General features: G+C 37.2%; 4 protein-coding genes and 2 long non-coding RNA genes across 7 annotated transcripts; 4 read left to right on the plus strand and 2 right to left on the minus strand.

Annotated features, from left to right (window-relative positions):
- Positions 1-8,881: 8,881 nt before the first annotated feature.
- Positions 8,882-93,780, plus strand: LOC100378833 (protein OSCP1-like). 2 transcript variants are annotated; one of them, XM_085505088.1, is made up of 9 exons: positions 8,882-9,097; positions 24,543-24,697; positions 36,244-36,411; positions 36,893-36,973; positions 38,917-39,020; positions 39,366-39,567; positions 73,404-73,540; positions 73,842-73,905; positions 93,716-93,780. In XM_085505088.1, exons 1-9 carry the CDS (start codon positions 8,986-8,988, stop codon positions 93,746-93,748), a joined length of 1,056 nt encoding a protein of 351 aa, XP_085361214.1. In that variant the 5' UTR covers positions 8,882-8,985; the 3' UTR covers positions 93,749-93,780. The 2 variants fall into 2 exon arrangements, with proteins under 2 accessions (XP_085361214.1, XP_085361213.1); XM_085505087.1 differs by lacking the exon at positions 93,716-93,780 and adding an exon at positions 77,748-80,632.
- Positions 27,077-31,797, plus strand: LOC144353884 (uncharacterized). The gene is made up of 2 exons (XR_014930960.1): positions 27,077-27,147; positions 31,551-31,797. It is a non-coding gene; the product is annotated as an uncharacterized LOC144353884 (long non-coding RNA).
- Positions 83,664-99,684, minus strand: LOC100378683 (tryptophan--tRNA ligase, mitochondrial-like). The gene is made up of 6 exons (XM_006821565.3): positions 99,571-99,684; positions 90,977-91,243; positions 90,339-90,419; positions 89,513-89,598; positions 84,443-84,561; positions 83,664-84,145 (listed from the first exon to the last, which is right to left on the minus strand). Exons 1-6 carry the CDS (start codon positions 99,673-99,675, stop codon positions 83,700-83,702), a joined length of 1,104 nt encoding a protein of 367 aa, XP_006821628.3. The 5' UTR covers positions 99,676-99,684; the 3' UTR covers positions 83,664-83,699.
- Positions 99,685-101,054: 1,370 nt separating this feature from the next.
- LOC144359615 (uncharacterized) lies at positions 101,055-113,496 on the plus strand. Its single transcript, XM_078012730.2, has 6 exons — positions 101,055-101,425; positions 102,022-102,150; positions 104,444-104,503; positions 105,557-105,713; positions 112,449-112,568; positions 113,360-113,496. The coding sequence occupies exons 1-6, from the start codon at positions 101,055-101,057 to the stop codon at positions 113,387-113,389; spliced, it is 867 nt and encodes a 288-aa protein (XP_077868856.1). The 3' UTR covers positions 113,390-113,496.
- A 7,134-nt stretch (positions 113,497-120,630) lies between these two features.
- LOC144359613 (uncharacterized) lies at positions 120,631-122,406 on the plus strand. The gene is made up of 6 exons (XM_085505091.1): positions 120,631-120,690; positions 120,824-120,905; positions 121,102-121,302; positions 121,399-121,417; positions 121,779-121,861; positions 122,261-122,406. Exons 1-6 carry the CDS (start codon positions 120,652-120,654, stop codon positions 122,284-122,286), a joined length of 450 nt encoding a protein of 149 aa, XP_085361217.1. The 5' UTR covers positions 120,631-120,651; the 3' UTR covers positions 122,287-122,406.
- A 10,709-nt stretch (positions 122,407-133,115) lies between these two features.
- On the minus strand, positions 133,116-133,665 carry LOC144359611 (uncharacterized). Its single transcript, XR_013422056.1, has 2 exons — positions 133,571-133,665; positions 133,116-133,175 (listed from the first exon to the last, which is right to left on the minus strand). It is a non-coding gene; the product is annotated as an uncharacterized LOC144359611 (long non-coding RNA).
- Between the last annotated feature and the right edge of the window lie 10,514 nt (positions 133,666-144,179).

The raw sequence follows: 144,179 nt of genomic DNA on the forward strand, positions 1-144,179 counted from the left end.
GATGTCAGAACGTCAGAAATACTTCACAGTGAAGAAGCTGTTAGTAAGGTCATTGATGCAATTGACAATTTCATCAACCCCTTTGGAGTTGACAATAAAAATGTTCTATAATCTCTTTCCTCGGGGTACACCAGCACCGACTGATGTAGAAGGGGACCTCCTTTCAGCTTCAACTCTTGGAAAAACAGCATATAATTCTTTTGTTGAAGAGCGAATGGTCAATAAAACAAAGTAATTCCATGGCCCAATAAAGAAGTTGAAATTGAAGACATTTGCGTCACTTGCCAAAACTGTGACAGTGAAAGGTACACAGAAGAAAACAAAACAGATCACAGCAGAAAGAAATGTTCTTGGCAACTTGCATTGCTTGGAACTAGACATAACATCACTTGGGAAAGGCACTTAGCTATCCACTAGGGTCTGTACCATGGTCTCTTGTCAACTGATGGGTCTCCTGCAAAGACAGACAAGTGAAACTGGTGCACTGCCTTGAGGAGAATGTAGCCTTAGCAGAACGGCCAAGCCAAAGTATTACAGATTATGTCATTGATGGAAATGTACTTTTTCAATCCCAAACAGGTCTACCAAGCACGTTTAGAGACTTAGCGGAAACATTGTTCTCCCAGCTTCCAAAGGTACAACGTGTGGATTTTGTAACCAACACATATTTTCCTATGTCCATAAAAGATGCAGAGAGAACCAGCAGAGGTGTATCAAAATCATACATTATCAAAGGTGCCCTTACAAAAATACCACGAGACTGGAAGACAATCTTGTCAAATGCAGAAAACAGGCGACAATTGATTAAACTGCTTCTAGAAGAATGAAAGTAGAACAAATATGCAAATAGGTTAAAGGAGGAAAGTACTTTTTGTGTGTGAGAAGATGTGCATATATTTGTCCAGTACAGATGGACTGACTACTGAAGCAGAAGAGGTGGGAAAGTTTCACTCAACGCAAGAAGAAGCTGATAGTCGAACAGTCTTGCACTGTCTTCACATTGCCTCAAGTTCACGATGCCCTGATACGGATGTCTTTGTTTTGTTACTCAAGTTTGGGCAATGTATTACAAATTCACTATTATTTGATACAGGAGTTTTGAACAAAAGACGACTTATAGACTTTCATAAAGTCATTGCAGAAACAGGGAAAGACATATGTTCAGCTTTACCCACACTTCATGCATTTTCTGGGTGTGACACAATCAGTGCCTTGGTTCGCAAAAGAAAACTATTGCCTTTGAAAATTCTAAAGCAGCATCCAGAATTTATTGAGACATTCCTAACATTAGGAACCACACCTGATGTAGAATGTCGTGTATTTGAAAGTTTGGAGCATTTCACGTGTATTTTGTACAAGAGAACATATGCATCTGTTCATGTGATATAAACAATCTTCGACTTGAGTTATTCATGCAAAAGTTCAGCCCAAAGCAAGGTACAGTTTTGTCAAGCTATAATGGAGTTGATATGAGTATCTTGCAAAGAAGTGCTTCAAATGCAAATTACCAAGCTCTCATTTGGTGCAGAGCAAATCAAGCACATCCACCACAGGTACCAACATCAGATGGCCATGGCTGGTATATTACTGATTACAAATGGATTGAGGGTGATGTAATGCCACAAGAGATTGTTGATTTGACAGTAATGATTGACTCCCAGGACTCCACTGAGGAAGATGAATCTCATGAAATTACGATCTTAACGGTTATATCAATATTAATAATTATTAATATTTGATTGTGATATTGTTTAGTTACTGACAATGCATTTCTTATAACATTTAATATTGAATAAAACATTGAAACAATTATTACAGCCAATCTCATAAAATATTCAAAATAGATTGTTTGTTAACCACGCTCCTATAAGAAAGGTGTCAAAATAATGTATGTTGGCTATTGATGTTGACAATGTCACATACAATGTAAAACGTAAGGCTTAAATATAATTGTTCAGTACCAGAGCCTGAAAATTGGTTTACTCATTATATATTCAAAATGGGGGTCTTGTGGCCACGCCCACCATTGGGACGAAAAACATCACCTTTTCTGGCCCATGGTCTACAAGATGTCGCTAAAGACTTTTTTATAAATTCAAAATGGCCGCCAAACAACGTCTTTTTTCTTCACACACACTTTGTAAACAACACAAAAAACGTACTGACTTGATAGTTACACTTTATTGAAAAGTAAATTAACACAAAAAATAAACGTATTCATTGTGGTCATTATTTCAATGAAAATAAATAAATGAAGTGATACTGATATATTATTACGGAAATTAGTAGTACCTTTTGAGTCCCAATAAAAAAAGTCAATGTTCTGGATGTAACACGGCAACGATACCTGCTTTTCAAATCCCTGTTGAATCAGTTTTTTATCATTGCGAACACAATCAAATTACACGTGACAGTTTTTCTTTGTTTTTATGAAGGTGATAACTGCGCATTTGTTTTGGCGCGTGACAGACAAGTATTGTAAAATAAGGAAATCAACAATGACAAGAGAGATTTGCTAAATCAACATTTCGCTATTACGTCATTTTACGTCAATTCGCTAAAATTGCATGTCGCTTTTTCCATATGTTTTACAGTATATAAATTTGGTTGTCGAGGATTACTTCAAAGTCGGTTTTGTGCTGTTTTCTCGAATTTAGCTATTTTCACCGGCTCTTCCGTAGGCATTCCACACCAGCTCGCGCAGAGCCCAAAGAAATACATGGTACAGTGGTGCGCGTCTCAACAACGAGGATAGGCTGTCACATATGCGATCCTGCGCATGTGCAGTAACTGATAAATCGCACCTTGAAATACAATAACGGCGTTATCCGTTGCTATGGGTTATAAATATATATGTCTGTGTCCATGTTAATAATCTCAATATATGTCATCAGGGTCTGTAAGGAGTGAGATTAGATAGCGATTTTAACCCGCGTGACGAGTTTAACTCGCATAGAGCCAAACTGTGCTTGATCCCGCTCAACCTTGATATAAAAAATCTAATTAGTCTGCGAAAAATATATAACACTCGACGAAACTAAATCTGGATAAATCTTTTTAAAAAATAATTATGTTTCCCCTTCGACAGACCAAACCCGAATATACCTATATTTGGACAATACCAACACATAGATCACGTGGTCACGTGAAACACTAGTTATGATTGGATCAACGGTCCGTGAGCATGATTGTCAATGTACTGGAAATTGCCGACATGATTTGATCTGGGAGATTAAGATAAACTCTCCCAATCCTACCGTTTTTTCGACTACATATATATATTTACCACGTCTGTCACCGAAGGCATCCCAAGTGTGTTGTTGAATTTTGCGATGCTTTATTCTTTGTCTCATATTTAATTATTTATCTATTTATTCCCAGAAACTATGTTTGTATCACTTTCATTTTGGGGTCTGATCATGATGGCAGTTACGTCAAATGTTCAACATCACCTTGGAGACCCTGCTAATGGCACGTGCATGGATTGTAGTGATGTCATGTACGACAATGGAGTCCACCTGCGCATTTCACATAGCAGACATTGAAAATACAATTGAGGGGAAAGATATAAGGTTTCACGCTACAGCTTATTTAGGGGATACAGCATTTATACCTGGTAAATGTCACTATGAGTATGACGCAATACCCGCACCACTAATTGGCTCCATTAAAAAGGGTGATAAAGTATGTTATTTCGAGTTAAAAGCGTCACTTCCTGAAAAGAATTCAACGCGTGATAGAATGTGTTTGTTTATCAAAATGATGAGTATACCATCTGTGCCTACGAATACTACTCTGATGATCCTAAACTAGTTGATAATATAATTCAAATTTATACATAGAACATGGGAATTAGTTATTTTGTGCCAGTTGTTAGGTTATTTTAATTGCGTAGTTTTGGGATGACTTTTTACTGTCGACCACGTGCTTCAACGAGGCTGTACTCCGTTGGCATATAAGACTAATATAAGACTTCATTTGACTTGTACACACAACTGCATGAAGAAATTAAAATAGAACTTTTATTCTCAAACACAAATAAATGTTTGTACAACGAGACTGAGAGTCAATACAATTCATCAAGATTTTAGTCTTGCACGCCGTACACTTCAACATACTGCATATGTAAGATGAGAAAGAACATAGGTTAGGAATTATTGGGAATAATATAAGGTTATTACCAGAATACCTCAAAGCATGCACAAAGATAGTACGTGGTACGTAACCCCTTGTTGAGCAAAAGGGCAAAAGCTCGCTTGATTTTAACCTTGATTTCGCATTTCCTAATATAGTAGGATGAAAATACCCCGTAAAATACCACAAAATTACGGAACGCTGTAACTTATGGTGTTACGATGACAGATATATAATAATTGTATATTATCTGTATAGAGTGACCAGGCGGGTGGAATTAAAATACCGAATGTGTAGTCAGAGTCATAGATAAAAAAGTTGAATTCAACAGTAAAGTGTTATTTATTGTCCTAGATCAAATTGACTGTAATTATTTTAGCATTACACCAGCATATTCGATGACCATCTCTCTGATAGCGTGCACGAAACTAATAACATATAACTAATAATCTTTATGTCATTAACTTCTTATGTCGATAACTGTGCAATAATGATGTTATTTGTGTCAATTGATGCTAACTGTTCCACTCGAACGGTGTTGTACTGATCCACTTTCAATAACATACTTGTATCTTAATCGACAAAACAAAGGACGTAGCTAGGATGATATGTTTTGATAAAGTCAGTCATTCAAGTGTAATTGTTTCACAGCGAGGTGATTTTCCTAGAATATCCTATGTTGCATTTCTAATGAAGTGTTACAAAATTTAACAAATTTGAATCTGTATACAAACTATCTACAAAAGGATACCTTATTAAATTAAACAAAGAAACTAGAAATTTTATAATACAACATTAAATTTTACTTCTATTTTGGCACTTTAATCTTGAAAATGTTGCATATGTTGTAATAATATATAATGTAAATCACTCCATCAAATATCCATTATTATTGCTGGGAAAGGATTGACCAGCTTTGTTGTTAGTCCAAGAAAATTGTCCAGCTTGGAATGTGTCTGAATCCCTCATTAGTATGCAAGAATGTAGGAATGTACCAAGAAAATTGTTTTTCTGGAGTAAATTGTAGTGTATTGTACTTATGAAAGGTCAAAAAGTGCATGGAGATTTTATGAAAATGTGTGGATGTCATGTGCTCACAGTGATGGACTATTTTGGGCGTAGCTATAAAATGTGTCACAGAAGTACTCACACGTGTGCATGATTCCAATAGTTTGTGCTGTGAAGAAACTTTATTAGAAAATAAGTATTGTGTAATTTGTAGTGAGAATGTATTTAAATAGATTTATGTTTATAAATCTTGTTTCTTTTCAAAGTGTATTTATATAATTAAAAATTGTTTATAAAAATGTTCTCTATACTTTTTCGATGGATTGAATTTACAAATGATGAGTTATTTTGTTATACCATCACTCAAATTTTGTGTTACGAATTTATGATAGTTTAGGCTTTGTGTTCTTGCGAACGGGAAGACATTAAACTGTAGACATCGATAAAAGCGAACGTATTTCGAAAGTTGTGAAATCATGGTACTGTTTTGGCAATATACGACTTGCAACTCCCTTTTGATGGATGTTATGTGACTGGCCGTGTTATCGAACTGTAGTATCATGTAAATCTGCCCCGGAAAGTATAAATTGCCATTTTCACGCTGCGTTTAGTGTGGAGTCGTCATCTAAGTATGCACACTGTTCGTCTCGTGTTCCCCGATGCATCTAAAAATCCCTTTTGAATTTGGGGGACTTCGTGTGACTGACCCGTAAACTTTAGTCGAACTGTAGTAGTGTGTATTAAATCTGCCACAACGTGGAGTTGCCATCGTCTAAATTAAATGCCCACCCGCTTTACGGTTGTGCTCATGCCACAGTCCTGGCGCGTTTCAACCCTTGGGATATATACTATAATATGGTGTGTCTACATCGCTCGTTAAAATTTGCATATAACATTAGCGCGTAACAAAGATTGTGATAAAGGAAAGTGTGGTATAAACAAAGATCAGTAATTACTTAAAATCGATACCAGGAAGGGGGGGGGGGGGTAAAGAAAAGTTATATAACAATTTATTATTTAATAATTTATTATAATACACAAGTTTGTCCAACTCCCTGTGGTATAATCAAACATTCGTTGAATTTGCGACTAAATATGACATTTATAAAAGTTCCGTTGATTGTACATAATATCGTGACACTTCACAGAACCATTGAACCGGTCATCACCACCGTCAGGGAAGTTTCACAATCGTAACATGAAATTCATACATAAGGTATTAACTGAGAAAAATATCTCAATCATTAGATAAGATACGTATAATGCATGGAAATGATGTATTCAATGATTTAGTTTACTGAGATATCCCCCCATTTCTGTATACTGCAATTTTAGTTTTATTTAAGTTGATATTTAGATCCCACTTGTTTGTAAACTCATACATTACACTTATTAATCTTTTCAAGCCCGATACAGATTTGAAAATGAAGCAATGTCGTCAGCATACAATAATGAAAACAACTCTAACTCGTTCGGGATCAATTGTAATGTAATCAATTAATGTAAAATGAGAATAAAATGATCATGCACCCTTGTCGAACCCCATTCTTCAATTCAAATGATCTCGAAGAAATCCTCCACGAACACATGATTTTACATCTATAAATACTTTGTAAAATTACATACATTTTTCCGTTGATACCATTATTGACCAGCCGAATTGAGTCGAATGCCTTCTGGAAATCTATATAGAGGCAATACAATCCCCCCTCCTGGCTAACTGTTTCTGAATTATGGCATATAATGTAAATATTTGGTCGATAGTTGAGTAGCCATACTGGTGAAGATTGTTCCAAATATACTTATGAGTGATAGAGCTCTATAGTTACCGGGATCATTTCGACTGTTTTGTTTTTTTGTTGTGGATAGGAATAATAATAGCTTTTGACCAACCTTCTGGGAAAATACCAGTATTAAAAATTAAGTTAAAAAGGGCATTCGAAAATGTTATCGACAAATCACATGAGAATTTTAAAAAAATCAGCGATTAAAGGGCCAGAACCTGCAGAGTTGCCACTTCTAAGTTTATTTATTGACTGAATAATTTTGTCATTCGTTATTGGCACATTCAATGCCGTGTCAGTTTCATCAAATTTCAATGAATGCGATACAGAACGTTTTTAACTTCTGATCAGTAAGATGCTCTCGATCTATGTTATTGTTACATGAATCCTGGTTAAACAGTTTTTCCAAAGTACATGACCCAATCTTGTAATGGTATTATAGATGTTTGATTTTTACTCTTATTCTTTCTAATAGTTTCCCAGATACACTTTTCTTTAATTGTTTCCTGCAATTTTTCGTTATACACATGTTTCTTTTTTCTCACCAGTGATCGAAATGAATTACGGGCACTCAATAATTTAATGACATTCAAAAGCAAATTTTGAATTTCGATCGACAAAACAAAGGACATGCCGGGAATGTGTTGATGTATGTTACGATTAAACAACGACAAGAAAAAAAATCATATTTTTCTTAGTAATGGATATACAAATTTGTTAAATATACCAGAACATACGTCACATGCACAATGAGCATTTAGTTTTTATATGAATTATTGATGTACTAGTATTGTAAACTATCTAGACCACGTGAAATACAGATTTTTTTCAAAGAAAACTCAAAAGTATAACATAATTAATTTTTAAATCGTTTGAATTTCGAACTCTATCATAATGCTATTATGGTAATGAAATGTGATATCCCGATGACCACCAGGCAAACATAATCACCCATGAACCTTACCATGGAGGTATAACAGATTGCTGCTAGACTAACAAGCGAACATTATATTCACTGAGTAAACGGCGGAACTGATCATGGAACCTTTGATCTTAAACCAGTTGTAACTCCTTCTGTTTATACCTCCATGATCTTACCAGGGAGCTGTAATGAGATTACAGCTCCCTGATCTTACCAAGGTTCCCTTATCCGTTAGCGAATAACTCGATCAGTGGTCTTAAGTACACTCCCCACTAAGTGTGTGGTACACTCACCCAGGTACGGATCGATTCTTGTTTTGTTGTTCAGTCTCATAGTGTTACATACCTGAATTACACACCGCGTAAAGCGTTACAGTCGATGTTTCGCGTTGGATTTGAACTGAGTTTCATGTCCCCTTATATAATGCATGTCAGAGCGTTGCTGTGGGTTTGTCGTTTGCAATAGTTATTATAATTATTGAAAATTCGTTTTGTTAAAGGGCAGTGGTCGTCGCGCCGCGTCCTGTTCGATATGGGACTCATAGCGACGTATACAACGCGTGTAAAATACATTGTTTATTTACACGAAATTCGAACACGCGCTGCACGGCGACCACCGCCCTTTAAGGTACATTAGTTACATTGAAAACTACCTTTAATGCCAATTTTAGATACTTTATTAAGAGGGAATTTGTTAAACGATCTTTTTTCAAATGAATTAAACTAGTAAAAAATAATAATTGTCTAATGAACAAAATGTTAATTTGGCGGTTAACTTGAATCACCCCCTCCGCCACAGTGGCATTATTATATTAATGGCTTTTAAGCGATTTTCGCCAATATCACGACGTTTTGTGGATTACTTGTTTATTTTATTTTAGCTTTTTGTTTGTGAATGATGTGGCATACTGAGGGTACACGAGATGCTTCGGCAACTCAAGAAATTATGTTATGACTTCGCCCTCAACGTCAAGTATTTAAGTGTTTACTCGCCTTCGAGAGTAGGGGGCGTGATTTCACCTGCAAGTCGCCATTTTTGTTATTTCACGGCAACAACGCTCGGCTACTGGTTAGTAGCAAGGTGTTTGTGACAGGTAAACCAATCTGACGTACGTGTTGGTTACTGAAATAATCGAAGATGTCGCTACGTACGCTTCCGCTACTGTTTATCAATCTTGGCGGTGAGATGTTGTATATCTTAGACCAACGATTGCGAGCTCAGAGTATACCTTCCGACAAATCGAAGAAAGGTACGTATTAAACAAGTATGTTGTGATATCTTCCTGTGCTACTGTCTGAACATTCAGAGAAATCCGTAGCGCTAACTAGGTCTGCTACAAGGAAGCTTGTAATTCTTAGCTCCATGCTGTAACCAAGGGATTTGGTGTAACGCGAATATTTTATATAAATTCGATGATGGAATATTATGCACATAGATGCACAACTATTTCCAAGTGTAACTGTGTTTTACGATCCATCTTAACGATCGTACCATTGCATTGAATTAGGTTGTTCTGGCTAATAATAATAACAATAAACTGTTAACCAGTCGTTTTTCCAATTTATTTCACATCAATGAAGATTTCGGTAACGATGCTAATTAAAGTATGCAATACATGTTGTCCATACCAGATATATTATTATAAAATCGTCAAAAATTACAATGTTTATTGCTTTATATGTTTAATCGTATGAAACCTCGTAGCTAAACAGACTGTATTGACATTTAAGGATGTCTTGCTTTGGTATTTATGTTTTATTATTTAGCTAAAATGTCACCAAACACACATACGGTTATTGATAGTTTCAGTTTGATGCATTTTTAAAACAATAAAAATATGCACTAGATTATATGGTCAAGGTTTATCAAATAAAAAGATAGTGACATCACATGAATTGGATCATTGTTTTGTTACATCTAGATATATGTAAGACATTGATTTTGAAAAAGGTTGTAGAAAACAAAAGTTGAACTTAGAGTTGGTATGTCAAGGTTTAAAATTTTCTAAAAATTCTCTACATTTGTACAAATTTGAAAAGCAATAGCAGTAATGATAATAAGAGGTTATTCACAACTAATGCCGACATAACGTGTGGTATTACGAGAAGCAATAATGACTCAGTATGTAGCTGCAATATGCTAATATTTAATGTGCGGATTTCTGCCAAATATCATATATGATTTTTTTGCATAACAACTCAAAATAGATAAAATAGATAAAAAACTAGTAATTACTAGATATTGTCAGATATCTTGAAAGTACTGTGTAAATTAAAATATATACAGTAATTTTTCAAATGATTTAAAATGTGCACATTTCTTTAATATCTATATTAAATTTCAAATAACACTGAAATAAAAATAGGGTAGGTACATGTACATTCCATTTCATGAAAGTCCTTTCCTATAAAACATTTGTAAATGTTTTATAAATTTTAAATGACAGTTGGAAACTTGACCAATCACAACTACTTACTGGATGCATGGTAGTCAATCTGCCAATGATTGAAGGAACATGCAAAGACTCGTGGGTAATGGGTGAGTAAGTTAGCTAACTTGTCAGACTAATTGGCTGGCTTGTTGCCTGATGAGCTGGTTGCCTGCTTGTCTGCCTGCCTAAGTAGGCAGGTTTTTTTCACTAACTGATTCAAGATGACTGAATGGCAGCCATTTTTGTGCTGAAATATCATCCAAGATCAAACATTTCTGGCATTCCAGAACTTGATCTTGTCTGTTTACAGATTGATTTTGTTCAAACTCTGTACTTACATGTACATTAGTAATTATTGGTGTTGATACTCGTCATTTTGTTTTTTAGATCAGGTTCAAAATGGCTGAGTGGCATGCTTTGACTTATTATGTTCAAATTTTATATATTCATTATACATCACGACATATACCGGTATATACAGATGTATTCAAAAATGACCAGACGGTGGCCATTTTGTTTTAATTAATGCTGTTCCAGAGCAATATCTCTCAATGTGGACAAGTACTCATTTGATGATAAGGTACAAAATGACTGAATGTCAATCATTTTAATGTTAAAAAATCATTCTAATCAAGTTTCCGCATTCATATCTCTGACATGTTATGTTCCAACTACATGTATATTACTATAAACAAAACTATTTCTTAATTTGATAACTAATGGGGACTGCCATACATGGCTTGTTTTATTATAATTCATGCATCACTACTAACAAGAGTTTGCAGGAAAGCAGTCCTCAAGTAACCATGATGACCCATTTTACTGAAGTTCAAGAACATTTTGAAAGTCATTGATAATGCCCCAGGGCCACTCAAGGCTTTTAACTTGTAATGCATACATGTATAACTGTGTGTTCATTTGATTGAGCTAACTGTACATACACAGTGTAGTGTAGTAGGATATTGACAGTTATTTCTTTTAATTTTGGTGCTGCACAGTATTATGCATGGCTTTTAACATGCATTACTATTGTTAACATTTTCACAACCAAAATTGAAAATTGACTAAAATTTTGTCTGTTGGCTCCAAAATTAGGGTTCATTTTCCAGAAATTTTGAAGAATATAATCAAAAAGTGCACAAAAATTGGTTGAGGAGGTCTGCTGGTAAAAATGTTAAGGACCACAACATGTTTTACTGCTCTGCTACTGAGAAAGGATATTTCTTTGTCAGGATTGCATGTACAATGATCAAACTGGCTGGAAACTAAATGACATCATACATACATGTACAATGTATACAAAGCTATATCTAGATGATAGTGTATGAAATTGCTGTGTTTATTTGCTGTATGTTTGTAAATAAATTGATTGTATACGAGTATAACAATTATTTATAATTGTTTATTTGAATTCTGCACGCTAGGTGTGGATTGTACAAGTAAAATAAATAGTACATGTACACAGGAAAGTTTAGATTTCACATGAAAATTACAAATTGGCTTTTCAGTGTTTAAGCGTGAAGAATAAAAATTACATATACTGTACATTGTTGGTGATAATATTTATTAATATAAAAATTCTTGAATAGTAGTAAATGTATAAATTGAAGCCGTATATCTTTGCATTATATTTTAAAATGGAATTCATCTTGAATGAAATAAGTCTCATAAACAATCTCTCTCTTCCTTTGTCAACTGCCATTTGTCTATTCTGTTTTATATGAATGTAGCTTTATGAGCTAGCTTATTAGTTCTTGTTTGTACAAAATGGAGACTTATAAATTGACTACTCTGCTTCTTTCCTATACGTTTGTATGTAACTATATCTCGGACATGCATCACACACTATCATATATCATTTCATGATCTTATTGAAGATGGCCAAATGGCGGCCATTCCAAAGTTAACAATTTATAAAAATCAAGTATTTTTGCCATTCTAGAACTACATCTCAGTCATGTATGAATTTATTTCATTCAGACTTTTTATATTGGACATTATGAGATCTTGATGCATGTCAGTTTGTTTTTCAGATCAGATTTGAAATGGTTGACTGGTGGCCATTTTGTTTTGATGAGTGTGGTTCCAGAGCTGTATATCTGACATGCCTTTACTGATCTCATTCAAACTGTATATATACATAATACATCTTTCCAAACATATGTATGTGATTCAAGAGATCAACTGGTCACCATATTACTTGTAAAAAATATATCAAAATTAAGCATTTCTGCCATTTCGGACCCAGGTCTGAGTTATACATGGAGTTGCTATTGTTTATCTTGATACATACATTATATGATAAACAACAAGATCGTAATGTTTCGTTAAAATCAGGACAACAGATCGCATATTTCCCCGAGCCCGGTGTGGTGAACGAAAGATGTAATTTGGATAATTTTTCATGGGTGTAAGATGGTTACAACGTTAACCCCCCCAAATCATCTTTTCTGAGGTGGCTCTTAAGCCCACCCCTTACTTTTCCCGATTTTACATGTTCAGGCCCCTGTATTAATAGTATAATTGTATCTATAGATTTTGCTTACAAATTGTAACATGAATTTTATCAATGTCCAAACTGTTAATTAATAAGTATACATACATATATGTATCTCCCAAACATCACACACACATCTATTACAAAATATTCGATTCGGCAAATTTGTGAAATTTGGTAAAACACAGTTCATAAAATTCATATCTATGCAATTTTTACTGGATTATGTATATTGTTCTATTCAATTGTAAACAAATAGAAGGGTAGTTCAATGTAAAATGTGATGCCCAGTGACACTTTCAAAATGCATCTGCAATGCATTAAGAAAAACTTATTTATGGATGGCTGAATTACACAATATCATTGTAGAATGTTTTAAATGAATTCCACCCTCTCTTCCACCAGAACCCCAATCCAACCCGAACCCCTCTTTATAAATTAATTAATGTTCAGTAATAAGTTGCAAAATGGTTGCTTGTGATACCCGCTGCAAAAAAATTAATTTAATGTACATGTGGATGGGGGTGTGAGTATGCTTAGTTTTAATTATTCCTTATTGTTGCATATTCTGGTAACCATGACAAATTAAATGTGCAAGTTGTGCAAGAATAAAAAGAAAATCAATGTTCACTACATTCAGATGGAAATATGTATTGATTATTGAAAAAATATTGTGAAAAGCAGCTGCACCCAAGTGATCTTGTCAGCTTTATCAATATTACAAATTATTTGTATTTGTTGATATTGTAGTATGATCCAACTAAAAAGCATGTATTGTAGATATTGTTTTATTTATAATATTTCAATACAATAAACTACACATGTATCAATAGAAGAAATTGAAACATGGTACAGAAAGAAAATGGGAAAGTGAATTACAATAATTTTCTCTAGTCATTTCAAATATAGCCAAATTACTGTAAAAATAAAGAAAAAAAATAGCCTGAAAAAAAAACATTTCCTGATCAGAAACGATTCTTTTTCTGTAGTCTAAACAAACCTATAGAAACATGCAGATTTCTGTGAAAAATTCATCAAGTTTTGCTATTGTAATGGTAGCATTGAACAAAATCAATATTTTTTTCACAACAACAAATATTGTTTGCATTTCTTCAGTCTTGTACTATTGTTTACATAAATTTATTCTACATTTATTTCATTTTGGTAAATGTAGGTACAGTTGTGTTATTTGTAGAGGTACTGTAAAATGACTAATTAGTCCCCGTTCGGACGCAGTCCGTAAACGGGAACTTATGTTTTGACCTCCATGTGTCCGTCCGTGTGTGCGTGCATCTGTGCGTGCGTCCGAGACCTGTATCATAGAAATGCCTGGACCAATCACAATCAAACTTCACACATACATCATACATGATATTATACATATGCACGTCAATTTGTTCCACGATCTGATTCAAGATGGCCGAATGGCGGCCATTTTGTTTTAATGAATGTTGTTCTCGTGCCATATCTCTGACTTGCTTTCACTGATTATGTTCAAATTTTAAATATTCATTATACATCATGTCATAGATAAACAGATATATTGGTTTGACGATCTATTTAAGATGGCCAAATGGTGGCCATTTTTGTGCTAAAAAATCATCAAATATCAAGAATTTCTTATGGATGGATTTTGTTCAAACTTGGTACATACATGTATATTAGACATTACAGGTTCCTGATGCACATCATTTATTTTTCAGATCGGATTCAAAATGACTGTCTGGCAGCCATTTTGTTTTAATGAATGGGCTTCTAGACCCATATCTCCGACTTGTTTTGACTGATTATGTTCAAATTTTAAATATTCATCATAAATCATGTCATAGATAAACAGATATATTGGTTTGACGATCCTATTCAAAATGGCCAAATGGTGGTCGTTTTTGTGCTAAAAAATCATCAAATATCAAACTTTTCTGGCATTTATGGATGAATTTTGTTCAAACTTGGTACATACATTAGACATTACGGGTTCCTGTTGCACGTCATTTTATTTTTCAGATTGGATTCAAAATGGCTGACTGGTGGCCATTTTGTTTTAATGATTGGGCTTCTAGAGCCATATCTCTTGTATGCCATATCTCTTATACATCATGTTATATATATACATGTATTGAAAATGGCTCGTTTTGAATGCTGTTCCAGAGCAATATCTCTTATAATGGACAAGTACTTGTTTGACCATCATATACAAATGTCAATCATTTTAATGATAAAAAATCATATTCCTGACATGGTTATATTCCAGCTATATTACTATAAACAAAACTATATATCTTAAATTTGATAACTAACGGGGACTGTGCCATGCATGGCTTGTTTTTACTGGGTTTAAATTTCGCTGATTTACAATTTCAAGCACATTCAGTGGGTTTTAAATTCATGGTTTTATCATTAGGATATTGTGTTCTATGCTCAATTTTACTTATTCACTGGGTTTTTCAGTCAGCGGAATAAGCAAAATTAAAACCCAGTGAATAATTAACCCTTTTACAGTAGTTGCTGGATAAATGGGGAGCAAAAACAAAACTAGTATGTGACATTTTGTAGTAAACAGGAATCCGAATTTCTTTGCAAACCAGATAAGAGCCGATATTTTGAAATAGATATGGTGGATAGAGCCAGCTGATATGTAAAAATATGCTGCTTTGATACGTGGTTTGAGATACCTTGTGTAGATCTCTCAGATTTGTTCATTTCATGGTGATATCTTCAATTCTCTATTTCTGGAGAAATATTTTTGTCATTTTTAGTAAAAAAAATACTGTTTTCAATTTCTTTTTGAAAACTACTATCCAGAACATTGACCTTTTTTATTAGGACTACTAATTTCCGTAAATATATCAGTATCACTTCATTTATTTATTTTCATTGAAATAATGACCACAATGAATACGTTTATTTTTTGTGTTAATTTACTTTTCAATAAAGTGAGTACCGGTACATTTTTTTTTGTGTTTACAAAGTGTGTGTGGACAAAAAAGATGTGTCTCTGTCAGATTTGTTCATTTCGTGATGACATCATCAGTTGTCTACATTAGCTAATATTCTTGTCATTTTTGGTAAAAAATGCTATTATTGTGGGTTTAGTCATTTTGACAATGTGCATCAATGTCACTTGATGCTAGTGTTAACAAATGTCTGCCTAGTATGTTCCTCTACATGTATATCCAGGTTTTCAAACACTATATGGTAAATGGAGGTTTTGAATAAAATAACAGAGAATTGTTTCATCACATACTTCCTGTTGTCTTAAATTAATTGTACATGAGATTATTGCACTGCTATGTTGCACATATATTTTACATAGGTCTTGTACGGTATATGCTTGGAGGAATAATGTACAGACTTGTGATTTGAATATCAGTCAGAGGTACATGTATGTATGCACAAGTACGTGTAACTAACAATGCATACATGTCGTAAGACTACAAATATATTACAATTCCATCACAATGGTAGAAACACATGTAACAATATCGTTCCACAGATGAAATTCAACAAATCACACTCAGTGACAGAATGACAAAGGAACTATTTAATTGGATAATCTTTTTTTATGATACTTTTTGAGTTTAAAGTAATTAATAATTGGAAGGCAGACCAAAGTCGTTGTCAGTCACTGCATGTCAAAACGCCCTGTAAATTTGTCATTGTAATACACACTGCAGTAGTCTGTTGCCATGCCAATAACTACTGTAAAATATTTTATTTTTACTTTGAATTAATTTTCGCTATTTTCGTTGAACGAATGATTCAGTAAAAATAAATCCTGCGCCTATACCTTTTTTACTATGTTTTACATTCAACTTGTCAAAAATCCATACAAAACACCCAAAAAGTCTTTTCAGCAAAAATTAATTCCAGCTAATATAAAGTATTTCACAGTATTAGAATTCAATACATCCCAAATTAAAGCTATGTACTATGGAATATTTGCGTGGTTAAACAAGATCTAAAATAAGAAATGCCTATTAATGCAGCATGTATTTCCATGGATACATGAATTTTTTGATTACTTTAAATATCAATAGTCACAGACTAATTAATGGTAGATTTGGCATCTAATTCCAAAACCAAGATTTCTAAAAATTCTAAAAATTGAAATTGTGAAGGAAACATTTTGAAGGGCTTCGCGGGCAGTCCTGAAGTAGCTGTGCTTGAATTTCATGAAGGTATCAAAGTGAATTTTGACCTTGGAAATAGATGTCCTCTCAAGTTCAAGCTCTGTAGTAATATTCAGATATTTTAAACCATATCCATGGATATTGCTCTTGCTGACAATCATTAATATTTACAGTGACTTAGGGAGTCAGCACCAAACTTCATTTCATATGCTACATTGTAGCCTATACAATTTACTGTGAAAACATTTATTTTCACTGGAGTTTAATTATTTGATACTTTGAGCTATTTCAAGTTCACAAACACAAGGAAGCAATGAATTCTATTGTTATTCTACATGTCCACATGAATTTAAATTAACAGATTTTACTTATCAACAAAAAATAGCAAAATTAAAAACCAGCGAATAATTTATACATTTTTAATACAGTATGTATCTACTATTAATTATGAGCCTTAAATTGCCATGGGAACAGTTCTGTCTTTTTATCATGGATACATTTATTTCCAGTTGACTGCCTAAATAAATATGAAGATCTGTCATTTAAATTAATGACTTGCTGTGATGATAATAAAATATGAATAGTTTAATCTGCTAATTACATGCACCGTATCAGTCAATAAGCATCTTATCCATGGCGAATAAGTCTTGTATTAGAACAACAATTTTTATACTGTAAAATGACTAATTTTCACTGGGTTTAAATTTCACTGATTTACCATTTCAGGCATATTCAGTGGGTTTTAAATTCATGGTTTTATCATTTAAATAATGTGTTCTATGCTAAATTTTACATATTCACTGGGTTTTAATTGCTCACATGTCATTGTAATCATGGTGAAGTGTTAAAAGTCCAGAAAACCTCTTTTTTTGAAAATGATTGGAATAATACTGTGAACCATTTGATTTTTGCTGCTTCGAATGTTTACGGTTTTGTGATTTCAGGTCATTTGTGAAGACAAAGGTCGCTGACATACAATGTTGTATGTTCCCTGAGAAAATTTTCACAGGAAATTCCCAAATTTTGCCATTTTCAATTCTTTCAATGTGCAGTATATGGTAGTTGATTTTTTGGCATGATGTGTCACAGGCTGCTTAAAAATAAATTGAAAGGTGAAATTTGTTTAACTTTTTCAGATATCTGAAAAATATCTTTTAACAAAATTTACTTCTATTTACTTTTTCTTTAGTTTGATCCATTTTCTAGTTTTCTTTAAGATGATATGTACATTTATCCCCAAATTTGTACCTTTCATCACATTTGCTTTTAGTATTCTAATTTTGATATGATATGCTGATATAATTTGTCATAGGTGTCTATGTCCAAACTAAATTATATTTGAATTATTTAGTTTAAATGCAATTTTTGGTTCACGTTTGTTTCTATTGGAGATGTTCTTTTAATAGAATAAATATGGTATATACCCCCTAGATGTAATTCATACTGCAAATAATTGTACCAGTATTTAAAATTTGTTTAATTGTAGTTTGTCTTTGTCAAAGTCAATACATTGCTTATTTTCATGCCAGTTCAGGGTTTGAAATACTCTGGTGCACACTGCACTATGCACATAGATTATTAGCTAGTGCACATAAACTCAAAATATAATGTGCACACTGTGCATGTAGAAGTTAACACATTTTCTCATTATATTCACTAAGCCTAAATTAAGTTCAACCAATATTGTAAGATAACTCGAAAAAAGCAAATTCTTTCATGATCGCATATTAAAATCAAGAACCCGTAAATTATATTAAAACTTTAAAATTGGTGGCCATGCATTTCACAATAAGTTGGTGCAGATAAATTTCAAATTCAACATGCACACTGTGCATGCAGGGAAAAAATTCTATTTCAATCCCTGCAGTTGCTCATATAGTAGACAAGGATAAATCAGTTTCTATACCTGTACTAAAGAAACCAAACATTGCATATATTATATACTCCTTGATTATAATATGACTTATTTTGATAGTCACACCTTTGACATTTATGCTATGCATACACTTACTACTAATTGACCAAATATAGTACTTAATTATAGAGTGCAATTTATTAGAATTTAGGGTACGGTTAACTACATTCATGGATTAATATCAAGAAAATACAACATAATGTATGTATGCATCAAATTATATCGTTTTAGGTTTTAAGGTAATAAGTTAATGACCTACCTTTGTGAGCTTAGACTGCCAGTAGACAGTCAGGCTACTGTGAAGTACTTTATTTCACTGGAATAAATTTTTGCTGAAAAGCCTTTTTGGTCGTTTTGTATGGAATTTATTTTCACTGAAAATGGCGAAAATAAATTCCAAGCGAAAATAAAGTATTCTACAGTATTTTAATGCTTTGAGTTCCATTTTTTTTCCCTGCCGAAATTTTCCCTATTTTTTATGTATTTTCCAAAATTTGTTGAAATAAATTTCGAAACAAACAAACATAATTTTCTATTTCCGACTGGTTTTGATTAAAATTTTGAAAACGATTTATAGGTTTAATATTGAGAATGATGCCATAAGTTGACTTAAAGGGTTAATTATTAAGGATTCAATTTCAACTTAAATCAATGCCTAAGCTGATTCCATCCTTAGATGCCTTAGCACATGGTGATTATTAAACATTCTCTGCAGAAAGCACACCATATTTTATGACTCATCACCATGGAAACTACAAACATATAAAGTAGCTTAATAAATTATTGCTCAATATGTACATGTACTTTACTCAGCATTCAGCAGAGAGTGTTTTTAACAAGAATTCATGTATATCATATACCTTGAAGCACCTATCTGCTGACCAATTTTCTGTAGCCATTTATATTACATGTACATTTCATTACGATTGTTAAGTATCCATGACAACGTAATAAGTCCATGCTATAAAGTAGCGTTATATAGATATTGTTACAATGCATATTTTAAATGACTGAAAACCCTAAATTACCCAAGTTTGTTTCTAAAGCGGATGTTATCCACTTATAATAATAATATCATGGTCATCTTGACAATCAAATAGTATTTTTGGAGATATTTAGTGGTGTGGGAGTGTTGTTGTTTAAGTATACATTGTATACTGCAATTTTCAAATCATTTTGTGCTTCTACTGTTGGGGAAAAATTTAAATGACATTTAAAATGTGAAAGAGGCCATTTGTCTGTCGCCATATTGTGATTCTATAACAATTCTAATCTAAAGTGACACGACATGTACATGATATTACGTGTTTGTAGTTTTGATGAATATTACATACGTGTCAGAATACCATGGAAACCACAATTCATCTCAGTTTAAATATTTGTGCAATATACTTGCTGGGTAAAAAAAAATGTGTGTTTGGCACAGGTTTCAAACTAATACTTGTTTTGACAAAAAGCAAAATCCATTTTGTTTTGGCCTAACGTAATATTTGCTAAAACATACCTGGATTACCATCTTCAACAGTAGGTAGTTACCATGGTGATATTGAGTATGATGATAGCATTAAGTTCAGCTTGGGTATAGGTATAATTTAAATTATAGATTATGGCTGCCCTTGCCTAGAATTAGCAATCTCAGTACCTGTTGAGTATTCCATCATTTCACAAATGTTCAGACTACGGGTTTAAAAATCAGAGTCTTGCTTACATGTTGGTGTTCAGAACATATCGATCTAGTCTCCAACTTTTTCCAGATCTACATGTAGATTTATCCAACAATTCCTAGAAAGTCTGAATCGATACAATTACATTGACAAGCTTCATTCACATATTGATATAAGGTTTATGTTTGAATAATAAAATAGTACCCTACAGTATACATTGTATGTACAAAATATGTATATACATGTATACATACAAAGTACAGTCTTAATGTAACATAGCTCCCACGCTGCATATCGTTTGGCTTTGCTTTTTAAGTTGCATGTATAAGTGATTGTCCATCAACAATTACTGTTTTGACTTCTTCTTGAAAACTACCAGCCTGATTACTTTGATATGTTATATGCAAGTACCTTAAATCTTTATCACATTTGTTCATTTTAAAGATGATATCAATAATTCTCCGTTTTAGTGAATATTTTGGTAATTTTTTCAACTTCTTGGAAACTACCCACCTGATTACTTTGATATGTCATATAGAGATACCTGTAGCTCAGGTAAACCTCTGTCAGATTTGTTTCATTTCATGGCAATATCATCAATTCTTTATTTTAAGCAAATATTTGTTGTCATATTTTTGACTCAATCCTGAAAACTACTAGCTCGTTTGCTTTGATATTTGAAGTGTGTATTGGCTTGGTTACAACAATATTTGTTGTAGGACAGCAGAGCTATTTTGACTGTTAGATCAAAAACTTGTAATTTATAAAGTGATTATATTTTTAATCAATAATTTCAACTTATTTGTTGTATTTATACATGTTACTCACTACTGTAAGTCATACTCAGGCAGGCATAATTTAGATATATGGTGTTTTTGAAAGCTAGCTAAGCTATCATTAGAGCAGCTTAAAGCTACCTTAATGTAAAGTTACGTACAGACTGAACTGAACTCAACTGTATGTACATGTACATTGTGTATGGCTCAGTAAATTTTTGTATTACTGAAGTCTCTTACTCAGACACTGTTATGAGGACTTGTTTACTGATCACCGTGGTAACAGCTTATATCCCTCTAGGGCAGTATTGCACATTTCACTTCTGATATCCGCTTCTGTTTCCGTTGCTGCTGTGCTACTACAGTTCTCATCAAGTACTGGAAAAATAAAATATTTGGTTATTGTGTTTCTAGCGTTGTTAAACTTGATTTCCAAAAACAAATTTTCCGGCACTAATTAAGTTTAAACTAAATCCTACATAGCTCTGTACGGAGTAATGAGTGTTGTATGGTGATATATTCTATAATCATCATACTATTCCTGGTAATAGAATCTTATCTTCCCAAGCCAAGGTTGATTATTTCAGCCTTAACCTCACTATTATACTTTGGCATAATTCCTACCATCTGCCATCTGCCATGCACTCTGTGATGCATTTCGATGGTAAATGGAACACAAAGTCGCGTGTTTGATGCTTTACCATGGGAAATCGAATTCATGTTTTTTGTCAGTTAAAGCGGGGGAGTCATCACTTGCGCATGCGTCAGATGGCCATTGCGTGTCATTGTTTACAAGGAGCCCTTGCATTTTTAGCGTGAGTTGTTATCGTCGCTTGGGACTCAATTCCCGCGCATGCGCAAGTGACGACTCTCCCGCTTTAATTGACAAAAAACATGAATTCGAGGAATATGAATTGTTGTTACAGGATCAGAATCATTCAATTTAGCTAAGGTCAAATACATGTTTATGTACATTTAGAGGTGGTTAACAAAAACTGTCTGAATTGGACAATAGATAGAACCTGTGTGTGCATTTTCTTAATCGTGTAAAATAAATTTCTTTTGAACTTGTGTTCACATCAGTTTACGAGTTTTCAAGAGTGAAATGATTGAATGATTGCAATATTCATTCACAGTAAAGTTACCCTTTTGGATGATTGGCTTTTACAATAGAATTTAAATAATATAATTACTTGAGCAGTTCGGTGTTTGTGTGTATATTATTGTCTTCTTTCATAGTTATTTGAATGGCTCAGTTGGTACATTGTATAGTTGTGTAGATAATGGAATAAGGTGCCAAAGAAATTTTTTTAAAAAAGTAACTTTTTGATGAAATGTTTTCACATGGGTACATTATAGTTTGTGCCAAATTTCAAATTTTGCGCTACTGAGCATGTCACTGATATGCAATGCATTATGGGAAGACAATTTCTCATTGTTTATACTATCTAATGAAATGTAATTTTTTTCAAAATATTAATGTCAGGATTTATATCAATAACACTGTATGACTTTTGCATCCTATGTTGTCACTAAGCAACATTTTTAAATATGACGAAATAATTTCATCCCAGAAACCATTGCAAAAATTAAAATTTCATGTATGTCTAGTCATTCAATTTTCTTTTCCATATGTTCTGTAGCCTTAATGGCATTACATTGCAACCCATAATAATAAAAACATGAAGATTACTACATATCAAGATGGCGTTAATTTGGTCGGAACCTCCTTAAATGTCACTATAAATAGCATATAATTGCAAACTATTTTATCTATGATTAGATTCCATGGCTTCAAAAGATTGAGCTATATGTTATCACTCAGACAATGGCATAGTTAGTATTATAAGATAATTTTAACTACTGTAAATGCATTAATTATTCACTGGGTTTTAATTTTGTTATTTTTGCTGATTAGTAAAAATTAGTAAAATTAAAACACAGTGAATGCGCTCAAAACATCAAAATAGTGAAATTAAATATCAGTGAAAATAAATAGTTTTACAGTACTGTTTGCTGTGTAGCCATAGTCAGTGTGGCAACGATCAATACATGCTTCACTAAACCTCAAAATACCGTGGATGTCAGTCTTCTGTAAACCATTATTAAATTTGCTTGTAAGTGAAGGTAGCATTCGTTTAGTTTAAGGAGTGGGGGGGGGCATAGTCCTGTAGTAACAGATTTTTAATCAAGGTTCGGGTCCATATACATTGTATTTCAAGGGTTTTGGCATGATTTTGAGTTTATAGTAACATTGTCAAAATACAAAGTAATAATTATAAGCATAATATTCAAAATGGCGATGTAAACTGAGCTTGATCTGCATCTCTCATCTAAACCAATGTCATGAAGGCATGTCATGAAGCACAACTCTTTCCCTGAAGATTACTTCATCTTAAAATATATAATTTGTTGACACTGCATAGCAATTAAGGTACTCCATGCATGCATGGATGCATACAATGGGATTTCGAGTGTTAAATATAAAGACAAAATGATGATTCTTGTAAACTTTGACTTTTAATTTAAATCTCATGAAATAAATCAGACCTTACATGTGTAACTCTTCAATCAATGTGACAAGTTACATAGTAAATATAATACATGTCTAAAAATATATAATACTCATGCCTACTCTATTCCAACACTTTATTATAAGGTTGTCATGAGAATATCGCAAAGTATGCACGAAGAAAATAAAGTGTTCGCATTGATTGACACGTAGAGATTATTTATGAGACCCCATACTGTCTGAGTGCACTGTGATAATTATTATTATTATACATCTGTCACCGTAACACCATAATTTTGCAGTATTTTACGAGGTATTTTCATCCTACCATATAAGAAATGTGAATTCCAAATAGGGAATGATTATGCGCGTAAGCCACCTCTAATAATAAAAACAAACATGGCTGCCATCGGGGTTTGACTGGACTCCACACCAAATAAGTTCACTGATTCTGAAATTTTTGGATTTCGGTATTCCCATGATGTATCATTGGAAGAAAAATATGTATAATAATAAGGTTATTACGAAGATACCTCAAAGTATGCACTCAAACAGTACGCCATGCATTGACCTTCACTGCGCGTCGGTCGATACTGCTGCTGTACTGTCTTTGTCCTAAAGTGATAATGGTGATGAAGCATGAAATCGCCTTCAGTATTTTGCATATTAACTTTTAATACTAGTATGTTCTCATTATAAAAGAAATATATCATGTATTGTTTGCATTATTTCTCCAATCAGTAATATTTTGTTTTTCTTATATTTCTAGTTATGCATGATATTATTGGTACCATGTTCAACAAGAGATTCATGGATGAACTGTTCAAACCACAGGAAGCGTATTCTAAGAAAGCTATGCGCACTGTATTTGATAGACTAGCCCATGCTTCTATAATGAGATTAAATGCTGCTAGTATGGACAAGGTACGCAGATAGTGTTTGCTACATGTGTGTGTCTTTCTAATTATGTGTGTACATGTACATGTACTGTTGAAAGCAGTGATTGAGGTCCTTGTACTCAGTAATGATCCAGGACAAACAAATAAGCGTATATTTGATGTCATCTCTGGATGGGTTGTCAAAACAACAAACTCAATAAATAATGGGTTTTGCACATTAAAGCGCGGTGGTTGTCATAAATAAACAATGTATTTTACACAAGTTGTATATGTCGCTATGAGTCCCATATCGAACACGAAGTGGCACGACGACTGCCGCCCTTTAAGAAATTCCAGCCATCCTATTTTTTTAGCTCCGCTGTCGACTTTGTCGAGCGGAGCTTATCATATGAGTGATTGTCCGTCGTCGTCGTCCGTCGTCCGTGTCAATGTTTTACTTTTTCGACTTCTTCTTGAAAACTACAAGCCTGAATGCTTTGATACTTGGTGTATATGTACCTTGGGTAGACCTCTCTCAGATTTGTTCATTTCAAGTTGATATCTTCAATTCTCTAATTTTGGTGAATATTTTTGTCATTTTTAGTAAAAAGTGATATTTTCGACTTCTTGTTGAAAACCGCAAGTCCAATTGCTTTGATATTACATATATAGGTACTACATGTGGACCTCTCTCAGATTTGTTCATTTTGTAATGATATCTTTAATTCTCTAATTTTGGTGAATATTTTTGTCATTTTTGGTAAAAAGTGATATTTTCGACTTCTTGTTGAAAACCGCAAGTCCAATTGCTTTGATATTTACATATATAGGTACTACATGTCGACCTCTCTCAGATTTGTTCATTTTGTAATGATATCTTCAATTCTCTAATTTTGGTGAATATTTTTGTAATTTTTGGTAAAAAGTGATATTTTCGACCTCTTGTTGAAAACCGCAAGTCCAATTGCTTTGATATTACATATATAGATACTACATGTGGACCTCTCTCAGATTTGTTCATTTTGTAATGATATCTTTAATTCTCTAATTTTGGTGAATATTTTTGTAATTTTTGGTAAAAAGTGATATTTTCGACTTCTTGTTGAAAACCGCAAGTCCAATTGCTTTGATATTACATATATAGTTACTACATGTGGACCTCTCTCAGATTTGTTCATTTTGTAATGATATCTTTAATTCTCTAATTTCGGTGAATATTTTTGTAATTTTTGGTAAAAAGTGATATTTTCGACTTCTTGTTGAAAACCGCAAGTCCAATTGCTTTGATATTACATATAAAGGTACTACATGTGGACCTCTCTCAGATTTGTTCATTTCATGATGATATCTTTAATTCTCTAATTTTGATGAATATTTTTGTAATTTTTGGTAAAAAAAGTGATATTTTCGACTTCTTGTTGAAAACCGCAAGTCCAATTGCTTTGATATATTATACATATAGGTACTACATGTGGACCTCTCTCAGATTTGTTCATTTTCTAATGATATCTTCTGTTCTTTAATTGCCATGTGCATTGCTAACAGCGGAGCTATCTCAGCTGACAGGCTGCTTGTTATTTTGTTGGATCTATAAACAGCTGAGAAACAAATTTGTTATGGTTAACCCTTCGAGTGCCATGAATGTTATCACCAAAATTTGAATGCAACTTTTTGTCTATTTTTAGAATATTTTTTGATAATTAATTGTATAATCATTTTGGACCAGTTATTCTTAATAATGTTCTATTTGTAACAGGTCTTAATAAAAATTCTAGAAAAAATCTGGGAAAAATGTAACATTTTCATTTTGTAAATAGTGACGAAATTTGACTTTGGCACTTGAGTTATGCATTATTTATAACAGCGTCCGGATTACTTTCGGAAATTCCGTCGCGTTTCGGAAAGTTTTAATTTTCAAAACTTTTGAATATTTATTTGTGCTTTTAGGTTAGTGAGAAGGTTATAATAATTCTTCATTTCACTTTAACACTGTTTTTACACCCCTCAGACCCCTTTAAAAAGTCACTTCTGGCCATTATAATGGCCACTATTTTCTTAATGGCCAGAGTATTGACCAGAATATTTTAAGTGGCCAAAATATTTACCAGTGTTTTTAAAATGGTGGTTTTAATGACCCATGTTTTTTATACTGGTCAGAATAATTACAATTGCTTTTTAAATGATGGAGTTGATGAACATTTTTTTTTTATGGGCAGTATAATGGTCATTTTATTTTTCATTACATACAAAAAATGACCAGTATTTTTGTTCATGTCTCTAAATATAATGGCCCAGAAAACAGCCTCAATATACGTGTGGGAATTTATTTTTCCCAAGTTTCACTGGCGCTTCCAAGTACACTTAAATGAAATTTCGCGAATATTGCCTCGATCCCCAGTGAAATTTCATAGTAACGCTGATGCCAGCATAACCTGCGGAGTATTTAGATGGTGTTGAATCATAGGACGATTGCAGTACTGCAACTGGCACATCAAGGTATGAATTTGTAATTATTTTACCATTTTACAATGACTTCAATACAATATTAGATACTTTTGTTGTTGTTTATGTAGCAGGATAGTCTTTTGGGGCTTTCGTTTTTGTTCAGTCATGGCACACTGTGTAAGTAATGCTTCATTATTATTCATAATTGTCAAACAACAAGCTCAAGTAGGTGTTAATGAGGATTAGCTCCTATGTTTGTTAATACAAGAAAAGTATAAACAAAATTTATTTCCAACTCCTGAAATCTGCAAAAAAACATCAACGTAAATTTGTTTCCATTCATGGCAATGTTTTCAAATTATTTTAATAAAATAATTTAACTGACTGCAAAATGTTGTTTTTTTTTAAATTTTTGAAGACTATGTATATTGTTTTGTTTTTTCTCCTCAGACAATACCAGCAATAGTGTACTGTACACTGGGAAATCTAATTTAGTAATCATGTATTAACTATACATGTATATATTATGCCCATAACATCAAATACCATCCAGAATCCCTTTTTCCTGTAAACTAGTAAAGATGATATATGTCTACAGTGTGCAACAGTTCATTTTTCTTTGTGCACAAAAGAAAAAAGTAAAACTCATACTCAAAATAACTTTTAATTTAGCATGGATTTAAACTAAATTTCAATTGAATCTAATATTCTTTGCTCATCTTTGATTTGATTTGAATGAGTTGTAGAGATCAATATAAAGGGGAAGTGAATCTTAATGTATGCGCCTAAGGTAGAAATAAACAGAAGACACTTATTCGTAGCATTCACGTAGAGCTCTTTAGCAAAGGCTAAGAGGTCCAATACCTTAACCTGTGCTAAAAAAATGTGCATGAATACAGGCTAAGAAATACTAGGTACAGAGTAAATCTGGTCAGTCCAAAGCCTTAGCACAGGCAAAACAAAACAAGCATGAACGCTTAGCTCGGCTAAAAAAACCATTGTATTTAATGTTCATTTAGGAGATTTACTACTATATTCATAACTTTTTATTTTGGTGTGCCATTTCCTGCATGACAATCAACGCTAACACATATAGAGAGATTGACTCAAGAAAAAATGTACCGATGATGAGATACTGTGCTACTTCCTGTTATTCTGCAATTTGCACTTTCTGAATTTGCTTTGGTATTGTTTTATAGCTGTAGAACTAACCTTCCTACTTACTCTTACTGAGCACTCATAGTTAAAATTTCTGAAGATTTTGCCTATTCTTAATAATTTTGGGCGTTCCTTACCCCGTGCTAACCATTGTTTCCTTCTGTGCATGAACTCAAACATATGAGATTAGCTTAAATCTTAGCCCGTACTTTGTGTAGCATGAACACTACTTTTGAAGATACAGGGGGCAAATGGGCGAGACTTAAACAAAATATAATGAAGGTGTAATATGCAGTCAGTAAATGTCCTAGGCATTTCTGGGTCAGCCAAATTGATCATGGGTACTCTTGCTCAACTTGGACAAAAAAATATTTAGTCTATATAATGGTACTTAAATCATAGACCTTAGAGAACAGGGACATGCTACTGTGGCTACCCCTTTCATGTAACCTTAGTTATAATCCCCCTACCCAAATTAACACCTTAGAGAAACTGATAATAAATCTATGTCAACACCACTGTTACATCCTCTCCTGTTTCATAAGCCAAACATGGCTGCCAGGGTGTAGCTACACAAAATGAGACAATTTTGTGGTTGGAATATAATCAGAAAAATTAAATTTGATCAAAACTTGAATAGCCAAGTCCATTCTATTGATGCGAGTGAAACTAAAAATTAACAATTTTTATTCCACTATGAAATCAGGAAAGGGAAACAAAAATGGTAAGTTTTCTCTGCAAGGAAACAAAACTGCCTAAAAGTAAACAATGACCTGTGAAAATTTGTGTCATTATAACAAGTGGATTTTTCATCATATTTAGAACAGATATAGCATAGTGCACTTGTTATACACTGACTAATGGGAATACTAGTAAAAACTGTTTCAGATGTATAAATCTTCTAGGTACATGTATATGTATTAATGAGATTATACAGGAGGTTATAACCCACATTGCACATTGTCTCAGACAGAAGTTGCATGACCCTGTTTTCTAAGGTCATGCTTAAATCATAACCATCTGAATACCATTATTTCACTTTTCAAACTAAACTGTTTTTATATTTTTAATATCATTTTTTTGATTTTGAAAAAAAAAATATAGAAACAATATTACACTTAACATAATTACTCTATTAGCAGCACATGCACTTAGGTAAATTACAGGGATCTTCAATGGTCGAAATATGTAATATTTTCATGATTTAGTATCCACAAATGTAATTTTAGAGCAAATATGGTATTGTATTGGATCATAATTATAATAATAATAATAATAACTTTATTACACTACTAAAAAACCTTCAGAGGGTTTTTGTATGGTAAGGAACATAAATACATACAATACATAAGAGATAAAAATAAAATGTTAGTAAAATAAAATAAAAAAAAAAAAATTAATTACTTTCTGTGGTTTTAAAAATTGTGCTCTTTAAGTATTTTGCTAAAGCTATATTATTCTCCATAATCTTTTTAAATATGGAATTCACATCCATTGTGTAAATATTTATTGAACACTCATAAAACAGTTTTTTTCTTTGTTCTATATAGCCAGTACAAAATAGCAGGAAATGTTTTTCATCTCCTAATGCTTTAGTGTTACATTTATTACAGTGTCTATTTTCTAATTCTATTTTGGGCTTTGTTCTTCTACCTAATTCTATTTCTAAGTTGTGGTCACTCAGACGGAATTTTGAAAGCATTTTCCTGAGGCTGAAATTTGAAATGTTTTGCAAATAATTTTCCATATTATAGCTTACTTTGAATAGTTTGTATGTTCTCAGTTTTGTTCCCCTATTTTCATTGGTTTCACTGAAATTTAGTTTTTCTCTCCATCTTTGAATATAAAACTCAGATAGTCTGAGTTTTACTTTTTTTAGTATTTGATTCCAATTTTCCATATTGTGATCATTTTTTATTTTAATTAGATCATGTCCCAGTGTAGCATTAATAGTCCTTACCCAGTTTGAATTAATTTTTATCATTTCATCCAGGGCTAATTTTAAAATGTGATTATCTGGCAGACTATATAGTCTATGGCAGTATTTAATTTGAGCCAAATTAATTTTTAATTTTACTGGTAACCTACCAAGTTCTGCTTTCAAACCACTAATTGGCGTCATTTTACTCACTCCTAGGATAAACCTGTAAAAATGACTGCAAACTTGCTCTAAACTGTTACTGTCAGTTGTGATTTCATTGGCCCAGATTTCTGCACCATACATGAGTATAGGTGAAATTAATTGGTCGAAAATTTTCAAACTAAGTGCTGGTGAGATTATTTTGTGGTTTAAGACTGTTTGTCTGATGCTGAAAAGAGCCTTCATTGATTTATTTTTTAACATAGATAAGTTTGTTTTAAATTTCCCATTTGGAGTAAATATTGCCCCTAAATAGCAAAACTCGCTAACAGCTGTTATGTCTTGGTTGTTGATTTTAAAATTCATGTTTTTAATCAGTCTGTTGCTGCAATTAAATACCATGACTTTAGTTTTCTTTACGTTTACTTCTAAATTCCAATTTATACAATAGTCATTTAATTTGTTCAGACAGCTTTGTAGGCCGTCTTCCGTTTCTGAAATAAGTGCAAGGTCATCTGCATATTGGATGCAATTTATAGGTTTCTCGCCCATTAGAACTGGTTTATCAATTTGATCCCCAAATAATTCTGGCAGATCGTTCAGAAAAATGTTAAATAAAGTTGGTGATAAAATACAATTATTTATTTTGTGAAAGTACCTGGGGATCGATGAAGTTGTACATGCATGGTGGCATTCCCATTGTGGAGGGATTCTATAATTTTGTATGTACACAGCTTCCTACTTTGAAAGACAAAATCATGCAGCTGCATTGTTACATAACTTTCTTTTGTCTCTTGTAGGAAGTTAAATCCCCCTATTGTTCTCAGAAATTAGGTTCCCAAGTACAGCAATGTACTGTCCACAGAGGGACTGTGTACTGTCCTAGTCTCTCAAGAGATGAACTGTGTGTATGTATGGCATAACCCCTAATATATTCGGTTAGGAAACAATTTGATGTTATTCTGTTTTATTTGATATTTATATTTTTTCAATCAGAATGTACCGGGTATCATCTTTTTGGAAGTATATCTGAGTTGCATAGGGGAAAAATTGACATATCACAAGATGTCATTTTATCCACATTGTTATTAGTGAGGACAGAAATATGCCAAAATACACAGACACCACAAATTTTTGTTTCCAAAATTGATTACAAAGTGTCTTAATTAAAAACTGGTCATTGTAAGCTAATAGCAATCTGAATTATTTTTTGCAGATAATGACAATTTAAAAAAAGGAAATACTATATAAATGGAACGTAAGAAGTTGAAGAACCAGAATTTATGGACGTTAAGGGAAAAAAAAAGTTTAACCAGTATTGATGGATGCAATGGTTTAGCATTTGCATGTTTATCAGTTTTACATTTGCACACAGATTTTGAAAGTTCCAAGTGTGTAGAGTTACTGTACATTCCTTTTTTTTATGTTTTCCCTCAAATAAAAGTGACATCTTTCAACTGGTATTTCATGATTTTCAGCTATCTTATATAGTTCTTCTTGCTGACCCTTTTGTACACACCCACACTCACTCCACAATCTTTCATCTTCTTAATAATAATTAACAGGAAAATATTATTGAAAAAATCCTGTAGAGATCAAAAACATGAACAAATTTGACACGCCTACATCTTTGAGAAAAAATATTTTACACTAGAAAAAGAATAGCACAAAAACAAAGAGGAGAAAAAACATTTTGCACAGCCCCCTCCTTAAGCTAATTGCCTCTCAAGAAAACTTGATGAATATCTGGAGGAGTATGACATTGCAAACCTAAAATATTATTATCCACTAAAACAGTCTGTATGGCTGTGCACTACATCATGATTTTTAAAAAACAAAACAAAATATTGCTTACATATTTTTGTTTTGTCTAATGTTTTCATTAATTATCCAATTTCTGTACTTTATGTGTTTGTACACTGAGCTGAATAATTAAGATGATGTTTTGAAGCACAGTGATAGAGGGACTGTGTTTGAAGCAATGTTTTAACCCCCCCCCCTCCCCCCCCCCCCCCCCCATATGACATTTTTACTTTGCAAAGCTGTACCTCCCAGATCTTTAGTTGTTTATGCATAGATGGTCTTTGGTTATAAATTATTTACTTTCCAGTCATTTTTGAAGTGTAAACCTTTGTCATACTTTCTGCTGTGTTGACTTCCTGTCACTATGCTTTTGTTTCCCTTTGGTTAGCTAAACATATGAACGCTTGTTGAAAATCACACTTGGAAGTAAGAGTTTCTAATGGAATAGCAAGCAATCTAATCTATTCCTGAAATTGTTAAATTATATATAGTGTTATTTGAAAATGTCAAAATAAACTTCTAGGAATCTGTTATTCAAGTTCAAAAAATAAACTGGTTGCATGCAGAATCTCAGAGAAACAATTGCATGTACATGCAGGAATGGTCGGATGTTGCAGCAGCAGAAGTTTGGGCCTGGACATTCCAGTCACATTTTTAAAATGATTTTAAATAATGTACGTATTCTTAACAAACTGTTACATGAGAGGGGGCAGAGCATGAAATAATATTTTAGTTTTGGAAACTATGCAAAGATGTGTGTTCAGTAATTCAATACCTTTGATGAGCCATTATTAATAGCACACATTAGGTTAGATTTGAATAGATTCCTAGTAAGATTGGTGCATTCTTAATTCAAAAAAACTTAAAAAGTTTTAATACTACTAAATTATACATATGTTTGATATAATTTATTGTAAAACATTAATGTTGTTGTGAAAATAGTTTCATACAAAACGGTGAAAATTTGCCAAAATCCTTATATGTGTTGCCAGTGATATGCTAGTTTCCATTGTTATTTAAATGTACTCATCAGGGAGGTAATCCATTACAAAACATCACTAATCCACAGTAGTCTGGTTTCAGGCTACACCAAGTCATAGTCATAAGAGGGACTTTGACCAAGTACAGGCTAAGATATAAGTGAATCCCAAATGTTTGCATATCAGCTATACCCAATTGTGTTCACTCACAGGAGGGCCCAACAGTTATAGCACAGGCCACAGTGTTGAGGGTCTGTGCACTGGCTAACAACACCCAAACTTGTTTCCCAAGGGAGGCAGCAATTATGAACAAACAATTAAACAGCAATGGTACAGTTCTATAACTACACTGTTAACCGAAATAAACCAACCACAAATTATCGAAACAACCACCATATATTTTTCTCCCTTAATATTTTTTTTTTTCATTCCTTTTCCATGTTTTATTGATTTATAATGCTTATTTTTTTTTATTAATATCATCACCAGTTTTTTCAATTGTTTTTTTTTTAAACCATTGTGGTGCTTCCGATACTAGTTTGCTGATAGTTGTTAGAAGGGAATTTTTGTGATGTTGATTGGTACACTCAAAAGCAATATCGCATGTGCAATTTACGTTACACTCCAAAACGGCATGCGTGCGCATGCGAAACACCATATCTTCGACTTCTGGGGAAGTCGTCAACTAGTATCCCACCAGTCATTAATTACTCCGTACACGCTTCCACACTGATTGGGTCGCTGTAGTAGAGCATACAACAACGCCAATTTGGTTCGCTGTCTACAACATGCACTAATAAAACTCTGCATTCTGTAACGCCGTTATATACTGTTCCTGTGCATCCAAATAAATCGGTCTGTCTACGCTCGTGTTCCAGTGCACTTCGCTTCATAAATTAGAATGAAACATGTCAGCAGCAGAAATTTTGCGTTCGTAAACAGCGCCCCTTAGCCCGTGCTAAGGACTGGCCCTCCCAATGCATGGATGCAATTGGGTCTAGTCAAAACATCAGCTAAAATCTTAGCCAGTACTTCATGTAGCATGAACACTATTATTGTACAGCATTATAATTTGTATTTGTATTTATGTTCCTTACCATACAAAGACCCTCTGAAGGTTCTTTAGTAGTGTAATAAAGTTATTATTAGTTATTATTATTATAATACCGTGAACAAACAAACATGCCATTCACTGCTAAGTCAGCTAGCTACACACATGGAGCTCTATGCTAGGACCCCCCCCCCATATAACTTACTGAACCACCCAACACCGTTTTGTACACATGCAGTAGTCGTGGAATATTTTCAGATAATTTTCATATCACATTAAACCATTCATAATAGAGAAAATAGCAAAATATAAAAATAAAGCAGAGCATCATGGGTATTTTTTAGTTGACTGTGTCTTAGCCACTTTAAAATCACCTTCCATCAACCCTTCAACATAAACTTCTACAGTTTATAACACATGTTATGAAAAGTTACTGGTTAAGTATTTCAATTTAAAATGTTATAGTTTGGGTGTATTTGAAGACTAAACTTTAGTTTTTTGTCATTATTAAAATGGAAATTTTGTTTATGTTTGAGCTTAACCCCACTCATAAAGACAGGCTCATTTTCGAATTAATAACTCGCTGTTTATGTGACTTTTTGGAGTAACTCCCTGTGACTTTTTGGAGTAACCAGCTGTTTATGTGACTTTTTTTGGTGGAAAGTCAGTTGCTGAGTATTTTTGGGGTTGCACCCTTTTCGAAGGTTCAGTAGTGAATGTCTTGTTTGTTTGTTCAAGGTATTAAAATGCTGGACATTGCCTTTATAAGAACAGTATGTAGTACAGAGTCTCATTGTCAGTCCATTTTTATCTCAAGAAGTTTAGTATAGTTATGAATAAGAATAGTTATGAATATAATAGTTAAATTTTCAAATGGACATCAAGTACAATGGTATTTTGGGTGATTAGCCTGGGCTCAATGTTTGCACACACTTCATTAGCACCTGTGATAAGGGTCTAGACCGAATTTTGAAAACGAGTCATCTTCTATGTTCAATAACCTATTGCATTATACTATATATTATTAAGTCAACAGTATCAAGTGCATGATTTGTTGTGATTTTAAAAACAAATTAACCCAAAACGTCGTATTTTTTCAAGATATATAATTCCATATTTCAAATTTTTCAAAATCTTGTATTTTACGTTTACCTACAATTGTACTGGCTTAAAATTGAAGCAAACTGAAGCGAGTGAGGAAAAAGAGGAGAGCTGTCAATCCCCATGTGCCATTACCGGGTATATCTGTGACATGAAAAAAAAAATGACCATTTTATTCATGTAATGAAAAATAAAATGATCATTATAATACCCATTAAAAAAATAGATTGTCACCCACTCCATCATTAAATAAAAAATTACTATTATTCTGACCAGTGTAAAAATAGTGGTCATTATAACTACCAGTTTGAAAATACTGGTCAATATTTTGACCATTAAAAAATTTCTGGTTGGTATTCTGGCCATTAAGAAAATAGTGGCCATTACAATGGCCAGAAGTGACTTTTCAAAGGGGTCTGAGGGGTGAAAAAAACAGAGTTAAAGTGAAATGAAAAATTATTATAACCTCCTCACTAGCCTAAAAGTATGAATAAATATTCAAAAGTTGTGAAAATTAAATCTTTCCGAAACGCGACGGAATTTCCGAAAGTTATCCGGACGCTGTTTTATATACTTTATTTCTGACTCAAAGGTCCATAGAGAAATTACTTTAGAAATGTTATTATTTGTGAGAAGGTGTCACCAAAAACTTTACCTTAAAAATAAATCACTGTTTATACAATTACCAATTATACTAATGTCAAGAATTCCTATGAAGTGTTGAACAGTTGAAAATATTTCTTCTGACACAATTACTGCTTGTACTGTTACCTCTTGCATTGTTAAATGCATTGTAGCTAAGGCTTTTGACTGCAGCCCCTCCCCCCTTTAACATGGCAGGTACATCAAGAAGATATTGGTTGATTCATAAAGTTCAGTATAAATTCCAGGCTAATAGTGAACATCAGATTCAAGATATCCAACACACTGGCTGTACCACTTTATTCATACCACGTTGAATGTTTTCTTTTCAGCTGTATGACCTGATGACAATGGCATTCAAATACCAAGTGTCTCTGTGTCTTAAACCAACTGATCTACTCCTAGTCACTTTCAATCACATGGATGCTATTCGTATATTTGTAGAAGACTCTCCACCAATCAAATCGCAAGTTGACAATGTGTACAGATTACTCATCCAGGTAAAGATAACAAAGAGTTTGTCAGATGTGTTCAGAAATGGGATAATCCTCATCAAACTTGGAGACCAGTTGTGAGGTTGGGCTGTTCGTAGAATGTGATGCACTGAACATTGTGAAACATGTTTACCTTGTCCGTAACATTGTTGATGAAGATTGAAGTATAAGATAGGAAAATGTCTGTCCTCGCTGTCATCGTCGTTGTCACTGAATATATCGTGAAAATTTTTCTTATAGTACTCTCAGACTAGTTTTTATCAACTTCTTTTCAAACTTGGATACATTGGTGTGGGATCTCGGTCAAATTCACTTTTTGTATGTGTTCCATGTATATATGTTTGTTCATGTGTTTTTGTGTATACGCACATGACATGTATGAGTAGACTGTATAAATGTATGATTTTTTTACCTATTAGAAAGTATATGCACAATACATACAAATCATTGTGTACAATGTATTAAACTATGTTTTTATTTTTTTCAGCACTATGCATCTCTACCATCAGGTGAATTTCAACTCATCAGACAAACATTATTAGAATTTTTCCAAGATATGCACATTAGGGTAAGGTGTTTATACTATAGTACTTTTTGAGGCAGATGATGGGTGTACTGTGTTTACTCCAGTATAAGAGATGATAGGTGTACTGTGTTTACTCCAGTATAAGAGATGATGGGTGCACTGTATTTACTCCAGTATAAGAGATGATAGGTGTACTGTGTTTACTCCAGTATAAGAGATGATGGGTGTACTGTGTTTACTCCAGTATAAGAGATGATGGGTGTACTGTGTTTACTCCAGTATAAGAGATGATGGGTGTACTGTGTTTACTCCAGTATAAGAGATGATGGGTGTACTGTGTTTACTCCAGTATAAGAGATGATAGGTGTACTGTGTTTACTCCAGTATAAGAGATGATAGGTGTACTGTGTTTACTCCAGTATAAGAGATAATGGGTGTACTGTGTTTACTCCAGTATAAGAGATGATGGGTGTACTGTATTTACTCCAGTATAAGAGATGATGGGTGTACTGTATTTACTCCAGTATAAGAGATGATAGGTGTACTGTGTTTACTCCAGTATAAGAGATGATGGGTGTACTGTGTTTACTCCAGTATAAGAGATGATGGGTGTACTGTGTTTACTCCAGTATAAGAGATGATGGGTGTACTGTGTTTACTCCAGTATAAGAGATGATGTGTGTACTGTGTTTACTCCAGTATAAGAGATGATGGGTGTACTGTGTTTACTCCAGTATAAGAGATGATGGGTGTACTGTGTTTACTCCAGTATAAGAGATGATGGGTGTACTGTGTTTACTCCAGTATAAGAGATGATGGGTGTACTGTGTTTACTCCAGTATAAGAGATGATGTGTGTACTGTGTTTACTCCAGTATAAGAGATGATGGGTGTACTGTGTTTACTCCAGTATAAGAGATGATGGGTGTACTGTGTTTACTCCAGTATAAGAGATGATGGGTGTACTGTGTTTACTCCAGTATAAGAGATGATGGGTGTACTGTGTTTACTCCAGTATAAAAGATGATGGGTGTACTGTGTTTACTCCAGTATAAGAGATGATGGGTGTACTGTGTTTACTCCAGTATAAGAGATGATGGGTGTACTGTGTTTACTCCAGTATAAGAGATGATGGGTGTACTGTGTTTACTCCAGTATAAAAGATGATGGGTGTACTGTGTTTACTCCAGTATAAGAGATGATGGGTGTACTGTGTTTACTCCAGTATAAGAGATGATGGGTGTACTGTGTTTACTCCAGTATAAGAGATGATGGGTGTACTGTGTTTACTCCAGTATAAGAGATGATGGGTGTACTGTGTTTACTCCAGTATAAGAGATGATGGGTGTACTGTGTTTACTCCAGTATAAGAGATGATGGGTGTACTGTGTTTACTCCAGTATAAGAGATGATGGGTGTACTGTGTTTACTCCAGTATAAGAGATGATGGGTGTACTGTGTTTACTCCAGTATAAGAGATGATGGGTGTACTGTGTTTACTCCAGTATAAGAGATGATGGGTGTACTGTGTTTACTCCAGTATAAGAGTGTAAGCACACATTGCATTTATTGTATGCTGGATCATTAAACTTTGACTTATTTAGTTTATGCATTACTAATAGAGCAAATATGGTATTATTTACACAATATTATAGCCAGTGACAAAGAAATTTGTCTTTTTCACTCATTCTGGACAATCACTAATCAAGCATCCATATCTTGGACATGTTCTTAATAAATGACCCTGTGACGTCACCTGCACATTTGGAGTTGGACTTTGAATACTACTCTAAATTAAACAATAAAATATAAAAAATAATGTTATTACAAGACGCCAATAGATGTAAAGTTATGAATTCAGTTGTGTTACCATGAACATTGAAGTATGAAATCTGAATAATTGTTTCCTTAATTATTACTCAGGTCTATTTATATATAGACTAATTTACAAACTCCTCATAGTTGATAATGCTACTGTCATTGTAGGTATCCATCTTTCTGAAAGACAAAGTACAGAACTCCAACGGTAGATTTGCATTGCCCACCGGTGGTCCTGTACCTTATGGATCCGAAATACCAGGAACTATCAGGTACGTCTTATTCTCATCCACATTATCGTGTGTGCTCATTTACTCCACTATGTAATTATCCATGTGGGTTCTATACTAGTCAATAGTGTTTCTACACTAAATATTTGTGCTATATATGTACATGTGGTTGTCAGTTCATTAGATTTCAACGTTCGTAATTAAGCATGTCGTACATACTTGAAATGAATGTAGCATCATGGAATGCCGTTTGTAATTAGCTCAGTACATGTTTCATGTACATGTACATGTTTCATCATAGGCTGTATATACATATACAAGGTTTCAAATTAGGAAAACTTGAGAATAATTTTGTTTTCAAATTTTCTATTTCTGTTTTCTTTGAAGATATTTTTCCGACAATACGCAAGCTAAATCATCAGATTTCCAAGTTCGTGGTAAATATGTAGCTTCATTACGAGAAGGATCGCACGAGATGAAAGGCGACCGAGTAACTAAACTAGGCACCAATATGTACAATGTGGCTAGGCCGGTTGAAACGCAGATATCTGGTGGTGCTCTGAGAGGAGCTTCCGCATCTTCGGACGTGGTGAGTCTCACTGTAATGATATAGACTGTAAACCGAGTCAGGAATCATGAAGTTTTGTCACAGTGAACATTTCACTGGGGTAAGTCAGGACAGAGAATCACAGTGAACATTTCACTGGGGTAAGTCAGGACAGAGAGTCACAGTGAACATTTAACTGAGGTTCCTCAGGACAGAGAGTCACAGTGAACATTTCACTGAGGTTCCTCAGGACAGAGAGTCACAGTGAACATTTCACTGAGGTTCCTCAGAACAGAGAGTCACAGTGAACATTTCATTGAGGTTTCTCAGGACAGAGAGTCACAGTGAAAATTTCACTGAGGTTCCTCAGGACAGAGAGTCACAGTGAACATTTCACTGAGGTTCCTCAGGACAGAGAGTCACAGTGAACATTTCATTGAGGTTCCTCAGGACAGTGAGTCACAGTGAACATTTCACTAGGGTTCCTCAAGACAGAGAGTCACAGTGAACATTTCACTGAGGTTCCTCAGGACAGAGAGTCACAGTGAACATTTCACTGAGGTTCCTCAGAACAGAGAGTCACAGTGAACATTTCATTGAGGTTTCTCAGGACAGAGAGTCACAGTGAAAATTTCACTGAGGTTCCTCAGGACAGAGAGTCACAGTGAACATTTCACTGAGGTTCCTCAGGACAGAGAGTCACAGTGAACATTTCATTGAGGTTCCTCAGGACAGTGAGTCACAGTGAACATTTCACTAGGGTTCCTCAAGACAGAGAGTCACAGTGAACATTTCACTGAGGTTCCTCAGGATAGAGAGTCACAGTGAACATTTAACTGAGGTTCCTCAGGACAGAGAGTCACAGTGAACATTTCACTGAGGTTCCTCAGGACAGAGAGTCACAGTGAACATTTAACTGAGGTTCCTCAGGACAGAGAGTCACAGTGAACATTTAACTGAGGTTCCTCAGGACAGAGAGTCACAGTGAACATTTTATTGAGGTTCCTCAGGACAGAGAGTCACAGTGAACATTTCACTGAGGTTCCTCAGGACAGAGAGTCACAGTGAACATTTCAATGGGGTTCCTCAGGACAGAGAGTCACAGTGAACATTTAACTGAAGTTCCTCAAGACAGAGAGTCACAGTGAACATTTAACTGAGGTTCCTCAGGACAGAGAGTCACAGTGAACATTTCACTAAGGTTCCTCAGGACAGTGAGTCACAGTGAACATTTCACTGAGGTTTCTCAGGACAGAGAGTCACAGTGAATATTTAACTGAGGTTCCTCAGGACAGAGAGTCACAGTGAACATTTCACTGAGGTTCCTCAGGACAGAGAGTCACAGTGAACATTTAACTGAGGTTCCTCAGGACAGAGAGTCACAGTGAACATTTAACTGAGGTTCCTCAGGACAGAGAGTCACAGTGAACATTTTATTGAGGTTCCTCAGGACAGAGAGTCACAGTGAACATTTCACTGAGGTTCCTCAGGACAGAGAGTCACAGTGAACATTTCAATGGGGTTCCTCAGGACAGAGAGTCACAGTGAACATTTAACTGAAGTTCCTCAAGACAGAGAGTCACAGTGAACATTTAACTGAGGTTCCTCAGGACAGAGAGTCACAGTGAACATTTCACTAAGGTTCCTCAGGACAGTGAGTCACAGTGAACATTTCACTGAGGTTTCTCAGGACAGAGAGTCACAGTGAACATTTCACTGGGGTTACTCAGGACAGAGAGTCACAGTGAACATTTCACTGAGGTTCCTCAGGACAGAGAGTCACAGTGAACATTTAACTGAGGTTCCTCAGGACAGAGAGTCACAGTGAACATTTAACTGAGGTTCCTCAGGACAGAGAGTCACAGTGAACATTTAACTGAGGTTCCTCAGGACAGAGAGTCACAGTGAACATTTCATTGAGGTTCCTCAGGACAGAGAGTCACAGTGAACATTTCACTGAGGTTCCTCAGGACAGAGAATCACAGTGAACATTTCACTGGGGTTCCTCAGGACAGAGAGTCACAGTGAACATTTAACTGAAGTTCCTCAAGACAGAGAGTCACAGTGAACATTTAACTGAGGTTCCTCAGGACAGAGAGTCACAGTGAACATTTCACTAAGGTTCCCCAGGACAGAGAGTCACAGTGAACATTTCACTGGGGTTACTCAGGACAGAGAGTCACAGTGAACATTTCACTGGGGTTCCTCAGGACAGAGAGTCACAGTGAACATTTCACTGAGGTTCCTCAGGACAGAGAGTCACAGTGAACATTTAACTGAGGTTCCTCAGGACAGAGAGTCACAGTGAACATTTCACTGAGGTTCCTCAGGACAGAGAGTCACAGTGAACATTTCACTAAGGTTCCTCAGGACAGAGAGTCACAGTGAACATTTCACTGGGGTTACTCAGGACAGAGAGTCACAGTGAACATTTCACTGGGGTTCCCCAGGACAGAGAGTCACAGTGAACATTTCACTGAGGTTCCTCAGGACAGAGAGTCACAGTGAACATTTAACTGACGTTCCTCAGGACAGAGAGCCACAGTGAACATTTCACTGGGGTTCCTCAGGACAGAGAGTCACAGTGAACATTTAACTGAGGTTCCTCAGGACAGAGAGTCACAGTGAACATTTCACTGAGGTTCCTCAGGACAGAGAGTCACAGTGAACATTTCACTGAGGTTCCTCAGGACAGAGAGTCACAGTGAACATTTAACTGAGGTTCCTCAGGACAGAGAGTCACAGTGAACATTTAACTGAGGTTCCTCAGGACAGAGAGTCACAGTGAACATTTCACTGAGGTTCCTCAGGACAGAGAGTCACAGTGAAAGTTTAACTGAGGTTCCTCAGGACAGAGAGTCACAGTGAACATTTCACTAAGGTTCCTCAGGACAGTGAGTCACAGTGAACATTTCACTGGGGTTACTCAGGACAGAGAGTCACAGTGAACATTTCACTGAGGTTCCTCAGGACAGAGAGTCACAGTGAACATTTAACTGAGGTTCCTCAGGACAGAGTCACAGTGAACATTTAACTGAGGTTCCTCAGGACAGAGAGTCACAGTGAACATTTTATTGAGGTTCCTCAGGACAGAGAGTCACAGTGAACATTTCACTGAGGTTCCTCAGGACAGAGAGTCACAGTGAACATTTCAATGGGGTTCCTCAGGACAGAGAGTCACAGTGAACATTTAACTGAAGTTCCTCAAGACAGAGAGTCACAGTGAACATTTAACTGAGGTTCCTCAGGACAGAGAGTCACAGTGAACATTTCACTAAGGTTCCTCAGGACAGTGAGTCACAGTGAACATTTCACTGAGGTTTCTCAGGACAGAGAGTCACAGTGAATATTTAACTGAGGTTCCTCAGGACAGAGAGTCACAGTGAACATTTCACTGAGGTTCCTCAGGACAGAGAGTCACAGTGAACATTTAACTGAGGTTCCTCAGGACAGAGAGTCACAGTGAACATTTAACTGAGGTTCCTCAGGACAGAGAGTCACAGTGAACATTTTATTGAGGTTCCTCAGGACAGAGAGTCACAGTGAACATTTCACTGAGGTTCCTCAGGACAGAGAGTCACAGTGAACATTTCAATGGGGTTCCTCAGGACAGAGAGTCACAGTGAACATTTAACTGAGGTTCCTCAGGACAGAGAGTCACAGTGAACATTTAACTGAGGTTCCTCAGGACAGAGAGTCACAGTGAACATTTAACTGAGGTTCCTCAGGACAGAGAGTCACAGTGAACATTTAACTGAGGTTCCTCAGGACAGAGAGTCACAGTGAACATTTCATTGAGGTTCCTCAGGACAGAGAGTCACAGTGAACATTTCACTGAGGTTCCTCAGGACAGAGAATCACAGTGAACATTTCACTGGGGTTCCGCAGGACAGAGAGTCACAGTGAACATTTAACTGAAGTTCCTCAAGACAGAGAGTCACAGTGAACATTTAACTGAGGTTCCTCAGGACAGAGAGTCACAGTGAACATTTCACTAAGGTTCCCCAGGACAGAGAGTCACAGTGAACATTTCACTGGGGTTACTCAGGACAGAGAGTCACAGTGAACATTTCACTGGGGTTCCTCAGGACAGAGAGTCACAGTGAACATTTCACTGAGGTTCCTCAGGACAGAGAGTCACAGTGAACATTTAACTGAGGTTCCTCAGGACAGAGAGTCACAGTGAACATTTCACTGAGGTTCCTCAGGACAGAGAGTCACAGTGAACATTTCACTAAGGTTCCTCAGGACAGAGAGTCACAGTGAACATTTCACTGGGGTTACTCAGGACAGAGAGTCACAGTGAACATTTCACTGGGGTTCCCCAGGACAGAGAGTCACAGTGAACATTTCACTGAGGTTCCTCAGGACAGAGAGTCACAGTGAACATTTAACTGACGTTCCTCAGGACAGAGAGTCACAGTGAACATTTCACTGGGGTTCCTCAGGACAGAGAGTCACAGTGAACATTTAACTGAGGTTCCTCAGGACAGAGAGTCACAGTGAACATTTCACTGAGGTTCCTCAGGACAGAGAGTCACAGTGAACATTTCACTGAGGTTCCTCAGGACAGAGAGTCACAGTGAACATTTAACTGAGGTTCCTCAGGACAGAGAGTCACAGTGAACATTTAACTGAGGTTCCTCAGGACAGAGAGTCACAGTGAACATTTCACTGAGGTTCCTCAGGACAGAGAGTCACAGTGAAAGTTTAACTGAGGTTCCTCAGGACAGAGAGTCACAGTGAACATTTCACTAAGGTTCCTCAGGACAGTGAGTCACAGTGAACATTTCACTGGGGTTACTCAGGACAGAGAGTCACAGTGAACATTTCACTGAGGTTCCTCAGGACAGAGAGTCACAGTGAACATTTAACTGAGGTTCCTCAGGACAGAGAGTCACAGTGAACATTTCACTGAGGTTCCTCAGGACAGAGAGTCACAGTGAACATTTCCCTGGGGTTCCTCGGGACAGAGAGTCACAGTGAACATTTAACTGAAGTTCCTCAAGACAGAGAGTCACAGTGAACATTTAACTGAGGTTCCTCAGGACAGAGAGTCACAGTGAACATTTCACTAAGGTTCCTCAGGACAGAGAGTCACAGTGAACATTTCACTGGGGTTACTCAGGACAGAGAGTCACAGTGAACATTTCACTGGGGTTCCTCAGGACAGAGAGTCACAGTGAACATTTCACTGGGGTTCCTCAGGACAGAGAGTCACAGTGAACATTTAACTGAGGTTCCTCAGAACAGAGAGTCACAGTGAACATTTCACTGGGGTTCCTCAGGACAGAGAGTCACAGTGAACATTTCACTGGGGTTCCTCAGGACAGAGAGTCACAGTGAACATTTAACTGAGGTTCCTCAGGACAGAGAGTCACAGTGAACATTTAACTGAGGTTCCTCAGGACAGAGAGTCACAGTGAACATTTCACTGAGGTTCCTCAGGACAGAGAGTCACAGTGAACATTTCACTGAGGTTCCTCAGGACAGAGAGTCACAGTGAACATTTCACTGGGGTTCCTCAGGACAGAGAGTCACAGTGAACATTTAACTGAGGTTCCTCAGGACAGAGAGTCACAGTGAACATTTCACTAAGGTTCCTCAGGACAGAGAGTCACAGTGAACATTTCACTGGGGTTACTCAGGACAGAGAGTCACAGTGAACATTTCACTGGGGTTCCTCAGGACAGAGAGTCACAGTGAACATTTCACTGGGGTTCCTCAGGACAGAGAGTCACAGTGAACATTTAACTGAGGTTCCTCAGGACAGAGAGTCACAGTGAACATTTCACTGGGGTTCCTCAGGACAGAGAGTCACAGTGAACATTTAACTGAGGTTCCTCAGGACAGAGAGTCACAGTGAACATTTAACTGAGGTTCCTCAGGACAGAGAGTCACGGTGAACATTTCACTGGGGTTCCTCAGGACAGAGAGTCACAGTGAACATTTCACTGGGGTTCCTCAGGACAGAGAGTCACAGTGAACATTTCACTGGGGTTCCTCAGGACAGAGAGTCACAGTGAACATTTAACTGAGGTTCCTCAGGACAGAGTCACAGTGAACATTTCACTAAGGTTCCTCAGGACAGAGAGTCACAGTGAACATTTAACTGAGGTTCCTCAGGACAGAGAGTCACAGTGAACATTTCACTGAGGTTCCTCAGGACAGAGAGTCACAGTGAACATTTAACTGAGGTTCCTCAGGACAGAGAGTCACAGTGAACATTTAACTGAGGTTCCTCAGGACAGAGAGTCACAGTGAACATTTTATTGAGGTTCCTCAGGACAGAGAGTCACAGTGAACATTTCACTGAGGTTCCTCAGGACAGAGAGTCACAGTGAACATTTCAATGGGGTTCCTCAGGACAGAGAGTCACAGTGAACATTTAACTGAAGTTCCTCAAGACAGAGAGTCACAGTGAACATTTAACTGAGGTTCCTCAGGACAGAGAGTCACAGTGAACATTTCACTAAGGTTCCTCAGGACAGTGAGTCACAGTGAACATTTCACTGAGGTTTCTCAGGACAGAGAGTCACAGTGAACATTTCACTGGGGTTACTCAGGACAGAGAGTCACAGTGAACATTTCACTGGGGTTCCCCAGGACAGAGAGTCACAGTGAACATTTCACTGAGGTTCCTCAGGACAGAGAGTCACAGTGAACATTTAACTGACGTTCCTCAGGACAGAGAGTCACAGTGAACATTTCACTGGGGTTCCTCAGGACAGAGAGTCACAGTGAACATTTAACTGAGGTTCCTCAGGACAGAGAGTCACAGTGAACATTTCACTGAGGTTCCTCAGGACAGAGAGTCACAGTGAACATTTCACTGAGGTTCCTCAGGACAGAGAGTCACAGTGAACATTTAACTGAGGTTCCTCAGGACAGAGAGTCACAGTGAACATTTAACTGAGGTTCCTCAGGACAGAGAGTCACAGTGAACATTTCACTGAGGTTCCTCAGGACAGAGAGTCACAGTGAAAGTTTAACTGAGGTTCCTCAGGACAGAGAGTCACAGTGAACATTTCACTAAGGTTCCTCAGGACAGTGAGTCACAGTGAACATTTCACTGGGGTTACTCAGGACAGAGAGTCACAGTGAACATTTCACTGAGGTTCCTCAGGACAGAGAGTCACAGTGAACATTTAACTGAGGTTCCTCAGGACAGAGAGTCACAGTGAACATTTCACTGAGGTTCCTCAGGACAGATAGTCACAGTGAACATTTCCCTGGGGTTCCTCGGGACAGAGAGTCACAGTGAACATTTAACTGAAGTTCCTCAAGACAGAGAGTCACAGTGAACATTTAACTGAGGTTCCTCAGGACAGAGAGTCACAGTGAACATTTCACTAAGGTTCCTCAGGACAGAGAGTCACAGTGAACATTTCACTGGGGTTACTCAGGACAGAGAGTCACAGTGAACATTTCACTGGGGTTCCTCAGGACAGAGAGTCACAGTGAACATTTCACTGGGGTTCCTCAGGACAGAGAGTCACAGTGAACATTTAACTGAAGTTCCTCAGAACAGAGAGTCACAGTGAACATTTCACTGGGGTTCCTCAGGACAGAGAGTCACAGTGAACATTTCACTGGGGTTCCTCAGGACAGAGAGTCACAGTGAACATTTAACTGAGGTTCCTCAGGACAGAGAGTCACAGTGAACATTTCACTGGGGTTACTCAGGACAGAGAGTCACAGTGAACATTTCACTGGGGTTCCTCAGGACAGAGAGTCACAGTGAACATTTCACTGGGGTTCCTCAGGACAGAGAGTCACAGTGAACATTTAACTGAGGTTCCTCAGGACAGAGAGTCACAGTGAACATTTCACTGGGGTTCCTCAGGACAGAGAGTCACAGTGAACATTTAACTGAGGTTCCTCAGGACAGAGAGTCACAGTGAACATTTAACTGAGGTTCCTCAGGACAGAGAGTCACGGTGAACATTTCACTGGGGTTCCTCAGGACAGAGAGTCACAGTGAACATTTCACTGGGGTTCCTCAGGACAGAGAGTCACAGTGAACATTTCACTGGGGTTCCTCAGGACAGAGAGTCACAGTGAACATTTAACTGAGGTTCCTCAGGACAGAGTCACAGTGAACATTTCACTAAGGTTCCTCAGGACAGAGAGTCACAGTGAACATTTAACTGAGGTTCCTCAGGACAGAGAGTCACAGTGAACATTTCACTGGGGTTCCTCAGGACAGAGAGTCACAGTGAACATTTCACTGGGGTTCCTCAGGACAGAGAGTCACAGTGAACATCTCACTGAGGTTCCTCAGGACAGAGAGTCACAGTGAACATCTCACTGAGGTTCCTCAGGGCAGAGAGTCACAGTGAACATTTCATTGAGGTTCCTCAGAACAGAGAGTCACAGTGAACATTTAACTGAGGTTGCTCAGGACAGAGAGTCACAGTGAACATTTAACTGAAGTTCCTCAGGACAGAGAGTCACAGTGAACATTTCATTGAGGTTCCTCAGGACAGAGAGTCACAGTGAACATTTAACTGAGGTTCCTCAGGACAGAGAGTCACAGTGAACATTTAACTGAGGTTACTCAGGACAGAGAGTCACAGTGAACATTTCATTGAGGTTCCTCAGGACAGAGAGTCACAGTGAACATTTAACTGAGGTTCCTCAGGACAGAGAGTCACAGTGAACATTTCACTGAGGTTCCTCAGGACAGAGAGTCACAGTGAACATCTCACTGAGGTTCCTCAGGACAGAGAGTCACAGTGAACATCTCACTGAGGTTCCTCAGGGCAGAGAGTCACAGTGAACATTTCATTGAGGTTGCTCAGGACAGAGAGTCACAGTGAACATTTCACTGAGGTTCCTCAGGACAGAGAGTCACAGTGAACATTTAACTGAAGTTCCTCAGGTCAGAGAGTCACAGTGAACATTTCATTGAGGTTCCTCAGGACAGAGAGTCACAGTGAACATTTAACTGAGGTTCCTCAGGACAGAGAGTCACAGTGAACATTTAACTGAGGTTACTCAGGACAGAGAGTCACAGTGAACATTTCATTGAGGTTCCTCAGGACAGAGAGTCACAGTGAACATTTAACTGAGGTTACTCAGGACAGAAAGTCACAGTGAACATTTCACTGAGGTTCCTCGGGACAGAGAGTCACAGTGAACATCTCACTGAGGTTTCTCAGGACAGAGAGTCACAGTGAACATCTCACTGAGGTTCCTCAGGGCAGAGAGTCACAGTGAACATTTCATTAAGGTTCCTCAGGACAGAGAGTCACAGTGAACATTTAACTGAGGTTCCTCAGGACAGAGAGTCACAGTGAACATTTCACTGAGGTTCCTCAGAACAGAGAGTCACAGTGAACATTTAACTGAAGTTCCTCAGGACAGAGAGTCACAGTGAACATTTCATTGAGGTTCCTCAGGACAGAGAGTCACAGTGAACATTTCACTAAGGTTCCTCAGGACAGAGAGTCACAGTGGAGATTTAACTGAAGTTCCTCAGGACAGAGAGTCACAGTGAACATTTCACTGGGGTTCCTCAGGACAGAGAGTCACAGTGAACATTTAACTGAGGTTCCTCAGGACAGAGAGTCACAGTGAACATTTCACTGGGGTTACTCAGGACAGAGAGTCACAGTGAACATTTCACTGAGGTTCCTCAGGACAGAGAGTCACAGTGAACATTTAACTGAAGTTCCCCAGGACAGAGAGTCACAGTGAACATTTCATTGAGGTTCCTCAGGACAGAGAGTCACAGTGAACATTTCACTAAGGTTCCTCAGGACAGAGAGTCACAGTGAAGATTTAACTGAGGTTCCTCAGGACAGAGAGTCACAGTGAACATTTAACTGATGCTCCTCAGGACAGAGAGTCACAGTGAACATTTCACTGAGGTTCCTCAGGACAGAGAGTCACAGTGAACATTTAACTGAGGTTCCTCATGACAGAGAGTCACAGTGAACATTTCACTGAGGTTCCTCAGGACAGAGAGTCACAGTGAACATTTCACTGGGGTTCCTCAGGACAGAGAGTCACAGTGAACATTTAACTGAGGTTCCTCAGGACAGAGAGTCACAGTGAACATTTCACTGGGGTTCCTCAGGACAGAGAGTCACAGTGAACATTTAACTGAGGTTCCTCAGGACAGAGAGTCACAGTGAACATTTCACTGGGGTTACTCAGGACAGAGAGTCACAGTGAACATTTCACTGAGGTTCCTCAGGACAGAGAGTCACAGTGAACATTTAACTGAAGTTCCTCAAGACAGAGAGTCACAGTGAACATTTCACTGGGGTTCCTCAGGACAGAGAGTCACAGTGAACATTTAACTGAGGTTCTTCAGGACAGAGAGTCACAGTGAACATTTCACTGAGGTTCCTCAGGACAGAGAGTCACAGTGAACATTTCACTGAGGTTCCTCAGGACAGAGAGTCACAGTAAACATTTCACTGGGGTTCCTCAGGACAGAGAGTCACAGTGAACATTTAACTGAGGTTCCTCAGGACACAGAGTCACAGTGAACATTTAACTGAGGTTCCTCAGGACAGAGAGTCACAGTAAACATTTCACTGGGGTTCCTCAGGACAGTGAGTCACAGTGAAGATTTAACTGAGGTTCCTCAGGACAGAGAGTCACAGTGAACATTTAACTGAGGTTCCTCAGGACAGAGAGTCACAGTGAACATTTCACTGAGGTTCCTCAGGACAGAGAGTCACAGTGAACATTTCACTGAGGTTCCTCAGGACAGAGAGTCACAGTGAACCTTTAACTGAGGTTCCTCAGGACAGAGAGTCACAGTGAACATTTAACTGAGGTTCCTCAGGACAGAGAGTCACAGTGAACATTTCATTGAGGTTCCTCAGGACAAAGAGTCACAGTGAACATTTCACTGAGGTTCCTCAGGACAGAGAGTCACAGTGAACATTTCACTGAGGTTCCTCAGGACAGAGAGTCACAGTGAACATTTCACTGGGGTTCCTCAGGACAGAGAGTCACAGTGAACATTTAACTGAGGTTCCTCAGGACAGAGAGTCACAGTGAACATTTAACTGGGGTTCCTCAGGACAGAGAGTCACAGTGAACATTTAACTGGGGTTCCTCAGGACAGAGAGTCACAGTGAACATTTCACTGAAGTTCCTCAGGACAAAGAGTCACAGTGAACATTTAACTGAGGTTCCTCAGGACAGAGAGTCACAGTGAACATTTAACTGAGGTTCCTCAGGACAGAGAATCACAGTGAACATTTAACTGAGGTTCCTCAGGACAGAGAGTCACAGTGAACATTTAACTGAGGTTCCTCAGGACAGAGAGTCACAGTGAACATTTAACTGAGGTTCCTCAGGACAGAGAGTCACAGTGAACATTTCACTGAGGTTTCTCGGGACAGAGAGTCACAGTGAACATTTCACTGAAGTTCCTCAGAACAGAGAGTCACAGTGAACATTTCACTGAAGTTCCTCAGGACAGAGTCACAGTGAACATTTAACTGAGGTTCCTCAAGACAGAGAGTCACAGTGAACATTTCAATGGGGTTCCTCAGGACAGAGAGTCACAGTGAACATTTCACTGAGGTTCCTCAGGACAGAGAGTCACAGTGAACATTTAACTGACGTTCCTCAGGACAGAGAGTCACAGTGAACATTTCACTGGGGTTCCTCAGGACAGAGAGTCACAGTGAACATTTAACTGAGGTTCCTCAGGACAGAGAGTCACAGTGAACATTTCACTGAGGTTCCTCAGGACAGAGAGTCACAGTGAACATTTCACTGAGGTTCCTCAGGACAGAGAGTCACAGTGAACATTTAACTGAGGTTCCTCAGGACAGAGAGTCACAGTGAACATTTAACTGAGGTTCCTCAGGACAGAGAGTCACAGTGAACATTTCACTGAGGTTCCTCAGGACAGAGAGTCACAGTGAAAGTTTAACTGAGGTTCCTCAGGACAGAGAGTCACAGTGAACATTTCACTAAGGTTCCTCAGGACAGTGAGTCACAGTGAACATTTCACTGGGGTTACTCAGGACAGAGAGTCACAGTGAACATTTCACTGAGGTTCCTCAGGACAGAGAGTCACAGTGAACATTTAACTGAGGTTCCTCAGGACAGAGAGTCACAGTGAACATTTCACTGAGGTTCCTCAGGACAGAGAGTCACAGTGAACATTTCCCTGGGGTTCCTCGGGACAGAGAGTCACAGTGAACATTTAACTGAAGTTCCTCAAGACAGAGAGTCACAGTGAACATTTAACTGAGGTTCCTCAGGACAGAGAGTCACAGTGAACATTTCACTAAGGTTCCTCAGGACAGAGAGTCACAGTGAACATTTCACTGGGGTTACTCAGGACAGAGAGTCACAGTGAACATTTCACTGGGGTTCCTCAGGACAGAGAGTCACAGTGAACATTTCACTGGGGTTCCTCAGGACAGAGAGTCACAGTGAACATTTAACTGAGGTTCCTCAGAACAGAGAGTCACAGTGAACATTTCACTGGGGTTCCTCAGGACAGAGAGTCACAGTGAACATTTCACTGGGGTTCCTCAGGACAGAGAGTCACAGTGAACATTTAACTGAGGTTCCTCAGGACAGAGAGTCACAGTGAACATTTCACTGGGGTTACTCAGGACAGAGAGTCACAGTGAACATTTCACTGGGGTTCCTCAGGACAGAGAGTCACAGTGAACATTTCACTGGGGTTCCTCAGGACAGAGAGTCACAGTGAACATTTAACTGAGGTTCCTCAGGACAGAGAGTCACAGTGAACATTTCACTGGGGTTCCTCAGGACAGAGAGTCACAGTGAACATTTAACTGAGGTTCCTCAGGACAGAGAGTCACAGTGAACATTTAACTGAGGTTCCTCAGGACAGAGAGTCACGGTGAACATTTCACTGGGGTTCCTCAGGACAGAGAGTCACAGTGAACATTTCACTGGGGTTCCTCAGGACAGAGAGTCACAGTGAACATTTCACTGGGGTTCCTCAGGACAGAGAGTCACAGTGAACATTTAACTGAGGTTCCTCAGGACAGAGTCACAGTGAACATTTCACTAAGGTTCCTCAGGACAGAGAGTCACAGTGAACATTTAACTGAGGTTCCTCAGGACAGAGAGTCACAGTGAACATTTCACTGGGGTTCCTCAGGACAGAGAGTCACAGTGAACATTTCACTGGGGTTCCTCAGGACAGAGAGTCACAGTGAACATCTCACTGAGGTTCCTCAGGACAGAGAGTCACAGTGAACATCTCACTGAGGTTCCTCAGGGCAGAGAGTCACAGTGAACATTTCATTGAGGTTCCTCAGAACAGAGAGTCACAGTGAACATTTAACTGAGGTTGCTCAGGACAGAGAGTCACAGTGAACATTTAACTGAAGTTCCTCAGGACAGAGAGTCACAGTGAACATTTCATTGAGGTTCCTCAGGACAGAGAGTCACAGTGAACATTTAACTGAGGTTCCTCAGGACAGAGAGTCACAGTGAACATTTAACTGAGGTTACTCAGGACAGAGAGTCACAGTGAACATTTCATTGAGGTTCCTCAGGACAGAGAGTCACAGTGAACATTTAACTGAGGTTCCTCAGGACAGAGAGTCACAGTGAACATTTCACTGAGGTTCCTCAGGACAGAGAGTCACAGTGAACATCTCACTGAGGTTCCTCAGGACAGAGAGTCACAGTGAACATCTCACTGAGGTTCCTCAGGGCAGAGAGTCACAGTGAACATTTCATTGAGGTTGCTCAGGACAGAGAGTCACAGTGAACATTTCACTGAGGTTCCTCAGGACAGAGAGTCACAGTGAACATTTAACTGAAGTTCCTCAGGTCAGAGAGTCACAGTGAACATTTCATTGAGGTTCCTCAGGACAGAGAGTCACAGTGAACATTTAACTGAGGTTCCTCAGGACAGAGAGTCACAGTGAACATTTAACTGAGGTTACTCAGGACAGAGAGTCACAGTGAACATTTCATTGAGGTTCCTCAGGACAGAGAGTCACAGTGAACATTTAACTGAGGTTACTCAGGACAGAGAGTCACAGTGAACATTTCACTGAGGTTCCTCGGGACAGAGAGTCACAGTGAACATCTCACTGAGGTTTCTCAGGACAGAGAGTCACAGTGAACATCTCACTGAGGTTCCTCAGGGCAGAGAGTCACAGTGAACATTTCATTAAGGTTCCTCAGGACAGAGAGTCACAGTGAACATTTAACTGAGGTTCCTCAGGACAGAGAGTCACAGTGAACATTTCACTGAGGTTCCTCAGAACAGAGAGTCACAGTGAACATTTAACTGAAGTTCCTCAGGACAGAGAGTCACAGTGAACATTTCATTGAGGTTCCTCAGGACAGAGAGTCACAGTGAACATTTCACTAAGGTTCCTCAGGACAGAGAGTCACAGTGGAGATTTAACTGAAGTTCCTCAGGACAGAGAGTCACAGTGAACATTTCACTGGAGTTCCTCAGGACAGAGAGTCACAGTGAACATTTAACTGAGGTTCCTCAGGACAGAGAGTCACAGTGAACATTTCACTGGGGTTACTCAGGACAGAGAGTCACAGTGAACATTTCACTGAGGTTCCTCAGGACAGAGAGTCACAGTGAACATTTAACTGAAGTTCCCCAGGACAGAGAGTCACAGTGAACATTTCATTGAGGTTCCTCAGGACAGAGAGTCACAGTGAACATTTCACTAAGGTTCCTCAGGACAGAGAGTCACAGTGAAGATTTAACTGAGGTTCCTCAGGACAGAGAGTCACAGTGAACATTTAACTGATGCTCCTCAGGACAGAGAGTCACAGTGAACATTTCACTGAGGTTCCTCAGGACAGAGAGTCACAGTGAACATTTAACTGAGGTTCCTCATGACAGAGAGTCACAGTGAACATTTCACTGAGGTTCCTCAGGACAGAGAGTCACAGTGAACATTTCACTGGGGTTCCTCAGGACAGAAAGTCACAGTGAACATTTAACTGAGGTTCCTCAGGACAGAGAGTCACAGTGAACATTTCACTGGGGTTCCTCAGGACAGAGAGTCACAGTGAACATTTAACTGAGGTTCCTCAGGACAGAGAGTCACAGTGAACATTTCACTGGGGTTACTCAGGACAGAGAGTCACAGTGAACATTTCACTGAGGTTCCTCAGGACAGAGAGTCACAGTGAACATTTAACTGAAGTTCCTCAAGACAGAGAGTCACAGTGAACATTTCACTGGGGTTCCTCAGGACAGAGAGTCACAGTGAACATTTAACTGAGGTTCTTCAGGACAGAGAGTCACAGTGAACATTTCACTGAGGTTCCTCAGGACAGAGAGTCACAGTGAACATTTCACTGGGGTTCCTCAGGACAGAGAGTCACAGTGAACATTTCACTGGGGTTCCTCAGGACAGAGAGTCACAGTGAACATTTAACTGAGGTTCCTCAGGACAGAGTCACAGTGAACATTTCACTAAGGTTCCTCAGGACAGAGAGTCACAGTGAACATTTAACTGAGGTTCCTCAGGACAGAGAGTCACAGTGAACATTTCACTGGGGTTCCTCAGGACAGAGAGTCACAGTGAACATTTCACTGGGGTTCCTCAGGACAGAGAGTCACAGTGAACATCTCACTGAGGTTCCTCAGGACAGAGAGTCACAGTGAACATCTCACTGAGGTTCCTCAGGGCAGAGAGTCACAGTGAACATTTCATTGAGGTTCCTCAGAACAGAGAGTCACAGTGAACATTTAACTGAGGTTGCTCAGGACAGAGAGTCACAGTGAACATTTAACTGAAGTTCCTCAGGACAGAGAGTCACAGTGAACATTTCATTGAGGTTCCTCAGGACAGAGAGTCACAGTGAACATTTAACTGAGGTTCCTCAGGACAGAGAGTCACAGTGAACATTTAACTGAGGTTACTCAGGACAGAGAGTCACAGTGAACATTTCATTGAGGTTCCTCAGGACAGAGAGTCACAGTGAACATTTAACTGAGGTTCCTCAGGACAGAGAGTCACAGTGAACATTTCACTGAGGTTCCTCAGGACAGAGAGTCACAGTGAACATCTCACTGAGGTTCCTCAGGACAGAGAGTCACAGTGAACATCTCACTGAGGTTCCTCAGGGCAGAGAGTCACAGTGAACATTTCATTGAGGTTGCTCAGGACAGAGAGTCACAGTGAACATTTCACTGAGGTTCCTCAGGACAGAGAGTCACAGTGAACATTTAACTGAAGTTCCTCAGGTCAGAGAGTCACAGTGAACATTTCATTGAGGTTCCTCAGGACAGAGAGTCACAGTGAACATTTAACTGAGGTTCCTCAGGACAGAGAGTCACAGTGAACATTTAACTGAGGTTACTCAGGACAGAGAGTCACAGTGAACATTTCATTGAGGTTCCTCAGGACAGAGAGTCACAGTGAACATTTAACTGAGGTTACTCAGGACAGAGAGTCACAGTGAACATTTCACTGAGGTTCCTCGGGACAGAGAGTCACAGTGAACATCTCACTGAGGTTTCTCAGGACAGAGAGTCACAGTGAACATCTCACTGAGGTTCCTCAGGGCAGAGAGTCACAGTGAACATTTCATTAAGGTTCCTCAGGACAGAGAGTCACAGTGAACATTTAACTGAGGTTCCTCAGGACAGAGAGTCACAGTGAACATTTCACTGAGGTTCCTCAGAACAGAGAGTCACAGTGAACATTTAACTGAAGTTCCTCAGGACAGAGAGTCACAGTGAACATTTCATTGAGGTTCCTCAGGACAGAGAGTCACAGTGAACATTTCACTAAGGTTCCTCAGGACAGAGAGTCACAGTGGAGATTTAACTGAAGTTCCTCAGGACAGAGAGTCACAGTGAACATTTCACTGGAGTTCCTCAGGACAGAGAGTCACAGTGAACATTTAACTGAGGTTCCTCAGGACAGAGAGTCACAGTGAACATTTCACTGGGGTTACTCAGGACAGAGAGTCACAGTGAACATTTCACTGAGGTTCCTCAGGACAGAGAGTCACAGTGAACATTTAACTGAAGTTCCCCAGGACAGAGAGTCACAGTGAACATTTCATTGAGGTTCCTCAGGACAGAGAGTCACAGTGAACATTTCACTAAGGTTCCTCAGGACAGAGAGTCACAGTGAAGATTTAACTGAGGTTCCTCAGGACAGAGAGTCACAGTGAACATTTAACTGATGCTCCTCAGGACAGAGAGTCACAGTGAACATTTCACTGAGGTTCCTCAGGACAGAGAGTCACAGTGAACATTTAACTGAGGTTCCTCATGACAGAGAGTCACAGTGAACATTTCACTGAGGTTCCTCAGGACAGAGAGTCACAGTGAACATTTCACTGGGGTTCCTCAGGACAGAAAGTCACAGTGAACATTTAACTGAGGTTCCTCAGGACAGAGAGTCACAGTGAACATTTCACTGGGGTTACTCAGGACAGAGAGTCACAGTGAACATTTCACTGAGGTTCCTCAGGACAGAGAGTCACAGTGAACATTTAACTGAAGTTCCTCAAGACAGAGAGTCACAGTGAACATTTCACTGGGGTTCCTCAGGACAGAGAGTCACAGTGAACATTTAACTGAGGTTCTTCAGGACAGAGAGTCACAGTGAACATTTCACTGAGGTTCCTCAGGACAGAGAGTCACAGTGAACATTTCACTGGGGTTCCTCAGGACAGAGAGTCACAGTGAACATTTCACTGGGGTTCCTCAGGACAGAGAGTCACAGTGAACATTTAACTGAGGTTCCTCAGGACAGAGTCACAGTGAACATTTCACTAAGGTTCCTCAGGACAGAGAGTCACAGTGAACATTTAACTGAGGTTCCTCAGGACAGAGAGTCACAGTGAACATTTCACTGGGGTTCCTCAGGACAGAGAGTCACAGTGAACATTTCACTGGGGTTCCTCAGGACAGAGAGTCACAGTGAACATCTCACTGAGGTTCCTCAGGACAGAGAGTCACAGTGAACATCTCACTGAGGTTCCTCAGGGCAGAGAGTCACAGTGAACATTTCATTGAGGTTCCTCAGAACAGAGAGTCACAGTGAACATTTAACTGAGGTTGCTCAGGACAGAGAGTCACAGTGAACATTTAACTGAAGTTCCTCAGGACAGAGAGTCACAGTGAACATTTCATTGAGGTTCCTCAGGACAGAGAGTCACAGTGAACATTTAACTGAGGTTCCTCAGGACAGAGAGTCACAGTGAACATTTAACTGAGGTTACTCAGGACAGAGAGTCACAGTGAACATTTCATTGAGGTTCCTCAGGACAGAGAGTCACAGTGAACATTTAACTGAGGTTCCTCAGGACAGAGAGTCACAGTGAACATTTCACTGAGGTTCCTCAGGACAGAGAGTCACAGTGAACATCTCACTGAGGTTCCTCAGGACAGAGAGTCACAGTGAACATCTCACTGAGGTTCCTCAGGGCAGAGAGTCACAGTGAACATTTCATTGAGGTTGCTCAGGACAGAGAGTCACAGTGAACATTTCACTGAGGTTCCTCAGGACAGAGAGTCACAGTGAACATTTAACTGAAGTTCCTCAGGTCAGAGAGTCACAGTGAACATTTCATTGAGGTTCCTCAGGACAGAGAGTCACAGTGAACATTTAACTGAGGTTCCTCAGGACAGAGAGTCACAGTGAACATTTAACTGAGGTTACTCAGGACAGAGAGTCACAGTGAACATTTCATTGAGGTTCCTCAGGACAGAGAGTCACAGTGAACATTTAACTGAGGTTACTCAGGACAGAGAGTCACAGTGAACATTTCACTGAGGTTCCTCGGGACAGAGAGTCACAGTGAACATCTCACTGAGGTTTCTCAGGACAGAGAGTCACAGTGAACATCTCACTGAGGTTCCTCAGGGCAGAGAGTCACAGTGAACATTTCATTAAGGTTCCTCAGGACAGAGAGTCACAGTGAACATTTAACTGAGGTTCCTCAGGACAGAGAGTCACAGTGAACATTTCACTGAGGTTCCTCAGAACAGAGAGTCACAGTGAACATTTAACTGAAGTTCCTCAGGACAGAGAGTCACAGTGAACATTTCATTGAGGTTCCTCAGGACAGAGAGTCACAGTGAACATTTCACTAAGGTTCCTCAGGACAGAGAGTCACAGTGGAGATTTAACTGAAGTTCCTCAGGACAGAGAGTCACAGTGAACATTTCACTGGAGTTCCTCAGGACAGAGAGTCACAGTGAACATTTAACTGAGGTTCCTCAGGACAGAGAGTCACAGTGAACATTTCACTGGGGTTACTCAGGACAGAGAGTCACAGTGAACATTTCACTGAGGTTCCTCAGGACAGAGAGTCACAGTGAACATTTAACTGAAGTTCCCCAGGACAGAGAGTCACAGTGAACATTTCATTGAGGTTCCTCAGGACAGAGAGTCACAGTGAACATTTCACTAAGGTTCCTCAGGACAGAGAGTCACAGTGAAGATTTAACTGAGGTTCCTCAGGACAGAGAGTCACAGTGAACATTTAACTGATGCTCCTCAGGACAGAGAGTCACAGTGAACATTTCACTGAGGTTCCTCAGGACAGAGAGTCACAGTGAACATTTAACTGAGGTTCCTCATGACAGAGAGTCACAGTGAACATTTCACTGAGGTTCCTCAGGACAGAGAGTCACAGTGAACATTTCACTGGGGTTCCTCAGGACAGAAAGTCACAGTGAACATTTAACTGAGGTTCCTCAGGACAGAGAGTCACAGTGAACATTTCACTGGGGTTCCTCAGGACAGAGAGTCACAGTGAACATTTAACTGAGGTTCCTCAGGACAGAGAGTCACAGTGAACATTTCACTGGGGTTACTCAGGACAGAGAGTCACAGTGAACATTTCACTGAGGTTCCTCAGGACAGAGAGTCACAGTGAACATTTAACTGAAGTTCCTCAAGACAGAGAGTCACAGTGAACATTTCACTGGGGTTCCTCAGGACAGAGAGTCACAGTGAACATTTAACTGAGGTTCTTCAGGACAGAGAGTCACAGTGAACATTTCACTGAGGTTCCTCAGGACAGAGAGTCACAGTGAACATTTCACTGAGGTTCCTCAGGACAGAGAGTCACAGTAAACATTTCACTGGGGTTCCTCAGGACAGAGAGTCACAGTGAACATTTAACTGAGGTTCCTCAGGACAGAGAGTCACAGTGAACATTTAACTGAGGTTCCTCAGGACAGAGAGTCACAGTAAACATTTCACTGGGGTTCCTCAGGACAGTGAGTCACAGTGAAGATTTAACTGAGGTTCCTCAGGACAGAGAGTCACAGTGAACATTTAACTGAGGTTCCTCAGGACAGAGAGTCACAGTGAACATTTCACTGAGGTTCCTCAGGACAGAGAGTCACAGTGAACATTTCACTGAGGTTCCTCAGGACAGAGAGTCACAGTGAACCTTTAACTGAGGTTCCTCAGGACAGAGAGTCACAGTGAACATTTAACTGAGGTTCCTCAGGACAGAGAGTCACAGTGAACATTTCATTGAGGTTCCTCAGGACAAAGAGTCACAGTGAACATTTCACTGAGGTTCCTCAGGACAGAGAGTCACAGTGAACATTTCACTGAGGTTCCTCAGGACAGAGAGTCACAGTGAACATTTCACTGGGGTTCCTCAGGACAGAGAGTCACAGTGAACATTTAACTGAGGTTCCTCAGGACAGAGAGTCACAGTGAACATTTAACTGGGGTTCCTCAGGACAGAGAGTCACAGTGAACATTTAACTGGGGTTCCTCAGGACAGAGAGTCACAGTGAACATTTCACTGAAGTTCCTCAGGACAAAGAGTCACAGTGAACATTTAACTGAGGTTCCTCAGGACAGAGAGTCACAGTGAACATTTAACTGAGGTTCCTCAGGACAGAGAATCACAGTGAACATTTAACTGAGGTTCCTCAGGACAGAGAGTCACAGTGAACATTTAACTGAGGTTCCTCAGGACAGAGAGTCACAGTGAACATTTAACTGAGGTTCCTCAGGACAGAGAGTCACAGTGAACATTTCACTGAGGTTTCTCGGGACAGAGAGTCACAGTGAACATTTCACTGAAGTTCCTCAGAACAGAGAGTCACAGTGAACATTTCACTGAAGTTCCTCAGGACAGAGTCACAGTGAACATTTAACTGAGGTTCCTCAAGACAGAGAGTCACAGTGAACATTTCACTGGGGTTACTCGGGACAGAGAGTCACAGTGAACATTTCACTGGGGTTCCTCAGGACAGAGAGTCACAGTGAACATTTAACTGAGGTTCCTCAGGACAGAGAGTCACAGTGAACGTTTAACTGAGGTTCCTCAGGACAGAGAGTCACAGTGAACATTTCGCTGGGGTTCCTCAGGACAGAGAGTCACAGTGAACATTTAACTGGGGTTCCTCAGGACAGAGAGTCACAGTGAACATTTAACTGAGGTTCCTCAGGACAGAGAGTCACAGTGAACATTTAACTGAGGTTCCTCAGGACAGAGAGTCACAGTGAACATTTCACTGAGGTTCCTCAGGACAGAGAGTCACAGTGAACATTTCACTGAGGTTTCTCAGGACAGAGAGTCACAGTGAACATTTCACTGGGGTTACTCAGGACAGAGAGTCACAGAGAGTCACAGTGAACATTTCACTGGGGTTACTCAGGACAGAGAGTCACAGTGAACATTTAACTGAGGTTCCTCAGGACAGAGAGTCACAGTGAACATTTAACTGAGGTTCCTCAGGACAGAGAGTCACAGTGAACATTTAACTGATGCTCCTCAGGACAGAGAGTCACAGTGAACATTTCACTGAGATTCCTCAGGACAGAGAGTCACAGTGAACATTTAACTGTTTTTCCTCAGGACAGAGAGTCACAGTGAACATTTCACTGAGGTTCCTCAGGACAGAGAGTCACAGTGAACATTTCACTGGGGTTCCTCAGGACAGAGAGTCACAGTGAACATTTAACTGAGGTTCCTCAGGACAGAGAGTCACAGTGAACATTTCACTGGGGTACCTCAGGACAGAGAGTCACAGTGAACATTTAACTGAGGTTCCTCAGGACAGAGAGTCACAGTGAACATTTCACTGGGGTTACTCAGGACAGAGAGTCACAGTGAACATTTCACTGAGGTTCCTCAGGACAGAGAGTCACAGTGAACATTTAACTGAAGTTCCTCAAGACAGAGAGTCACAGTGAACATTTCACTGGGGTTCCTCAGGACAGAGAGTCACAGTGAACATTTAACTGAGGTTCCTCAGGACAGCGAGTCACAGTGAACATTTCACTGAGGTTCTTCAGGACAGAGAGTCACAGTAAACATTTCACTGGGGTTCCTCAGGACAGAGAGTCACAGTGAACATTTAACTGAGGTTCCTCAGGACAGAGAGTCACAGTGAACATTTAACTGAGGTTCCTCAGGACAGAGAGTCACAGTAAACATTTCACTGGGGTTCCTCAGGACAGAGAGTCACAGTGAAGATTTAACTGAGGTTCCTCAGGACAGAGAGTCACAGTGAACATTTAACTGAGGTTCCTCAGGACAGAGAGTCACAGTGAACATTTCACTGAGGTTCCTCAGGACAGAGAGTCACAGTGAACATTTCACTGAGGTTCCTCAGGACAGAGAGTCACAGTAAATATTTCACTGAGGTTCCTCAGGACAGAGAGTCACAGTGAACATTTAACTGAGGTTCCTCAGGACAGAGAGTCACAGTGAACATTTAACTGGGGTTCCTCAGGACAGAGAGTCACAGTGAACATTTAACTGAGGTTTCTCAGGACAGAGAGTCACAGTGAACATTTAACTGGGGTTCCTCAGGACAGAGAGTCACAGTAAATATTTCACTGAGGTTCCTCAGGACAGAGAGTCACAGTGAACATTTCACTGGGGTTCCTCAGGACAGAGAGTCACAGTGAACATTTCACTGAGGTTCCTCAGGACAGAGAGTCACAGTGAACATTTCACTGAGGTTCCTCAGGACAGAGAGTCACAGTGAACATTTCACTGAGGTTCCTCAGGACAGAGAGTCACAGTGAACATTTAACTGAGGTTCCTCAGGACAGAGAGTCACAGTGAACATTTAACTGAGGTTCCTAAGGACAGAGAGTCACAGTGAACATTTAACTGAGGTTCCTCAGGACAGAGAGTCACAGTGAACATTTCATTGAGGTTCCTCAGGACAAAGAGTCACAGTGAACATTTCACTGAGGTTCCTCAGGACAGAGAGTCACAGTGAACATTTCACTGAGGTTCCTCAGGACAGAGAGTCACAGTGAACATTTCACTGGGGTTCCTCAGGACAGAGAGTCACAGTGAACATTTAACTGAGGTTCCTCAGGACAGAGAGTCACAGTGAACATTTAACTGGGGTTCCTCAGGACAGAGAGTTACAGTGAACATTTAACTGGTGTTCCTCAGGACAGAGAGTCACAGTGAACATTTCACTGAAGTTCCTCAGGACAAAGAGTCACAGTGAACATTTAACTGAGGTTCCTCAGGACAGAGAGTCACAGTGAACATTTAACTGAGGTTCCTCAGGACAGAGAATCACAGTGAACATTTAACTGAGGTTCCTCAGGACAGAGAGTCACAGTGAACATTTAACTGAGGTTCCTCAGGACAAAGAGTCACAGTGAACATTTCACTGAGGTTTCTCGGGACAGAGAGTCACAGTGAACATTTCACTGGGGTTCCTCAGGACAGAGAGTCACAGTGAACATTTCACTGGGGTTCCTCAGGACAGAGAGTCACAGTGAACATCTCACTGAGGTTCCTCAGGACAGAGAGTCACAGTGAACATCTCACTGAGGTTCCTCAGGGCAGAGAGTCACAGTGAACATTTCATTGAGGTTCCTCAGAACAGAGAGTCACAGTGAACATTTAACTGAGGTTGCTCAGGACAGAGAGTCACAGTGAACATTTAACTGAAGTTCCTCAGGACAGAGAGTCACAGTGAACATTTCATTGAGGTTCCTCAGGACAGAGAGTCACAGTGAACATTTAACTGAGGTTCCTCAGGACAGAGAGTCACAGTGAACATTTAACTGAGGTTACTCAGGACAGAGAGTCACAGTGAACATTTCATTGAGGTTCCTCAGGACAGAGAGTCACAGTGAACATTTAACTGAGGTTCCTCAGGACAGAGAGTCACAGTGAACATTTCACTGAGGTTCCTCAGGACAGAGAGTCACAGTGAACATCTCACTGAGGTTCCTCAGGACAGAGAGTCACAGTGAACATCTCACTGAGGTTCCTCAGGGCAGAGAGTCACAGTGAACATTTCATTGAGGTTGCTCAGGACAGAGAGTCACAGTGAACATTTCACTGAGGTTCCTCAGGACAGAGAGTCACAGTGAACATTTAACTGAAGTTCCTCAGGTCAGAGAGTCACAGTGAACATTTCATTGAGGTTCCTCAGGACAGAGAGTCACAGTGAACATTTAACTGAGGTTCCTCAGGACAGAGAGTCACAGTGAACATTTAACTGAGGTTACTCAGGACAGAGAGTCACAGTGAACATTTCATTGAGGTTCCTCAGGACAGAGAGTCACAGTGAACATTTAACTGAGGTTACTCAGGACAGAGAGTCACAGTGAACATTTCACTGAGGTTCCTCGGGACAGAGAGTCACAGTGAACATCTCACTGAGGTTTCTCAGGACAGAGAGTCACAGTGAACATCTCACTGAGGTTCCTCAGGGCAGAGAGTCACAGTGAACATTTCATTAAGGTTCCTCAGGACAGAGAGTCACAGTGAACATTTAACTGAGGTTCCTCAGGACAGAGAGTCACAGTGAACATTTCACTGAGGTTCCTCAGAACAGAGAGTCACAGTGAACATTTAACTGAAGTTCCTCAGGACAGAGAGTCACAGTGAACATTTCATTGAGGTTCCTCAGGACAGAGAGTCACAGTGAACATTTCACTAAGGTTCCTCAGGACAGAGAGTCACAGTGGAGATTTAACTGAAGTTCCTCAGGACAGAGAGTCACAGTGAACATTTCACTGGAGTTCCTCAGGACAGAGAGTCACAGTGAACATTTAACTGAGGTTCCTCAGGACAGAGAGTCACAGTGAACATTTCACTGGGGTTACTCAGGACAGAGAGTCACAGTGAACATTTCACTGAGGTTCCTCAGGACAGAGAGTCACAGTGAACATTTAACTGAAGTTCCCCAGGACAGAGAGTCACAGTGAACATTTCATTGAGGTTCCTCAGGACAGAGAGTCACAGTGAACATTTCACTAAGGTTCCTCAGGACAGAGAGTCACAGTGAAGATTTAACTGAGGTTCCTCAGGACAGAGAGTCACAGTGAACATTTAACTGATGCTCCTCAGGACAGAGAGTCACAGTGAACATTTCACTGAGGTTCCTCAGGACAGAGAGTCACAGTGAACATTTAACTGAGGTTCCTCATGACAGAGAGTCACAGTGAACATTTCACTGAGGTTCCTCAGGACAGAGAGTCACAGTGAACATTTCACTGGGGTTCCTCAGGACAGAAAGTCACAGTGAACATTTAACTGAGGTTCCTCAGGACAGAGAGTCACAGTGAACATTTCACTGGGGTTCCTCAGGACAGAGAGTCACAGTGAACATTTAACTGAGGTTCCTCAGGACAGAGAGTCACAGTGAACATTTCACTGGGGTTACTCAGGACAGAGAGTCACAGTGAACATTTCACTGAGGTTCCTCAGGACAGAGAGTCACAGTGAACATTTAACTGAAGTTCCTCAAGACAGAGAGTCACAGTGAACATTTCACTGGGGTTCCTCAGGACAGAGAGTCACAGTGAACATTTAACTGAGGTTCTTCAGGACAGAGAGTCACAGTGAACATTTCACTGAGGTTCCTCAGGACAGAGAGTCACAGTGAACATTTCACTGAGGTTCCTCAGGACAGAGAGTCACAGTAAACATTTCACTGGGGTTCCTCAGGACAGAGAGTCACAGTGAACATTTAACTGAGGTTCCTCAGGACAGAGAGTCACAGTGAACATTTAACTGAGGTTCCTCAGGACAGAGAGTCACAGTAAACATTTCACTGGGGTTCCTCAGGACAGTGAGTCACAGTGAAGATTTAACTGAGGTTCCTCAGGACAGAGAGTCACAGTGAACATTTAACTGAGGTTCCTCAGGACAGAGAGTCACAGTGAACATTTCACTGAGGTTCCTCAGGACAGAGAGTCACAGTGAACATTTCACTGAGGTTCCTCAGGACAGAGAGTCACAGTGAACCTTTAACTGAGGTTCCTCAGGACAGAGAGTCACAGTGAACATTTAACTGAGGTTCCTCAGGACAGAGAGTCACAGTGAACATTTCATTGAGGTTCCTCAGGACAAAGAGTCACAGTGAACATTTCACTGAGGTTCCTCAGGACAGAGAGTCACAGTGAACATTTCACTGAGGTTCCTCAGGACAGAGAGTCACAGTGAACATTTCACTGGGGTTCCTCAGGACAGAGAGTCACAGTGAACATTTAACTGAGGTACCTCAGGACAGAGAGTCACAGTGAACATTTAACTGGGGTTCCTCAGGACAGAGAGTCACAGTGAACATTTAACTGGGGTTCCTCAGGACAGAGAGTCACAGTGAACATTTCACTGAAGTTCCTCAGGACAAAGAGTCACAGTGAACATTTAACTGAGGTTCCTCAGGACAGAGAGTCACAGTGAACATTTAACTGAGGTTCCTCAGGACAGAGAATCACAGTGAACATTTAACTGAGGTTCCTCAGGACAGAGAGTCACAGTGAACATTTAACTGAGGTTCCTCAGGACAGAGAGTCACAGTGAACATTTAACTGAGGTTCCTCAGGACAGAGAGTCACAGTGAACATTTCACTGAGGTTTCTCGGGACAGAGAGTCACAGTGAACATTTCACTGAAGTTCCTCAGAACAGAGAGTCACAGTGAACATTTCACTGAAGTTCCTCAGGACAGAGTCACAGTGAACATTTAACTGAGGTTCCTCAAGACAGAGAGTCACAGTGAACATTTCACTGGGGTTACTCGGGACAGAGAGTCACAGTGAACATTTCACTGGGGTTCCTCAGGACAGAGAGTCACAGTGAACATTTAACTGAGGTTCCTCAGGACAGAGAGTCACAGTGAACGTTTAACTGAGGTTCCTCAGGACAGAGAGTCACAGTGAACATTTCGCTGGGGTTCCTCAGGACAGAGAGTCACAGTGAACATTTAACTGGGGTTCCTCAGGACAGAGAGTCACAGTGAACATTTAACTGAGGTTCCTCAGGACAGAGAGTCACAGTGAACATTTAACTGAGGTTCCTCAGGACAGAGAGTCACAGTGAACATTTCACTGAGGTTCCTCAGGACAGAGAGTCACAGTGAACATTTCACTGAGGTTTCTCAGGACAGAGAGTCACAGTGAACATTTCACTGGGGTTACTCAGGACAGAGAGTCACAGAGAGTCACAGTGAACATTTCACTGGGGTTACTCAGGACAGAGAGTCACAGTGAACATTTAACTGAGGTTCCTCAGGACAGAGAGTCACAGTGAACATTTAACTGAGGTTCCTCAGGACAGAGAGTCACAGTGAACATTTAACTGATGCTCCTCAGGACAGAGAGTCACAGTGAACATTTCACTGAGATTCCTCAGGACAGAGAGTCACAGTGAACATTTAACTGTTTTTCCTCAGGACAGAGAGTCACAGTGAACATTTCACTGAGGTTCCTCAGGACAGAGAGTCACAGTGAACATTTCACTGGGGTTCCTCAGGACAGAGAGTCACAGTGAACATTTAACTGAGGTTCCTCAGGACAGAGAGTCACAGTGAACATTTCACTGGGGTACCTCAGGACAGAGAGTCACAGTGAACATTTAACTGAGGTTCCTCAGGACAGAGAGTCACAGTGAACATTTCACTGGGGTTACTCAGGACAGAGAGTCACAGTGAACATTTCACTGAGGTTCCTCAGGACAGAGAGTCACAGTGAACATTTAACTGAAGTTCCTCAAGACAGAGAGTCACAGTGAACATTTCACTGGGGTTCCTCAGGACAGAGAGTCACAGTGAACATTTAACTGAGGTTCCTCAGGACAGCGAGTCACAGTGAACATTTCACTGAGGTTCTTCAGGACAGAGAGTCACAGTAAACATTTCACTGGGGTTCCTCAGGACAGAGAGTCACAGTGAACATTTAACTGAGGTTCCTCAGGACAGAGAGTCACAGTGAACATTTAACTGAGGTTCCTCAGGACAGAGAGTCACAGTAAACATTTCACTGGGGTTCCTCAGGACAGAGAGTCACAGTGAAGATTTAACTGAGGTTCCTCAGGACAGAGAGTCACAGTGAACATTTAACTGAGGTTCCTCAGGACAGAGAGTCACAGTGAACATTTCACTGAGGTTCCTCAGGACAGAGAGTCACAGTGAACATTTCACTGAGGTTCCTCAGGACAGAGAGTCACAGTAAATATTTCACTGAGGTTCCTCAGGACAGAGAGTCACAGTGAACATTTAACTGAGGTTCCTCAGGACAGAGAGTCACAGTGAACATTTAACTGGGGTTCCTCAGGACAGAGAGTCACAGTGAACATTTAACTGAGGTTTCTCAGGACAGAGAGTCACAGTGAACATTTAACTGGGGTTCCTCAGGACAGAGAGTCACAGTAAATATTTCACTGAGGTTCCTCAGGACAGAGAGTCACAGTGAACATTTCACTGGGGTTCCTCAGGACAGAGAGTCACAGTGAACATTTCACTGAGGTTCCTCAGGACAGAGAGTCACAGTGAACATTTCACTGAGGTTCCTCAGGACAGAGAGTCACAGTGAACATTTCACTGAGGTTCCTCAGGACAGAGAGTCACAGTGAACATTTAACTGAGGTTCCTCAGGACAGAGAGTCACAGTGAACATTTAACTGAGGTTCCTAAGGACAGAGAGTCACAGTGAACATTTAACTGAGGTTCCTCAGGACAGAGAGTCACAGTGAACATTTCATTGAGGTTCCTCAGGACAAAGAGTCACAGTGAACATTTCACTGAGGTTCCTCAGGACAGAGAGTCACAGTGAACATTTCACTGAGGTTCCTCAGGACAGAGAGTCACAGTGAACATTTCACTGGGGTTCCTCAGGACAGAGAGTCACAGTGAACATTTAACTGAGGTTCCTCAGGACAGAGAGTCACAGTGAACATTTAACTGGGGTTCCTCAGGACAGAGAGTTACAGTGAACATTTAACTGGTGTTCCTCAGGACAGAGAGTCACAGTGAACATTTCACTGAAGTTCCTCAGGACAAAGAGTCACAGTGAACATTTAACTGAGGTTCCTCAGGACAGAGAGTCACAGTGAACATTTAACTGAGGTTCCTCAGGACAGAGAATCACAGTGAACATTTAACTGAGGTTCCTCAGGACAGAGAGTCACAGTGAACATTTAACTGAGGTTCCTCAGGACAAAGAGTCACAGTGAACATTTCACTGAGGTTTCTCGGGACAGAGAGTCACAGTGAACATTTCACTGAAGTTCCTCAGAACAGAGAGTCACAGTGAACATTTCACTGAAGTTCCTCAGGACAGAGAGTCACAGTGAACATTTCACTGAGGTTCCTCAGGACAGAGAGTCACAGTGAAAATTTCACTGAGGTTCCTCAGGACAGAGAGTCACAGTGAACATTTCACTGGGGTTCCTCAGGACAGAGAGTCACAGTGAACATTTAACTGAAGTTCCTCAAGACAGAGAGTCACAGTGAACATTTCACTGGGGTTACTCAGGACAGAGAGTCACAGTAAACATTTCACTGGGGTTCCTCAGGACAGAGAGTCACAGTGAACATTTAACTGAGGTTCCTCAGGACAGAGAGTCACAGTGAACATTTAACTGAGGTTCCTCAGGACAGAGAGTCACAGTGAACATTTCACTGAGGTTCCTCAGGACAGAGAGTCACAGTGAACATTTAACTGAGGTTCCTCAGGACAGAGAGTCACAGTGAACATTTAACTGAGGTTCCCCAGGACAGAGAGTCACAGTGAATATTTAATTGAGGTTCCTCAGGACAAAGAGTCACAGTGAACATTTCACTGAGGTTCCTCAGGACAGAGAGTCACAGTGAACATTTCACTGAGGTTTCTCAGGACAGAGAGTCACAGTGAACATTTCACTGGGGTTACTCAGGACAGAGAGTCACAGTGAACATTTAACTGAGGATCCTCAGGACAGAGTCACAGTGAACATTCAACTGGGATTCCTCAGGACAGAGAGTCACAGTGAACATTTAACTGAGGTTCCTCGGGACAGAGAGTCACAGTAAACATTTCACTGGGGTTCCTCAGGACAGAGAGTCACAGTGAACATTTAACTGAGGTTCCTCAGGACAGAGAGTCACAGTGAACATTCAACTGGGATTCCTCAGGACAGAGAGTCACAGTGAACATTTAACTGAGGTTCCTCGGGACAGAGAGTCACAGTAAACATTTCACTGGGGTTCCACAGGACAGAGAGTCACAGTGAACATTTAACTGAGGTTCCTCAGGACAGAGAGTCACAGTGAACATTTAACTGAGGTTCCCCAGGACAGAGAGTCACAGTGAACATTCAACTGGGATTCCTCAGGACAGAGAGTCACAGTGAACATTTAACTGAGGTTCCTCGGGACAGAGAGTCACAGTAAACATTTCACTGGGGTTCCTCAGGACAGAGAGTCACAGTGAACATTTAACTGAGGTTCCTCAGGACAGAGAGTCACAGTGAACATTTAACTGAGGTTCCTCAGGACAGAGAGTCACAGTGAACATTTAACTGAGGTTCATCAGGACAGAGAATCACAGTGAACATTTAACTGAGGTTCCTCAGGACAGAGAATCACAGTGAACATTTAACTGAGGTTCCTCAGGACAGAGAGTCACAATGAACATTTAACTGAGGTTCCTCAGGACAAAGAGTCACAGTGAACATTTCACTGAGGTTTCTCGGGACAGAGAGTCACAGTGAACATTTCACTGAAGTTCCTCAGAACAGAGAGTCACAGTGAACATTTCACTGAAGTTCCTCAGGACAGAGAGTCACAGTGAACATTTCATTGACTCAGAGGTTCCTCAGGACAGAGAGTCACAGTGAACATTTCTCTGGGGTTTCTCAGGACAGAGAGTCACAGTGAACATTTCACTGAGGTTCCTCAGGACAGAGAGTCACAGTGAAAATTTCACTGAGGTTCCTCAGGACAGAGAGTCACAGTGAACATTTCACTGGGGTTCCTCAGGACAGAGAGTCACAGTGAACATTTAACTGAAGTTCCTCAAGACAGAGAGTCACAGTGAACATTTCACTGGGGTTACTCAGGACAGAGAGTCACAGTGAACATTTCACTGGGGTTCCTCAGGACAGAGAGTCACAGTGAACATTTCACTGGGGTTCCTCAGGACAGAGAGTCACAGTGAACATTTAACTGAGGTTCCTCAGGACAGAGAGTCACAGTGAACGTTTAACTGAGGTTCCTCAGGACAGAGAGTCACAGTGAACATTTCACTGGGGTTCCTCAGGACTGAGAGTCACAGTGAACATTTAACTGAAGTTCCTCAGGACAGAGAGTCACAGTAAACATTTCACTGGGGTTCCTCAGGACAGAGAGTCACAGTAAACATTTCACTGGGGTTCCTCAGGACAGAGAGTCACAGTGAACATTTAACTGAGGTTTCTCAGGACAGAGAGTCACAGTGAACATTTAACTGAGGTTCCTCAGGACAGAGAGTCACAGTGAACATTTCACTGAGGTTCCTCAGGACAGAGAGTCACAGTGAACATTTCACTGAGGTTTCTCAGGACAGAGAGTCACAGTGAACATTTCACTGGGGTTACTCAGGACAGAGAGTCACAGTGAACATTTCACTGGGGTTACTCAGGACAGGGAGTCACAGTGAACATTTAACTGAGGTTCCTCAGGACAGAGAGTCACAGTGAACATTTAACTGAGGTTCCTCAGGACAGAGAGTCACAGTAAACATTTCACTGGGGTTCCTCAGGACAGAGAGTCACAGTGAAGATTTAACTGAGGTTCCTCAGGACAGAGAGTCACAGTAAATATTTCACTGAGGTTCCTCAGGACAGAGTCACAGTGAACATTTCACTGAGGTTCCTCAGGACAGAGAGTCACAGTGAACATTTAACTGAGGTTCCTCAGGACAGAGAGTCACAGTGAACATTTAACTGAGGTTCCTCAGGACAGAGAGTCACAGTGAACATTTAACTGAGGTTCCCCAGGACAGAGAGTCACAGTGAATATTTAATTGAGGTTCCTCAGGACAAAGAGTCACAGTGAACATTTCACTGAGGTTCCTCAGGACAGAGAATCACAGTGAACATTTCATTGAGGTTTCTCAGGACAGAGAGTCACAGTGAACATTTCACTGGGGTTACTCAGGACAGAGAGTCACAGTGAACATTTAACTGAGGTTCCTCAGGACAGAGAGTCACAGTGAACATTCAACTGGGATTCCTCAGGACAGAGAGTCACAGTGAACATTTAACTGACGTTCCTCAGGACAGAGAGTCACAGTAAACATTTCACTGGGGTTCCTCAGGACAGAGAGTCACAGTGAACATTTAACTGAGGTTCCTCAGGACAGAGAGTCACAGTGAACATTTAACAGAGGTTCCTCAGGACAGAGAGTCGCAGTGAACATTTCACTGAGGTTCCTCAGGACAGAGAGTCACAGTGAACATTTAACTGAGGTTCCTCAGGACAGAGAGTCACAGTGAACGTTTAACTGAGGTTCCTCAGGACAGAGAGTCACAGTGAACATTTAACTGGGGTTCCTCAGGACAGAGAGTCACAGTAAATATTTCACTGAGGTTCCTCAGGACAGAGAGTCACAGTAAATATTTCACTGAGGTTCCTCAGGACAGAGAGTCACAGTGAACATTTAACTGGGGTTCCTCAGGACAGAGAGTCACAGTGAACATTTCACTGAGGTTCCTCAGGACAGAGAGTCACAGTGAACATTTAACTGAGGTTCCTCAGGACAGAGAGTCACAGTGAACATTTAACTGGGGTTCCTCAGGACAGAGAGTCACAGTGAACATTTAACTGGGGTTCCTCAGGACAGAGAGTCGCAGTGAACATTTCACTGAGGTTCCTCAGGACAGAGAGTCACAGTAAATATTTCACTGAGGTTCCTCAGGACAGAGAGTCACAGTGAACATTTCACTGGGGTTCCTCAGGACAGAGAGTCACAGTGAACATTTCACTGAGGTTCCTCAGGACAGAGAGTCACAGTGAACATTTCACTGAGGTTCCTCAGGACAGAGAGTCACAGTGAACATTTCACTGAGGTTCCTCAGGACAGAGAGTCACAGTGAACATTTAACTGAGGTTCCTCAGGACAGAGAGTCACAGTGAACATTTAACTGAGGTTCCTAAGGACAGAGAGTCACAGTGAACATTTAACTGAGGTTCCTCAGGACAGAGAGTCACAGTGAACATTTCATTGAGGTTCCTCAGGACAAAGAGTCACAGTGAACATTTCACTGAGGTTCCTCAGGACAGAGAGTCACAGTGAACATTTCACTGGGGTTCCTCAGGACAGAGAGTCACAGTGAACATTTAACTGAGGTTCCTCAGGACAGAGAGTCACAGTGAACATTTAACTGGGGTTCCTCAGGACAGAGAGTTACAGTGAACATTTAACTGAGGTTCCTCAGGACAGAGAGTCACAGTGAACATTTCACTGAAGTTCCTCAGGACAAAGAGTCACAGTGAACATTTCACTGAGGTTCGTCAGGACAGAGAGTCACAGTGAACATTTAACTGAGGTTCCTCAGGACAGAGAGTCACAGTGAACATTTAACTGGGGTTCCTCAGGACAGAGAGTCACAGTGAACATTTCACTGAAGTTTCGATGTTAACTTATAATGTGCTGTCCACTACTTTTTAATTAATTAAATGTTTTTTTTATTACTTTTCAGGATAGTAATAATCCTAACCCGTTGGCGAAGGCAGAGTTGAATCTACTAGCACATCTCATGGGAACTATTGGTCAAGAAAAACAGAAGAAAGATAAAAATATTCGGATTAATTTATTTGATAATGATGCAGATGAAGAGTAAGTTGATTTTTTTTTATCTATTCTGGTTTTCAAGTCAAAAATATTAAGTAAACAGTACTAGTAGTCAATTAGGCATTACCTTGAACTTGCTACTTTCTTTGTCTATTGAATTTCAAAAGTTTCACAGGATGTACACATACATACATGTATATGGCACATTTACAGATGTCTAGGAACTGTTAAAAATTAATTGATGTACACATGTTCGGATGTTTGTTCTGTGAGTGTTGCAGTTGTGAGTGTTGCAGGAGCTGGCTATTGTTGTATAATTGTTCTATTAAATTGCTTTGTTTTTTAGACACCATGCTGTTACAAGACCACCCCAGTATGATTTCAAAGTTGTTAGTATTGATTTCTCTAAGGTAAGTGATGAACACGTTACTATAGAATTTGTTAAACAAATTAAAAACCAGGTAATATGTAAATGAGGACTGAATAGTTGATGTACTGCATTCTGTGCCAAGCAACAATATTCCAAATCTGCTCCACCACATACTTCATATCATATAGGTTTTAGACGTCAACATTAGGTGGTAACACTTCTGTTAATGAATTGCCGAGTTGCCTTATCAAGTTAAATGAAGTGTCAAAACTAGGCCTAATCAAAGTATCTATAAACAGAGAATAAAGATGGACAGTCAGGGACTGCTGACCATAATTTTATTCATAAACCAGCATTGGGTTGGTGCATGAGCAGAAGCCACAATATGAAAAAACTCATATTGGGTGATACATCCCTGTGAGGTAGTAAAGGACCTCGAAAACTATGTACTACAAAGCTCAACAATCTATAAGAACCTCAAACTAAATCTGTAAAAAATTACAAAGCACACTGTCAGGTAAAAAGAGAAATGAACAAAAGGGGATGGTGGGTTGGGGAAAAAGTGTGTGCTGTGGTGTCGAACCAGCTAGACATTACAGCTCTGCAAGGCCAGGAAATATATAGCTAAAACAATCAAACATTGGTGCCGATAATTTTTATCCTGCCTTGGCATTGGCTTGAAACTGTGTATACCAATAAGCAAGGTGGTTGTTATACATACAGCAGGTAGTGAGGAAAAAGATTACATTGTCTAATCTGCCACTTAACAATACATGTGCATAATAAAAACTTTTTATTAAAAACATTAAAACATAACTTATTAGAGGCAGAGATAATTCTGTGTTTGATTTTATTAGTGTGTGCATGAGTGTCTCTAAAAGAACATTGTGACGACGACCATTTAACTTTACACCTACCAAGTGGCAAGAACCTGACCAAGTGACAAGCCTCATTATTTTTCATAATTTATATTTAATTTAATATTTAATCTAAGTTTGCATAGCTTACATTTAGTAAAGGCGTAAAGTATGGTATACATAATGCAACTATATTTAAATTTAATCAAATTTAATTCTAAATTAACATGTTCATGTATGTAGTTACTATGTAAGTTAGACATGTATGTGTGTATGTGCATGTGTGTGTGTACCATCATCAAACTTAGCCTCTGAAAACAAGCATTGAAAGGGACATTTTGTATGGAATATGTATTTTTACTGATTTTTGATGATTTGAATGTAAAATGTAGAAAAAAAGGGTTTATTCGTTTGATATAATTTTCACTGAATCATCCCTTCAGTGAAAATAGTGAAAATAAATTCCAAGTGAAAATAAAGAATTTTACAGTACCTTAAATGCTTACCTCGTTGCTCTGTGCATACAGACTGTGTTCATTTTGTGCCTATTTGTGGAGTATGTTATCTATCCGGTTTTATATTTATCTGTGTTTTACATACTTAGTCATGTATCAGTAAAAATAGAAAGATTCATAAAACCAAAATGTAACAAGGTACTTATCTCCCCTGAGAAGTATAAAGCAATAAAATTATTAGTAATAAGCTTGAAGGACGAAGATAGTGAATTGTGTTTAGTATTCTGATGATAGAAGTGAATTGAGAATAATTGACTACTGATAATAATACATGTATAAAAGAAACTCATTATGGAGAGTTTAATATTCTAGACTGTGTGTGTGTGTGTGTGTGTGTGTGTGTGTGTGCGTGTATTGACTGGTTACCATGGTGATTGGCAAAACTGTAATTGATATCACTGGCACTGTCATCAATACATCCTGTAACATTGCACATGGATGCAAACTTATTCCCCATCAACTGTTGAATGACGTTGCCATGCCGATGGTGATGAGATAATAGGGAAAGAATATTAGAGAGTGAGAATAGTTGATTCAAGCGTAGATTGCAGAGAGCAGATTTGTCTAGCTGCAGCAGCTGTGTTTTTTGATTCAATAGAACAAGAACAATAAGAAGACAGAACCTCCTTACAATACTAATTGATTGGCATTGTTGTTAGCGCTTGTGTTTTTGTTATTCATCTGTGAAGGAGAAAGTGATCAAGGAAACACTATAAGTGCCAGACAAGATAGCATCTCAATAAATTGCTGAGATTTATCTCCTTTCTTCAGTCAGAACATATGGCAAAAAGAAAAATATGATTTGATCTTATTTTCCCCAAAATACATGTATGTATCTAATTATATAGGCATATTCAATCACCATATTTATGTTTATACCATATTTATGTTTAAAGAGATGCCATTTATCCAAGGTGTACATACATTATAGTAATCATTTATTTTTAGAGTAACATGCAGAGTTAATGAAGAAATTGTAAAAAAAAAAAACTGCTGTAGTCTTATTGACATGTATGAATGGGTGAAACTATTGATCACCGTACAGCATCATTAACTATACAGGCAGATTGTATGCAAATGAATAAATGTGGTCATCAACTTAATAACTATCTCATTTTTGGAGTAATTTGGATCTATTTTTTACTGTATATAGGTTAAAAAAAGTAGAAAAAATAATTTTGATCAAAAATGTCATACAAACATGGGTCAAAATACATTTACCGATATATTTACCGGTACATTTATGTGTGTCAGTGTGTACTGTACTTAGAATAGATACAACACTAAATAGAGATTGGATAGCATCTCTCCTCTTTCATGATGCAAGTGAGATGAAGTACACATCATGGTCATTAAGGGTGTATGTATACCACCATATCGCCATAAATTACAGCGTACTGTAAAACACAGTCCCTCTATAGATAGAGGGACTGTGTGTAAAAGGATTAATTATTCACTGTGGTTTTAATTTTGCTTATTTCGCTGACTGGGAAATGCGCTAAATTAAAACCCAGTGAATATGTTATATTTAGCATAGAACACATTATCTAAATGATAAAACCGTGAATTTTAAACCCACTGAATATGCCTGAAATGGTAAATCAGCAAAATTTAAACCCAGTGAAAATTAGTCATTTTACAGTATTGTAATTTTAGCCGCATTGCAAGAATTGTGAATTCCCAAATAGAACAATTATGTGATGTTTCCAATATGGTCGACATGATTGTAAATGAAGTTTATAGCAAGATAGTTCAACTAGTTTTCACCTTTTTTCTCAGTTCAGGGTTTCAAACACCAAGTGATTGGGTCAGGAAAGTGTATAGCAATATGTTTATTATGAGGTTACTGCAAAGTATGCACTCAGGTAGTACACAATTGCGTTGTATTGTCTTTGTAGATACTTTGCAGTATTCCCATGATACTCTCATGTTTACTGTTCTGTACTGTGTATGTGAATTTAGTGTGCATTTTAGTATCCATGGTTAGCTCGTTTCTGTACATGTGAATTAAATAACAGATATTTTATACATCAATGTAATTACAATACATTTTTATTAGGTCTGAGATTCTGTTTTTTCCCATAATCAATGTGGTGCCCCTTTTTTATTTTTTATTGCATAATTGCGCATTTGTCTTTCTTTTTTTATGAAAAGGTACTGTAAAAAGAATTATACACTGGGTTTTAATTGTGCTTATTTCGCTGACTGGAAAATGCGCTAAATTAAAACCTTAGTGAATATGTAAAATTTAGCATAGAACACATTATGTAAATGATAAAACCGTGAATTTAAAACCCACTGAATATGCCTGAAATCAGCGAAATTTAAACCCAGTGAAAATTAGTCAGTAGTTTTATTTTAATTTGTGATAAGCACATACTGTAGAATTTAGTGAAAATAAACTCCCTACAAGACAGCCAAAATTTACCTGGACCAGCTAAAATAAAGTATTTTACATTATTTAACTGATGCATTTGAAATGATCAGAAATTTTTGGTCTTCTATTGCAGCTGAAAAAAGAAAATGCTGAATTAGCCAAGATAATGGGAGACTTGTCCATTCCTGACTGTGAGGGCGCTCAAACCAGCAAAGGAGATGATCTACTGGAACTAATGGATAGTGCTTCGTAGCCACTGCCATCAAGATAATATAATGATCTATCGGCTGTGTTGATGATATAGAGTGCCATTGCTATGCTATGCGTCTTAAATAGAAATGTATGTCTACATGTTGTAAAGATGTCTGTACCTTAGTTTGCCTTTCAACAGTTGATGTTCATATTGTTTATAAAGCTGCAGTTGACTTCAAACATAGTACATATATGTGTTGCCATCCACTATCTTTGAATGTTCTGTTGCTTTTTATAGTATTTTGGTCAAAATGAAGTTTGTACTTCATTTGCATATTCTGTCACTTAATACTTTAAGCTGTTTTATTTTTGTTACTGTCCATTTTTGTGTTATGATAGTCACTGTGACTCTGATACAATATTGTGCGTTACATTTGACTCGCAAAGATGATGAAGTTTACGGTATTCCAGTACCAGATGTTTGTATATTGGACAAAACAAAATATGTTTCTGGTCAATTTGTTTCCTGAAATCAACACTCTTTTATTTTGAAATTATCAAACAATTTATGATGTCTCATAAAGATTCTGAAAAAAACTCGAGAGATGTGATATGCATGTTTTCAACTGATATATGTTAATATAATATGGTGGTGGGGCTCAAAGCGGGGGAGTTGTCATCTGCACATGCGTTTTTAGTTTGTGTTATTGTAACTTGGGACCCAATTACCGTACATGCGCAGGTGACGACCCTCCCGCTTAAAATGTAGAACTGTAAACAAATACTGTAATATTGTGAAATGTTCACAAATGTACATGTAGTAATAATAAGGGCAAACAAAATTAAAATTCTTCAAGTCACTGTAAATCCTTGGCCCAATAAACCAGTTAACAGTTTCCCACAAATATAAAAGTTATTTGAGAGGAGATTCTGAATTGCTAAAATTAGCATGTGCAGTTGAATTTTAACTTTTGTTTGTTTATCTGTTAAAAAGTCCAGAGATCTTTGAAAGTGTTTAACTGTACATCCACTTTTATAAGATTAATTAGTATCCGTCCTATGATTTAGTGATCACAGATAACTGTATTAAAGTAAATAAATCTGTTAATATTTGACATGTGGCTTGTTGTCATGAATACCTTGTATTTGTAATGTTTTGAAAGAAAACTGTAAGAAATTATATACTAGTATTTAATTTTTCTTTAATAGTTGTATGTTGTGAACTTTACTGAAATATCTGTGGTTACATCATATTTTGACTTCTGTATTCATGCTACTTTGTCAAAGTAAGTGGGACGTGATGAATTATTTCTCTGTATTTCTAATCTGTGTTGTGTATTGTATTGTTAGAAAGCATAGTAAAAGCTACTAAGATTTGACATGTTAATACAGCTTACATACTTTGACAGTTATTCCATGTGACTGCCCATAAACAAGGCTTGCTTAATGTACTTTCAATTTATGAGACAATGAGAAAGTCATTTTTTGTTTGGGTATCTCATTTTATTGGCTCTTTACTTTACTAATATCCAAGATGTAATAAATGTGATTCATTAATCGCATCAATCCTAAACCTCAGCCAACATTTTTGTGCAACATTTAGATGTACTTCTTTGACCAAAGTCGTTATTTCCATCAAAACAAGTCTGGGTACCCTCTTTTTATTTGCTCTTTTGCTTTGCTACGCACCTAGAACAAGCAGTGGTTTTAAACATTTATCGCATCAATCCAAAATCTTTTAAATGACATCAATTTAAATATAAGTAACATGTAAAATGTGGCTTCAAAATTCTAGCAATGAAAGGAATAGATTTCTTTATCCTGTGTAGCACCGTGAATCTTTGTAAATTGTTGTTCGGGTGCATTGCCCAGAAATACAAATTTTCTTGTATCTTGTCATCTTGCAAAGAAAATTTATTTTCCATAAGGAAAAAAAAAGTCAGAAAAAAGTTTTTGCTAAATTCGTTTTTTAAAATTGATCTAACGATTTAATTTACATTCCATACTTTTTGACTTCAAGTTCCAATTTGAAAAAGAAGTCTCATTGTTACAACTACAAACTTGCCCCCCCCCCATCGACAGCCATCTTTGTCAGTTTGTATAGCTCATTTATGTTGATAAATGTATAATCTGAATGTTGCTTTTGAACCTTTGAACTTCTCATTGAGTTTGATCTGCTTGTCACTGCATCTAGTGAACAGCCCCATCTCTGTGAAATAGGTCATGTCTGAATATTCTTTTGTTTTTATTATATCAATTAACTTATAGAAGGTACATGTACAGTGACAGATTGTATTTATTTTTTCCCAATCAAATGTACACTTAGATGTAATAAATTGAATATGTAAATCAATGAGTAAATTTTGTCTTTAAGTGTTTTACTGAGCACCACTGTATATATATATATAGTCATAGCCACTATGGCTGATAATTGAACACTTAAAAAATTACATGAACTCATCAATAACTAGTGATAGACTGAGTATTGACTGACAGCGGAGGTCGATGCGCAGTGTACTATTCTCGTAATAACCTTATTATTATACATCTTTTACCTTCTGGGGATACACCATGGGAATGCCGAATTCCAAAATGTTTAGAACAGAATCAGCAAACTTCTTTGTGTGGAGTCCGGTCAAACCCTGGTGGCAGCCATGATTGTTTTTATTATTGGACGCTTATGCGCATAATCATTCCATATTTGGAATTCAGATTTCATAATATGGTAATGTGAAAATACCACAAAATTATGGCACGCTGTAACTTATGGTGTTGCGGTGACAGATGTATTATAACAAATATTAAATTATAAATGCAACTGCTTAAGTTTATCGTCAGTTTAATACTTAACCTGTCTGGGACTGCTAGTGAGAAAGTGCCTGATATAACAAGTCATTGTCAATGACACGTCCCCGTTCCGTTCATATTTGAGTGACATGTACATTCAAAGCAGATCATGACCGAAATGCACCTGCATATGTACAACACATTGTGCTAAATCTGAACAAAATCCATCCATGCATGACTGAGATCCGGTTCTGGAATTGTGAAAATACGTGATTTTGATGCATTTTCGGCCTTAAAATGGCCATCATTCCACTATTGTTAAGCAGATCATGAAACAAATGCACATATCTATTTGTGACATGATGTACCATGTGTGTGTGAAGTTTGAACTTGATCAATCCAGACATGTCTTGGATACGGATCCAGAACTGAATTCTTTAACAAAATGGCCGCCAGTCGGCCATTTCAAACTTGATACGAAAAAAAAAAAAAGACGTGCATCAAGGTCCTATTATGTTTAATGTATGTACCAAATTTGAACAAAATCCACCATGCATAACTGAGATACGGGTCCGGAATGGTGAAAATGTGCGATTTCAATGCATTTTCGGCCTTAACGCGGCCGCCATTTGGCTATCGTTAATGAGATCATGAAACAAATGCACATACATATTTGTGACATGATGTACCTTGTGTGTGTGAAGTTTGAACTTGATCAATCCAGACATGTCTCGGATACGGATCCAGAACTGAATTCTTTAAAACAAAATGGCCGCCAGTCGGCCATTTCGAACCCGATCCAAAAAAAAAATGACGTGCATCAAGGTCCTATTATGTTTAATGTATGTACCAAATTTGAATGAAATCCGTCCATGCATAACTGAGATCCGGGTCCGGAATGGTGAAAATGTGCGATTTCAATGCATTTTCGGCCTTAAAGCGGCCGCCATTTGGCTATCGTTAATGAGATCATGAAACAAATGCACATACATATTTGTGACATGATGTACCTTGTGTGTGTGAAGTTTGAACTCGATCAATCCAAGCATGTCTCGGATACGGATCCAGAACTGAATTCTTTAAAACAAAATGGCCGCCAGTCGGCCATTTCGAACCCGATCCAAAAAAAAAAATGACGTGCATCAAGGTCCTATTATGTTTAATGTATGTACCAAATTTGAACAAAATCCGTCCATGCATAACTGAGATCCGGGTCCGGAATGGTGAAAATGTGCGATTTTGATGCATTTTCGGCCTTAAAATGGCCGCTATTCGGCTATCGTTAATCAGATCATGAAAAAAATGCATGTGCATATGTCCCATATAATGTGTGATGTATGAGTGAATTTTGAACTTAATCGGTCCATGCATGTTCGAGATACAGGTGATCACACAGGGCAAAACATAAGTCCCCGTTTTCGGACTGCGTCCGAACGGGGACTAATAACGTCAGTATGGCCATGGAGGTAAATGGTATGACAAAATAGACAGTCTGATTAGTCAAGCTAAGAGTTTGTTTAAACAGAAATGCAAAGAAGTGAAAAGCTACTGTACATACATATGGTGAGGACTAGGGACAGGGGATTATTATTTAAACAATGATGTCAAAGAGACCTTGAGATTTAGATCAAAACATATTTACTACATTCACATTTATGGGATCTCGGCTCGCACTGAAATTTTTAATCCCTTGTGTTTGCAGAGATATTACAGACGTTGCGTTCACATTAGTCGGGACCCACTCGGCTCGTGCCAAAATCACGCCCTCATTCGTCGATCTGTTTTTGAGTCAAACATGGAAAACACCACACATACAATGATAATAATAATTGTTATATTGAAATTATATCCATTTGCTGTTATGGTATTTATTATGAGTCATCGTGACATGAACAGCAAAGATTCGAAAAACAATTATTTGTTTACGCCGATGTAGCATTGCAAGAAAAAAACAGTTGCAGCAGCACAAAAATATTTGTCGCTGACAACAATTTGCATTCATAACAGCAGCATCCAACCATATCTAGCTTCACTTCCCTTCATTGTCATACTAATATGAATCAGTATATGTTCTCTTAAATACACCAACGAGGGCATGATTTCGTCGCGCATCGAGCGTTTAGGCAGGAAATTTCAGTCCTGAGATCAAGTTTTTTTGGCATGTGCCGACACGGTCCTGACCATTCACGCACAAGTTTTGGGACGTGCCGACGCAGTCCCGAAATTCAGCATGTGCTGAGATCTTCAACGTGAATGCCACTATTATAGCAGCTATTTTTCATATGGCAGCGGATGTACTTCAATCAATTATTCACTTGTTGTGTTATCAATTCCAATAGCAGCCCCACTTAAAATTAAATACCTCGTTTTGTTATCATACATGACAAAAATAGTTTCCAGCTATGCATACATAATCAATTATTCACTTGTGTTATCAATTCCAATAGCAGCACCACTTAAAATTAAATACCCTGTTTAGTTAATAGCACGGAAAGACATGACGTTTCACTATAACACTAACTTTGGTCAGCTTTATGTGAATGCCTCAAGGTCCATGGTCGGATATGAACTGCAATTAACAACTGTTGAAATCAAAGCATATCACATGATATTTCTTAAATTAATTTATTTATAGTGGTCTTTCAATTATAACTATCATAAGTAAAACATTTTGATTCTGAAAAGTGATGTGGTTTAAAAAAAATTGTTTTGTATTAAAATTATTTAATATCACAAGATACAAGTTCAATATTTAACATCCATTAAAGTTTGATTTGAATCAACAAAACATCATCTGAAACAGAAAACATTCTACACCACATGTCACTGATAGAATTTAAAAAAAAAAAAAAAAAAATGCACAAGGCAGCTTTTAAATTGATGCATGATTGACTCGAAGCAAACCCTCAATTTTATTTTGTTTGAAACTCTTCACTGATCTACATATGAATGGTTGAAAGTTTTTAATGAAAAATTTCAGGCACTTCACTAGTCAGTATGGAGATAAAGGACCCACTGTTAGGTTGCTGAAATAGATACATAAACAATAGCAATCCTTGGACCAAGATCATTTCAGTTATTGAAGTTTAATCTTTTTAATAAACAATCACAAAAACCCAACAAGTTTTTTAACATCATTGTAAGTTTCCATGGCGATAGTCCTTGCTCTATCAGCGCCTAATTTTAAAATATCTTCAATATAATGTTTTTCCTGTTGTAACCTTGTAATTTCATCTCGTACCGGCGTCAATTTCTCAATCACTGCATCAGCAACAACCTTTTTATACTCTGCAGTTGTAAGATTCTTTACATCATCACAGATTTTATCGGGAGTTATTCCAGTGAAGGCAGAATGTATATTGATTATATTGGTGACCCCTAATCGGTCAGGGTCATAGGTCACAGCAGAGGTGAAATCAGTCACAGCTTTTCTGAATTTCATATGTATTTCCTTATCAGTGTCAGTGAGTTCAATTCTACTTAGATGAGAACTGTCAGATTTACTCATTTTACTCGATGGATCCCGTAAACTCTTCACTTTTTTTACTTCACCTGAAAAAAAAATATTGAAAAGGAATGTTTGGCAAACATCATCAGACCTGTCAGTTCAATTGAAAGCCCAGGAATAAAATTCTTCTGCTTCAGTTTAACTGACATTGACCATAATACAGCCGATGATAGGGAACACATCCATGTGAGAAATTCGTAAAAAGTAAAAACTACTATTAACAGAAGACAACTGGGATTGGTTGTTTGAAAAAATAATTACTCCAATGAAAGACAATCGAGACAGGCTTGGTGTCTGAAAAGTTTAAAAACAACATTGCATAAATTATGCTAAGTACTTACTGAACAACACCTGAGGTCTTGGGAAGAAATTGCCGTATAAATTATTGAAGACCCTTGCTATATCCTGAGTCAGTTCTACATGCTGTATCTGGTCATCTCCAACAGGCACATGGGTAGCTCTGAAAATATGAAATGTAATAATTATTATATTGTACTTACTGGATATGAAATATTTTATAATGATCGATGACTCATAATAAATACCATAACAGCAAATTAATACACAAATGTATGATTTCAACAAAGTAATTAATATTGCCATCGTATGCATATAGTCTGCCATGCTTGGGACAAAAAACAGATGGATTTGAATTTGAACATCAGTCAAAGCATGTCAGAGATATATGGCACTAGAACCACATTCATGTAAATTCCCTCTGAAAAATAAAATAACGTGCATCAGGAACCCATAATGTCTAATGTATGTACCAAGTTTGAACGAAATCCATCCATAAATGCAAGTAATGCTCGATATTTGATGATTTTTTAGCACAAAAATGGCTGCCATTTGGCCATTTTGAATCAGAATGTGAAACAAATTGATGTTCATATTTATAACATTATGTATGATGTATGTGTGAAGTTTGAATGTACCGGTAATTGGTCCAGGCATGTCCACGATATAGGTCCGGACACATGCATGCATGCACACACGGATGCACAGAGGTCAATCTACAAGTCCCTGTTTTCGAACTGCATCTGAACGGGGACTAAAAACAGAAACTGTGCCATGAATGGCTTGTTTTGTTTGATTCCACACATAACACATAATCTTGCAGGGAATTGAAAACAAGGAATTTTACCAATACGAACGACCACAATGTTTTGCAGATTCATAGTCTTACTAAAAAAAACTAAAAAAAAAGATGTTTCCTCTGACGTTCAATTTTACCTCACTGTGGGTGAAGACATGTTTATACATGATGACCATTTTATTAGCCATTTGTTAATATGTAATTACAATTTGTTAATTAATTTACTAGTGGAGACATTAGTATCAGTTGCAGTGTACTTAAATGCATACTAGAAGTTTATAAACACATACAGATGTTTACATTGTCACACTTATCACCTACTCAATTAGCTAGTGCATATTGTCATATCACAGTGTTTAATTATTGCTAAGTTATAGCTTGTCGTAATTTTGCGATATTTTACGGGGTATTTTCATCCTTATATAAGAAAATGCAAATTGCAAATATGAAATGATTATGCCCATACGCGTTCTCTAATAATAAAAATAAACATGGCTGCCACCAGGATTTGACCGGACTCACTGATTCTGTTCTAAACTTTTTTGATTTCAGCATTCCTATCATGTATCCTTGGAAGGAAAAGATGTATAATAATAAAGTTATTGAGGTATCCTCGTAATAACCTTATATTATATTATAGCATATATCAATACCAGTGGATTTTATGACGTCATTGCAGCAGATTATTCGCAATAATAACATTATTGAGCATCAATGCCCTGTACCATGGATATGAATACAATGTTGTTTTCAATAACAAAAAAAGGAGAAACTATTTAAAAAGAGGAGAAATTGTTAGATAACAAGTATTTAATACTAAAAATCGGCATCAAATAAAATGGTCCGTTGCCAATAACGAAATCCGTCAATTTTGTGAAGGCAACATCGTCTGCTCTGTACGCTAAAATGCGTTCAGTCGCAGCGTTTCATTTGGATATTTACATTGCAGACCAATTTCTGTATTTTCACACAGATCACCTACTCAATTAGCTAGTGCATATCTTCACATCACAGTGTTTAATTTCCAATGGTGAGAGTACATATAACTATGCACGCTGGCATTGTTGTCTCTCTGTGGCAGTATTACACAGAATAATAATTTGAAGATAAGTCAATTGTAATTATAAACAGTGTATACCAGTGGGTGAGAACTTTTAAACCAACTTAATTTCTGCACTGGGTACTATGATGTGCTGCAAGCATGCATTGCACTGCACTTCCCTTACAAAGTTTTCTATCTTCTGGCTCACTATTGTGGCTTATGATCATAGTTAACAATTTAGTCACTGTTTGATAACACTTACTACCATAAAACTAACTGCAGCTATTAAATAGTGATATATGATGACCCGGTACCCTCATTTTTTGAACTATGTTTGACTTTTATCTGCACTATTCATTTGATCTATGCTGCACTGACCTACTTGTTACTTCTGTTTGTTCAAAACTGGGTCACTAAAGAAAATCGGTCTCAGATAAATTGGCTTATGCAAATGACCAACAAACCGTATCAGGTCGATCAATCGAAGCTCAGTATTTGTGATGAAGATTTGTTTATAAAGTACAATCAAAGCTGATATGAATAACATCATAGGATCTCACAATGTTTTAGCCAATATTTACTGTCTTGTTTATAAATCCAAGATGTCTGACACTTCTAATTTATTCAATGTGCATTCAGAAAACCAATGAAAACAGTGCTCTTTCACTTTGTATTCAATGCATATTGCCGACCAAACCGAATAACCAAATTCAGATGGCCTGGACCATCAGAGCATAAAAATGGCCACTTTTGGTTTTCTTTGAAATCAATGCGTCTGCTAAATGACACGATAGACCAAATTTAACTTTTAACAACATAGAAAATTTGACAGTATTCCATTCACCAGTTATCTCATGATAAATGGCCGAAGAGGAAGAGGAAAATCTGAAAAATAACAAAAAGTTCTAATCTCCTATGTAGGTATAGGCATGGACCTCGAATAGGCTTCACCAATTGCTGACACTCTCAGGAATTGTGTTAACGCCATATTCTGCTTCCCAAACCCCAAAATTGTTAATACAATAAAGGGTTCCATTTGTAATACAAATCATGTATTGTCAATTCATCTTAATTTACTAATGGGGACACAATGCTATTGCAATCCCTGTATTTGAGTGTCAACTTTACAGAGAACAGATAATTATACATTATATTATAGCATTATCAATACCAGTGGATTTTATGACGTCATTGTAGCAGATTATTCGCAATAATGTATCCCATTATTGAGCATCAATGCCCCATACCATGGATATGAATACAATCATTTTTTTGCACACTGTTCAAAGGTTCAGTAGTGAATGTCTTGTTTGTTTGTTCAAGGTATGGACATTGCCTTTATAAGAACAGGATGTAGTACAGAGTCTCATTGTCGGTCCATTTTTATCTCAAGAATAATGTCACAGAATGTGCTTGTAATGATTGTCAAGTTTAGTATAGTTATGAATATAATAGTTAAACTTTGAAATGGACATTGAGTACAATATTTTGGGTGCTTAGCCTGCATTGGCTTAATGTTTGCACACACTTTGTTAACCTGTGATAAGGGTCTAGACCAGATTTTGAAAACTGGTCACCTTCTATGTTTAATAACCTATTGCATTACACTATATATATTATTAAATGAACAGTATCAAGTACATGATTTGTGGTGATTTGAAAATGTCTGCATTTTTAAAAAAAAATTAACCGAAAACTTCATATTTTTCAAGATATACAATTCCATATTCTAAATTTTCAATATCTTTACACTTATATACCAATATTATGTATTATTTAATATTTTACATTTACCTACAATTGTACTGGCTTAAAATTGAAGCAAACTGAAGCAAGGCAGGAGAGCTGTCAATCCCCATGTGCCATTATATCTGTGACATGAAAAAAAATGACCATTTTATTTCTGTAATGAAAAATTAAATGATCATTATTCTGTCACCAACTCCATCATTAAATAAAAAATTACTATTATTCTGACCAGTATAAAAATAGTGGTCATTATAACAACCAGTTTGAAAATACTGGTCAATATTTTGACCATTAAAAAAGTTCTGGTTGATATTCTGGCCATTAAAAAAATAGTGGCCATTATAATGGCCAGAAGTGACTTTTTAAAGAGGTCTGAGGGGTGAAAAAAAGTGTTATTGTGAAATGAAAAATTATTATCCCCTCCTCACTAACCTAAAAGTATAAATAAATATTCAAAAGTTGTAAAAATTAAAACTTACGAAACGCGACGGAATTTCCGAAAGTAAACCTGACGCTGTTAATGTTTGTTTTTTTATTTACTATACAGTTAGATTATAATCACCGTTGTTTTTCCTTCTAAAACACCAACTAGCTTCCCAGCCATATTCAATCGCTCACTACGCCTCTAAGTTTGTTTGCCTCTCGTAGAATTTGAAAATAACTATTACACACACAGGGCAGTGTGTGTCAATAACATCTGCCTTGATAATTTGAAAAGATTAGGGGGTGGGGTAATGATACGACTATGTACATGTACCCTGGGGCTATCTAGCGTAGCTTAGTGCAATACCGCAATGGATACCAAATAGGCGTACCAGTCATGGTGTGCCATTCGCTCAAGCAATCACTACAATACTACTTCACAGCACACATCATTTACTCGCAATGTAAATGATTTAAATACATGTACAATAATATTTGATGGATTAAAACTAGTTTCTTTCTTAGTTTGTCATATGAGATTGTGGAAACAATTTCTAGAAAGACCTTTTAAATTATGCAGATTCATTGGCCTGTGGCTGAGAAACTGTTTCGTTCACTGTGGATTTGTCTCCAAGTTTTCCGCTTTTTAGTGGCAGCAAATCCACTGGTATTGAACAACACTTAAAAATAATAACAATGATGAACTCCCCCACCAACCCACAATGAACTCAAGCACACTCAAGTTTGAATGTCTTTCGTATTTGGAAATTGTGCGTCACATTTACGCCACATTCAAAAATGTTCCTTTGTTTACTCCAGACACAGAATCGTGATGACGTGATGAAAATAGAATTCCATCACTGAATGCAAACATTCACACAGTGCAAAATATTCACTGTTGCCATTGCAGACTGTTATTGCTCATCAAATGAATACTACAAGTAGGAAAAAGATGTATAATAATAAGGTTATCACAAGAACACTGCATAGTATGCACTCAGGGAGTATGGGAATGGCACATGTTGGGTCAATACAATCACCGTATCTTCATGCATAATTTGCAGTATTCTCGAAATAACCTTATAGTAACCATCAACTTACTTATATAAGAGTATATCTGCACTCATTAATACTGGATATGTATACAATCCTACACATACTCCTTCTCTCCTTTTTGCACTCTTTGTCTGTGCATGGAAAATATTAAAAACAAAAATTACTGTGTTAACCTGAGTAATGGATACTGTGTAGAATTCCAGTATTTGGGCCTGTATATAACCTGTATTGATTCTATAATCTGTCTATCTGTATAATACAGTCTATAATCTGTTCACAGTATGTAGCCGCAGACTTATAATCTATTTTTTGTTGATTATTTATAGCTTTTTTGTAAAAACTGGAAATTTTCAATGAAAAGTTGACAGGTTTGCAAAAATGTTGTGTGTGAAATCAAATTCTGTACCAGTCTTAAAAGACAGGTAGATGATTGGCTTGGTAACAGGTAGGCTGGTACCATCCACTGTCAAAACAAATTGATCTCTTAATAAGACAGGCACTGAAGGATAATATTAATATGACACACTTTTACAAATAAGCATTTTTTATTACAAAGTGGAGAAATAGTTTGAGTTTATGTCCATAGTTCTAAAATGAACAGAGGGTAGTTTCAGAAGCAACAAGTGTTGCCGGGTTACATATGATATTATAGAAGATGACAAAAATCAGTTAAAGTGCGACAGTCGTCGTGCCGCGTCCTGTTCGATATGTAAAATACATTGTTTATTTACATGGAATTCGAACACGCGTGACAACCACCGCGCTTTAAGATATGAAAAACCATACTGTGAACAATATCTTCATTCAATATTTCACCTTATTGATTGATGTATGGCATAGATATTAATTAATTCTATAATATTGTAAATACCTTCCATTGTGGTAAATGTCCTAACCTTTTCATTGTTGTTATACATCCTAACACCCAGGCTAATTCAGCATGCTGTTGAACCTATCATATGTAAAAAAAATTGTGCATTATTTGAATAAAACGGCAAATATCAGTTAACGAAATAAACATTTTTGGTTCAAATTCACCTATGGTAAAAATGCTGGATGGGAAATTTGTAATTTATTTAAAATCTGAATACGCAGCCTACTGACACAATAATAAATTGAAAAATAATACATTGAAAAAGTTACCTTGAAAAATATCTTTCTATAGTTGAGGAATTTGTAATTTGGCAAACTAAAACTTATAATTTATAAACAAAATAAGTGAAAAATTAAAAAAAGTCACACTGAAAAAAAAAAATCAAATCACCAATCAATCATAATTGGGCAAATCAGCTAAACAAGTCATTGTCGATGACATACATGTACATGTAGTCCCTGTCTGTATTTGGCTCGATTAACATTTGAGGGCATAACATTATGTCTTGTTTTTGTAACAACTTTGAACAAAGGCATGTCTGAGATTGGTTAAGGACACAAAAATATAACCACCATAGCCACCAGTAGTAGACATACTAGTACTTCTAAATACAGTACATGCATGTTTATACTCACAGCTGACTGCTGAAAAAGAATAGACTTCTTTGGATCAATCCCACAAGCCAACAAACATGCTACCATGTCATAAATATTGTTCTTCAATTGTTGTGGATCTTGTGGTAACGTTATAGAATGCATATCAACCACGCAAAAAATCACTTCATCTTGCTGACTCGCTTCTTGTAGTCGAACCCAGTTAGTAACAGCGCCCAGGTAATTACCGATGTGTGGGATGCCAGTTGGCTGAATACCAGAAAATATTCTTTTTGGAAATGCATCATCCTGGACAGAAAAAAACTATTGTTTCATTATAATGAATAATGAATACCGGTAATGAGTTTATTTCACAACAAATAAACAAATAAAAATCAGTGGTACATTACTAATATAATATAAGGAATTTGTGGTGGGGATCACTGAAATAGTTCTACCGAACTAGTCGAGTCAGTGACCCATTTTTATGATAATATAAATCAATAAATAAATAATATGTACATGAAGGCACTGCTTACATAACGATAAATGCAAAGAAAACAAATGGGAAAAAAGTGTCTGCCTTGGGCTAATCCCATAAGCGAAGTCCCCCGAATTGGTGTTAATGCCAGCCTAATGGGGAAGAATGGGGATGGTGGCGGGTGAATAAAACGAGAATAGCTTAAGCTCCGCAACACTTTCAGGCTACTTCCAATATGGCGCCAGAAACAAACTGATTGTGATGTTGAGCCACGCGAGAAAGTGCGAGATCTATGTAAATATCACGCTAGAGAGCATGAGATTTGAGTCATAAACATGGTTTAATATTACACATTAAACCTGTATTTATGACACAAACACAAGAGCATGTACATGAACCAATAATTTATTTGGCAAATAGGGGGGCACACCACAAGACCATCGTACACAAAAGTGAGACAATGCATAACAGACTGATAAGATGGTCCCTGGTGCCGCCCCTAAAATGTAGAACAAAGCAGGTGTAAACTAGCTGGCTTACAGTTTCTAAACTAAAATACAAACTAGACTAAGACTGAAAACATGTTGGTTGGTGCAGCATAGCTGCATGATGTTAGTATGGAATGGCAGATTGCAGCATGACTGCAACTGGAAAGTATAGGCAGCGAGTGCTGCGGCTACACCATGGTTATGCAGCGGGGGCTGCATGAAGTTAAGAGGTTATGGGTAGAGACAGCGGGGGCTGCAACTACTGAGTTTAGACATTGATGCAGCGAGGGCTGCCTGTGAAGTCGTTAATGAGGTATAAGTAATTACAATAATAAAATTAACAATAATAAAACCCACGCAAAATATACCTAAGAAAAATATGAATGATCTTGGGGGGATATGAGCTAATCCCATAAGCGAAGTCCCTGAAATGATGCAATTGTTTATAATACATTGTAATAATAATATAATATCGTAAGAATGAATAGAAACAGTGAAAAAGAAATTAACCTTGAAGGAAAGCAGTAGGACGACTAAATTAAATTAAATTTAATTAAATTAAATCATATTATAAATTACCATACTAAACAACTGTAGCACCTACTCATTTGCAAGTGCAAAAAAATGAATTATGTCACTTAGGATTAGGATGAAAACAACTTTAATTTAATTACTAAGTTACATATTTCAAAAACTGTTGCTGATTGCAAAAATACATAGTACAGACAAAAAACCCTGAGTGGGGAGTAACATGTAAATGAGCAAAACAATGGGTCACATGACCAAGTGGTAAAAATTACAAAATGGTGGTAAATATGCAAATCCCTAACAGAATTTGTAGAATCATTGCTACCAGATATGCATGTGATCCATATTATAATTAGATGTCAGTTTACTAACGACGTAAACAGTTCATTGTGTGGGGGAGGGGGGATCAAGCATTTGAAATTAACAAGTCATTGAAAATGACACAGTCCCCGTTAAATTTTTGAAAGTTCTCTTTGTGCTTGTCGCGAATGTGTCCCTGAAACTTGAGTCCAAAGTGGCGTAAACAACAGATTGTTTATTTACATCAAATTCAAACACGTGTTGCGTGACGACCCATTCAGTTTAAGACATAGCAAAGAAAAACATAGATCACAAGTGAAAGCACAAAGTTATCACATTTTAAACAAACAAGATGGCCGCCAGTCGGCCATATTTGATCAAATTGCAAATTGAATTGACATGTACATGTATCCATTTATGACATGCTAAATATCAATGAAAATGATACATGGGTGACAGAGATATAGTAATATGGCCAAAAATAAAAACAGCCGTTTCATTTGACTTGCACTGACTAGCAATTTTTGTTGGCTTTGGTGCCAGTCTGCTTGGCTGGCTGTGGTGGCCAGACTACATGGCTGGCTGTGGTGGCCAGTCTACATCACTATTAGTGGTAACCAGACTAAATGTTTAGTGTGTATGTGTTTTATCATTCACACCTACCCATACATACAGCAACACATTTACTGCGCATTCCAACATGTACATGTCAGAATAAGCTTAGTACACAGCTTTATATCTAATAAATCATTCAAATATATAGAAGTATCATAATAAGTTGGCTGTGTCTTTGGGGCACTTTATTCCTGAGCTTCCTTTCCGCTACACTTGGGTACAAACTGTACCTGAGCAGGAAGTAACTATGCGGTGTATTTTTAGGTATGCGTATTAAATCTATAAGAGGTGTTTGCAGGATAACACAGCATCATACAAATACATACTCATTATTATTAAACTATATTCAACAAACATTTTTCATTATAGCCATGCCTTGAATGGCAGCATGAATGCCCATGAATGGCAGCAGCTCTGACAACAGATTCTATGATGTCATACTTTACCCATAATCCTTTACTTGAAAATCAAGATGGCTGACTACATAATACTGATGAAAAGTTGAATATCTAGAGAATGAAAAGTGATATAAAAAAACTGTAAATTGCATTCTTCTACATTTGTGGAGCTTTTTCTTGAGGGGTCAATATGTTGTTTGGTTTGATGTTCCCTTTAAAAAACCTTAAGTTAGTTCCTAATGTGTACTAGTGCTTTCTTCAAAGCATTCTGTCATGGGTAATTGCTTTCCATGAGTTGACATTCATTCATTCATTCATTCATTCATTCATTCATTCATTTATTTGTTTATTTGTTTATTTCACCAGTATGACCATATTTACAGAACTTAAAAAATACAATGAAAATACATAATGAAAAGTGATCTATAAGATTTAGATATAAACATGAAGAAAATATTATGTGTGATAATAATATAAACAAACTACTGGTACTACGAATTTATATGCAGAAGAAAAGAAAAAAATGCTGTTGTTGATATTTTTGAGGGAGTCTGGAAGTGAATTCCAGTGTTTTACTGCAGCGAAATAAAATTATGTTGTGAAAATATGTTGATATTGCAGCTCCTATGGCTTGCCTTCAGATTGTCTCTGTATTGTTTTAAGAGTCTTCTCTGGTTGCATGAGGTGTATGTTTAGCTATGGGCAGTATCCAGGATAATAAAATGGAGCCATAAAAAGACCTACATGTACTTATTATTTATTAAACTGGGCCGTAAACATTTCACACTATTGCCATGTACTTGTACATGTATGTAATCAATACACGACAATAAAAACCAAGAACCAAGAATAATTAATGTTGTATTTTATCATAAAGTAATAATTTTAAGACTGCTGAAACACTGCATGGTTCACTGATAGTGAAAGTACTGTAATTGTCCAGGTAAGCGTCCATGCCCGGGCAACCCCCCCCCCCATTTTGATACAATAAAGAAATTGATCGAGGTCATTTTTCTTGTCACTTTTTTGTGATTAGACTTGCCAAGCTGTTTTGTTCGACGGTGACAGTGACGCCGACTTGGACTTTGAGGGTTTTGACTTTGAGGAAGAGGGCAATTAATGAATGTAATGACAAGGTTTTTTTAAACAACTATGAACTTTCATAATTTTGTGAATTATTATTGTTCGTGTATGACTGTTGATCCGGTATTTGTCAAAACCGGAATTTTTTTTACGCAGTTTAATTTAACCCCTGACATTTTAGTTCATTTTGAGTTCACACGTATTGGGCCTGTTTGCGGCAGGGAAATTCTATTTCAAATGATTCCTCACTGTCGATTTTTATTATTTCTGGTTTATTTGTCACATTAATGTCATTATAAGCAATAAATTATAAATTAAATTTTTCATTTATTTCCATTTCATGTTTGCTATTCTATTCCCTACCACAGTTCCATCTGGGTTCTGTCGATTTTCGTTTTTTTGCAGGGAATGTCCGGGCATAAGCCCACCCCTATTTTTTGCAATTTTCCATGTTCAGGACCCGGAGAACTACGGTAATCAAAACAAAAATTATGTTTGGCCTGATGAGTATGTCAAAACATATCATAAACAATAAGAGGTGAAGGAAAGTTGCTTTTCTGTCATGAACTCACAGAAACTTGCAGTCATGACAGAAAGAGTGCCCCCCCCCCCAAAAAAAACAACAATTCTTAATAAGTCATGGGCCTTTGGCTGAATATGCTTTATTACATTGCAGTAGCCTAGAACACATATTAAATAACAATCTGGGCTTCTGCTAGCACATTGCCAGCAGACAATTGTAAATTTCCTTTAGATTAGGCTACAGTAAATTATGTCACTTTTGTCACAAATGACTAAGAGTAATTTCAAACCATGAATTATTCTGTGAAAATGATTCACAATCAAAGCATGGCATTTATCCCACAGAAATGTGTACGTTATCATAGCACATTCAATTTTGACAATTCATGATTTTTCAGTTTGAAAAAGTCTAAGAAAACAATGTATTTGTCAATGTGGCCACACTGAGTACATGAAAACAAATGTGCGGTTATGTTCCTTATTTTTAATCTGCATATCCTAATAAGGAGGCATGCTTGCTGTAACTTGAACATTACCAGGTTTATGACAAGAAGAATGAGTCTATATTGATGAGTTGATGCAACAAAACAGCAATATCTAATTTGGTTTAAAACCCACAAGTGCTTTCCCAATTTTATTTTTAACCTTTTCACCACCAGACTTTGTTACCCAAGTAGTTCTGCACCTTTTTCTTATACATATATTCTTCAATATTTCTGGAAATGAACCCTAATTTGGAGCCAATAGAAAAAATTTGAGTCAATTTTTACTACAAAATTTGGCTATTTTAATCCCAATCTTCTAAAGGAAAGTGTAAACCATAAACTGGACTATTTTGTGAATTTGTGATGAAATGACAGAACTGGTGGTGAAAAGGTTAAAGCAACACTGCCCTGTGGAGATGTGCTTCTATTTCTAAATAACACAAAAATTGAGGGGTGTTTATCATAGATCTAAATATCAATACGGTCAATTCAGTTTCAATCTGATGGTAAAACAGAAAATTAGTCAATCCTATTCTTTGGGAGAGTAGAAAATGTTGAACACTTGTCATTTATCTAGTAATTAAATTGGAAATGGCAATGACACTAAGGTCAAATAAAATAAATAATGTCTTACCTACCTACCCATTATAGGTGGTAAAAAGTTTATTTTATGCTCAAAATGGACTCAAGATCATTTACTTTTATACAAACTAAATGTAGTTATGACCAAGTTAGCAAACTTGATCACTAATTCGTTGACAGCTTTGGTTTTGCAGATTTGATCTTCACAAACAATTTTACATACTTTTCAGTCCTGTAAAACAGGAGTCATAGTAAGTCATAGTTTTTAGATATTACTAGCATTTGATGGTGACAGAATAAAGGGTAATATTCGTTAACAGTGTTGGTCCTTTGCTTCAGGCAGTTGGGGAATTTTTGAGTTAGTTTACTACTGAGACTTACTGTAAGGAAATATTTTCTGAAAATATTTTTTTTCAATTCTGTAGGTTAAAGTATGAAAAATAAAATAAAAATCCCTGTCTATGTACCTAGTATTTTTGAAATTATGTACAATTACTCATAATTCTAAGAAAACCCCAAAAGCAGTCTATCGGCTCTGATGTCATGCATGTTCAGAAAGTAATCTGATCCACACTCGGGTTGGAAAAATTAATTTTCTTTTTATATATTTAATTTTTTACCATTGGTGAACTGCAAGAGTTTTGACCAAGTTCTCATACTGCCACAGAAACAGTTTGACTATACATATATCTAGTGTAATATAATGCTTCTTTTCCAAAATTTTAAACAATGTCAAGTCAAAATTACATACCGGTACATGTTAATAAGACAAAAACATTTTTTTTTTGGAATGCGAGTGTCCACGTCCACAACAGTCAAAATTATGTTACATGCTTTGTCAGAGTTGAATATTTTTACTGTTATGACTATAAGACCCTGCTTTGAGCAATGTTTATGTTCAGGACTGTGTATATTCTTGTACATTCAGGTGAAGACCATTAATGAGATAACATGAAACCATGGAATATACACATACACAGTTTTGACAGTGTCATTTTGAAGTTGTATTATCTGTTAAATTTAGTCTTTAGCAAGTCGTAAAATGAGCTGTGAACTGAAATCAATTACATGTGTCTATACCTGACCAATTTATTATCAGGAATATATGCGGTGTGTGAAATGTGGGAAGTGGATACATGGGAGATGTGCAAAGATAAAGAGGGTGACCCAAATATTGGCAAGGGATTTTGCGTGTGGAAGATGTAAGAATGGAGTTGGAAGGGTGGTGGAACAGGAAGAAAAGTTGTGTGATGAGGTTGAGTCAGTGAAGGAGTTTACATACCTGGGGGACAAGGTAAGTGTGGGTGGTGGGTGTGAGGCGGCTGTGACAGCTAGAGCAAGGTTTGCTTGGGTGAAGTTTAGGGAATGTGGAGAGCTACTATATGGGAAGAGAATTCCCTTGGAGATGAAAGGAATAGTCTATAAGAGTTGTGTGAGATCAGCATTGCTGTATGGGAGCGAGACATGGTGTTTGAGTGAAAATAAGTTGGGTATTTTAAGGAGGACAGAGAGAGCGATGGTGAGAGTGATGTGTGGGGTGAAGTTGATGGACAGAAAGATAATGAGGACTTGATGCAGATGTTGGGTTTGAGGGAAGCGGTAGATCGGTTGGCGAAGGCAAATGGGGTACGTTGGTATGGGCATGTGCTGAGGAGGGAGGATGGGCATGTATTAAGAAGGGCCCTTGATTTAGAGGTGAGCGGTCCAAGGAAAAGGGAAAGGCCAAAGAAGACGTGGAAGATGCAAGTGGAGGAGGAGAGTAGGAAGGTTGGGATGAGGATGAGGGATGCTTTAAATCGTGCAAAGTGGAGGGAGGGGGTAAGAGCGATTGCCACTAGTTTAAGGTGAATCCGGCCACCCTCGTCTTCGGGGACCAAACCGGATTTAAAACTCTGGACTACTACCGGTACTACTACTACTATATGCAGTTTTGAATCCTGCTTTAAAAAATGTATGCAACTATACAACTATCATAGAACAAGAAAAAATGATAAATGAAATTGGTGTTCATCAAACAAATCCATTGACTTCCTTTGCAGCGAATTTTGAAGTTTTGTGTATTATGCGCCAGTCAACACAATCCCCTTGTGCAAAAAAAAGTGTCTTACTTCCATGATCATCACTTAACTCATTCCCTCCACCCTTTATTAATATTTTTTGCTTTGTCTTTCTATCTACTTCTTGTGTCTGAAACACAAGTGTGCATACACGAATCGAGATACTGTCCCAACTTTGCCCAATGTGTATGTAATCCTGATGTTATTCTCAATAGCTTTAACCCGAATAATCCAAGCCTCTGGAGCTGCTGTGAGAATCAATGTCCTGTGATTAACCAAATGCAATGTACTTCTCCTATAACACTGAGGTGGGTCATGGTTTACGTTGACCGGTGAGAAAAGAGAATAATATTTATTGACACAACACTGACAGTCGTAATGAATGCAAAACATAGAGCAGCATTAACAAAATCAGGAATTAGAGCACATAATTAATTAAGAAACAGTGCAATACAAAAACAATTCCCAGCAGTGGTAGGAAGTGCACAGTGTGCAACCAAAATGAGATTGAAGATGAGAATGAGATGCACTTTCTACTTGAATGCAAGTTTTATGGAACACTAAAATGTTAACAATACAACAACAACAACAAAAATGCTAATAAGATGGTTACCACGGTAACAAGATGGTTACCATTGTAATAGGATGGTTACCATGGTAATAAGATGGTTACCATTCAGTGAACTCATCTTTTGAGCCAATATCCAAAAACAATACAACTGTGCAATTATGTGCACCTCCCCTTACGTAACTCTACCTCTACCTCCAGCGCTCCCCAATTTCAATGTATATGTCCATCCTAATGACACCTATACTATAGTTACATGTATCTAGAGGGGCTATATACATTTGAAATGGGAAGGCGGGGAGTGGGGGTTAAATCAAGGGTTAGGAATGGGGGTACGAAAGAAACCCTTCCAGAGTGAAACTGAGCAGGATTTCAGTCCTGTCGGTTAATATCCTTTATATGACCCCCGCCATTTGGCAGCGGATCCGATCTCGTCAACCGACTGTGAATTAACAGTTACCAAATAATTAAAGAAACTACAATGGTGCTTTCATTCATGATCTAAGTAAAGAGACTTGAAATATATTACCTGAGTGTCGTTACTCGTAGTTGAACAACGCCTTATTCCTGCAACACGACAGAAAGACGTCAAAATAATACGAAGTCTCGCATGTCCTCTCATGGGGAGCGCCATTTTGAAAACTGAATCATGGGAGTCGTGTAGCCCAATTAGAAATGAGATATCAAGTGTTTCTTATTACAACGAATGTAATTCTACGTAAGTTTAGCTACACTTGTCTTACTTGAGAGTAACCGCTCAGAGACCGGCGAAACAAAATGCCAAAGGAGTTTAGTGCAAAACAGTCACGAGTACTATTATTTCCGGGTATCTATGCACAATACATTATTGGACCGAAAACTGTGAAAAACAAGTGACAAAATAATAATATTTCTTTTACTGTTGGCATACGTTAGAAGTCGGTATTAAAGAAATATGAGCCGTGTTCAATTTATTGTCAATACTATTCGTGGAAATACGTCGAGATGACAAAATATGCCACAGTGTCGTAGTTGCTTATGTTGGTCGATCAGAATACATTATGGATGTGTTTTTTTGTACGGATGTTTTTTTTTAAATGTTTTTGTGCCAGGCGACAGTTCTGGACATTGGATGTCACTGTTGTCTCTCCTAATTGCTAGTGCTGACACATAGTGCATTTTGCCACAGAAGTCATATTCATGTTTGGGACTACATGACAGGGCTGTGTGGCCATCTCTCTGTCAAATGGCAATTTTAATGCGCTATCCTGGCGTCAACCAGGCTCAGTCGAACACAAGCACCTACGGACCTTAACCAAGGTTCCCCCAAAGTCGCATTCGTTAGTGAATGAACCCCGCTGGCCTTCCCATTGCAGTGGCGGATCTAGGGGGGGGGTCTCTGGGTCCGGGACCCCCCCCCGTTGAAAAATGTATTCAATTTGTTTTTGTATAATATAAAAAAATCATTAACTTAGTCTGGCGATTTTAAAGTTTGGACCCCTCCCGTAAAAATATCCTGTATCCGCCTCTGCATTGAGTCTGTGGCACATACATTATGGATGTTAACAAATAAATTGGTGTATCTTTTTTATCAAAATGATAATTGTGGTGTTTATTACCAGGTTACATTCACTGCCCGGGTGGAGGTTGATACTAAATGGTACTGTATATTACGGTACTCGTCCGTTTTAATTTCCCCACATAATACACGTACACCACATGGCTTATTCAGGTAAGACAAAAACAACTTAAAAATGTACGCTACGGTCGATATTGGTACAAAGCCAGTTACGAAGACAAATTGAAATAAGTCCGAAATGTACTACATTTATCAGCAAGTTTTAGCTTTAGACGGTGATTTCGCAATCTCTAGCAGGACCCCCCTCCTGGTTAACGTTTCCCGACAACGCAGGAACTCTGACCAAAGTTCAAAATGGAAGTGTATTTTTACACGTGCGTCACAGTACATGTTGTCAGTTAGTAGAGCATGCGACACGATACTGCAGACATTGTTTACTAGACACCTGCATAGATATGACTTACAGTCGATTGGCAATACAGGTTTTAAAACGATCCCATTACTTTCAAAGTGGCACGTGGTCGCCGAGAATCTATCTCGATGCCGAGGATGATGACTTCGACCCGCACTACGACGAAGAACTCGAAGGTCGATATGCTGGTGAATACTCCGATTCCGACAGCGACGATGACGATGACGACGATGTGTCATACAATCTAAACAGTGTGGTGACACATCAACCGAAAGCTTTGTCGCACACTAAAGAAAACGGCGATCTAGATATGTTAAAAATTCGAAACATGACTGGGGACGATGTGGACTTTGCGGCGAGACTAGCGGTGGAAGCGTTTCAAGAAAAGTATGAATGGACTGCTGGTAAAAACAAGTAAGACCACACCTAAACACTATACCAAGCCAGCATAAGAACGTAAGCATACTGACTCATTAAACGCTAAGCTTTCAGCCTAAGTTCGTATCTGAAAATCGATTAATTGGTACATGTTTGGTTACACTCATGTCAAATCAACTACTAATAACACGATTAAAACTGCCAACGCTGTTATAAAGATTCGTCGAAAAAGTGAAATATACGGGACACAAAAACATGTCCTATGTACCGTAGTTATTCAAGGTCCCATCCAATTTTCTTTACGGTCTTGTTTATGGTTCACACCATTTTTATTTATATTATTGAATTATTTTTACTAACGTTGTTATACATTCCATTGTTACCCTGCATTGTAATAACGCCCCTGGATTACCACAGCGTGTTTTGACTAAAAACGAAGCAAATAATTGCTATTGTTATCAACGTTAATATTAGAATGAGTTTACCTGGGGTGACATATCTACCTTTCAATATATTAGCTTCCACACAGCTAACGAATGTCATTGGCATTGCTAAAAATTCTGAAAATTAACGGCACATATTGAAGTTGGACGTGTGAATGTATTAACAGGGATCGTTCTCTTTCTTTCCAGTATTGAAGATGTTATCGAACTTACCCGAAGCTCGCTATCGAACTGTCCCGATGTTTACCGAAGGCGATTTATAGCGATCCACGAAGGCGAGCCAGCTGGTGTAATTAGCCTTATCCTGAAAAACGACATGTGAGTAAGTTATGAAATCTGATTCCAGCATTAATCTAGATTATTTGTTTTGCTAACGTACGATTTATTGTCACGGTTTACATATTTACAGGCAATTCATAATATATGAAATGTATACACAGTCAAATTAGGTGAAGATCACGTGGTATTAAAATGTCACAATAACTGGTAGTTATGCAATATATCGCACCATAAATTGAAGTAATACGAAATAGACAAACAAAATGTTAATCTGCGAAAAGTTTGTAACAGATTTCAAATTTCATAAGCTGACATATTATTTAGTCAGTAAATGTTAGTAGGTAAATTTGAATTCTTGATAGGTTTGTACGTGTTGTACGTGATCAGTCCAACCAAAAATGACATCATTTATTATTACGGGATACAGGAATATACACTTTGAACTTCATCTCCGTTAACATATCTCATCATTGACACATTCAATTAATTTCGCGACTCTGAAATATATAATAGGTTTTCGTTCTGTTTTATTTGAACGAAATATTTGTATAGCAAGTAATGTCATACGGATCAATTTTTATATTGTAGTGTATAGTGTACGCACTAGATTCAATTCTTTACAAAAACACGTAATTATAATTAATATAAAAGTAAAAATAAAATGGGACTCCGTTTGAGATTTACATAACTATATTAAATGATTGACGCTATAGAAACAAACTACTGTGACGCATTACATATAGTCAAGACATCAACAATAATTCATGTTGTTAATTTCTTCAAATCACCTAGAATGCTGTGCCATCGGAGCATAGCGGTGTTGTGACGAGCTCTTGTTGATAAGACAATAAGAGGGCAATGTACTGTCAATGTTTGACCCAAACACAATTGTTTACAATCAGCTGACGTGGCAATCAGATGCCATTTGGGGGGGGGGACAACAATTCACGTCCTAAATAATAAATCTGGCAGGGGGTATATGTCACTAAATCACTACTTGGTCTACAATGTGTTTTTGTGTGTATGTAAAAATAGTTTATATTAGGGTCATGAGTTTAACTATAAGTCCGGCCACAGACCCCTACAAATCTTGAATCTCAGTGACATCCGGGTCTCTGCACTACGGCCACGGATACATATGTGTCGCATATATGTTTACATATTGCATGACGAATTGTTAATCCACTTGAATATCTGCGATGTGCAGATAACACACATCAATCAGAACTCCGTGTGCGTGATGAAATTAAACCAGACAGCTGATGTTGGTGACAGTTGCGCCGATCAAATGGACAATTACGAAAATCGATGAATACTAAAATACAAAGAAGAAGCATACAGCAAATTACATATTCTCCTTTAATTAAATTTAATTACTATTCGGATTATTTGTCTATCTACAGTCACTGTGTTAATTTATAATTACAGCTCGATTTATGCCGTCGTACGACCGACCTGTATGAAACAGCATTTGAGAAAAATAAATATATTTTTAACAATTCCAATTCCAGAGAAAAGTTTGTAAAGACAAATATATCACAATCTGATTAAAATCTTATGTAGTGTACGGACTAATATAATCATTTATTTATTTATTTATTTATTTATTTATTTATTTATTTGTTTGTTTGTTTGTTTGTTTGTTTGTTTGTTTGTTTGTTTGTTTGTTTGTTTGTTTATTTATTTATTTATTTATTTATTTATTTATTTATTTATTTATTTATTTATTTGTTTGTTTGTTTGTTTGTTTGTTTGTTTGTTTGTTTGTTTGTTTGTTTATTTATTTATTTATTTATTTCGGCTGTTTTGCCGCCTACTAATAAGTATGGGGATAACGGATCGCTGCCTACTAATACGTAAAAGAATAAGGGGTCGCCTCCTACTGACAAGGAAGGGAGTGAGAGACCGCTGTCAATTAATAAGTAAGAGGATAAGGGGTCGTCGCATACTAATATGTAAAAGGATAAGGGATCCCCACCTACTAATAAGTTAGGGGATAAGAGATTGCCACCTACTAATAAGTAAGAGGATAGGAATTGCCGCCTACTAATAAGTAAGGGGAAAAGAGATTGCCGCCTACTAATAAGTAAGGGGATACGGGATTACCGCCTATTAATAAGTAAAGGGGTAAGGGATCGCCGCCTAATAGTAAATAACGGAATACGGGCAACTAGGTTATTGGATAAAACAGATAGGTGTGCCATTTCATTTGGCATGTCATATCAACTGGTTCAGTATTATTGTTTTTCCGGAGATGATATTAAAGTACATGTGTATATATATATTTGCTGACAGAGCCCATTCTGATAACGATGTCCTCTCTCCTGTACAGAAAACCAACCATTGAATGCTGTGATGCCTGTTCAAAGCTTGGTCTCTGTCGTGCTATTTGGTGAGTGTCAATGAACTATGAATTATTGTGGAACAATACGAGTCTGTCCTTTTCCGACGCACTTCTGCACAACCACTTAACACCACGTAATTCTCACGGTGTATTAATACAACAGTACAATGAGACATAATCTTGTTAACATGCAATGAAGTTCAAAAGTTTATACGATAGCTATACTGGCGTACGTAGACAGCTCGTCAGCGCCTGTGATGCCAATGTTTGAATGCACTTTATCTCACCACCAATATCTAAAGATAAAACACTAGAAGAGAATTAGTGACGTGTGATTAGATCAGTCTAATTTTGTCAGATTTTGTTTTTAGGGAATTCGTATAAAAATCGATGTTTTTTATGAGCATTTCAAAAGTGGCCGGAAACCTCTCACAGTAAAATGTCCGTGAGTAGTAGCCCTTCAATTTTTAGACCTTATTTAAATTAATATTTAAATATTTAATATAATATAACTGCTGTCTTAAAGCGCGGTAGTCGTCGCGCTGCGCATGTGCGAGATATATGGGACTCATATAAACAAAGATGGCGACTTTAACTGTTGCGCAGATTAACGAGTACGAACTGACACGTTTCCAAGCTTTAATTAGGTAATTTTCATGTGATTGGAAGGTATCGAAGTAGTCACCGGCGGTAATCAGTGCAAATTGCGCCCAGGTCAAACCCCATACTTGTGATTCCATTTGAAGAGCGCATTGGATTGTGGGAAAATAAATGTTTATCAACACAAATGTCGAACATGCGCAGCGCGACGACTACCGCGCTTTAAGCTTACTAGAAGCGGTTCCAGAAATGACGGCAACTTGCGACTTTCAGCGATATTTGTGTTTCGAATATTCTTTGGGATTTATAAATAGGATGAATAATATCATTGTTTTTTTCATTACCATGTATCAACAAAACATTGAACTAATACCTAATCATTGTCAAGTTCCACATTAGTAGCTGTGAGATATATAAGAATCCCATGTGACCACATCCATCACTCACGTACTTGGTGGTGCTGTACTTACTTGTTTTTGTTATTTTTTTTGTTGGTTTCAGCGTGTTACATATGCTAAGAGTGCTGACACATTCACCCACAAAAACCGTTGAGTGTTACATCGATCATTTGTGTGTGGAAAAGAATCTGAGAAATAAAGGAATCGGAACACAACTGTTAAAATATGCCGAAAATGAAGCTAAACAATGGAAATGTGGGGTAAGGTTCTGGAGTTTGGTCATTTTAGAATAAGAACTTACATAATATACCCAAACCACTAATTAAAGTTTCACTCTGCAAGCTTTAGGGGTCCTCGAACTATGAGAAATATTTGATAGTCTTAATTAGCACACATTGCCAGACACGATTCTAAAGAAGCCTACGGGTTTCCCTCAAATCTGAACAAAAATCAAATCTGTATGAATAGACATAGATTGGAACTCTGTTCAAAAGTGTAAAACCACTCCGTGTTCAATTAAACCGAATCGTGTGAACAGCAAAATCTGATTAGATTTAAAAAAATATAACATGTCGCATTTCATCTGATTAGACTGATAAAAAAAAAATCTGATTGTACAAACACATATTTTCCTATTAGATAAATCGGATGCAGTTTGTATCTGATCAGATACATCGGATCTTGACTGGTCTTTAGCAAAGGGATTATGGACGCTGAATCAAATGGGAATCCGAAACAATCACCACCGTCCGAACACGCTGAAAAACATTAAAATATGTACTTTTATTGTATATTATTCCCAATTCATGTAAATTCAGACTTAAATGAATAAAATGTGTAACGTATTACTTTTATAAATCTTTATACATGTCCACAGAGTACAACTTTGAACCATATAAAGCCCTGTTCTGATTGATTACTGGTTTAAAGCCATTATGTTATACTACTCTTTGCATCTTGTCTATGGCTCTGAGCATGGTGTTTCCAGACTCTATTGTCAGCGTTTACTAGAAGAGTACTCTTTCTTTTTTAGCATTTACGAGGACAGTACTCTTTCCTTTTTAGCATTCACTAGAAGAGTACTCTTTCTTTTTTAGCATTTACTAGGCGAGTACTCTTTCCTTGTCAGCATTTACTAGGCGAGTACTCTTTCCTTGTCAGCATTTACTAGGAGAGTACTTTTTCTTTGTCAGCATTTACTAGGCGAGTACTCTTTCCTTGTCAGCATTTACTAGGAGAGTACTTTTTCTTTGTCAGCTTTCACAAGGAGAGTACTCTGTCCTTGTCAGCATTTACTAGGCGAGTACTCTTTCTATGTCAGCTTTCACAGGGAGAGTACTCTTTCCTTGTCAGCATTTACTAGGCGAGTACTCTTTCCTTGTCAGCAGTTACTAGGAGAGTACTTTTTCGTTATCAGCTTTCACAAGGAGAGTACTCTTTCCTTGTCAGCATTTACTAGGCGAGTACTCTTTCCTTATCAGCTTTCACAAGGAGAGTACTCTTTCCTTGTCAGCATTTACTAGGCGAGAACTCTTTCTTTGTCAGCTTTCACAAGGAGAGTACTCTTTCCTTGTCAGCATTTACTAGGAGAGTACTTTTTCTTTGTCAGCTTTCACAAGAAGAGTACTCTTTCCTTGTCAGCATTTACTAGGAGAGTACTCTTTCTTTGTCAGCATTTACTAGGAGAGTACTCTTTCTTTGTCAGCTTTCACAAGGAGAGTACTCTTTCTTTGTCAGCATTTACTAGGCGAGTACTCTTTCTTTGTCAGCTTTCACAAGGAGAGTACTCTTTCTTTGTCAGCTTTCACAAGGAGAGTACTCTTTCCTTGTCAGCATTTACTAGGAGAGTACTCTTTCTTTGTCAGCATTTACTAGGCGAGTACTCTTTCTTTGTCAGCTTTCACAGGGAGAGTACTCTTTCCTTGTCAGCATTTACTAGGCGAGTACTCTTTCCTTGTCAGCAGTTACTAGGAGAGTACTTTTTCGTTATCAGCTTTCACAAGGAGAGTACTCTTTCCTTGTCAGCATTTACTAGGCGAGTACTCTTTCCTTATCAGCTTTCACAAGGAGAGTACTCTTTCCTTGTCAGCATTTACTAGGCGAGAACTCTTTCTTTGTCAGCTTTCACAAGGAGAGTACTCTTTCCTTGTCAGCATTTACTAGGAGAGTACTTTTTCTTTGTCAGCTTTCACAAGAAGAGTACTCTTTCCTTGTCAGCATTTACTAGGAGAGTACTCTTTCTTTGTCAGCATTTACTAGGAGAGTACTCTTTCTTTGTCAGCTTTCACAAGGAGAGTACTCTTTCTTTGTCAGCATTTACTAGGCGAGTACTCTTTCTTTGTCAGCTTTCACAAGGAGAGTACTCTTTCTTTGTCAGCTTTCACAAGGAGAGTACTCTTTCCTTGTCAGCATTTACTAGGAGAGTACTCTTTCTTTGTCAGCATTTACTAGGCGAGTACTCTTTCTTTGTCAGCTTTCACAAGGAGAGTACTCTTTCCTTGTCAGCATTTACTAGGAGAGTACTCTTTCTTTGTCAGCATTTACTAGGCGAGTACTCTTTCTTTGTCAGCTTTCACAAGGAGAGTACTCTTTCCTTGTCAGCATTTACTAGGCGAGTACTCTTTCTTTGTCAGCTTTCACAAGGAGAGTACTCTTTCTTTGTCAGCATTTACTAGGTGAGTACTCTTTCTTTGTCAGCTTTCACAAGGAGAGTACTCTTTCCTTGTCAGCATTTACTAGGAGAGTACTCTTTCTTTGTCAGCATTTACTAGGCGAGTACTCTTTCTTTGTCAGCTTTCACAAGGAGAGTACTCTTTCCTTGTCAGCATTTACTAGGCGAGTACTCTTTCTTTGTCAGCTTTCACAAGGAGAGTACTCTTTCCTTGTCAGCATTTACTAGGCGAGTACTCTTTCTTTGTCAGCTTTCACAAGGAGAGTACTCTTTCCTTGTCAGCATTTACTAGGCGAGTACTCTTTCTTTGTCAGCTTTCACAAGGAGAGTACTCTTTCTATGTCGGCTTTCACAAGGAGAGTACTCTTTCTTTGTCAGCATTTACTAGGCGAGTACTCTTTCTATGTCGGCTTTCACAATGAGAGTACTCTTTCCTTGTCAGCATTTACTAGGAGAGTACTCTTTCTATGTCGGCTTTCACAAGGAGAGTACTCTTTACTTGTCAGCATTTACTAGGCGAGTACTCTTTCTTTGTCAGCATTTACTAGGAGAGTACTCTTTCTATGTCAGCATTTACTAGGCGAGTACTCTTTCCTTGTCAGCATTTACTAGGCGAGTACTCTTTCTTTGTCAGCATTTACTAGGAGAGTACTCTTTCTATGTCGGCTTTCACAAGGAGAGTACTCTTTCCTTGTCAGCATTTACTAGGAGAGTACTCTTTCTATGTCAGCTTTCACAAGGAGAGTACTCTTTCCTTGTCAGCATTTACTAGGCGAGTACTCTTTCTTTGTCAGCATTTACTAGGAGAGTACTCTTTCTATGTCGGCTTTCACAAGGAGAGTACTCTTTCCTTGTCAGCATTTACTAGGCGAGTACTCTTTCTTTGTCAGCTTTCACAAGGAGAGTACTCTTTCCTCGTCAGCATTTATAAGGCGAGTACTCTTTCTTTGTCAGCTTTCACAAGGAGAGTACTCATTCCTTGTCAGCATTTACTAGGCGAGTACTCTTTCTATGTCGGCTTTCACACGGAGAGTACTCTTTCTATGTCAGCATTTACTAGGCGAGTACTCTTTCTTTGTCAGCTTTCACAAGGAGAGTACTCTTTCCTTGTCAGCATTTACTAGGCGAGTACTCTTTCTTTGTCAGCTTTCACAAGGAGAGTACTCTTTCCTTGTCAGCATTTACTAGGTGAGTACTCTTTCTTTATCAGCTTTCACAAGGAGAGTACTCTTTCCTTGTCAGCATTTACTAGGAGAGTACTCTTTCTTTGTCAGCATTTACTAGGCGAGTACTCTTTCTATGTCGGCTTTCACAAGGAGAGTACTCTTTCCTTGTCAGCATTTACTAGGAGAGTACTCTTTCTATGTCGGCTTTCACAAGGTGAGTACTCTTTCCTTGTCAGCATTTACTAGGCGAGTACTCTTTCTTTGTCAGCATTTACTAGGGGAGTACTCTTTCTATGTCGGCATTTACTAGGCGAGTACTCTTTCCTTGTCAGCATTTACTAGGCGAGTACTCTTTCTTTGTCAACATTTACTAGGAGAGTACTCTTTCTATGTCGGCTTTCACAAGGAGAGTACTCTTTCCTTGTCAGCATTTACTAGGAGAGTACTCTTTCTATGTCGGCTTTCACAAGGAGAGTACTCTTTCCTTGTCAGCATTTACTAGGCGAGTACTCTTTCTTTGTCAGCATTTACTAGGAGAGTACTCTTTCTATGTCGGCTTTCACAAGGAGAGTACTCTTTCCTTGTCAGCATTTACTAGGCGAGTACTCTTTCTTTGTCAGCTTTCACAAGGAGAGTACTCTTTCCTCGTCAGCATTTACAAGGCAAGTACTCTTTCTTTGTCAGCTTTCACAAGGAGAGTACTCTTTCCTTGTCAGCATTTACTAGGCGAGTACTCTTTCTATGTCGGCTTTCACAAGGAGAGTACTCTTTCCTTGTCAGCATTTACTAGGAGAGTACTCTTTCTTTGTCAGCTTTCACAAGGAGAGTACTCTTTCCTTGTCAGCATTTACTAGGAGAGTACTCTTTCTTTGTCAGCTTTCACAAGGAGAGTACTCTTTCCTTGTCAGCATTTACTAGGCGAGTACTCTTTCTTTGTCAGCTTTCACAAGGAGAGTACTCTTTCCTTGTCAGCATTTACTAGGCGAGTACTCTTTCTTTGTCGGCTTTCACAAGGAGAGTACTCTTTCCTTGTCAGCATTTACTAGGCGAGTACTCTTTCTTTGTCGGCTTTCACAAGGAGAGTACTCTTTCCTTGTCAGCATTTACTAGGCGAGTACTCTTTCTTTGTCGGCTTTCACAAGGAGAGTACTCTTTCCTTGTCAGCATTTACTAGGCAAGTACTCTTTCTATGTCAGCTTTCACAGGGAGAGTACTCTTTCCTTGTCAGCATTTACTAGGAGAGTACTCTTCTCTTCTTTCACAAGGAGAGTACTCTTTTGTTCTAACTCATCCGAGTTTACTTATTTCTCTGTTTTAGACAATGTCCGTTTACTGGGAAAGAACTATTTCATTGTCTCAATTTACTGGTAATACTATTTATTTTTGCTCGTATTTATCTTCTAACAGTCCGCTAACATTCGATACTGTTAGATTTCGTTCAACATTTACTGAAAAAGTACTCTCCCTTTGTTCCAAACAGTACACGTTTCCTAGTTTTATTATTCTCAACATTGCCCGTTCACTAGAACATTTGACTCAATATTTAATAATGGGACATTAAGCTGTAACAACACACAGCCCACGATAAAGCTGTACCTAACCTAACAAAACGAAATCTCTCCAAATTAGTATAACCTCGCCAGAGTACCCCACTCATCCACTATCGTTAATTAACGATAATGGCCTATTAGCAGTACTCAAACTTTCATGCCGTTATTGATTTGTTTTTGTGTTATTTCTTTCACAATTTTACTCATTGTGGAAAATGTATAGTATGGTATATAATAAAGGTTGTTGAATACGTGAAATTGAATTTGTTACGAGATTCAACAATTAATTCAAAAACAAGATTGTTTGTGCGAGGGATATTTTTCAATAAGCAAATCTGCAAAGCAAGTTGACTTATTGTGTCTAGAGTGTATTTTTTGCATGGGTAGTCATGGTGACTAAAATTTACTTCATTGTTGTCTTAATCAATTACAAACCTGGCAAATAGACAGAAGACAACACTTTGGAAGATGATGATAATTTCAGATTCAAGTACCAAAGTTAAATATGATAAATTAAGCAATATATTTTGCTGATGATTAATTTACTTTTCAGTGAGAAATAACATCGGATGTTTTTTAAAAGATAGTAATTTTTTACAGAATACTTCATGGTTCGGCGAAAGTGACATCAAATGTAACAGTTACAGCCACAATTAAAAGTATTTTACCACAAAGTAGTGGAGATTTAATGTAAAATAGATAACATCATGACACGATGACCTCGACTAGAAAGCAAACAATGACTTGTTTTGACCGGAGGGAACGCAAACAATGCAACCAGTCAACCCCCCCCCTCCTGTGTGATTAGAGTATTCATCATTATCGTTTGTCAGATAGCGTGATGTTTGCAGTACAGTGGCACCGTGCGTAGAATGTAAAGTGGGCGTGAACCTGATTGAGTACAAAATACTTATGATGTAATACAAAGATGCACGTTTACATGAATAACGCGATGCAACCTCAAAATAAATGGCGGATATACCTGAGTGTTCTGATATTCGTACCCACACTAAATCCCTTTCCCACATTCAAAAGAATAGATGACACTCGACAAAGATATAAGATAAGCTAAATGACTAGCCAGCATAATACTGATATATTACTAGGGCAGATTAAGTTCTCTAGGAAGCGGCGTACAAGTTTTCAAGTTGCCCATTTTTGTAGATATTCACTAGGGTCAAAGAATGTCTGTTTTTCGAGTTACCACTTTTCGCACATTCTTTGGTTGACGGGTTGATAAAAATAACGTACTTTGCTAAAGTCAAGTGGATGTCTATATATATATAAATGTTACCCTTTCCTTGGTACGGTTAAAGTCTGATGTATTATATAGCAATTTGTTTTCTCATACACATGTATTTGCGTTTTACTATATTGTTTTTCGATCATTTTGTTATTTTAACTATTACCACATACTTTCACAATTATCAAAACTTGACAAAACCTATTATATTCCTTATTAAATATTTATATTACGAGTACAAGATATTACTATTTGTTAAGAAAATATTTAATATAAGGAAAGAAAAGGTTCACATAGACTCCCTGGCACTACTCTAATCACGTGATGATAACATTGTGCTGTTTCACTATTTCTTATTCTCATAGAAGATGTTACTTTGGTGCCATGCAGAGAACAGAGCCAGATCGCTTTACAAGAGAAATGGCTATCACGTGATACACACCCAAGATGGAAGGTGCTATACATACGGTACATTTGGACGTCGGGTAAGGAACATGGCATGTCTAAACCTATTAATACCAATCTAAACTTATTAAGACCTAACTACATGTAAACTATGCCAACTATCGAACATTTGTTGTACGACAAATCATTTGGCAATGTGTGGCTGAATTAGCGTTTTGCTGATGTTTGTTCATAATTCTTTTCATGTATATTTTCAACATAGCGGTATAGACACCTTATAAGGTAGTGAAAAACACTATCGTTACAATCTAAAAAAAGTGACAGGCATATCTATACCTTTGTACTAAAGGCTTGTGGTTTAATAATGATAATTATGGTATTATAGTTTTGCAATCCTATTTGTAAACTGATATTAATTTGACCAATTATCAAAACTATTTTTCTCAATGTGAACTTCCTTTTCTACAAATTTACATATTTTTTTTACATCTGGCATTTATATCTTTATCTTTATTTATTATTACCATACATAATATAGAAAGTTTTCTTATTTTGTACCGCGAGTCATCAAGTTTAATTTTATTTTCCTGTATCTGTAAAACTTAACTGATTAATATTATCAAAAATCGCCCTCACCATAAAACGTATATGTATGTGTCAACTCATCACCATCAATACACTCCAAACTATGTTTTATATATAGAATTATACAAATGTCAAACTATTACACTAGCTTAGCGGGATAATTATTTATTTATTTATTTATTTATTTATTTATTTATTTATTTATTTATTTATTTATTTATTTATTTATTTATTTATTTATTTATTTATTTATTTATTTATTTATTTATTTATTTATTTATTTCAGAAATTGTGTAAGATGGAGAAGTTGATATGAGAAGAATCTACGTGTGTTTTACATCAGCATTATAATGCACTATTTAGTTGCTCTGGAGATATAACACCTCAACGTAAACCATTGCTAATTACCGAAACTCAACTACCAAAGATCTTTTGTAATTTTAAAGATAGTATTTATTAATTGGATTTCAAACAAATTAGAGATTAATGTTATTAATAATCCCATACGAGCATCAACTAAGATTACGCCTTACAACATATATCTGGTAATCTAACAATTTTATATTTGTTTTTGTCCATGTACGCATGCGCACATTTTGTTTATTTTTGCCTGGTCTGTTATTACTATTGTTAGTTTCCATAAACTTTTTTCTGAGTGCATACTGCCCTGTGCTCACATTACAACTGAGTGTATATATTTGTATTGAAATATCTAGAAGTTTGTTGAATAAATTATTTTATTATTGTTGTTCATATCTTTATAGTTTCCAGTGATATGCGTGTTTGTGTGTGTGTGTGTGTGTGTGTGGGGGGGGGGGCATCGATCTAACTTATATTGAATTTAATATAGCTGAGTTATCAGATGTACACCCATAATCCTATTTTCTGGAGTAGTATAGCAAAACTAGGTGAAATATTACAGTATGACACTTTGAAAGGTACCAATATTTACCTGCCGTAATCAATGACTCTAACGTAAACACACACAGTATTGTCTATTACGGGACTCAAACAAGGGTTCAATCTTTCATCATTTTGAACCTCAATGATAGGTGCACCGCATGCAGAAACAAACACAAGAAACGTGGCTCTAACTAACAATATATCTCACCTGACAACTGACTCCACGATTTGCGATCCCAGTGTAGTCACGTAAAAAGTCTCCCATTCTTCCATATATTTGAAAGCGACATGCTCCAGGAAGGTAGTAGTGTCATCAAGAGTATTGCTGAGTACAATAACAGAGAAAAAGTATGCTGCAGGAGTAAATGTCTGGCAATACATATCATGTTCAATTATCTTTCTTAATAGCACTATTATACCCCAGCACAAGTATACCAATTTGTATGTTCTGAAATAATAAGTTGCAATATGTTTGAAGATAATAGGTTTGACGATTACATAACGGTGTGACACACTATAAACACAATTGTGCAACACAAAGTATAAGATATCAAAACAGTCATAGTGATTGATTTCTATGGCCTGAGAACACTTACTTAATTGAATTATTTGGCAAAATTAGGTCACTGTAGGACTTGTCCAGCACACGTCAGTATAGTTACAATGAACTAAAAATAACACATAATAGAAATAAATAATAAAGAATGTGAAAGGAAAAACGCGTTTTTCTCATTCTCAGGCATCTAGATTTTAATCATTAATTAGCAGATTATAAACGTTAGATTAAAGCATGTAATTTTCGAATGTATTGAGGAATAACTATTTGTGTATCTGCTTATAACTGCTCTCATGGTCGCCGTGGGTAGATACAAACAACCACTAGACGTGACATCGTGTACTATTAATAATGTTTAAGTAAGTGTCAGTCAACTCAATATACAAATTTTATCATTTTCATGTAATAAGCTAGTTCTACTTTAGAGGGCGCAGGTCATGACACAATCTTATAGGATTTATAACGCTATATCTTTCACAAAGAGTTGCATAAGTAAACGTTGGAGTTTTTTGAAATTAACTGCAATTAAAGAAATGATATATACACTGAATTGTATAGTGAAGCATTAGAAACTGAATTATGTGCTAGTTATATTAGTGAACTTCACACATCATAACAGTAAATTGACAAACAGTACTTACATGTCAGACGAGGGAGCTTGGAGAGGAATCTTTAAATACAATTAAAAACAATTGGTGTATTGATGAAACAATAAAACTATCGACACAACCTTCAGATTGATCGGAACAGTTTCCACAAACATTATTTGTCTCCTCATTAAAATAGATATGTGTATTAGTTGACTTGTAAGTGACTTCACAATTTGATAAATAAACATAATTTCGTTGCAATCTGCCCTCTATGTGTTATCAGTGTTTATGCTGTGTACTCGTTTTCACTAGTAATGGTTCCGGAATTATGATTGGTCCATCAAGTTCTATTTTTTTGTTCTATTTGCCTTAGTTCCTTGACGTTACCGCCTACGCACAGGTCATTGTAAAGTTAGAACAAAAGTTGCACGAATATAAAACTGTTTCTTTTGTTATTACCTGGCACAAAAATAGAGAAAAAGGGCTTGAACCCCCTCACGTGTGAAGTATAGGCAGTATTACGAACACGTGTTCGTACGGAACGGAACTTGGAATGTTTTCAAATTACGTCACTTAGTCACGTGTCTTCAGGCCGGAATTCCGGCTCAGTGGAACAATATGACGATTAATATTATTATTACCTGCGTCCTACTTACCAGTCACAAAGGAAGCCGGGAACCAGCAAAGTCACACCTGAGAATTATATAATGAGTTCGGCTATTCAAATAGTTTCCCCTCTGATAAGCTCCAATTGTATAAGAGGGCGTTGGTTTGCTGTATAATGGCTGGATATAATGTGAGGGTAGGCTACATTGTAATATCAAGCAAGAGCAGGCTTTCTTTTCACTTTTCCCTTTGTCATTAATGGTTAGTACATTTCGACAGAAAAAGCGTGCTTCAAACAAGGTAAGCTCCTATATAAGAGTTGTTTTGTAGTACCCAATAGAGTGCTAGCTTACGCAAGATTTCCAAGCCATGTATGTTTTCATGTATGCAGGCAAGTACTTGTATTTGTAATTTTCAATCACGACCCATTCTATAATGTTTAGAGCTAATAACGTTCAAATCAGTTCCATCAATATGTTTTTTTGATTGTATACAGTGACTGCTTATTTCTGTTGACTTTTCTCAATGTCAATTCTGAGATAATTGTGCTGTTCTATTTCTTAATTGAAATATGTTAATTTGGTAATGTTATATCATTCAGAGAGTACTTTTCATTGTAGCTATATATATACGTCTCTGTACATATCAAATATTTAAACTGGCCAACATATGTTGCTTATTGTTTGTATTTTATCTTCCCTTGCTTTACAAGAGCTTGTCGACATCAACACAGTCGCATAAATTACAAAGAAATACTGTAATGCACAGTACTTTCGATTGGATGGTCAGTCTAACTCATAAAGGGAAAAGTTATGTGCTTAAACTCGCTCTTCGGGGATTGTTTCTCCCACACACAGTGTGGACAGTCTGTGTTTAAATGTGATAACTTTTAATTGGTGACTGTAGGTCATTAGTAAAAACCTTAGACAGTCATCGGTTAGCAAACATTTGGAAGGCATCTTGACCTGTATGCTGAAAGAGAGAGAAAGGCGGAAATCTGTTTTTCGAACAGAAGTGACAAAGAAGAACTAGACGAAACAAGAAAATCACTGAAAAAATTAAGTCTTTGCCACGTCAATACATTTTCCTCTGTAAGCTCAGAAGTCCGCTTTAAACAAATTCAGGTGGCTTTTGTGGTCAAAGTATACACCAAAACTTGTATCATTTATACTTTATTCAATTAATTTGGAAACTACCTTGCTTATTTTGTAAGACAACCTAATATATCCAGTATGAAAGCAACTCACGCAGTTCAGTGGCGAAGATCACATTACTCATGGCAGACTAACAAAGTAAATGGAAAATAAATTCAGTATTGGCCTCAATACTGTCACTCTTAGTGGAAATCGGTTTTGTTATGAGTTTGTGGTATGTGTCATCTACTTCCCACACTGCATGGAAATGATGTCATATATAATAGTTGACGATACCCTAATCAAAATTATTCTTGTGTATAACGACTCCATATGTATAGAGATGTAAGATGATGTGGCGATGAGTTTTCGAGCGAGAATTAAATCACACCTTACATCTATATGATGATTTGTTTTATTAGTACAGCATGCAGATACATAATGACATCTTCTAATGAATATAGACATATGGTCATCGGGTTGTCACAATGCGTTGGTTGTGTAATTGGTGTTGATGACCTAACAAGTATCACAGAAGTTGCAAACTGAGAAGAAATTAAAAATTTTACAGCTTATTGGCTAAAATACGTGCAAAATAGTTAATGTTGACAAGTCTTTTCAGTTATTGATTAAGTTTTATTAAAGAGATATGTAAATAATTTAATGGGAACATACCTTGTTTTTCACAACTATAACCTTTTTGTCTGATGTCATTACAATACTCATTATCCCATTTGAAGTTCCTGCTTTTTCTGCAAAATAAAATAAAATAAAATAAAATAAAATAAAATAAAATAAAATAAAATAAAATAAAATAAAATAAAATAAAATAAAATAAAATAAAATAAAATAAAAAAAAAAAAAAAATAAAAAAAAAAAAAAAAAAAAAAAAAAAAAAAATAACGGTTGATGTAATTTTCAATATACTCATTCAATATGTAATGAACATAACATAAAATTCACTATCAATAACGATAATATGCATAATTATCGTAATATTTGTAGGAAGTGTGAATAATGGTTGATATTGTAGTTGATTGCCAACACTTTACAATAGATGGGAATCAAATGATCACCAATAACATAGGAGAAACCATTCACATGTGATTGCAGCCCAACAACACTAATTATATCGTAGTGTAATTGAGTGGATAATACATATAAACATACCTTATATCATTCATGGTGAATTAATTGATTTATTGGCATATATTAGAAACAAAACAAAAATCTCCGGGTTATCATTTGTAAACTCATCTCAGTTGTGCACAATTTGGCCCTCAGCTGCGTTATGCTTGGTGTTATTGTTTGGTTCGTCATTAGCCCAGTTTGTGTAACAAAACGGGTCCACCATTGAGCCACACAAATGTATTCTCGGTAGCTCTGTCGTTCAGACCAATCCAAAACCGTTAGCACCAGAGTAGTATATATAATCTCTGAAAAGATCGTCTGTGCGTTTATCGGGAATCCTGGCCACTTGTCCATTCTCACTTTCACATCTTTGTATTGCTTCATCCTAAGTAACAGCATCAGTGTAGATTTCATACTCCACGACAACATGATTTAGAAGTACATGTCCTGCATTGAAAAAAAATATATAATTCTTTAGAATTTTCATGACGCGCATTAACACAATCGACATTGAATATTTTCTCCAACAACAACAATGAGAGCCGGAAAAAAACGGACTGGAAAGCCGTTATTTGAATTTAGTCATAGACAGAAAACGACTGGCGGGATATATAACACACATAATAATGAAATATCTGTGTTGCAGTGCTATTGTTTGGATAACACTAACGGAGATGCATTATATTGTCCATACAACTCGAACAACTATCATTGTTCTGATGACTATAGGTTGCACAGAAATCCTGTACACAAGTAAATTCAAGGATTCAAACCAAATGAATAGAGATATACTTATGACTGCTTCCCATTTCTCTTAGATTACGCAGTGTGACGTAACATGAACACATCAGCGTATTTATAAATGTTTAAGCGTGCAAACCGCACAACTATTTGTTATCAAAAATCTACTTGTTACAATGATTGAGTATCAGAGAATATGCAAATATTTCAATAATGATTTAGTTTTGCAAGAATTCGTGTCAGTTATCGTGTTTAAATTGTCTATTGTTTGTCATTATTGTACATTGGAAGCATATATTCGTGCATGGAAAATAAATGAATCAAAATTAAGCAGGAAAACGATTTTGCAAAATGAGCATCTCTTTTAAAAGCGTGATAATAATTGTTTGTTAAAGCAAATTTTATTATTACCAAATATCGTATTCATCACTATCTGTGTGTTTCCATAAATGAATGCCATGGATAGTTCGTGGACATTTTTGCAGGAGGATTTCACAATCTAATCTTTCCAGCTGAACAATGTCATCAAACATAATCTGAAATTACATAAAAAAATGTGTAAACAAATTTTGTTACATTTTTATACTGATAAGCCATTGTGCTCGGATTGTTGTCAATAGATTACAACGTTAAATGTTTCAGACGGCCCAAAGCAACTACTGTAATAAAAATAAAGACTTCCAAAGTCTGCCAGAAATAACTTTTATACAGATTTCTTATTTTCTACCTTTCTTATAATTGAGAATCTATTTGGTGTGACTGATTACACCGGATCTAACTGGAATGGGATTAACATAAGAGATATACTAGTAATGGCTATTCACATAAGTTCTATTAGGCTTGCATCAAATCGTTTTGGGGTGAATGATCATAACAATTATATTTCGAATGAATGGTGAAAAGACATCTTTTTGGCATGAATGGCTAGTTTCAGTTTGAGAAAAATAATACACTACTGTCAGTTTATCATTATGCTAAGGCACTAGCTCGTATTTTAGTTTGATTCCTTAAACATCGTATAGAACAAATTACATACTATGAGACATAACATTATTACAACAAGACATTTAAAATATTTAGCCAACATTTCTGTGTAAAACATTGCCATTCGTTACGAAAAAAACAAACATTTTCCTGAGATAAAAACACCTATACAAATGAGAATGTTCTAGAACCGTACTGTGTCTGGGTGAAATATTCAAGATTTTTTTTGGAAACTGGTTGAATAGGTAATAGAACACTGTAGGAGGCAATAGAAGGTAATGGAACATTCTAGAAATTTGTAGTAAGTGCTAGACTCATTATGTATGCTGATGTAATGGTCTATTTATAGACAGTGGAGGTATATATAGGGGAGATGTTCAGCACTGAGATCAGATCGGAGATCTCGATGAATTGTATTGGAGTTTAAGTATCTAGTCATTGGAGTAGTGGAGTTTTACCGCGTTATTGTACTTGATGTTTGCAGAGTATAATAATACCAGTACCAGTTGAAACCTCACCTGTTGGCTCCGTGTTCGTATGTTATCATCGCCACCAGGGAAGTCTTTCTGTTACTGTTGCCATTTTGGTGTTTGAACCATCACACCTGTACTATACCAATTACGGTAATATTACGTTGCGTGTGACACTAAACTATAATCGTCATCACGCTTTTTGATGCAGTATAGACAAGTCATGTTTTCAGAAGTTGTTCTCCCACGAACGTGCATTCACAACGCCCAACGATAACAAACTCGTGTTCATGTCGCGCTTGCAAACGCCTTTTCTAATATCATCAATGACACGAACCTATTAGAATAGCCATTTCGTAAAAATTCGGAATTCACAAATAAAAGAATCTCGCCTCAAGTAGATTATAGATGTATTTGTTGTTTGTACACTAGAAGTTCTATAAATTCGCCTTAGTGTTCATGCTATGCCACACTGCACAGTCTGCCATAGAAGAAGTCTTAACGTAAGTATATATCTGACTTATCACTCTCGAATACTGCATAAACCGTCATCTAATATCGTTATTCAGTGTAACACACATTAATCATTCACTAAAATGTTATTGAACTTAGTTATTGAACTTCCCGAATATTTAGATATTTTTCAGTTCTGGTATCAAGATGAAGATAATTAACATTACCCTATTTGTCCTGGTATCATGTGTGTTCTCTACCCGTGGTATGTAAGCGTTTACTATACAAGTATACCTTTAAGTATACCAATGAAAAGTAGTTAATACATATTTTTTCGAAAATTAGTAAATACATATTTTTGAAATGTAGCTAAACATATTGTTGTTACTGCAGCTAGATTCTGTTTATTTTACACATTAACAAAACAATCTAAACACAATGCATGTTTTATTCAATTACAGCATACACAATTAGTTACCACGTAGCTGTGGAGTACCATATTGTCGCTGGAAGCTATACTTGGGATGCTAGTCTTGAAGGAACGTTGGCACGAATTCCCGACAAACGCACAGATGATTTGATCACACAATACATAAGAGACAGTGGCTTAGGCGATCAGGTTGATACTGGATTTTGGATTGGCCTGAACGATAGAAATGAAGAAGACAACTTTAAATGGATTAATGGTGGAGAGGTGTATTACACAAACTGGGGTGAAGGGGAACCAGATAACAACACTAATTAAAACCCGGAGGGTCAGGACTGTGGTCAACTGAGGTGAGTATGATAGCCATAGACAAAATATTTGGCCATCTTTTACTCATCCCTAAATATAAGATTATTGTAAGAATACCACAAGTATCAACAAAAGTCATTTTGATGCCATGAGCGTAATCGATGCGATCCCATACTGCCAGTATATACGGTGTGGTATTCTTATGACAATCATATGAGTACATATTTTCAAACAAATGAAAGTTTTATTCGCCCATATTCGGTTGTACGACCAAATATATGTGTTTGTTATTGTATGTACAACGTATGCACATTATTTAACTTTTTTTACGATGGCGGTCACATCCAGTGTTTATTGTTTACACAGATATGTAAATTATATTTTACTTTGTTGTCTTTGTAGAAAAACAACAGACTTTAAATGGGATGATGAATATTGCACTGGTGTTGATATCAGAGAGAATGGTTTCATTTGTGAAGTACAAGGTATGTTAGTGTGTAATAATGCGACACTGATGTTTACACCTTTTACTAACATTTCTATCTTAAGTTACAACATGTATAATGTTGTTTCTACTTTTTTGCATTTTTATTCAATTAAAACGCAATCCTACGTAGGTCAAAACAACATTCAAGTTTCAATTTGAGAAACGTGTGTTGCGCTAGTACAAACAAGTGCAAGTAAAATGTGCACATGTGCGGTTTTGATGACAATCATGAGTGTCACTCCAAATAACAATAACTGTTTTGTATTCATGAATTAATAAACGGTAAAACTGGCAATTATCGTAGAAATGGCTTAATAATTCTAATATGACGTCGTTGTTCGTCTTATGCGTTTATATTCGTAAAAATAACGTTCAAATTCATTGTTGTATTTTTCAGCTTGTAGCTGTTCTGAATATCAATAACCATGAATACAATCGACGCATTGTTGTAGTTCGGTGGCCATGGGGCTACATATTTTTTGTAGATCTAATTTCTGTATTTGCATGCTAAACTAATACAATAAAGCTGATATAGACGTATAATGTGTGTCTTATTTCATATCCAAGTAGTATCAACATCACGTTAGTAAAAATACGATTTTCTTTTTTCCGATTAAGTATCCTTGTCGGATTTTTCACCGTTTACGATTATGTTTCCTTGCAATCTGCTGACTGAATTTCACCCACCGATTATTTATCGAAAAGACATAACGTAACGTGTAGCTTGAAGAATTATTAAAATAATACACCTCTAGAATTGCTTCGTCTTTATTGACTTTAAAATCTGACGCCCGCAAATCATTAAAACGACTAAAATCCGAACATCTAGAAAACAAGACAGTGATTATGAATAATCTGATTTCTAGCACATGCTCATTCAATCACTAAATCGACCGATTAATTTATTGTCTCCATTAATTAAGTTGTTTTGCCGTCGTCTGTCTGTCTGTGGAGATTTGGGTGTGGTTGCCGTAAAACCAGCATTTCCCGGAATGGCTTAATGTAAACAAATTCAAACTTATTTTGTCTTTCATTCCAAAACGAAATTAGAAGCTGAATGTGAATATGATAAATGTGATAAATACTAGAATTAGTGAGAATAAGTATTTTGCATCTGTGTACCTAATCTAGTTTTCAATATTTCTGTCTGATACTTCATGTAGATGAATAATTCAGATTATGATTTGGCAATTGATGAACAAGTTTTTATTATTCACTACGCATGCGCATGAGCGTTTACTTTTCAAACCAACGAATACTGTACTACGAAAGCAGCATTTTATTTAATGATAAATTATAATCAAATCTGGTCTTCCCATTAAATAAAAGTATTAAAAAGTATATGTATTTGTCCATAATGCATTCCTGTTGCGGGTAAAATAGGAGGACACAAATTTCTACGGAGAGGCATGCGAACATGCGCAGTGTGAAAGAATGATTGTTAGTCATTACTCGGTGAAGAGTTGAATATGTTTAATCCGAGTAGTTTGGCAAACATACATACATTGAAATAACGTGGGTACCAGCATATACTTGATGTGTGAGCGGAAGGCGAATTACGATAATTATGACGTAGTTGTAAGGTGTGGAATCCATAAAACATATTTTCTTAGTGTAAACAATGTTTTTTTTTATCAGAGCATAAGGGGCTGACCATTAGCAATTACGTAGGGGGAAATAGTAAAATAAAATATTCTTTCGTTTTTATGGCTTAGTTTTAATCTATTTTTTCAGGATATTGGTGCTGAACACTTGTTTTTTTCCTGTAATGTATATCTATATGTTCTCCGCGATTGAAATAGTTCAATGCATTTGTGACATTACAATGCATTACTACATTACATTAAACAATTTGAATATAGCTCAAGTCGAGCTTCCAAATCATTATATCAGCCACATCATTTAATTTAAAGCCTGTTATGGTTTATTCAAAGTACATGACTTATGAAACAAGTGTACGGTAGTATAAACAGGAGTGTTGTTGTAGATCCACACATGGTTCTTGTTGATAATGGACACGACTAGTACATATATCTCTGGTGACGTATCACATGATAGTTATACCATTGTGTGTAATAATGTGTTCTATCTTGTTCATTCTCATTGGCAGCTTGTTGTGTTATAGTCACTGTAATAATATATTCCAAATATCTATCCAGAACACACCAACCGATGTGGGATACCCATAAACAATATAGGACCGTGTGTGACGTAAGCGTGACGTGAATTTGAAACCGAAAGAATATCATGGGATCCACAAAACCGTAATAAACGCATAGCATCGTAGCATTCATACAAGGGTTTGTTCATACTTGTACGTGAATCTTTGTAGAGCTGCTTCATAAAACTTGTATTCATATTTCATTCGTAACCGCATGATGTCTCTCACGTGGTCTGATGGCGGTACTTTCTTAGTAGACGTCGTCTTCTCTATAGCAGCTGAGATTTCTACAGAAAAAAAACAGTCACACAAAAAGAAGAATTGCGTTATTTTATAATAATCAAACAGTTTATAGAAGCAGTAAGATTAATGAATGAATGAAATATTTACTACCTACAAGCATTCATGTTTTACTGCTAGTATCCGAGTTTTTCATCCCCTTTTTTACGGGAATGTTGCTAATTACTATGTACCAATGTCGTCGCGGTGAATTGAAACTTACGTATATCAGTGAGTAAGTCAGCCGCCCCTTCGAATATAGCAGGAAGCAGTCTTTCTAATATTTGCATAGTGTCTTTGAGTCTGTCCGTGAAGCCGACCACTAAAAACCGTTTGTCCATATTGAATATTGCTTTATTGAGGGACCACTGAGACGGTTGCCTACATAAGTGAAACAGAACAAAGGGCATTACAATACATAACCCAAGCTAGCTATCAATTTTAATAAGTCACTTACATGGTACATTTCTCAGACAAACTCTTTCAATGTTGTAATCTCAAATTTGTATTACTATGAACTCTGCACAGGTTGCTATGGAACGCCGGTCGAAAAGCCGATGGAAACAGCGAAAGTCGAGAAAGCATCACAAACTCAACTTTGTAGTATCCCTGAGCAACGTATGGGTAATATTGTTACACTGCTTAGGAGAGCCTTAACAACCATCCCAAAGTATTTGTTTCTGATTGTGTTCTGCATTTGTTTCACAGTGATGGTTACCAGGCGGTGAAAATGCCCGAATGTCCGCCCCGAATACTCATAATGTTGCTACACTATACTTGAAATGTATTTACACCCTTGTCATTTTGTAGTAGCAATCGAAATACAATATTTAAATCCACTGTATCTAGAGATTATATGAACTGTTTAACAATCAGGTTTAAAGTACTAACCTTCAATTCTACTATAAACCAAAATACCAAAAAGTGTTAGTTATGCAGAGAGAACTCAATGTTCACACTGACTGACGGCTTTCTTTTGTAGAAGTTTTATACTTCTGGCGAACAGCTGAACTATATCTACATTAATGAATAATCAAAGCTTACATATGCAGCATTGTACTGTTATAATTAAAGAGCACATCCAATGTATGCATATAGGTTATTTTAGCCGATTTCATTGACTTAGATACGTCTGATGCAATAGCATTATAAATGGGCATATTCGCTAAACAGAGAATTGCATAAATATTGTCATGAAATGGCCCTGACAGAGGTACATCAGTGTTCAAGATAAAGTTACAAATGCAGATAGACAGTGGACATACGAAGCGCTCCGATCTACCACCTCCAATAACAGTGGTGGTACAAATTGAGGAAATATAATGCTTTGAACTGATTTCTTAGGGTGTTACCATGGTACATAATAGTCCTCACCAATGTTGTGAATACATTGTACACATATATTACCTACCTACAACGCATGTCTTGACCACAAAAATACGGTATAATATGCAACATGCTTGTTTCGTTACATTCCCATCTATTCCTCAAAACGCAATCATCCACAGTCTAGAAAATAATAGTTTTGCAAAGTAGTATTGTTACACATCTCTTTAATATATGCCTGTGTTCTTAATTAAAAATATTGTGTCCACTCTTGATATTACACATGTTTTGTAATATAAGGGGAAGATAACCAGTGGCTTTAAACTTGGCACACATGTTCTTTTGTGACCCCGATACATTTAAAGAAAGTAAGGTAATATCACAGTAGTACATACATTAGTATGTGACTCATAAAATCCATTAGACACCATGTACGCACATAAACACGGTAGACTAACAAAATTGAGATTAATGTAAAACATAAGTCGTTTCCTGCACAACAAACAAACAAATGGAACAACCTGACTTCCGCAAAATTGGACAAATAAATGGTTATCTGGGGTTAGTGAAGAATGACAGTTTTCAATACTTGCAATGAACATCGTCGTCAGGGAAAATCATGAACATCTATTTACTCCGTTTGTTCATAGTATTAAGTGGTTTATTGGTAAAAGTTAGGTCACTCTCCAAAAATGGTAACCACTCGAAACCGACACTGTACGGTTATTGTACGCAAGGACACGTATCAGCGTACATAACAGGTGCCGTCTATTCATAAGAGTTTTACATCCGGGTATAAAGTTTATGTCTTATATTAAATAGTCCGCTCAGTAATATTCACACGCAGTTCATTTTTTTTCTATTACCCCCAGTGAACAATGTAAATAAATATACATCCTTTACTCACTGTGTTTTTGTCGTGGTAGGATCTGTTGAGATATTCAGGATGCTCGGGATCACCAAATCTTCTATAATAATATCCAGATACAAAACGATCGATTGGATCACGAATAATATTTATGTACATAGGCTGCGTCACGTTAAATCTGGGTGTATCAAACACGGCATGGTGGTTTAGAACGTTGGTCATAAAACTCGTCACAATTTTCATTCATTTGGTTTTGTCAAATCAAAATCAAGCATCATTAAGTTACAGTTCCATACTAGCCCAAACATTGGCCATACGTCATTCAGAGAGCAGTTCTTTATAACACGATTTTAATTAAAATACGGTTGTTTATCGCTTTTTGATAAACTTTACGAATAATAATAATAACATAACAATCATATTCTTGAAAAGTAGGTTCGAAACCCTAATTGTCAAAACTGTTATGTTGCAATATGATAAATTCCGTGAATATTCACATGCTATATGTGCTGATTATTTGTACGTTTTATGTACTTTGTAATCATATGAATATCATCAACGACATAGTGTACAACTATAGTATACAAATACTTACCTTTCAAAATCAATGTAATGAAAATGACGTATAAAAACAGAATGGGACTCTAATAACGAGATTTCGTTTACCAATTCTTTCTAAAATAAATAAATAATAATTTTTGCGATTTTTTCCTGTAACGTTAAAAAAGCATAATGTATTAATTCATTAATTAGCGGCAGGCATACTCATAACAGTCGTATTACCGAAATAATTTTTCCAACATGGCTTTGTGCGGACAGAAGGTCGGTGTTATTGTCTGTGCATATTGATTTGCTAACCTCACCGAGCAATGCTCTACTGTTAAGCCCGTTCCATTGTCAAATATTTGACATTTAAAAGCTATTTTGAATTTATACTAAAACTATAACGATATTATGAATCTGAAACCTACTTTGAATGTAGAATTTACTTCGTATTTGAAATCTACTTTGAATGTGAAATCTACTTTGAATTTGAAAGCTACTTTGAATCTGTAATCTACTCTGAATCTAATATCTACTTTGAATTAGAAAACTTCTTTGAATTCGAAAACTACTTTGAATTCGAAAACTACTTTGAATCGGCAATCTATTTTTGAATTTAAAATCTACATTAAATCTGTAATCTACTTTAAATTTGAAATCTACTTTGAATCTGAAATCAGAAATTTGTTCATTTCCTATATTCTCGGGAATTTACGTTGATTTAAAAATACTTGATTTAAATTTCATAAATCAAGTTATGTAAGAGCGTTAATGTAACAACCACTTTCTCATATATTATTACCTGTTCTGTCCATGACATGTGTTTCATGTCGTTATTTAGTGAATTGTGAACTTGGAATCCATTTCGGACAGATAACAACTTTAAGATATGCATAATAGTACGACTTCCACACTTCGGTACCCTGTTGTATATCACACGAGTCAAAGATTTCTGAAAACAAACATCAGGTACTTTTTATTCTCGATTAAATGACATTAATAAAAATATGGTGCAATGTCATTGAGGAATTCAAAAAACAGTGAAGGGTCGCATCAAAATCGCATGAAAATAAGGTCGAAATTATTTTAGTGGAAAAGGGCAATACATATCTAAAAATGTCATTCAGAGACGTGGGTTAAGGCGATACTCGATATACTAATTGTTTTTATTATATTTATGAATCAAAGAAAGTTCTAATGTGATATTATACTCATATTATATTCAATATACATATTCAGTAGGTGGTAATATTTTGTTGGAACTAAATCAAAGAGCCAAATGTTTAATATTGGTGTACATAATAAATAAGTATGCTTTATCGTAAATTATGGACGTTTTTTCATGATTCATTCGCCCATGATTTACCAACTCCACAACCGAACATGCGTACTGAACTACGCAAATGGGCATGCGCAATGAACTGCAAACTATGTAAAGCCTCCTCCCCCCAAATCATTATCTATTTGCCAAATATATCTTGTCATGGTACACAATGAAAAATTGTAATCAGACTTACATTCATGTTATGTACCTCTGATTGGTTGTTGTGAATGCTTTCCATCTTATATTGAGATAGCCAGTCATCTAATAAGAAATATACATTTACATACATAATACATTTCATAGCAATTGGAGGGTTTGCTCCTACATTAATCTCGTGATTAACGCGTATATTAATCTTACCTGCAGTAATAGGAATATTGCTTACATTATATTTAACTGAGCGACCAGTAACAACTAAAACAGTATACTGCCCTTCATATTATTTGCATATTTTTCATATTGCTGGTATTTTAAAAGTTCAATACATTCAAAGGAGTAATTATTGTTATAACAAATATACACCCTGTTTACTTTGCAGTATTTGCCCGTACATTACAATATTATTTTGCTGGTCGTTGATCGCAGTGGTGTAATTAAAATCGAACTACGTATGTCAAAGAAGCTAAATAGTGTATTTATTTATTAAAAATATGTAACGCTGCTAGCAAGGATAAAAAATATGTAATCGTAGTTATTGCTGATAGTACTATTTAGACATGAATTTTAATAGAGCATTGCCATAATATCTGATAATATTAATTCATTACCATGCACCGCTTCCTTCATAGTACATGTGTTGCTGTGAAGGGTTACATTTTGTTCTAATAACATGCAGTAGCAAACAATTAGCATAACCATTTACTGTGTTGCCATTCAATAACATACAATTAAACGTTTACAAAATTTACTCTGAAATTCGTTAATTGGTGAGGTAATTTTGTTTTGCTAATAGTACCGTGCCGCTTACCTTGATTTGCAATTGATATTCTAGGATCCATTTCTACAATTGTCCACAGACTGCACATCATGATGTATGCCAGTAACACGAACACGAAACACATGAAAGGCCACTTCCAGAAACACGGACTAACTGACATTTTTGTTTGAATCGCTACGATACACTTTTGCGTTAGACATCAATAACACCTATTATGTCCCGTGGTACATTGCGGTATACTAACTAACAAGAAACAGTGCCTTTTAACGACGCCTCTAACGGCAATAAGCTTGACATGCTTCGTTTTGCGGATTAGCTATAACCAAACACTAAACAAGAGAGAATGAGTGTACGGTGCAATTTGACACATAACAAACCAATAGTCGTTATCACATTTAAGACGATTTTAATAAAATTGAAATGTTTCTCCCTCATAAAACGTATGGAAAATAAAAATTATAAAACCACCGTTATCTGTGTACTGTATTTTCATTTCAATCGGCCTTCATTTATATCACTGTGTTCGGATTTGTACGATAAAAATAACTAAAATTCTTGCATTTACGGGGTATAAGTCGTCTATACTGCACACATTCCTTGCCAACATAATTCACAGACATGTTGCCAGTTACCAAATGATTATATAGAAACGTTTATTTCTGTAATGCATATCATTACATTTACGGGGATATCTATTATGGGGCATGTTAATTAATTTTGCCAAAGTTTTTGCACAGCGTTTCGCGGTATACAGAAAAATGGGATAACTCTCACACTCGCCTAATAAACAACTGTTTGGGGATTTTTGTGAGACACCAAGTTAATACCTACAAGCAAGAATCTGGTTTTTTTTGAGGCAATCATACTGTCGGAACCCCCACATTTCAGCACCATATGTTAAAATTGGCAAACAGTCAACAAGTTTAAAAAATACATCATAATTTAGGGGACCTGTTTTGTCACTTGTTTTCATAATGGCAAACATGGCTTTTATGGTTGTTGTGCTAAAACCTTTGTTGCTCTGACCATGGAAGTCTACAAGAAAATACAACCCCAAGAAACTGCCTCGATTTCTTCATCTTTATATAACCATTTTTTATTAGCAGCCATACATACGTAGTTAGTTGACCTTTTGCATACAATTTGCATTAACATAAAATTGTTTATGTACAGACCCCTGTATACTAAATACAAGTGGAAGATGATGAGACTCTGTGCAGGTCATAATAAAGAAATCAGCAATATCAGTAAATAAAGGTGTCGACACAAGAACATAGTCAACAAGGCTTGCCCCGTTACTTGCGATACATGCAAAGTCACCAACACCTGCATCGCTGCCTACTCTACCATTCAACATATGCAAATTGTGTGAGCAGCAAAGAGATACCAAAGTATGACCAACATTGTTTGAAATGTTATCTTTTGTTGCTCTTGTTGACGATGTCTTCAATATATGGAAATTCATTTATAATATAATCTATATTATCAGTCATGATAAGATCTGGCTCATTTCACGTACGGTCATTAAAAACACCGTTTACAATCAAATTTGTTTTTGCAATTTTCAAATAAATCAATTCCATTTCGTGATTCAAGATTATCATAGGGTGTTGCATTTTGGGGAGGTATATAAACATTACAATAGATGATATCTTTATCAAAGCCAAACAATTCTTTCTGGAAAAGGAAAAATAAGCAATCATGTAGGTCAGTTTTGATACATTTTACATGGTGAATCAAACTATTTCTAATTAGTGTTATGACACCTCCAGAAAATTGACCAAATACCTACCTTCGCGGTCTAATACGATTGTACACTTTAAATCCATGAAACAACAAATCAGAGAACTGGTCGACAGAATAAGCCCAGGTTTCTGTTAAAGAAATAACATCAAATGATAGTAGAAAGTTTTTTTTTGAATTCGGGAGACTGAAGTTTATATTTTAATCCTCTGATATTCCACGAAATAAAGTTTATTTTCGTCGGGCCTTGGCCGGATTCCTATTGGGCAATATTGTCGACCAGCACATTTTCTTCAGTGTTCAAAGGTTGTTGTTTGTGTTAAGGCGTGTTCGATGGCGAGTAGGTGGTCGTCTGTCTTCTTTTCTTTGGATCTGATTTGATGACCGCGCTCTATCAGAATCCTGAACAATATATAATTTACCATTTTTAAAATTTCCCTTTTTCCCATCTGACTTCAATTTTCTCAATATTTCATTTTAGCGCCTCGTAATGTTACCATCTGAACGATAACACAATTGGGTATTGCTTCAGATTGTGACAAACATTATCAGCGTATTTAGTATAAACATCTTCTATAAACGAATAATTAAGAAATAAACGAAATAACATTCATAATCGTCAGCTTATATATAGACTAACAATTATTCGTTGAGACTACGCATGTGCACATGCCTCTCCATTAAAATAATTTTTTCTCTTATTTTACCTGCTACAGGAATGCATCATAGACGGATACATATACTTTTTAATACTTTTATTTATTGGGAAGACCAAATTTGATTATAATTTATCGTTAAATGAAATTACTGCTTTTGTAGTACAGTATTCGTTGGTTGGTTCATACGCATGCGTAGTGAATAACAGAACTCGCGTGTGTGCTGCTGAATCAACTTTTTTTCATCAAATGGCAAATCATAATCTGAATTATTTATCTACATGAAGTACCAAACAGAAGTATTAAAAACTAGACTAGGTACTCAGATGCAAAATACTTATTCTCACTAATTCTAGTATTAATACACCTTGTTAAGATACATTCAGCTTCAGCTTCTAATTTCGTTTTGGAATGAAAGACAAAATAAGTTTTGATTTTTTTTATATTCAGCCATTACGGAAAATGGTGGTTTTATGGCAACCACACCCAAATCTCCACAGATTTAGTGATTGAATGAGCATGTGCCAGAAATCAGAATATTCAAAATCACTGTCTTGTTTCCCAGATGTTAGGATGTCAGATGTTTTAATTATTTGCGGACGTCGGATTTTAACGTTAATAAAGACGAAGCAATTCTAGAGGTGTATTATTTTAATAATTCTTCAAGCTACACGTTACGTTATGCCTTTTCGATAAGTAATTGGTGAGTGGAATTCAGTCAGCAGATTGCAAGGAAACGTAATCGTAAACGGTGAACAAATCCAACAAGAATACTAAATCGAAAATTGGAAAATCGTATTCTTACTAACGTGATGTTGATACTACTTGGATATGAAATAAGACACACATTATACGTCTATATGAGCTTTATTGTATTAGCTTAGCATGCGATTACAGAAATTAGATCTACAAAAAATATGTAGCCCCATGGCCACCGAACTACAACAATGCAATGTATTCATGGTTATTGACATTCAGAACAGCTGCAAGTTGAAAAATACAACAATGAAATTTAACATTATTTTCACAAATATATAAACACATAAGACGAACAATGACGTCATATTAGAATTATTAAGCCATTTCTATGATAACTGCTGGTTTTAACGTTTATTAATTTATGAATACAAAACAGTTATTGTTATTTGTAGTGACCCTCATGCCTGTCATCAAAACCGCACATGTGCACATTTTACTTGCACATGTTTGTACCTCTCTCAATACACTTCACTCAAGTTGAATCTTACATGTTGTTATGACCCACATAAGATTGCGTTTTAATTGAATAAAAATGCAACAAAGTAGAAACAACATTATGCATGTTGTAACTTAAGATAGAAATGTTAGTAAAAGGTGTAAACATCAGTGTCGTATTATTACACACTAACATACCTTGTACTTCACAAATGAAACCATTCTCTCTGATATCAACACCAGTGCAATATTCATCATCCCATTTAAAGTCTGTTGTTTTTCTACAACGACAACAAAGTACAATATAATATACATATCTGTGTAAACAGTAAACACAGGATGTGACCGCCATCGTAAAAAAAAGTTAAATAATGTGCGTACGTTGTACATACAATAACAAACACATATATTTGGTCATACAACCGAGTATGGGCGAATACAACTTTCATTTGTTTACATCGGACATAGTAGCATTGTAATGAAAGCAGGAAAATATGTACTAATATGATTGTCATAAGAATACCACACCGTATATACTGGCAGTATGGGATCGCATCGATTACGCTCATGGCATCAAAATGACTTTTGTTGATACTTGTGGTATTCTTACAATAATCTTATATTTAGGGATGGGTAAAAGATGGCCAAATATTTTGTCTATGGCTATCATACTCACCTCAGTTGACCACAGTCCTGACCCTCCGGGTTTTTATTAGTGTTGTTATCTGGTTCCCCTTCACCCCAGTTTGTGTAACACACCTCTCCACCATTAATCCATTTAAAGTTGTTTTCTTCATTTCTGTCGTTTAGGCCAATCCAAAATCCAGTATCAACCTGATCGCGTAAGCCACTGTCTATTATGTATTGTATGATCAAATCATCTGTGCGTTTGTCATAAAGTAAGAAATTTATATGAAAGTTATTTCTAGCAGACTTTGGAAGTCTTTATTTTTATTACAGTAGTTGCTTTGGGCCGTCTGAAACATTTAACATTGCAATCTATTGACAACAATCAGAGCACAATGGCTTATTGGTGTAAAAGTGTGACATAATTTGTAATTTCAAATCATGTTTGATGTCATTGTTCAGCTGGAATGATTAGATTGTTACATTCTGTCTGCAAAAATTATCCATGGCATTCCTTTATGGAAACACACAGATGGTGATGAATACGATATTTGGTAATTATAAAATTTGCTTCAACAAACAACTATTATTACGCTTTTAATAGAGATACTCATTTTACAAAATCGTTTTCCTGCTTATTTTTGATTCAATACTTTTCCATGCACGAATATATGCTTCAATGAACAATAAGGGAAAACATGTGTTTCAATAGACTATTTTATCTTGCGCAAAAAATCATTATTGAAATATTTGCATCTTCTCTGATACTCAATCATTGTAACAAGTATATTTTTGATAGCAAATAGTTGTGCGGTTTGCACGCTTAAACATTTATAAATACGCTGATGTGTTCACGTTACGTCACACTGCGTAATCTAAATGGGAAGCAGTCATAAGTATATCTCTATTCATTTGGTTTGAATCCTGTGATATATTTCTGTCATTAATATTAACACAATGGATCTATTCACATTAATGCTGCACAGTATTGTCCCTAAGAAATCAGTAACTGAATTATCAACTCATATGTTTTTTAAGTGTCCACAATTTACTTGAAGTATATTACTTATAAGATTGATGGGTTTTACACATGAAACCAATGAAACCAGTACCTACAATTAACAAATTAGTCCAAAATGTTAATTCATTTATTATACTGGTATTGGCAAGCTTGTTGACTTACTTCAAGTGTAACAGCTCGCTATTTCGATATTTGTTGGCTTTATCTTAAATTCAACTGACAAACCTATTTTTTCATAGTTTGACAGAACTTATATTCATACAGCGTCGCCAAGTTCTTGTATCACCATGAAGTATCTTATCTTTGCCCTCATTGTGATCAGCACGATATCCTGCCTATATTTTGTTCATGGTATGTATGGACATTGAAATTATTATTGTATAATTTACTTGTGTACAGGATTTCTGTGCAACCTATAGTCATCAGAACAATGATAGTTGTTCAAGTTGTATGGACAATATAATGCATCTCCGTTAGTGTTATCCAAACAATAGCACTGCAACACAGATATATGTTATATATCCCGCCGGTCGTTTTCTGTCTATGATAGACTAAATTCAAATAACGACTTTTCAGTCCGTTTTTTCCGGCTCTCATTGTTGTGATTGAAGAACATATTCAATGTTGATTGTGTTAATGCGCGTCATGAACATTCTAAAGAATTATGTATTTTTTTTTAATTCAGGACATGAAATCTACACTGATGCAGTTACTTGGGATGAAGCAATACAAATATGTGAAAGTGACAATGGACAATTGGCCAGGATTCCCGATAAACGCACAGACGATCTTCTCAGAGATTGTATATACTACTCTGGTGCTAACGGTTTTGGATTGGTCTGAACGACAGAGCTAACGAAATTACATTTGTGTAGCTCAATGGTGGACCCGTTTGTTACACAAACTGGGCTAATGACGAACCAAACAATAACATTAAGCGTAACGCAGCTGAGGGCCAAGATTGTGCACAACTGAGGTGAGTTTACTAATGATAACCTGAAAGTTGTTGTTTTGGTGTCACTCTATTATATGCCAATGAATCAATGAATGCAGTGTTGGGCTGCACAAACAAACATTGTTTTTAAAATGCATGTGGATGGTTTTGCCTATGTTATTGGTGTTTATTTGATTTTATTCTATTGTATGTGTTGGCAACAATATCACCCATTATTCACACTTCGTACGAATATTACGATAATTATGCATCATATCATTATTGCTTTATTTAATTATATTTTGCAGAAAAAGCCGGGACTTCAAATGGAATGATGAGTATTGTAATGACATCAGACAAAAAGGTTATAGTTGTGAAAAACAAGGTATGTTCCCGTCATATAAATAACCACGACAAATTATCTACTTAAAACTTAATCTGTAACTGAAAAGATTTGTCAACATGAACTATTTTAGACAATATTTTAAGCTATAAGTTCTTATTATATGTACAATTTTCAGTTTTTTACAGTTTTCATTTTCTGTGATACTTGTTAGATCGTCAACACCAATTACACAACCAACGTATTGTGACAACCCGATGACCATAGGTCTACAATAATTAGAATATATCATTATGTATCTGCATGCTTTACTAATAAAACAAATCATCCTATAGACATAAAGTGTGTTTATTTAATAAAAAAAACGATTTCCGCTGGAAATAACAGTATTTAAGTCAATACTAAATATATTTTCCATTTACTTTGTTAGTCTGCCATGAGTAATGTGATCTTCGCCACTGAACTGCGTGAGTTGCTTTCATACAATATAAATTGTTTGATCCATACTGATAATGAGAAGGGACAATAAGACATCACATACAGAATTCTTATGAACAATAATAAACAATAAATGATACAGGTTTTGTTGACGTATTTGTTGACGTGGCAAAAACCTTTTTCAGTGATTTTCTTGTTTAGTCTGGTTCTTCTTTGTCACTTCTGCACCACTCGGAAAACTGATTTCCGCCTTTCTCTCTCTCTCAGCATACAGCTCAAGATGTCTTCCATATGTTTGCTTACCGATGACTGTCTAAGGTTTAATAATGTCCAGCAGTCACAAATTAAAATTTATCACATTCGAACATACTGTCCACACTGTTGGAGAAACAATCCCCGAAGTGGGGATTCAAGTACATAACTTTTCCCTTTATGAGTTAGACTGACCATCCAATCGAATGTACTGTGCATTACAGTCTTATTCAGAACAAAAAAAATGTACAAATACAAAATGCGTAGTGATATAGAATAGAAAGGGGTGAAACGTGTTGGAAGTAGAGTAAGTGGTCAAATACAAGTTAATTGCCGGATGTGTAAAATTTGTTACAACGGGCGCCAAAATACGCTTTTGAATACAATCATTTACTTTTCATTTTAGTCGCGTAATGTACATGTCATGATGAGAATGATAATTTATGTCAGTAGATACGATTGACTACCATCCATTCGAATGTGTTATCCACTGTTACTATAGAAGTGAAAATATCAAGTGTTACCGCGGTGTTGAAAATGAATTAATCATAACTCAATGAGAACTAAAATATTGTTTCCCAATTTCGTCCATGTATTTGAGATGTATTTGTCATAACAACTATGAATTTGTATGTAATTTATGCGACTGTGATGATGTCGGCTAGCTCGTGTAAAGCTCTTCCCTGTGACACTCCCTGCAGACGATAGCAAGGGAAGATAAAATATAAAACAAGAAGCAACAGATGTCGGTCAGTTTGGGTATTTCAATGTACGAGCAGTAATCTACCACATACAGAGACGTATATGTATAGCTACAATGAAAAGTACTGTCTGAATAATATGACATTACCAAATAATTCTTCTACTACATGTGTAAAATTAAATACTTTTGTGTCATTTATTTTACTTTTTACTGTAATATTTCGTCCAGTTGTGCTACACTACTCAATGAAATAATGATGATGGGTATACATCTGATAACTCGGGTGTACATCTTGAAGATGCTAGAAAATATTGTGTGTGTGTTTATACTACTTAGATATGAATTAAGACACACATTTTATGTCTAGATGAACTTTATTATATTAGTTTAGCATGCAAATACAGAAATTAGATCTACAAAAAATATGTAGCCCCATGGCCACCGAACTACAACAATGCGTCGACTGTATTCATGGTTATTGACACTCAATATAGCTGCAGGCTAAAAAAGCAATAATGAATATTTAACGTCATTTTCAAAAAATATAAACACATAGGACAAACAATGACATCATGTTATTATTACCTCGTTTCTACGATAATTGTCGGTTTTAACGTTTATACATGAGTACAAAATAGTTGTTGTTATTTGAAGTGGCACTCTGCATTTCATCAGTACTGTACCATCGCAGTTTATTTGCACTTGCTTGTACTAATCAATACACTTCTCTCAAGTTGAATCTTACACCTTGTTATGACCCACGTAGGATTGCGTTTTAATTGAAGTGTAATTAAATAAACATGCAACATAATAGAAACTACATTATGCATTTTGTATCTGTTTGAAATCTGTTTTGTTCCTCTACATATGTTAAAACAAATATATACGCTCAGTTGTAATGTGAGCACAGGGCAGTATGCACTCAGAAAAAAGTTTATGGAAACGAGTCAGTAACAACAGTAATAACACACCAGATATAGATAAACAAAATGTGCGCTTGCGTCCATGGACAAAAAATATAAGTATTAGATTACCAGATATATGTTGTAAGGCATAATCTTAGTTGATGCTCGTATGGGATTATTAATAACATTAATCTCTAATTTGTTTGAAATCCAATTAATAAATATTATCTTTGAAATTACAAAAGATCTTTGGTAGTTGAGTTTCGGTAATTAGCTATGGTTTACGTTGAGGTGTTATATCTTCAGAGCAAGTAAATAGTGCATTATAATGCTGATGTAAAACACACGTAGATTCTTCTCATATTAACTTCTCTATCTTACACAATTTCTGAAATAAATAAATAAATAAATAAATAAATAAATAAATAAATAAATAAATAAATAAATAAATAAATAAATAAATAAATAAATAAATAAATAAATAAATAAATAAATAAATAAATAAATAAATAAATAAATAAATAAATAAATAAATAAATAAATATCCCGCCAAGCTCGTGTAATAGTTTGACATTTGTATAATTCTATATATACAACATAGTTTGAAGTGTATTGATGGTGATGTGTTGACACATACATATAGGTTTTATGGTGAGGGCGATTTTGGATAATATTAATCGGTTTAGTTTTACAGATACAGGAACATAAAATTAAACATGAAGACTCGCGGTAAAAAATAAGAAAACTTTCTATATTATGCATGGTAATAATAAACAAGTCATTGAAAATGACACAGTCCCCGTTAAATGTTTGAAAGTTCTCTTTGTGCTCGTCATATTAAAGAGGAGGGGTTGCCGCGAGCGTGTCCTTGAAACTTGAGTTCCAAGTGGCGTATACAACAGATTGTTTATTTACATCAAAACACGTGTTCCGTGTAGTAGTAATATGGCCAAAAATAAAAACAGCCATTATTTGGCCATCTTTGATCTGATTATGAAACACACTGATATGTATATGATGTATGTGCCAAATTCGAATGAAAATGGTACATAAATTGTGGAAATATAGTAGTAAGACTAGACTAGATTTTGAAACAAATTGTCATGGACATGCATCCTAACATGTATAAAGTACATGTATGTGCCAAATTTGAATGAAAACTGTCAGAGCACGTCCAAGATACCGCATAAAATCTTTGATCCAATTGCGAAATAAATCGTCATGGACATGTATTCTAACATGAATAATATATGTACCAAGTTTGAATGACAAAATACAACATTTTACAAAAAACAATATGGCTGCCAGTCGGCCATTTTGAATAGAATCTCTAAACCACTGCATGTGCATATGTCCCACATAAGGTATTAGGCACATGCAAAGAATGAACGGAATCGGTCCACAGGATTCTGAAATATGACTCTGGACAGACTGACGCACGGACGGATGGACGGACGGACGAACTCAGGAACTCACGAACGGTCAGGGACATGTATTCTAACATGTATGATCTATGTTCTAAATTTGAATAAAAACTGACAAAGCATGTCCAAAATACAACATTTAGAATAGATACCTTATAAGGTAGTAAAACACACTATCGTTACAATCTAAAAAAAGTGACAGGCATATCTATACCTCTGTACTAAAGGCTTGTGGTTTAATAATGATAGTTATGGTATTATAGTTTTGCTATTTTTTTTTGTAAATTGATAGAAATAAACAATCTGTTGTATACGCCACTCGAAACTCAAGTTTCAAGGACACGCTCGCGACAACCCGTCCGCTTTAATATGACGAGCACAAAGAGAACTTTCAGCAATTTAACGGGGACTGTGTCATTTTCAATGACTTGTTGTGAATAATTTGCAGCAAAGACATCATCAAATTCACTGGTATTGATAATGTTATAATTTACACGGTTACTAAAACTGAATGAGGACTAAATGAGTTTGTGTCATTGACTAAGACTGCAACATATTTTTTGAATGCATAACCATTAAATTGATTCATTCATAATAATCTCAACTGTTTTTTTCTCTAAAATATAACTTATAGAGGGGTTATTATTTACTTTTTTTATTAATAGCAATAGTAGACTGTGAATGCTATGCTATACATGATTTGATTCCAATGAACAATGCAATTTAATTGATTCAACTTCAGCAACCACAATAAATTACATTGACTTTATGTCTTGCTTTATAGGAGCATGAGATATTGGGCAATTGAATGCGAGAAACAAACAGGAGACATGGTAGAAATCTTTGGATCAGTTGATACAACAAATGGCATTGTCAATAAGGGTGTTTTTCAATGGTCGTGTACTTTAGCCTATAGTTCAATATGTACATGAAAAAGATGATGCAAATAAAGTGTCTTCTCACCAAGAAAATGCTTGCATATTTTACGGCTAAATATAAGATAATTCAGTTTAGCACAAACCATCTCAATACAATGATAATTTCTTTGCCTGCTGACTTTTTATTCCACCAAATTTTAGTATGTATGTGAAACTTTCAGCAGGCAATGTGCTAATACATATATATCTGAATGGCCTGTTACAGGCCTGACAGAATTGGCATGCTGCAGGTCTGATGGAGCAGACCTGTTACTGGCCTGACACAATTGGCATGCTGCATGTCTGATGGAGCAGACCTGTTACAGGCCTGACAGAATTGGCATGCTGCATGTCTGATGGAGCAAACCTGTTACAGACCTGACAGAATTGGCATGCTGCATGTCTGATGGAGCAGACCTGTTACAGGCCTGACAGAATTGGCATGCTGCATGTCTGATGGAGCAGACCTGTTACAGGTCTGACAGAATTGGCATGCTGCATGTCTGATGGAGCAAACCTGTTACAGGTCTGACAGAATTGGCATGCTGCATGTCTGATGGAGCAAACCTGTCACAGACCTGACAGAATTGGCATGCTGCATGTCTGATGGAGCAGACCTGTTACAGGCCTGACAGAATTGGCATGCTGCATGTCTGATGGAGCAGACCTGTTACAGACCTGACAGAATTGGCATGCTGCATGTCTGATGGAGCAGACCTGTTACAGGCCTGACAGAATTGGCATGCTGCATGTATGATGGAGCAGACCTGTTACAGGCCTGACAGAATTGGCATGCTGCATGTCTGATGGAGCAAACCTGTTACAGGTCTGACAGAATTGGCATGCTGCATGTCTGATGGAGCAAACCTGTCACAGACCTGACAGAATTGGCATGCTGCATGTCTGATGGAGCAGACCTGTTACAGGCCTGACAGAATTGGCATGCTGCATGTCTGATGGAGCAGACCTGTTACAGACCTGACAGAATTGGCATGCTGCATGTCTGATGGAGCAGACCTGTTACAGGCCTGACAGAATTGGCATGCTGCATGTATGATGGAGCAGACCTGTTACAGGCCTGACAGAATTGGCATGCTGCATGTCTGATGGAGCAAACCTGTTACAGGCCTGACAGAATTGGCATGCTGCATGTCTGATGGAGCAGACCTGTTACAGGCCTGACAGAATTGGCATGCTGCATGTCTGATGGAGCAGACCTGTTACAGGCCTGACAGAATTGGCATGCTGCATGTCTGATGGAGCAAACCTGTTACAGACCTGACAGAATTGGCATGCTGCATGTCTGATGGAGCAGACCTGTTACAGGCCTGACAGAATTGGCATGCTGCATGTCTGATGGAGCAGACCTGTTACAGGCCTGACAGAATTGGCATGCTGCATGTCTGATGGAGCAAACCTGTTACAGGCCTGACAGAATTGGCATGCTGCATGTCTGATGGAGCAAACCTGTTACAGACCTGACAGAATTGGCATGCTGCATGTCTGATGGAGCAGACCTGTTACAGGCCTGACAGAATTGGCATGCTGCAGGTCTGATGAAGCAGACCTGGTTCAGGCCTGGCAGAGCATTAAGATGCAGACCTGAATCCATATTCATGTGCCTGACCTGTTGGTCAGATGTGCACCATACATGGCACAGGCATTAGTTGTATACCCAGCTATGTATCAACTGCCCCCGGGGGCTTTTTGTGGTTCAAAGTTGCACTCTGTGAACATGTATAAAGATTTAGAAGAGTAATACGTGACACTTTTGATTCATTTGAGTCTGAATTTACATGAATTGGGAATAATATTCAATAAAAGTACATATTACAATGTCCGGTCTTTGGTGATCGTTTCAAATTCCCATTTGATTTGAAATCTGATCAGAATTATCTGAACAAACTTCAATCAGATTTTTTAGACTAATCAGATGAAATTCAACATGTCCTATTTTTTTAAAAATCTAATCAGATTTTGTTCTTCGCACGATTCGGTTTAATTGAACAGGTGTACAGTGTATGTACATTCATACAGATTTGATTTTTGTTCAGATTTTTGGGGAAAACTTGTAAGCTTCCTTTGAATCGTGTCTGGCAATGTGCGCAATTTAAGACTATCAAATATTTCGCATAGTTCGAGGAATCCTAAAGATTTCAGAGTGAAACTTTAATTAGTGGCTTAAGTATATTATGAAAGCTTTTATTCTAAAATGACCAAACTCCAGAACCTTACCCTACATATCCACTGTTTAGCTTCATTTTCGGCATATTTTAACAGTTGTGTTTCAATTCCTTTATTTCTCAGGTTCTTTTCCACGCACAAGTGATCGATGTAACACTCAACGGTTTTTGTGGGTGAATGTGTCAGCACTCTTGGCATATGTAACACGCTGAAGCCAACAACAAAAATAACAAAAACAAATAAGTGTGACAGTACCACCAAGTACGTGGCTGTTGGGTGTTGTCACATGGGATTCTTATATATCTCACAGCTATTAATGGAAAACCTGACAATGACTATGTATTAGTTCAATGTTTTGTTGATACATCGTAATGAAAAGAAAATGATAGTATACAGCCTGTTTATGAATCCCGGAGCATTTTCGAAACACAGATATCACCAGAAGTTGTGAATAATCGCAAATTGCCGTTATTTCTGGTACCGCTTCTAGTTCACTTTTACTATATTACATATTTAAATATTAATTTGAATATGGCCTAAAAATTGAAGGGCTACTATTCACGGGCATTTTACTGTGAGAGGTTTCCGGCCAATTTTGGAAAAAAGGGTCAAGAGTAAAAAAAGGCTCATATAAAACATCGAAAATAAAATCTATACTGGATATTTTTAGATATTGGTGGTGAGATAAAGTGCACATCATTCAAACATTGGCTGTCTACGTACTTGGTGCGCTAGTATAGCTATCTATGAACTGTTGAACTTTATTGCATGTTGACAAGATTGTGACTCATTGTGGCGCTGTACTAATACATCGTGAGAATTTCGTAGTGGGAAGTGGTTGTGCAGAGGTGCTTCGGAAAAGAACAGACTCGTATTGTTCCAAAAGAGTTCACAGTGATATTCACCAAATAGCACAACAGAGACCAAGCTTTGAAAAGGCATCACAGCATTCAATGGTTGGTTTTCTGTACAGGAGAGAGAACATCGTTATTAGAATGGGCTCTGTCAGCAAATATATATATACACATGTACTTTAATATCATCTCCGGAAAAACAACAATACTGAACCAGTTGATATGACATGCCAAATGAAATGGCACGCCTATCTGTTTTAACCAAAAACCTAGTTGCCCGTATTCCGTTATTTACTATTAGGCGGCGATTCCTTATTTTACTTATTAGTATGCGACGACCCCTTCCCCCTTACAAATCAATAGTCGGCGACCCTTTATCCCCCTTACTTATTAGTAGGCGGCAATCCCATATCCCCCCCCACTTATTAGTAGGCGTCGATCCCTATCCCCTTACTTATTAGTAGGTGGCGATCCCTATCCCCTTACTTATTAGTATATGGCGATCCCTATCCCCTTACTTATTAGTAGGCGTCGATCCCTATCCCCTTACTTATTAGTAGGCGTCGATCCCTATCCCCTTACTTATTAGTAGGTGGCGATCCCTATCCCCTTACTTATTAGTAGGTGGCGATCCCTATCCCCTTACTTATTAGTATATGGCGATCCCTATCCCCTTACTTATT

The sequence above is a fragment of the Saccoglossus kowalevskii genome, chromosome 11 (assembly GCF_978046115.1).
Source record: "Saccoglossus kowalevskii chromosome 11, keSacKowa6.1, whole genome shotgun sequence".
NCBI classification, from domain to species: Eukaryota; Metazoa; Hemichordata; class Enteropneusta; family Harrimaniidae; genus Saccoglossus; species Saccoglossus kowalevskii.

Excerpts from the sequence above, each read along its gene's own strand:
- LOC100378833 (XM_085505087.1), top strand. The coding sequence starts at position 8,986 with ATGTCGCTACGTACGCTTCCGCTACTGTTTATCAATCTTGGCGGTGAG. Across the intron at positions 36,974-38,916 it reads TCCAAGATATGCACATTAGG|GTATCCATCTTTCTGAAAGA; the intron begins GTAAGGTGTTTA and ends CTGTCATTGTAG. Across the intron at positions 73,541-73,841 it reads GATAATGATGCAGATGAAGA|ACACCATGCTGTTACAAGAC; the intron begins GTAAGTTGATTT and ends TTTGTTTTTTAG.
- LOC100378683 (XM_006821565.3), bottom strand. The coding sequence starts at position 99,675 with ATGGCGCTCCCCATGAGAGGACATGCGAGACTTCGTATTATTTTGACG. Across the intron at positions 91,244-99,570 it reads CTACGAGTAACGACACTCAG|GATGATGCATTTCCAAAAAG; the intron begins GTAATATATTTC and ends TTTTCTGTCCAG. Across the intron at positions 89,599-90,338 it reads GACATTTACCACAATGGAAG|ACAAAGAGTGCAAAAAGGAG; the intron begins GTATTTACAATA and ends TTCCATGCACAG.
- LOC144359613 (XM_085505091.1), top strand. The coding sequence starts at position 120,652 with ATGCCACACTGCACAGTCTGCCATAGAAGAAGTCTTAAC. Across the intron at positions 120,691-120,823 it reads GCCATAGAAGAAGTCTTAAC|ATATTTTTCAGTTCTGGTAT; the intron begins GTAAGTATATAT and ends CCGAATATTTAG. Across the intron at positions 120,906-121,101 it reads ATGTGTGTTCTCTACCCGTG|CATACACAATTAGTTACCAC; the intron begins GTATGTAAGCGT and ends ATTCAATTACAG.
- LOC144359615 (XM_078012730.2), top strand. The coding sequence starts at position 101,055 with ATGACTTACAGTCGATTGGCAATACAGGTTTTAAAACGATCCCATTAC. Across the intron at positions 101,426-102,021 it reads TGGACTGCTGGTAAAAACAA|TATTGAAGATGTTATCGAAC; the intron begins GTAAGACCACAC and ends CTTTCTTTCCAG. Across the intron at positions 112,569-113,359 it reads ACGGTACATTTGGACGTCGG|AAATTGTGTAAGATGGAGAA; the intron begins GTAAGGAACATG and ends TATTTATTTCAG.